This window comes from Lissotriton helveticus (assembly GCF_964261635.1).
Source record: "Lissotriton helveticus chromosome 1_1 unlocalized genomic scaffold, aLisHel1.1 SUPER_1_unloc_37, whole genome shotgun sequence".
NCBI lineage: Eukaryota > Metazoa > Chordata > Amphibia > Caudata > Salamandridae > Lissotriton > Lissotriton helveticus.
Genome location: NW_027611678.1, coordinates 421,354 through 565,532, shown reverse-complemented (window position 1 = coordinate 565,532; position 144,179 = coordinate 421,354). Strand labels below are relative to the sequence as shown.

Genomic DNA, 144,179 nt, shown 5'->3' with positions numbered 1-144,179 from the left:
TGTCTACAGTACGATGTAATACCCAAGAAAGCACGCACTTCTCTCTGTGTTCTTGGCACACTCAATTTCGCTATTGCCTGAATTCTTTCTGAGGTCAGTTTCCTTCACTCCTTCGATAAGAGATGACCTAAGTAGGTCACTTCTTGTCGACAATATTGCAATTTGGAAAGTGACACCTTGTGATGCAAATCACACAGGTGACGCAACAATGACAACGTGGCTTTCTTACATATTTCCTCAGTATCTGCAGCAACAAGCAAATCATCAACGTACTGTACAAGAGTGGCACCTTCAGGTAAAAAAATCGTATCAAGCTGTGTCTTTAAAGCTTGACTATATATTGATGGACTTTCACAGTAGCCCTGGGGAGCGCATTTAAAGCGGAAGCTGCGACCTCCTAAACTGAAGCCAAAAATATCCCTGCTCTCCTCAGCAATCGGGATGCTGAAGAAAGCATTCTTCAAGTCAATCACCGAAAACCAGGTTGCAGAAGCTGGAATCATAGTTAATATGGCAGTAATGTCGGGAACAACTGGAAATTGTGGCACCTCTCTAAGATCAATCACAAATCTGTACACAGGTGGCTGAGAGGGATCAGTTCGTTTTAAAACAGGCAGAACAGGACTATTGCAAACGTTGCCTCTTGTTTCTTCAATCACATCTTTTTCGATCAAATCATAAATGATCGCTAGTAAAGCTTTTTCACCTTCACTAGAGATTTTGTATTGGGGAATTCGTGGCATTTTAACATTGGCTTTCAATGTTACAACATATGGTGGTATTTCTAAAAGACCCACATCAATAGGACCAGTAGCCCAAAGAATATCAGGAAGAAACGACAATTCTGTTGGAAGTTTATCCCTTGACAAATACATTGGGGAAACCACTTTCTTACCTAAAGTAAGTTGTACTCCTGAAGGAGAACAGTACAAAGTCGCATACAATCTTTTTAACAGATCTAATCCTAACAAGTTTTCACCACAACCTGTTGTCAGAATAAGGGGTGCTTCGAATTCACAATGACCAACAGAAAGAGACAAAGGGTCAGAAATCGGATTTCTAACCGGGGCGCCAGAAAACCTACAGAAACATTCGTTTCGCCAGACAAAGGTGCGCCAGGGAGTTTGGAGTGCATAATAGAACTCTTTGTAGCACCAGTATCCAACAGAAAAGGTTCTGACACACCTGATATAATCACCTCAACGTATGGTCCACTCTGATCTACTGGAACTGAAACAACTCCCTCTCTTTGTCTATGGCTGTCCTAGCAATCATTACCTTCCATATGCTCATCTTCTGCATAGTAATCATCAGCATAGTACTGAGCCGTCCTACCAGATGCGTTATTCTGCTGATCTAACCTATTCATCGAATTTTGAGGTGGAAGGGACTGTGTGTTCTGGGGGAAATTTCCACGTCCTCTACCTCTAGGCGCTTGCTGAACACCTCTACCTCTGTTGTTTGACACCCCATTCGTGCGCTGTAACAGAATAGGACAACTATACTTAAAATGACCCTCTTCCTTGCAATACTACTGGTTGGGACCTACAGGGACACGTGGCTGAGTATACTCGACTCTTTGCGAGTTCCTCTGATACTGTTGAGGCTGCTGATAATTATTCTGATAGTTATTTTGACCACCATTATTCTGGCCACCACCACCACGTGGCGGATATGTTTGCTGTAACAGAACCTTCGTTTTCAACTCTTTAGTTTTCTTTTCTGCTCTATCTTTCTCATCTTTATCTCGATTTTCGTAATACTGTGCAGTAGCTAATATCTGTGCTGAAGAGGAAACTGCCCAAGAACTCTCTGAATCTTTCAACTTTTTACACAACTCTGGAAGCAGATTGTGAACGAATTTATCGACGAACAAACTCTGACCACCTTCTGTGCTCATATCTTGACCACTGTGGTCGACAAATGTTTCTTCAAACCTGGTGAAGAAATCTGACACCGTTTCATCTTTCTTCTGCTTACATGCAGACAATTTATCCCAGTTTACTCTCATGGCAGGCATTATAGTTTTCATGTAATTAATAATCCTACCAGGGAGTTCTGCTACTAGAGGCTCAGGTTTAGCACCACCAACTTGTCGGGCATCTACAGCAGTAATATTAGCCCATGAGTCACCTAACTCCTGATCATGGTCTGCATGACGAGTCTTCCCCACAAAGGCTGTGGAACAACATTCCCAAACAACATGTCTATATCCGCTAAATTCATGATACATGACCCAGCAGTCTGTGACAACTCTTTATAATACCCTGTGGGATTTTTACGGGGATCAGGCAATGTTTGTTTAAGGGCCAAAACTTCAGCTTGCTTCCAAGGAACATGTACCCACACACGCTGAAAGTGGGCTGGTACAGCATCAATATGAAGAGCGGCATCAGCCTGAATTGCTTCCTTCCATACCGGAGGAACTTCTCTCATGGGATATTGCCTTCCCTTCTTCTTACCAGAAGAATCAGACTCAAACAACGACCTAGAAACACCTTCAGTCCTAAGCGACAACAATGTCGCAACTGCTTTCTTAACATCTGAACCCACAATTGCGCCTTTTGAAAACTCAAACCGTACATGGCTCAACTCAGGAGGATTAGAGTCTAAATCATTTTCCTCTAAATCTTCGCATAGAAAAACACACATTTTCTCAAAATCGTATCTCTGCTTTGATGCTTCCCACTGGGTGAAGACATCCATAACACATTCTAAATCATATCTTTCCGTGTCAACAACCCATTTATGTGGCAAATAATTCAGCGTTTCCTTCTCCCTAGAATCAGGCAGTTGACTACGCAACTGCTTATGCTCAGAGACAGGAGCCGGAATTGCCGCCCCAAAGAAAGGATACAGAAGACTAGTAACAGTACTAGTCATTCTCTGACGAACGGAGGGAGAAGTCGAGGAAAAGACAAGCGGAAAAGCAGGATGAGACGAGGCAGATGCAGAGGCAGTGTCAGGAGAAGTACCAGTTGTGGTAGTCGATATAGTAGTCAAAGTTGTAGGAAGTAAAGGCAGAGCAGAGGTAAAAGTCGGTGGCCCTTGAGGAGGCTGCACCGGAGGAGCAGGAGCCAGCTGAAGAATAGCTGGTGGGTGCTGCGGAGGAACAGGAGGCATAACAACCACAGGTTGCGCAACTAAAGGTTACGGAGGTGCCGTAGCATTTTGCGCATAGGGGGGTGGCGAACTTAACAAGTGCGCAATTAACGGATCTTTTTCAAGCTCTTTTGCTGCATCTTGCTGAAGAGGCGGCAAAACTGGATAACATTTATCTATTACCATTTTACGTTGCCTGTGCAACTGCTCACTCATCTGTTCTTCTTCATTGTCTTTATACTGCATAGCAGCTTGCATTATCGAAATACCCCTTTCTCTCTTATTTTTCTTCTCTAATTTAATTTCCTTCTGTTTGGCTTCCTTACGCCATAGGCGGAAAGAGTCAAACATTGCCGGCCGGGCTTTCTTCTTGAAAAGTTTAACTTCGAGATTATCTAAAATTTCCGTATCAAAGCTACCATATTGGGGCCATTTTAAAACACCATCTTTTCTGGTGTATTTGATCCACACTTCATTATATGTGATGGGGCCTACACCATGTTTCACATATAATTCATAAGTTGGAGTTCCAATCGGAGGAACCGGACACGAGTCCTCCAATCGGGAATCCCTATTACTACAACCAAGACAAAACAAATTTCCAAGTCTGCTAAGACCAGGCATCTTCGCTCTCTAGTCTAGCTTCAAACTTCAAAGGATTATCGATTACGATATTTCTCGTGAATACACGAGTCCTTCGGCTTTGGCACTTGCAAGTTCCAAACAAAGTGATCCCAAGGGGATACCCAAACTAAGACCAACTAAGGACTGGGAGACGCTCCACTTATACTTAACTGAGATATCGATGACGTCACCAGAAGACTCGTCTTATCGTTTCGCTCTACCAAACTTCAAGGGTCAAAATCAGGGTGATAGCCAGGGCAGCAGTCCTTTGTAGCCGTCGGGAAGCGGGGAACCTCGCAGCAAAGACTTTCGGACCACGTCGACATGCAGGGGTCGATGAAGTGGCGGCCTTCCTCCAGAATTTTCACACGAAGCTCCTCACGAACCTCTGGCTGGACCGGTACCGCTGGAATCGCCCCACGTTGGGCGCCAACTGAGGTACTGGGTTTTTCAGAACCGGTATCGAACCGGTAACTCAGCGGTGTCAGGGTACACCCAAAGACCTCGAGTATTTTCCTGATTCAGACCACAGAAACTCAGAGTCTTCTAGGTGAAGTCAAAGATCGAATTTATTGGGTGCAACCAAGTAACAGGTCCTAGAAGTACAACAACACGGGATGTATATTCTCAGGAGACTGCTCAAATTTACAAAGTCAGGCTTCTCTTTTTATACGAAATATTGTGCTTTAGGCAAACATTCTTTGAATTTTAGTATACCATTCATGTGTTCCTATTACAAAGAAAAAGCAGAGTCATGATGACAAGCCCACATTTCAGTTTGTCCATCCCATAACAAATTACCCGGCAAGGCCCAACATTTCCATCAGATATCGGTGGATCCCCAATAAAAACGGGCACCTCCCCATCATAAAGCATGTGAGAGAGAAAAGAGCAAGGACAGGTGTGAGCAAGATTCGGCAGGGTGTGTGTGCGATGAAAAGGGTTGATGGCCAGTTGTGCCTTGATGCTATCTCGTTCGGCCACTGGGAGAGGAACTGACCAAACAGGTTCGGCCTGGGGCAATGGTTCCAACTTGCCCAGGTCACAGGAAAGTCAATTAAGGTGTACGTGTCCTTTGGAATCGAATTCAACTTGATTCAGTGCCTATGTGAGGGCAACTCACAAAATGGCTGCCGTACACAAAATGGAAGCCAAGGGTTCAAGACGAAAATGACGATTTCAAGGTGAAATCGTCACTCAAATACGACGAAAATGCTTGTACATAATGTACTCGTCATTCTCGGTCTTTTGATACCAAATTTGTCATGTTACGACGAAGTTTTATTCTCGAGTCCAGAATTCTTACACGATTCCAGAATTTTCAGAACCACAGGTGGCAGACAGTATCGAACGCTGCGGAGAGGTCCAGGAGGATAAGGGCCGCTGTTTCCCCGTTGTCGAGCAGGGTTCGGATGTCATCAGTGGCTGCGATGAGGGCGGTCTCGGTGCTGTGGTTGGCTCGGAAGCCGGACTGTGAGTGGTCGAGGGATCCCTTCGTCTCGAGGAAGGCGGCAAGCTGACTGTTGACTGTCTTCTCGATGACTTTGGCAGGGAACGGGAGGAGCGAGATGGGGCGGTAGTTCTTGAGGTCGGTGGGGTCTGCTGAAGGTTTCTTCAGGAGGGCGCTGAGTTCGGCATGCTTCCAGCTTTCCGGGAAGGTGGCGGTGTTGAAGGAGCAGTTGATGATGTCCCGGAGTTGGGGTGCGATGACGGAGTCGGCCTTGTTGAAGACGTGGTGGGGGCATGGGTCGGTTGGTGATCCGGAGTGAATGGTGTTCATCGTGCGGGTGGTGTCTTCGGTGCTGACCGGGGTCCAGGTGCTGAGGGTGGTGGTGGGGGGCATTGGTTCCGTGGTTGGGTGCGTGGTCTGTTCGCCGAAGCTGTTTTGTATGTCTGCGATCTTGCTGTGGAAGAACAAGGTGAGGGAGTCGCAGAGGTCTTGTGAGGGAGTGATGTTGTTGTTTCCGGCGCTGGGGTTGGAGAGCTCTTTGACAATGCTGAAGAGTTCCTTGCTATTGTGTGCGTTGTTGTCAAGTCGTTCCTTGAATGCTGTCTTCTTGGTGGTGTGGATCAGCTGGTGGTGTTTGTGGGAGGCGTGCTTGAGGGCGGTCATGTTGTCTGTTGTCGGGTTTTTTCACCAGGCTTTCTCGAGGGTACGGCAGTTCTTCTTGGAGTTCTTGAGGTCGTCGTTGAACCAGGAGGCTTTCTTGCAGCCGGGCCTGCTGGGATGGTTTTTCAGCGGTGCGAGGTCGTCAGCGCAGTTGGTGATCCATTGTGTGACGTTGTTGGCTGCTTGGTTGGGGTCTGTTGAGCTGGTGGGAGGGTTCTGGCTCAGTGATGTGATGAGCTGGTCGGTGGTGGTCTTGTACCAGCTCCTGCGGGGAACTTGTTGCGGGTGGTGGTGAGTCGTGGTCCTTCTGAAGCTGAAGTGGACGCAGCTGGGGTCTGTCCAGTGGAGTCCGGTGGAGTGGCTGAAGGAGATGTACTTGCTGGAGGAGAAGACTGGGTCAAGCGTGTATCTGGCGTAGTGGGTGGGGGTGTTTACTAGTTGCTTGAGTCCGAGGTTGGCGAGGTTGTCCAGCAGGGTGGTGGTGTTGTTGTCGTTGTTGTTCTCCAGGTGGAAGTTGAGGTCCCCTAGGAGGATGTAGTCAGCGGAGGAGAGGGCGTGCGGGCTGATGAAGTCTGCGATGTCTTCGCTGAATTGTGTGCGGGGTCCTGGGGGTCTGTAGATGTGGGTGCCTCTGAGTGTAGTCCTGGGGTCGGGGTGTATTTGGAAGTGAAGATGTTCGGCGGCTGTGAGTGTGTCGTCGGAGTTGGTCGTGATGCGGATGGTGTTCTTGTGGACGATGGCGATGACTCCTCCTGTCTGGTTGACACGGTCCCTCCGGGTGATCTTGTATCCGTCCGGGATGGCGGTCGCGAAGTCGGGGCTGAGGAGGCGTTCATCCATGTTTCCGTGAGGAAGGCGACGTAGGGAGATGTGGTGTCGAGCAGATTCCAGAGTTCCACGGCGTGTCTGTGGACGGAGCGGGTGTTGAGCAGGATGCACTTCAGGTGGTTGCTTCTGGTGCTCTGCTTGGCGGGTGCGGTACAGGTCCGGGAGCAGGAGAACTTGCAGGATTGGCAGGTGAAGGGTCCGTGGGTGCGTCTTGCTAAAGGAAGAGAATACGCGCAAGTCACTCCATGACCGCATCTCCTCGACCCATCACTGTGGACTTCTGATACAGCGAATGTCTACGTCTCAGCGGTTGCTTCCTGCTCAAACGCTATTGAGGTCTCATGATCCTTCTGGAGGGGGTAATCTGGTCTGGCTCATGGTGATCTCATGATCCTACGGGGGTAATATGGTCGGGCTCACAGTGATCTCATGATCCTACGGGTGGTCTCGCTCTTGGTTTACTCATGATCCTACGGGTGGTCTGGCTCATGGTGGTCTCATGATCCTACGGGTGGCCTGGCTCATGGTGGTCTCATGATCCTAGGGGTGGTCTGCCTCATGGTGGTCTCATGATCCTACGGATGGCCTGGCTCATGGTGGTCTCATGATACTATGGGTGGTCTGGCTCATGGTGGTCTCTTGATCCTACGGGTGGTCTGGCTCATGGTGGTCTCATGATCCTACGGGTGGTCTGGCTCATGGTGGTCTCATGATCCTTGGGGTGGTCTGGCTCATGGTGGTCTCATGATCCTACGGGTGGACCGGTGGTCTCATGATCCTACGGGTGGTCTGGCTCATGGTGGTCTCATGATCCTAGGGATGGTCTGGCTCTTGGTGGTCTCATGATCCTACGGGCGATCAGTCTCATGGTGGTCTCATGATCCTACGGGTGGTCTGGCTCATGGTGGTCTCATGATCCTACGGGTGGTCTGGCTCATGGTGGTCTCATGATCCTACGGGAGGTCTGGCTCATTGTGGTCTCATGATCCTACGGGTGGTCGGGCTCATGGTAGTCTCATGATCCTACGGGTGGTCTGGCTCATAGTGGTCTCATGATCCTATGGGTGGTCGGGCTCATGGTGGTCCCATGATCCTATGGGTGGTCTGGCTCATGGTGGTCTCATGATCCTATGGGTGGTCTGGCTCAGGGTGGTCTCATGATCCTATGGGTGGTCTGGCTCATGGTGGTCTCATGATCCTGCGGGTGGTCTGGCTCATGGTGGTCTCATGATCCTAGGGGTGGTCTTGCTCATGGTGGTCTCATGATCCTACGGGTGGTCTGCTCAGGGTGGTCTCATGATCCTACGGGTGGTCTGGCTCATGCTGGTCTCATGATTGTTCCTACGGGTGGTCTGGCTCATGATGGTCTCATGATTGATCCTACGGGTGGTCTGGCTCATGGTGGTCTCATGATCCTATGGGTGGTCTGGCTCATTGTGGTCTCATGATCCTATGGGTGGTCTGGCTCATGGTGGTCTCATGATCCTACGGGTGGTCTGGCTCATGCTGGTCTCATGATCCTACGGGTGGTCTGGCTCATGATGGTCTCATGATTGTTCCTACGGGTGGTCTGGCTCATGGTGGTCTCATGATCCTATGGGTGGTCTGGCTCATTGTGGTCTCATGATCCTGTAGGTGGTCTGGCTCATGGTGGTCTCATGATCCTACGGGTGGTCTGCTCATGGTGGTCTCATGATCCTACGGGTGGTCTGGCTCATGCTGGTCTCATGATCCTACGGGTGGTCTGGCTCATGGTGGTCTCATGCTCCTAGGGGTGGTCTGGCTTATGGTGGGCTCATGATCCTACGGGTGGTCTGGCTCAGGGTGGTCTCATGATCCTACTGGTGGTCTGGCTCATGGTTGTCTCATGATCCTACGGGTGGTCTGGCTCATGGTGGTCTCATGATCCTGCGGGTGGTCTGGCTCATGGCGGTCTCATGATCCTATGGGCGGTCTGGCTCATGGGGGTCTCATGAGCCCACGGGTGGTCTGGCTCATGGTGGTCTCATGATCCCACGGGTGGTCTGGCTCATGGTGGTCTCATGATCCTACGGGTGGTCTGGCTCATGGTGGTCTCATGATCCTACGGGTGGTCTGGCTCATGGTGGTCTCATGATCCTACGGGTGGTCTGCTCATGGTGGTCTCATGATCCTTCGGGTGGTCTGGGTCATGGTGGTCATTGATCCTATGGGGGGTCTGGCTCATGGTGGTCTCATGATCCTACGGGTGGTCTGGCTCATGGTGATCTCATGATTCTACGGGTGGCCTGGCTCATGGTGGTCTCATGATCCTATGGGTGGTCAGGCTCATGGTGGTCTCATGATCCTACGGGTGGTCTGCTCATGGTGGTCTCATGATCCTTCGGGTGGTCTGGGTCATGGTGGTCATTGATCCTACGGGTGGCCTGGCTCATGGTGGTCTCATGATCCTACGGGTGGTCTGGCTCATGGTGGTCTCATGATCCTACGGGAGGCAGGTAATCTGGTCTGACTCATGGTGGTCTCATGCTCCTACGGGAGGCAGGTAATCTGGTCTGGCTCATGGTGGTCTCGCGATTCTACGGGTGGGTTAATCTGGTCTGGCTCATGGTGGTCTCATGATCCTACGGGTGGGTTAATCGGGTCTGGCTCATGGTGGTCTCATGATCCTACGGGAGGCAGGTAATATGGTCTGGCTCATGGTGGTCTCATGCTCCTACGGGTGGCCTGGCTCATGGTGGTCTCATGATCCTATGGGGGGTAATCTGGTCTGGCTCATGGTGGTCTCATGATCCTACGGGAGGCAGGTAATCTGGTCTGGCTCATGGTGGTCTCATGCTCCTACGGGTTGCCTGGCTCATGGTGATCTCATGATCCTACGGGTGGTCTGGCTCATGGTGGTCTCATGATCCTGCGGGTGGGGGGTAATCTGGTCTGGCTCATGGTGGTCTCATGATCCTACGGGTGGTCTGGCTCATGGTGGTCTAATGATGCTAGGGATGGTCTGGCTCATGGTGGTCTCAGGATCCTACGGGTGGTCTGGCTCATGGTGGTCTCATGCTCCTACGGGTGGTCTGGCTCATGGTGGTCTCATGATCCTGCGGGTGGGGGGTAATCTGGTCTGGCTCATGGTGGTCTCATGATCCTATGGGTGGTCTGGCTCAGGGTGGTCTCATGATCCTACGGGTGGTCTGGCTCATGGTGGTCTCATGATCCTACGGGTGGCCAGGCTCATGGTGGTCTCATGATCCTACGGGTGGGGTAATCTGGTCTGGCTCATGGTGGTCTCATGATCCTATGGGTGGGGGGGTAATCTGGTCTGGCTCTAGGTGGTCTCATGATCCTACGGGTGGTCTGGCTCAAGGTGGTCTCATGATCCTATGGGTGGTCTGGCTCATGGTGGTCTCATGATCCTACGGGTGGGGGGTAATCTGGTCTGGCTCATGGTGGTCTCATGATCCTATGGGTGGGGGGGGTAATCTGGTCTGGCTCTAGGTGGTCTCATGATCCTACGGGTGGTCTGGCTCATGGTGGTCTCATGATCCTACGGGTGGTCTGGCTCATGGTGGTCTCATGATCCTATGGGTGGTCCGGCTCATGGTGGTCTCATGATCCTACGGGTAGTCTGGCTCATGGTGGTCTCATGCTCCTATGGGTGGCCTGGCTCAGGGTGGTCTCATGATCCTACGGTTGGTCTGGCTCATGGTGGTCCCATGATCCTACGGGTGGTCTTGCTCATGGTGGTTTCATGATCCTACGGGTGGTCTGGCTCATGGTGGTTTCATGATCCTACGGGTGGTCTGCTCATGGTGGTCTCACGATCCTTCGGGTGGTCTGGGTCATGGTGGTCTCATGATCCTATGGGTGGTCAGGCTCATGGTGGTCTCATGATCCTACGGGTGGCCTGGCTCATGGTGGTCTCATGATCCTACGGGTGGGGGGTAATCTGGTCTGGCTCATGGTGGTCTCATGATCCTACGGGTGGGTTTTTCTGGTCTGGCTCATGGTGGTCTCATGCTCCTACGGGTGGTCTGGCTCATGGGGGTCTCATGATCCTATTGGTGGTCAGGCTCATGGTGGTCTCATGATCCTACGGGTGGCCTGGCTCTTGGTGGTCTCATGATCCTATGGGTGGGGGGTAATCTGGTCTGGCTCAGGGTGGTCTCATGATCCTACGGGTGGTCTGGCTCATGGTGGTCTCATGCTCCTACGGGTGGCCTGGCTCATGGTGGTCTCATGCTCCTACGGGTGGTCTGGCTCATGGTGGTCTCATGATCCTGCGGGTAGGGGGTAATCTGGTCTGGCTCATGGTGGTCTCATGATCCTACGGGTGGCATGGCTCATGGTGGTCTCAGGATCCTACGGGTGGTCTGGCTCATGGTGGTCTCATGCTCCTACGGGTGGTCTGGCTCATGGTGGTCTCATGATCCTGCGGGTGGTCTGGCTCATGGTGGTCTCATGATCCTACGGGTGGTCTGGCTCAGGGTGGTCTCATGATCCTACGGGTGGTCTGGCTCATGGTGGTCTCATGATCCTACGGGTGGGGTAATCTGGTCTGGCTCATGGTGGTCTCATGCTCCTACGGGTGGTCTGGCTCATGGTGGTCTCATGATACTACGGGTGGGGGGTAATCTGGTCTGGCTCATGGTGGTCTCATGATCCTATGGGTGGGGGGATAATCTGGTGTGGCTCTAGGTGGTCTCATCATCCTACGGGTGGTCTGGCTCATGGTGGTCTCATGATCCTATGGGTGGTCCGGCTCATGGTGGTCTCATGATCCTACGGGTGGTCTGGCTCATGGTGGTCTCATGATCCTACGGGTGGCCTGGCTCATGGTGGTCTCATGATCCTACGGGTGGTCTGGCTCATGGTGGTCTCCTGATCCTACGGGTGGTCTGGCTCATGGTGGTCTCATAATCCTACGGGTGGCCTGGCTCATGGTGGTCTCACGATCCTAGGGGTGGTCTGGCTCATGGTGGTCTCATGATCCTATGGGTGGTCCGGCTCATGGTGGTCTCATGATCCTGCGGGTGGTCCGGCTCATGGTGGTCTCATGCTCCTACGGGTGGCCTGGCTCATGGTGGTCTCATGATCCTACGGGTGGCCAGGCTCATGGTGGTCTTATGATCCTATAGGTGGTCTGGCTCATGGTGGTCTCATGATCCTACGGGTGGTCTGGCTCATGGTGGTCTCATGATCCTATGGGTGGTCCGGCTCATGGTGGTCTCATGATCCTACGGGTGGTCTGGCTCATGGTGGTCTCAAGATCCTACGGGTGGCCTGGCTCATGGTGGTCTCATGATCCTACGGGTGGTCTGGCTCATGGTGGTCTCATGATCCTATGGGTGGTCCGGCTCATGGTGGTCTCATGATCCTACGGGTGGTCTGGCTCATGGTGGTCTCAAGATCCTACGGGTGGCCTGGCTCATGGTGGTCTCATGATCCTACGGGTGGTCTGGCTCATGGTGGTCTCCTGATCCTACGGGTGGTCTGGCTCATGGTGGTCTCATAATCCTACGGGTGGCCTGGCTCATGGTGGTCTCACGATCCTAGGGGTGGTCTGGCTCATGGTGGTCTCATGATCCTATGGGTGGTCCGGCTCATGGTGGTCTCATGATCCTACGGGTGGTCTGGCTCATGGTGGTCTCATGATCCTACGGGTGGCCTGGCTCATGGTGGTCTCATGATCCTACGGGTGGCCAGGCTCATGGTGGTCTTATGATCCTATAGGTGGTCTGGCTCATGGTGGTCTCATGATCCTACGGGTGGTCTGGCACATGGTGGTCTCATGCTCCTAGGGGTGGTCTGGCTTATGGTGGTCTCATGATCCTACGGGTGGTCTGGCTCAGGGTGGTCTCATGATCCTACGGGTGGTCTGGCTCATGGTGGTCTCATGATATTGCGGGTGGTCTGGCTCATGGTGGTCTTATGATCCTACAGGTGGTCTGGCTCATGGTGGTCTCAGGATCCTACGGGTGGTCTGGCTCATGGTGGTCTCATGATCCTAGGGGTGGTCTGGCTCATGGTGGTCTCATAATCCTACGGGTGGTCTGGATCATGGTGGTCTCATGATCCTATGGGTGGTCTGGCTCAGGGTGGTCTCATGATCCTACGGGTGGTCTGGCTCATGGTGGTCTCATGATCTACGGGTGGTCTGGCTCATGGTGGTCTCATGATCCTACGGGTGGTCTGGCTCATGATGGTCTCATGATCCTACGGGTGGTCTGGCTCATGGTGGTCTCATGATCCTACGGGTGGTCTGGCTCATGATGGTCTCATGATCCTACGGGTGGTCTGGCTCATGGTGGTCTCATGATCCTACGGGTGGTCTGGCTCATGGTGGTCTCATGATCCTGCGGGTGGTCTGGGTCATGGTGGTCTCATGATCCTACGGGTGGGGTAATCTGGTCTGGCTCATGGTGTTCTTATGATCCTACGGGTGGGGGGGGTAATCTGGTCTGGCTCATGGTGGTCTCATGATCCTAGGGGTGGCCTGGCCTCCTGGTGGTCTCATGATCCTACGGGTGGTCTGGCTCATGGTGGTCTCATGATCCTACGGGTGGTCTGGCTCATGGTGTTCTCATGATCCTACGGGTGGGGGGGTAATCTGCACCATGAGCCAGACCACCCGTAGGATCATGAGACCACCAGGAGCCAGGCCACCCCTAGGATCATGAGACCACCATAAGCCAGACCAGGTGGTCTCATGATCCTACGGGTGGTCTGGCTCATGGTGGTCTCATGATCCTATGGGTGGTCTGGCTCATGGTGGTCTCATGATCCTACGGGTGGTCTGGCTCATGGTGGTCTCATGATCCTACGGGTGGTCTGGCTCATGGTGGTCCCATGATCCTACGGGTGGGGGGGTAATCTGGTCTGGCTGATGGTGGTCTCATGATCCTACGGGTGGGGGGTAATCTGGTCTGGCTCATGGTGGTCTCATGATCCTACAAGTGGTCTGGCTCATGGTGGTCTCATGATCCTATGGGCGGCCTGGCTCATGGGGGTCTCATGAGCACACGGGTGGTCTGGCTCATGGTGGTCTCATGATCCCACGGGTGGTCTGGCTCATGGTGGTCTCATGATCCTACGGGTGGTCTGGCTCATGGTGGTCTCATGATCCTATGGGTGGTCTGGCTCATGGTGGTCTCATGATCCTACGGGTGGTCTGGCTCATGGTGGTCTCATGATCCTACGGGTGGTCTGGCTCATGGTGGTCCCATGATCCTACGGGTGGTCTGGCTCATGGTGGTCTCATGATCCTACGGGTGGTCTGCTCATGGTGGTCTCATGATCCTTCGGGTGGTCTGGGTCATGGTGGTCTCATGATCCTATGGGTGGTCAGGCTCATGGTGGTCTCATGATCCTACGGGTGGCCTGGCTCATGGTGGTCTCATGATCCTACGGGAGGCAGGTAACCTGGTCTGGCTCTTGGTGATCTCATGCTCCTACGGGAGGCAGGTTTTCTGGTCTGGCTCATGGTGGTCTCATGATCCTACGGGTGGGTTAATCTGGTCTGGCTCATGGTGGTCTCATGATCCTACGGGAGGCAGGTAATCTGGTCTGGCTCATGGTGGTCTCATGCTCCTACGGGTGGCCTGGCTCATGGTGGTCTCATGATCCTACGGGTGGTCTGGCTCATGGTGGTCTCATGATCCTGCGGGTGGGGGGTAATCTGGTCTGGCTCATGGTGGTCTCATGATCCTACGGGTGGTGTGGCTCATGGTGGTCTCATGATGCTAGGGATGGTCTGGCTCATGGTGTTCTCAGGATCCTACGGGTGGTCTGGCTCATGGTGGTCTCATGCTCCTACGGGTGGTCTGGCTCAGGGTGGTCTCATGATCCTGCGGGTGGGGGGTAATCTGGTCTGGCTCATGGTGGTCTCATGATCCTACGGGTGGTCTGGCTCAGGGTGTTCTCATGATCCTACGGGTGGTCTGGCTCATGGTGGTCTCTTGATCCTACGGGTGGTCTGGGTCATGGTGGTCTCATGATCCTACGGGTGGTCTGGCTCATGGTGGTCTCATGATCCTACGGGTGGTCTGGCTCATGATGGTCTCATGATCCTACGGGTGGTCTGGCTCATGGTGGTCTCATGATCCTACAGGTGGTCTGGCTCATGGTGGTCTCATGATCCTACGGGGGGTTAATCTGGTCTGGCTCATGGTGGTCTCATGCTTCTATGGGGGGGTAATCTGGTCTGGCTCATGGTGGTCTCATGATCCTACGGGAGGCAGGTAATCTGGTCTGGCTCATGGTGGTCTCATGCTCCTACGGGTGGCCTGGCTCATGGTGGTCTCATGATCCTACGGGTGGGGGGTAATCTGGTCTGGCTCATGGTGGTCTCATGATCCTACAGGTGGTCTGGCTCATGGTGGTCTCATGATGCTAGGGATGGTCTGGCTCATGGTGGTCTCAGGATCCTACGGGTGGTCTGGCTCATGGTGGTCTCATGCTCCTACGGGTGGTCTGGCTCAGGGTGGTCTCATGATCCTGTGGGTGGGGGGTAATCTGGTCTGGCTCATGGTGGTCTCATGATCCTATGGGTGGTCTGGCTCAGGGTGGTCTCATGCTCCTACGGGTGGTCTGGCTCATGGTGGTCTCATGATCCTACGGGTGGCCAGGCTCATGGTGGTCTCATGATCCTACGGGTGGGGTAATCTGGTCTGGCTCATGGTGGTCTCATGATCCTATGGGTGGGGGGGTAATCTGGTCTGGCTCTAGGTGGTCTCATGATCCTACGGGTGGTCTGGCTCATGGTGGTCTCATGATCCCATGGGTGGTCCGGCTCATGGTGGTCTCATGATCCTGCGGGTGGTCTGGCTCATGGTGGTCTCATGATCCTACGGGTGGGGGGTAATCTGGTCTGGCTCATGGTGGTCTCATGATCCTATGGGTGGGGGGGGTAATCTGGTCTGGCTCTAGGTGGTCTCATGATCCTATGGGTGGTCTGGCTCATGGTGGTCTCATGATCCTACGGGTGGTCTGGCTCATGGTGGTCTCATGATTCTATGGGTGGTCCGGCTCATGGTGGTCTCATGATCCTAAGGTGGTCTGGCTCATGGTGGTCTCATGCTCCTATGGGTGGCCTCGCTCAGGGTGGTCTCATGATCCTACGGGTGGTCTGGCTCATGGTGGTCCCATGATCCTACGGGTGGTCTGGCTCATGGTGGTCTCATGATCCTACAGGTGGTCTGCTCATGGTGGTCTCACGATCCTTCGGGTGGTCTGGGTCACGGTGGTCTCATGATCCTATGGGTGGTCAGGCTCATAGTGGTCTCATGATCCTACGGGTGGCCTGGCTCATGGTGGTCTCATGATCCTACGGGTGGGGGGTAATCTGGTCTGGCTCATGGTGGTCTCATGCTCCTACGGGAGGCAGGTTTTCTGGTCTGGCTCATGGTGGTCTCATGATCCTACGGGTGGGTTAATCTGGTCTGGCTCATGGTGGTCTCATGATCCTACGGGAGGCAGGTAATCTGGTCTGGCTCATGGTGGTCTCATGCTCCTACGGGTGGCCTGGCTCATGGTGGTCTCATGATACTTCGGGTGGTCTGGCTCATGGTGGTCTCATGATCCTGCGGGTGGGGGGTAATCTGGTCTGGCTCATGGTGGTCTCATGATCCTACGGGTGGTGTGGCTCATGGTGGTCTCATGATGCTAGGGATGGTCTGGCTCATGGTGTTCTCAGGATCCTACGGGTGGTCTGGCTCATGGTGGTCTCATGCTCCTACGGGTGGTCTGGCTCAGGGTGGTCTCATGATCCTGCGGGTGCGGGGTAATCTGGTCTGGCTCATGGTGGTCTCATGATCCTACGGGTGGTCTGGCTCAGGGTGTTCTCATGATCCTACGGGTGGTCTGGCTCATGGTGGTCTCTTGATCCTACGGGTGGTCTGGGTCATGGTGGTCTCATGATCCTACGGGTGGTCTGGCTCATGGTGGTCTCATGATCCTACGGGTGGTCTGGCTCATGATGGTCTCATGATCCTACGGGTGGTCTGGCTCATGGTGGTCTCATGATCCTACAGGTGGTCTGGCTCATGGTGGTCTCATGATCCTACGGGGGGTTAATCTGGTCTGGCTCATGGTGGTCTCATGCTTCTATGGGGGGGTAATCTGGTCTGGCTCATGGTGGTCTCATGATCCTACGGGAGGCAGGTAATCTGGTCTGGCTCATGGTGGTCTCATGCTCCTACGGGTGGCCTGGCTCATGGTGGTCTCATGATCCTACGGGTGGGGGGTAATCTGGTCTGGCTCATGGTGGTCTCATGATCCTACAGGTGGTCTGGCTCATGGTGGTCTCATGATGCTAGGGATGGTCTGGCTCATGGTGGTCTCAGGATCCTACGGGTGGTCTGGCTCATGGTGGTCTCATGCTCCTACGGGTGGTCTGGCTCAGGGTGGTCTCATGATCCTGTGGGTGGGGGGTAATCTGGTCTGGCTCATGGTGGTCTCATGATCCTATGGGTGGTCTGGCTCAGGGTGGTCTCATGCTCCTACGGGTGGTCTGGCTCATGGTGGTCTCATGATCCTACGGGTGGCCAGGCTCATGGTGGTCTCATGATCCTACGGGTGGGGTAATCTGGTCTGGCTCATGGTGGTCTCATGATCCTATGGGTGGGGGGGTAATCTGGTCTGGCTCTAGGTGGTCTCATGATCCTACGGGTGGTCTGGCTCATGGTGGTCTCATGATCCCATGGGTGGTCCGGCTCATGGTGGTCTCATGATCCTGCGGGTGGTCTGGCTCATGGTGGTCTCATGATCCTACGGGTGGGGGGTAATCTGGTCTGGCTCATGGTGGTCTCATGATCCTATGGGTGGGGGGGGGTAATCTGGTCTGGCTCTAGGTGGTCTCATGATCCTATGGGTGGTCTGGCTCATGGTGGTCTCATGATCCTACGGGTGGTCTGGCTCATGGTGGTCTCATGATTCTATGGATGGTCCGGCTCATGGTGGTCTCATGATCCTAAGGTGGTCTGGCTCATGGTGGTCTCATGCTCCTATGGGTGGCCTCGCTCAGGGTGGTCTCATGATCCTACGGGTGGTCTGGCTCATGGTGGTCCCATGATCCTACGGGTGGTCTGGCTCATGGTGGTCTCATGATCCTACAGGTGGTCTGCTCATGGTGGTCTCACGATCCTTCGGGTGGTCTGGGTCACGGTGGTCTCATGATCCTATGGGTGGTCAGGCTCATAGTGGTCTCATGATCCTACGGGTGGCCTGGCTCATGGTGGTCTCATGATCCTACGGGTGGGGGGTAATCTGGTCTGGCTCATGGTGGTCTCATGCTCCTACGGGAGGCAGGTTTTCTGGTCTGGCTCATGGTGGTCTCATGATCCTACGGGTGGGTTAATCTGGTCTGGCTCATGGTGGTCTCATGATCCTACGGGAGGCAGGTAATCTGGTCTGGCTCATGGTGGTCTCATGCTCCTACGGGTGGCCTGGCTCATGGTGGTCTCATGATACTTCGGGTGGTCTGGCTCATGGTGGTCTCATGATCCTGCGGGTGGGGGGTAATCTGGTCTGGCTCATGGTGGTCTCATGATCCTACGGGTGGTGTGGCTCATGGTGGTCTCATGATGCTAGGGATGGTCTGGCTCATGGTGTTCTCAGGATCCTACGGGTGGTCTGGCTCATGGTGGTCTCATGCTCCTACGGGTGGTCTGGCTCAGGGTGGTCTCATGATCCTGCGGGTGCGGGGTAATCTGGTCTGGCTCATGGTGGTCTCATGATCCTACGGGTGGTCTAGCTCAGGGTGTTCTCATGATCCTACGGGTGGTCTGGCTCATGGTGGTCTCATGATCCTACGGGTGGTCTGGGTCATGGTGGTCTCATGATCCTACGGGTGGTCTGGCTCATGGTGGTCTCATGATCCTACGGGTGGTCTGGCTCATGATGGTCTCATGATCCTACGGGTGGTCTGGCTCATGGTGGTCTCATGATCCTACAGGTGGTCTGGCTCATGGTGGTCTCATGATCCTACGGGGGGTTAATCTGGTCTGGCTCATGGTGGTCTCATGCTCCTATGGGGGGGTAATCTGGTCTGGCTCATGGTGGTCTCATGATCCTACGGGAGGCAGGTAATCTGGTCTGGCTCATGGTGGTCTCATGCTCCTACGGGTGGCCTGGCTCATGGTGGTCTCATGATCCTACGGGTGGGGGGTAATCTGGTCCGGCTCATGGTGGTCTCATGATCCTACAGGTGGTCTGGCTCATGGTGGTCTCATGATGCTAGGGATGGTCTGGCTTATGGTGGGCTCATGATCCTACGGGTGGTCTGGCTCAGGGTGGTCTCATGATCCTACCGGTGGTCTGGCTCATGGTTGTCTCATGATCCTACGGGTGGTCTGGCTCATGGTGGTCTCATGATCCTGCGGGTGGTCTGGCTCATGGCGGTCTCATGATCCTATGGGCGGTCTGGCTCATGGGGGTCTCATGAGCCCACGGGTGGTCTGGCTCATGGTGGTCTCATGATCCCACGGGTGGTCTGGCTCATGGTGGTCTCATGATCCTACGGGTGGTCTGGCTCATGGTGGTCTCATGATCCTACGGGTGGTCTGGCTCATGGTGGTCTCATGATCCTACGGGTGGTCTGCTCATGGTGGTCTCATGATCCTTCGGGTGGTCTGGGTCATGGTGGTCATTGATCCTACGGGGGGTCTGGCTCATGGTGGTCTCATGATCCTACGGGTGGTCTGGCTCATGGTGATCTCATGATTCTACGGGTGGCCTGGCTCATGGTGGTCTCATGATCCTATGGGTGGTCAGGCTCATGGTGGTCTCATGATCCTACGGGTGGTCTGCTCATGGTGGTCTCATGATCCTTCGGGTGGTCTGGGTCATGGTGGTCATTGATCCTACGGGTGGCCTGGCTCATGGTGGTCTCATGATCCTACGGGTGGTCTGGCTCATGGTGGTCTCATGATCCTACGGGAGGCAGGTAATCTGGTCTGACTCATGGTGGTCTCATGCTCCTACGGGAGGCAGGTAATCTGGTCTGGCTCATGGTGGTCTCGCGATTCTACGGGTGGGTTAATCTGGTCTGGCTCATGGTGGTCTCATGATCCTACGGGTGGGTTAATCGGGTCTGGCTCATGGTGGTCTCATGATCCTACGGGAGGCAGGCAATATGGTCTGGCTCATGGTGGTCTCATGCTCCTACGGGTGGCCTGGCTCATGGTGGTCTCATGATCCTATGGGGGGTAATCTGGTCTGGCTCATGGTGGTCTCATGATCCTACGGGAGGCAGGTAATCTGGTCTGGCTCATGGTGGTCTCATGCTCCTACGGGTTGCCTGGCTCATGGTGATCTCATGATCCTACGGGTGGTCTGGCTCATGGTGGTCTCATGATCCTGCGGGTGGGGGGTAATCTGGTCTGGCTCATGGTGGTCTCATGATCCTACGGGTGGTCTGGCTCATGGTGGTCTAATGATGCTAGGGATGGTCTGGCTCATGGTGGTCTCAGGATCCTACGGGTGGTCTGGCTCATGGTGGTCTCATGCTCCTACGGGTGGTCTGGCTCATGGTGGTCTCATGATCCTGCGGGTGGGGGGTAATCTGGTCTGGCTCATGGTGGTCTCATGATCCTATGGGTGGTCTGGCTCAGGGTGGTCTCATGATCCTACGGGTGGTCTGGCTCATGGTGGTCTCATGATCCTACGGGTGGCCAGGCTCATGGTGGTCTCATGATCCTACGGGTGGGGTAATCTGGTCTGGCTCATGGTGGTCTCATGATCCTATGGGTGGGGGGGTAATCTGGTCTGGCTCTAGGTGGTCTCATGATCCTACGGGTGGTCTGGCTCAAGGTGGTCTCATGATCCTATGGGTGGTCTGGCTCATGGTGGTCTCATGATCCTACGGGTGGGGGGTAATCTGGTCTGGCTCATGGTGGTCTCATGATCCTATGGGTGGGGGGGGTAATCTGGTCTGGCTCTAGGTGGTCTCATGATCCTACGGGTGGTCTGGCTCATGGTGGTCTCATGATCCTACGGGTGGTCTGGCTCATGGTGGTCTCATGATCCTATGGGTGGTCCGGCTCATGGTGGTCTCATGATCCTACGGGTAGTCTGGCTCATGGTGGTCTCATGCTCCTATGGGTGGCCTGGCTCAGGGTGGTCTCATGATCCTACGGTTGGTCTGGCTCATGGTGGTCCCATGATCCTACGGGTGGTCTTGCTCATGGTGGTTTCATGATCCTACGGGTGGTCTGGCTCATGGTGGTTTCATGATCCTACGGGTGGTCTGCTCATGGTGGTCTCACGATCCTTCGGGTGGTCTGGGTCATGGTGGTCTCATGATCCTATGGGTGGTCAGGCTCATGGTGGTCTCATGATCCTACGGGTGGCCTGGCTCATGGTGGTCTCATGATCCTACGGGTGGGGGGTAATCTGGTCTGGCTCATGGTGGTCTCATGATCCTACGGGTGGGTTTTTCTGGTCTGGCTCATGGTGGTCTCATGCTCCTACGGGTGGTCTGGCTCATGGGGGTCTCATGATCCTATTGGTGGTCAGGCTCATGGTGGTCTCATGATCCTACGGGTGGCCTGGCTCTTGGTGGTCTCATGATCCTATGGGTGGGGGGTAATCTGGTCTGGCTCAGGGTGGTCTCATGATCCTACGGGTGGTCTGGCTCATGGTGGTCTCATGCTCCTACGGGTGGCCTGGCTCATGGTGGTCTCATGCTCCTACGGGTGGTCTGGCTCATGGTGGTCTCATGATCCTGCGGGTAGGGGGTAATCTGGTCTGGCTCATGGTGGTCTCATGATCCTACGGGTGGCATGGCTCATGGTGGTCTCAGGATCCTACGGGTGGTCTGGCTCATGGTGGTCTCATGCTCCTACGGGTGGTCTGGCTCATGGTGGTCTCATGATCCTGCGGGTGGTCTGGCTCATGGTGGTCTCATGATCCTACGGGTGGTCTGGCTCAGGGTGGTCTCATGATCCTACGGGTGGTCTGGCTCATGGTGGTCTCATGATCCTACGGGTGGGGTAATCTGGTCTGGCTCATGGTGGTCTCATGCTCCTACGGGTGGTCTGGCTCATGGTGGTCTCATGATACTACGGGTGGGGGGTAATCTGGTCTGGCTCATGGTGGTCTCATGATCCTATGGGTGGGGGGATAATCTGGTGTGGCTCTAGGTGGTCTCATCATCCTACGGGTGGTCTGGCTCATGGTGGTCTCATGATCCTATGGGTGGTCCGGCTCATGGTGGTCTCATGATCCTACGGGTGGTCTGGCTCATGGTGGTCTCATGATCCTACGGGTGGCCTGGCTCATGGTGGTCTCATGATCCTACGGGTGGTCTGGCTCATGGTGGTCTCCTGATCCTACGGGTGGTCTGGCTCATGGTGGTCTCATAATCCTAGGGGTGGCCTGGCTCATGGTGGTCTCACGATCCTAGGGGTGGTCTGGCTCATGGTGGTCTCATGATCCTATGGGTGGTCCGGCTCATGGTGGTCTCATGATCCTGCGGGTGGTCCGGCTCATGGTGGTCTCATGCTCCTACGGGTGGCCTGGCTCATGGTGGTCTCATGATCCTACGGGTGGCCAGGCTCATGGTGGTCTTATGATCCTATAGGTGGTCTGGCTCATGGTGGTCTCATGATCCTACGGGTGGTCTGGCTCATGGTGGTCTCATGATCCTATGGGTGGTCCGGCTCATGGTGGTCTCATGATCCTACGGGTGGTCTGGCTCATGGTGGTCTCATGATCCTACGGGTGGCCTGGCTCATGGTGGTCTCATGATCCTACGGGTGGTCTGGCTCATGGTGGTCTCCTGATCCTACGGGTGGTCTGGCTCATGGTGGTCTCATAATCCTACGGGTGGCCTGGCTCATGGTGGTCTCACGATCCTAGGGGTGGTCTGGCTCATGGTGGTCTCATGATCCTATGGGTGGTCCGGCTCATGGTGGTCTCATGATCCTACGGGTGGTCTGGCTCATGGTGGTCTCATGATCCTACGGGTGGCCTGGCTCATGGTGGTCTCATGATCCTACGGGTGGCCAGGCTCATGGTGGTCTTATGATCCTATAGGTGGTCTGGCTCATGGTGGTCTCATGATCCTACGGGTGGTCTGGCACATGGTGGTCTCATGCTCCTAGGGGTGGTCTGGCTTATGGTGGTCTCATGATCCTACGGGTGGTCTGGCTCAGGGTGGTCTCATGATCCTACGGGTGGTCTGGCTCATGGTGGTCTCATGATATTGCGGGTGGTCTGGCTCATGGTGGTCTTATGATCCTACAGGTGGTCTGGCTCATGGTGGTCTCAGGATCCTACGGGTGGTCTGGCTCATGGTGGTCTCATGATCCTAGGGGTGGTCTGGCTCATGGTGGTCTCATAATCCTACGGGTGGTCTGGATCATGGTGGTCTCATGATCCTATGGGTGGTCTGGCTCAGGGTGGTCTCATGATCCTACGGGTGGTCTGGCTCATGGTGGTCTCATGATCCTACGGGTGGTCTGGCTCATGGTGGTCTCATGATCCTACGGGTGGTCTGGCTCATGATGGTCTCATGATCCTACGGGTGGTCTGGCTCATGGTGGTCTCATGATCCTACGGGTGGTCTGGCTCATGATGGTCTCATGATCCTACGGGTGGTCTGGCTCATGGTGGTCTCATGATCCTACGGGTGGTCTGGCTCATGGTGGTCTCATGATCCTGCGGGTGGTCTGGGTCATGGTGGTCTCATGATCCTACGGGTGGGGTAATCTGGTCTGGCTCATGGTGTTCTTATGATCCTACGGGTGGGGGGGGGTAATCTGGTCTGGCTCATGGTGGTCTCATGATCCATGGGGTGGCCTGGCCTCCTGGTGGTCTCATGATCCTACGGGTGGTCTGGCTCATGGTGGTCTCATGATCCTACGGGTGGTCTGGTTCATGGTGTTCTCATGATCCTACGGGTGGGGGGGTAATCTGCACCATGAGCCAGACCACCCGTAGGATCATGAGACCACCAGGAGCCAGGCCACCCCTAGGATCATGAGACCACCATAAGCCAGACCAGGTGGTCTCATGATCCTACGGGTGGTCTGGCTCATGGTGGTCTCATGATCCTATGGGTGGTCTGGCTCATGGTGGTGTCATGATCCTACGGGTGGTCTGGCTCATGGTGGTCTCATGATCCTACGGGTGGTCTGGCTCATGGTGGTCCCATGATCCTACGGGTGGGGGGGTAATCTGGTCTGGCTGATGGTGGTCTCATGATCCTACGGGTGGGGGGTAATCTGGTCTGGCTCATGGTGGTCTCATGATCCTACAAGTGGTCTGGCTCATGGTGGTCTCATGATCCTATGGGCGGTCTGGCTCATGGGGGTCTCATGAGCCCACGGGTGGTCTGGCTCATGGTGGTCTCATGATCCCACGGGTGGTCTGGCTCATGGTGGTCTCATGATCCTACGGGTGGTCTGGCTCATGGTGGTCTCATGATCCTACGGGTGGTCTGGCTCATGGTGGTCTCATGATCCTACGGGTGGTCTGGCTCATGGTGGTCTCATGATCCTACGGGTGGTCTGGCTCATGGTGGTCCCATGATCCTACAGGTGGTCTGGCTCATGGTGGTCTCATGATCCTACGGGTGGTCTGCTCATGGTGGTCTCATGATCCTTCGGGTGGTCTGGGTCATGGTGGTCTCATGATCCTATGGGTGGTCAGGCTCATGGTGGTCTCATGATCCTACGGGTGGCCTGGCTCATGGTGGTCTCATGATCCTACGGGAGGCAGGTAACCTGGTCTGGCTCTTGGTGGTCTCATGCTCCTACGGGAGGCAGGTTTTCTGGTCTGGCTCATGGTGGTCTCATGATCCTACGGGTGGGTTAATCTGGTCTGGCTCATGGTGGTCTCATGATCCTACGGGAGGCAGGTAATCTGGTCTGGCTCATGGTGGTCTCATGCTCCTACGGGTGGCCTGGCTCATGGTGGTCTCATGATCCTACGGGTGGTCTGGCTCATGGTGGTCTCATGATCCTGCGGGTGGGGGGTAATCTGGTCTGGCTCATGGTGGTCTCATGATCCTACGGGTGGTGTGGCTCATGGTGGTCTCATGATGCTAGGGATGGTCTGGCTCATGGTGTTCTCAGGATCCTACGGGTGGTCTGGCTCATGGTGGTCTCATGCTCCTACGGGTGGTCTGGCTCAGGGTGGTCTCATGATCCTGCGGGTGGGGGGTAATCTGGTCTGGCTCATGGTGGTCTCATGATCCTACGGGTGGTCTGGCTCAGGGTGTTCTCATGATCCTACGGGTGGTCTGGCTCATGGTGGTCTCTTGATCCTACGGGTGGTCTGGGTCATGGTGGTCTCATGATCCTACGGGTGGTCTGGCTCATGGTGGTCTCATGATCCTACGGGTGGTCTGGCTCATGATGGTCTCATGATCCTACGGGTGGTCTGGCTCATGGTGGTCTCATGATCCTACAGGTGGTCTGGCTCATGGTGGTCTCATGATCCTACGGGGGGTTAATCTGGTCTGGCTCATGGTGGTCTCATGCTTCTATGGGGGGGTAATCTGGTCTGGCTCATGGTGGTCTCATGATCCTACGGGAGGCAGGTAATCTGGTCTGGCTCATGGTGGTCTTATGCTCCTACGGGTGGCCTGGCTCATGGTGGTCTCATGATCCTACGGGTGGGGGGTAATCTGGTCTGGCTCATGGTGGTCTCATGATCCTACAGGTGGTCTGGCTCATGGTGGTCTCATGATGCTAGGGATGGTCTGGCTCATGGTGGTCTCAGGATCCTACGGGTGGTCTGGCTCATGGTGGTCTCATGCTCCTACGGGTGGTCTGGCTCAGGGTGGTCTCATGATCCTGTGGGTGGGGGGTAATCAGGTCTGGCTCATGGTGGTCTCATGATCCTATGGGTGGTCTGGCTCAGGGTGGTCTCATGCTCCTACGGGTGGTCTGGCTCATGGTGGTCTCATGATCCTACGGGTGGCCAGGCTCATGGTGGTCTCATGCTCCTACGGGTGGGGTAATCTGGTCTGGCTCATGGTGGTCTCATGATCCTATGGGTGGGGGGGTAATCTGGTCTGGCTCTAGGTGGTCTCATGATCCTACGGGTGGTCTGGCTCATGGTGGTCTCATGATCCCATGGGTGGTCCGGCTCATGGTGGTCTCATGATCCTGCGGGAGGTCTGGCTCATGGTGGTCTCATGATCCTACGGGTGGGGGGTAATCTGGTCTGGCTCATGGTGGTCTCATGATCCTATGGGTGGGGGGGGGTAATCTGGTCTGGCTCTAGGTGGTCTCATGATCCTATGGGTGGTCTGGCTCATGGTGGTCTCATGATCCTACGGGTGGTCTGGCTCATGGTGGTCTCATGATTCTATGGGTGGTCCGGCTCATGGTGGTCTCATGATCCTAAGGTGGTCTGGCTCATGGTGGTCTCATGCTCCTATGGGTGGCCTCGCTCAGGGTGGTCTCATGATCCTACGGGTGGTCTGGCTCATGGTGGTCCCATGATCCTACGGGTGGTCTGGCTCATGGTGGTCTCATGATCCTACAGGTGGTCTGCTCATGGTGGTCTCACGATCCTTCGGGTGGTCTGGGTCACGGTGGTCTCATGATCCTATGGGTGGTCAGGCTCATAGTGGTCTCATGATCCTACGGGTGGCCTGGCTCATGGTGGTCTCATGATCCTACGGGTGGGGGGTAATCTGGTCTGGCTCATGGTGGTCTCATGCTCCTACGGGAGGCAGGTTTTCTGGTCTGGCTCATGGTGGTCTCATGATCCTACGGGTGGGTTAATCTGGTCTGGCTCATGGTGGTCTCATGATCCTACGGGAGGCAGGTAATCTGGTCTGGCTCATGGTGGTCTCATGCTCCTACGGGTGGCCTGGCTCATGGTGGTCTCATGATACTTCGGGTGGTCTGGCTCATGGTGGTCTCATGATCCTGCGGGTGGGGGGTAATCTGGTCTGGCTCATGGTGGTCTCATGATCCTACGGGTGGTGTGGCTCATGGTGGTCTCATGATGCTAGGGATGGTCTGGCTCATGGTGTTCTCAGGATCCTACGGGTGGTCTGGCTCATGGTGGTCTCATGCTCCTACGGGTGGTCTGGCTCAGGGTGGTCTCATGATCCTGCGGGTGCGGGGTAATCTGGTCTGGCTCATGGTGGTCTCATGATCCTACGGGTGGTCTAGCTCAGGGTGTTCTCATGATCCTACGGGTGGTCTGGCTCATGGTGGTCTCATGATCCTACGGGTGGTCTGGGTCATGGTGGTCTCATGATCCTACGGGTGGTCTGGCTCATGGTGGTCTCATGATCCTACGGGTGGTCTGGCTCATGATGGTCTCATGATCCTACGGGTGGTCTGGCTCATGGTGGTCTCATGATCCTACAGGTGGTCTGGCTCATGGTGGTCTCATGATCCTACGGGGGGTTAATCTGGTCTGGCTCATGGTGGTCTCATGCTCCTATGGGGGGGTAATCTGGTCTGGCTCATGGTGGTCTCATGATCCTACGGGAGGCAGGTAATCTGGTCTGGCTCATGGTGGTCTCATGCTCCTACGGGTGGCCTGGCTCATGGTGGTCTCATGATCCTACGGGTGGGGGGTAATCTGGTCCGGCTCATGGTGGTCTCATGATCCTACAGGTGGTCTGGCTCATGGTGGTCTCATGATGCTAGGGATGGTCTGGCTTATGGTGGTCTCAGGATCCTACGGGTGGTCTGGCTCATGGTGGTCTCATGCTCCTACGGGTGGTCTGGTTCAGGGTGGTCTCATGATCCTGTGGGTGGGGGGTAATCTGGTCTGGCTCATGGTGGTCTCATGATCCTACGGGTGGTCTGGCTCAGGGTGGTCTCATGTTTCTACGGGTGGTCTGGCTCATGGTGGTCTCATGATCCTACGGGTGGCCAGGCTCATGGTGGTCTCATGATCCTACGGGTGGGGTAATCTGGTCTGGCTCATGGTGGTCTCATGATCCTATGGGTGGGGGGGTAATCTGGTCTGGCTCTAGGTGGTCTCATGATCCTACGGGTGGTCTGGCTCATGGTGGTCTCATGATCCCATGGGTGGTCCGGCTCATGGTGGTCTCATGATCCTGCGGGTGGTCTGGCTCATGGTGGTCTCATGATCCTACGGGTGGGGGGTAATCTGGTCTGGCTCATGGTGGTCTCATGATCCTATGGGTGGGGGGGGGTAATCTGGTCTGGCTCTAGGTGGTCTCATGATCCTATGGGTGGTCTGGCTCATGGTGGTCTCATGATCCTACGGGTGGTCTGGCTCATGGTGGTCTCATGATTCTATGGGTGGTCCGGCTCATGGTGGTCTCATGATCCTAAGGTGGTCTGGCTCATGGTGGTCTCATGCTCCTATGGGTGGCCTCGCTCAGGGTGGTCTCATGATCCTACGGGTGGTCTGGCTCATGGTGGTCCCATGATCCTACGGGTGGTCTGGCTCATGGTGGTCTCATGATCCTACGGGTGGTCTGCTCATGGTGGTCTCACGATCCTTCGGGTGGTCTGGGTCACGGTGGTCTCATGATCCTATGGGTGGTCAGGCTCATAGTGGTCTCATGATCCTACGGGTGGCCTGGCTCATGGTGGTCTCATGATCCTACGGGTGGGGGGTAATCTGGTCTGGCTCATGGTGGTCTCATGATCCTACGGGTGGGTTAATCTGGTCTGGCTCATGGTGGTCTCATGCTCCTACGGGTGGTCTGGCTCATGGAGGTCTCATGATCCTATGGGTGGTCAGGCTCATGGTGGTCTCATGATCCTACGGGTGGCCTGGCTCATGGTGGTCTCATGCTCCTAGGGGTGGTCTGGCTTATGGTGGTCTCATGATCCTACCGGTGGTCTGGTTCAGGGTGGTCTCATGATCCTACGGGTGGTCTGGCTCATGGTGGTCTCATGATATTGCGGGTGGTCTGGCTCATGGTGGTCTTATGATCCTACAGGTAGTCTGGCTCATGGTGGTCTCAGGATCCTACGGGTGGTCTGGCTCATGGTGGTCTCATGATCCTAGGGGTGGTCTGGCTCATGGTGGTCTCAAAATCCTACAGGTGGTCTGGAGCATGGTGGTCTCATGATCCTACGGGTGGTCTGGCTCAGGGTGGTCTCATGATCCTACGGGTGGTCTGGCTCATGGTGGTCTCATGATCCTACGGGTGGTCTGGCTCATGATGGTCTCATGATCCTACGGGTGGTCTGGCTCATGGTGGTCTCATGATCCTACAGGTGGTCTGGCTCATGATGGTCTCATGATCCTACGGGTGGTGTGGCTCATGGTGTCTCATGATCCTACGGGTGGTCTGGCTCATGGTGGTCTCATGATCCTGCGGGTGGTCTGGCTCATGGTGGTCTCATGATCCTTCGGGTGGTCTGGGTCATGGTGGTCTCATGATCCTACGGGTGGGGTAATCTGGTCTGGCTCATGGTGTTCTCATGATCCTACGGGTGGGGGGGGTAATCTGGTCTGGCTCATGGTGGTCTCATGATCCTAGGGGTGGCCTGGCCTCCTGGTGGTCTCATGATCCTACGGGTGGTCTGGCTCATGGTGGTCTCATGATCCTACGGGTGGTCTGGCTCATGGTGTTCTCATGATCCTACGGGTGGGGGGGGGTAATCTGCACCATGAGCCAGACCACCCGTAGGATCATGAGACCACCAGGAGCCAGGCCACCCCTAGGATCATGAGACCACCATAAGCCAGACCAGGTGGTCTCATGATCCTACGGGTGGTCTGGCTCATGGTGGTCTCATGATCCTATGGGTGGTCTGGCTCATGGTGGTCTCATGATCCTACGGGTGGTCTGGCTCATGGTGGTCTCATGATCCTACGGGTGGTCTGGCTCATGGTGGTCCCATGATCCTACGGGTGGGGGGGGTAATCTCGTCTGGCTCATGGTGGTCTCATGATCCTACGGGTGGTCTGGCTCATGGTGGTCTCATGATCCTATGGGCAGTCTGGCTCATGGGGGTCTCATGAGCCCACGGGTGGTCTGGCTCATGGTGGTCTCATGATCCCACGGGTGGTCTGGCTCATGGTGGTCTCATGATCCTACGGGTGGTCTGGCTCATGGTGGTCTCATGATCCTACGGGTGGTCTGGCTCATGGTGGTCCCATGATCCTACGGGTGGTCTGGCTCATGGTGGTCTCATGATCCTACGGGTGGTCTGCTCATGGTGGTCTCATGATCCTTCGGGTGGTCTGGGTCATGGTGGTCTCATGATCCTATGGGTGGTCAGGCTCATGGTGGTCTCATGATCCTACGGGTGGCCTGGCTCATGGTGGTCTCATGATCCTACGGGAGGCAGGTAATCTGGTCTGGCTCATGGTGGTCTCATGCTCCTACGGGAGGCAGGTAATCTGGTCTGGCTCATGGTGGTCTCATGATCCTACGGGTGGGTTAATCTGGTCTGGCTCATGGTGGTCTCATGATCCTACAGGAGGCAGGTAATCTGGTCTGGCTCATGGTGGTCTCATGCTCCTATGGGTGGCCTGGCTCATGGTGGTCTCATGATCCTATGGGTGGTCAGGCTCATGGTGGTCTCATGATCCTACGGGTGGTCTGGCTCATGGTGGTCTCATGATCCTGCGGCTGGGGGGTAATCTGGTCTGGCTCATGGTGGTCTCATGATCCTACGGGTGGTGTGGCTCATAATGGTCTCATGATGCTAGGGATGGTCTGGCTCATGGTGGTCTCAGGATCCTACAGGTGGTCTGGCTCATGGTGGTCTCATGCTCCTACGGGTGGTCTGGCTCAGGGTAGTCTCATGATCCTGCGGGTGGGGGGTAATCTGGTCTGGCTCATGGTGGTCTCATGATCCTAGGGGTGGTCTGGCTCAGGGTGGTCTCATGATCCTACGGGTGGTCTGGCTCATGGTGGTCTCATGATCCTACGGGTGGTCTGGGTCATGGTGGTCTCATGATCCTACCGGTGGTCTGGCTCATGGTGGTCTCATGATCCTACGGGTGGTCTGGCTCATGATGGTCTCATGATCCTACGGGTGGTCTGGCTCATGGTGGTCTCATGATCCTACAGGTGGTCTGGCTCATGGTGGTCTCATGATCCTACAGGTGGGTTAATCTGGTCTGGCTCATGGTGGTCTCATGCTCCTATGGGGGGGTAATCTGGTCTGGCTCATGGTGGTCTCATGATCCTACGGGTGGCCTGGCTCATGGTGGTCTCATGATCCTACGGGTGGGGGGTAATCTGGTCTGGCTCATGGTGGTCTCATGATCCTATGGGTGGTCTGGCTCATGGTGGTCTCATGATGCTAGGGATGGTCTGGCTCATGGTGGTCTCAGGATCCTACGGGTGGTCTGGCTCATGGTGGTCTCATGCTCCTACGGGTGGTCTGGCTCAGGGTGGTCTCATGATCCTGCGGGTGGGGGGTAATCTGGTCTGGCTCATGGTGGTCTCATGATCCTATGGGTGGTCTGGCTCAGGGTGGTCTCATGATCCTACGGGTGGTCTGGTTCATGGTGGTCTCATGATCCTACGGGTGGCCAGGCTCATGGTGGTCTCATGATCCTACGGGTGGGGTAATCTGGTCTGGCTCATGGTGGTCTCATGATCCTATGGGTGGGGGGGTAATCTGGTCTGGCTCTAGGTGGTCTCATGATCCTACGGGTGGTCTGGCTCATGGTTGTCTCATGATCCCATGGGTGGTCCGGCTCATGGTGGTCTCATGATCCTGCGGGTGGTCTGGCTCATGGTGGTCTCAATGGTCCTACGGGTGGGGGGTAATCTGGTCTGGCTCATGGTGGTCTCATGATCCTATGGGTGGGGGGGTAATCTGGTCTGGCTCTAGGTGGTCTCATGATCCTACGGGTGGTCTGGCTCATGGTGGTCTCATGATCCTACGGGTGGTCTGGCTCATGGTGGTCTCATGATCCTATGGGGGGTCCGGCTCATGGTGGTCTCATGATCCTACGGGTGGTCTGCTCATGGTGGTCTCACGATCCTTCGGGTGGTCTGGGTCATAGTGGTCTCATGATCCTATGGGTGGTCAGGCTCATGGTGGTCTCATGATCCTACGGGTGGCCTGTCTCATGGTGGTCTCATGATCCTACGGGTGGGGGGTAATCTGGTCTGGCTCATGGTGGTCTCATGATCCTACGGGTGGGTTAATCTGGTCTGGCTCATGGTGGTCTCATGCTCCTACGGGTGGTCTGGCTCATGGGGGTCTCATGATCCTATGGGTGGTCAGGCTCATGGGGGTCTCATGATCCTATGGGTGGTGTGGCTCATGGTGGTCTCATGATCCTACGGGTGGGGGGTAATCTGGTCTGGCTCATGGTGGTCTCATGATCCTACGGGTGGGTTAATCTGGTCTGGCTCATGGTGGTCTCATGATCCTACGGGAGGCAGGTAATCTGGTCTGGCTCATGGTGGTCTCATGCTCCTACGGGTGGCCTGGCTCATGGTGGTCTCATGCTCCTACGGGTGGTCTGGCTCATGGTGGTCTCATGATCCTGCGGGTGGGGGGTAATCTGGTCTGGCTCATGGCGTCTCATGATCCTACGGGTGGCCTGGCTCATGGTGGTCTCAGGATCCTACGGGTGGTCTGGCTCATGGTGGTCTCATGCTCCTATGGGTGGTCTGCCTCATGGTGGTCTCATGATCCTGCAGGTGGTCTGGCTCATGGTGGTCTCATGATCCTACGGGTGGTCTGGCTCAGGGTGGTCTCATGATCCTACGGGTGGTCTGGCTCATGGTGGTCTCATGAGCCTACGGGTGGGGTAATCTGGTCTGGCTCATGGTGGTCTCATGCTCCTACGGGTGGTCTGGCTCATGGTGGTCTCATGATCCTGCGGGTGGTCTGGCTCATGGTGGTCTCATGATCCTACGGATGGGGGGTAATCTGGTCTGGCTCATGGTGGTCTCATGATCCTATGGGTGGGGGGGTAATCTGGTCTGGCTCTAGGTGGTCTCATGATCCTACGGGTGGTCTGGCTCATGGTGGTCTCATGATCCTATGGGTGGTCCGGCTCATGGTGGTCTCATGATCCTACGGGTGGTCTGGCTCATGGTGGTCTCATGATCCTACGGGTGGCCTGGCTCATGGTGGTCTCATGATCCTAAGGGTGGTCTGGCTCATGGTGGTCTCCTGATCCTACGGGTGGTCTGGCTCATGGTGGTCTCCTAATCCTACGGGTGGCCTGGCTCATGGTGGTCTCACGATCCTACGGTGGTCTGGCTCATGGTGGTCTCATGATCCTATGGGTGGTCCGGCTCATGGTGGTCTCATGATCCTACGGGTGGTCCGGCTCATGGTGGTCTCATGCTCCTACGGGTGGCCTGGCTCATGGTGGTCTCATAATCCTACGGGTGGTCTGGCTCATGGTGGTCTCATGATCCTACGGGTGGTCTGGCTCATGGTGGTCTCATGATCCTACGGGTGGCCAGGCTCATGGTGGTCTCATGATCCTACGGGTGGGGTAATCTGGTCTGGCTCATGGTGGTCTCATGATCCTATGGGTGGGGGGGTATTCTGGTCTGGCTCTAGGTGGTCTCATGATCCTACGTGTGGTCTGGCTCATGGTTGTCTCATGATCCCATGGGTGGTCCGGCTCATGGTGGTCTCATGATCCTGCGGGTGGTCTGGCTCATGGTGGTCTCAATGGTCCTACGGGTGGGGGGTAATCTGGTCTGGCTCATGGTGGTCTCATGATCCTATGGGTGGGGGGGTAATCTGGTCTGGCTCTAGGTGGTCTCATGATCCTACGGGTGGTCTGGCTCATGGTGGTCTCATGATCCTACGGGTGGTCTGGCTCATGGTGGTCTCATGATCCTATGGGTGGTCCGGCTCATGGTGGTCTCATGATCCTACGGGTGGTCTGCTCATGGTGGTCTCACGATCCTTCGGGTGGTCTGGGTCATAGTGGTCTCAGGATCCTATGGGTGGTCAGGCTCATGGTGGTCTCATGATCCTATGGGTGGCCTGGCTCATGGTGGTCTCATGATCCTACGGGTGGGGGGTAATCTGGTCTGGCTCATGGTGGTCTCATGATCCTACGGGTGGGTTAATCTGGTCTGGCTCATGGTGGTCTCATGCTCCTACGGGTGGTCTGGCTCATGGGGGTCTCATGATCCTATGGGTGGTCAGGCTCATGGGGGTCTCATGATCCTATGGGTGGTGTGGCTCATGGTGGTCTCATGATCCTACGGGTGGGGGGTAATCTGGTCTGGCTCATGGTGGTCTCATGATCCTACGGGTGGGTTAATCTGGTCTGGCTCATGGTGGTCTCATGATCCTACGGGAGGCAGGTAATCTGGTCTGGCTCATGGTGGTCTCATGCTCCTACGGGTGGCCTGGCTCATGGTGGTCTCATGCTCCTACGGGTGGTCTGGCTCATGGTGGTCTCATGATCCTGCGGGTGGGGGGTAATCTGGTCTGGCTCATGGCGTCTCATGATCCTACGGGTGGCCTGGCTCATGGTGGTCTCAGGATCCTATGGGTGGTCTGGCTCATGGTGGTCTCATGCTACTATGGGTGGTCTGGCTCATGGTGGTCTCATGATCCTGCAGGTGGTCTGGCTCATGGTGGTCTCATGATCCTACGGGTGGTCTGGCTCAGGGTGGTCTCATGATCCTACGGGTGGTCTGGCTCATGGTGGTCTCATGATCCTACGGGTGGGGTAATCTGGTCTGGCTCATGGTGGTCTCATGCTCCTACGGGTGGTCTGGCTCATGGTGGTCTCATGATCCTGCGGGTGGTCTGGCTCATGGTGGTCTCATGATCCTACCGATGGGGGGTAATCTGGTCTGGCTCATGGTGGTCTCATGATCCTATGGGTGGGGGGGTAATCTGGTCTGGCTCTAGGTGGTCTCATGATCCTACGGGTGGTCTGGCTCATGGTGGTCTCATGATCCTATGGGTGTTCCGGCTCATGGTGGTCTCATGATCCTACGGGTGGTCTGGCTCATGGTGGTCTCATGATCCTACGGGTGGCCTGGCTCATGGTGGTCTCATGATCCTACGGGTGGTCTGGCTCATGGTGGTCTCCTGATCCTACGGGTGGTCTGGCTCATGGTGGTCTCCTAATCCTACGGGTGGCCTGGCTCATGGTGGTCTCACGATCCTACGGGTGGTCTGGCTCATGGTGGTCTCATGATCCTACGGGTGGTCCGGCTCATGGTGGTCTCATGATCCTACGGGTGGTCCGGCTCATGGTGGTCTCATGCTCCTACGGGTGGCCTGGCTCATGGTGGTCTCATGATCCTACGGGTGGTCTGGCTCATGGTGGTCTGATGATCCTACGGGTGGTCTGGCTCATGGTGGTCTCACGATCCTATGGGCGGTCTGGCTCATGGTGGTCTCATGATCCTACGGGTGGTCTGGCTCATGGTGGTCTCATGATCCTACGGGTGGTCTGGCTCATGGTGGTCTCATGATCCTACGGGTGGGGTAATCTGGTCGGTCTCATGGTGTTCTCATGATCCTACGGGTGGGGGGGTAATCTGGTCTAGCTCATGGTGGTCTCATGACCCTACGGGTGGGGTTAATCTGGTCTGTCTCATGATCCTACGGGGTTAATCTGGTCGGTCTCATGGTGGTCCCATGATCCTACGGGTGGTTGGGTAATCTGGTCTGGCTCATGGTGGTCTCATGACCCTACGGGTGGGGTTAATCTGGTCTGTCTCATGGTGGTCTCATGATCCTACGGGGTTAATCTGGTCGGTCTCATGGTGGTCCTATGATCCTACGGGTGGGGGTAATCTGGTCTGGCTCATGGTGGTCTGATGATCCTACAGGTGGTTGGGTAATCTGGTCAGTCTCATGGTGGTCTGATGATCCTACAGGTGGTTGGGTAATCTGGTCTTGCTCATGGTGGTCTCATGGTCCTACGGGTGGATTCCTCTGGCCTGGCTCATGGTGGTCTCATGATCCTATGGGTGGGTGGGATAATCTGCTAAATTCTGTGAATAGATTGAATCAAGTGTGATTGTTCTATCTTTGCTCTTTAACTGTATTTTCCAAATTGTCGAAGTCGTGTCAAACTGTAAATTTAATGGACCGTTCGTGGAGAGCGGCGGTATCCACACAGTCATCGAGTTGGTATTTTTCAGAAATCAGTCTACAGCGAAGCATTGTTACTGGTTACCTGCTGTTCCTCCAGGTTCCTGGTCTACTAGTTTGGGCATACCTTTGTACTCTTGATAGCATCACTTTGTTTACTGTGCGGTAACATGGGCTTCTCTCCTCCACACCTCCACTAAGCGTTATTGCATGGATTCAGAGGAGAGGAGGGAGGGCCAGTTCAGACGTTCAGTGCTTCAGGGTCTTTAACAGCGTTATTTAACACCGCAATGACTCTTGGTGTGGTTCCAGAATGATGGAAGTCTTCCATAACTGTGGTGATTGACAAGAAAGGGGGGAGAGACGACCCCTCCAACTATCAGCTAATTTCCTTCATAGACAACATCAGGAAAATCTTTGGGAAACTCTTACAGTCACGACTCGAGACATGGACAGAGGAGAACTATATTCCCTCTAACCTTCAGACCGGATCCTGAAAAGGCCAAAGTAGAATCGACCCTTCTCTGAGGTTGTACATGATCTGTATGAAGTTTGTGTTCCTGGAAACTCCCCGCTCTACTTGGTCTTTGGAGACCTAAAAACAGCATTCAATTCTGTTGCCGCTCCGTCCTTCGGAGTCTTCTGGAGGAAGGAAGTTCCCAAGCAACTATTTGAGTATCCGAAAGGATTTGCCCCGAGGCAATCATTCCAGAGTAAGATTCAGTGTAAAAGGAGAATGCACAGAGAAGTTTGAAATAAACATTGGCGTTGGGCAGGGTTGCGAACTTGCCCCAGCTTTATTCAACATTCACATCAATGGAACTGATTCTCTCGGGAATCTTGGTCTCCATGTTCCGATATTGGAAAAGGAGAATATTACGATCCCGCTGGTTGCATATGATGCAGTAATATTAGCACATACTGAAAAATCAATGCATCAACTTTTGGAAGGCTTCGAGTTATTCTCTAAAGTACAGAAGTTAATAAGCAATAAAGAGAAAAATATATGATAATTAATCCTAAATCAAAGTTATTGTTGACATTCAGGATTGATAGTAAACCAACTAATCTAATTAAAACATGGCTACCATAAACTGGGAAAATGTTCTTGTAACGTGTACTGATCCTGGGTCCTGGCACCCTAATGACAGTCTTAAGAGCTGAGCTGGGGTTCACCGGAGGATCTCATTCCGTAAGACACCGGGTGCGACTGTGGTCGACTCCAGCTCTTCCCTCATAAAGAATGGTCCTGAAGGAACTGCGAAGATGCAGGATTACAATAGTTTACCCTGGTTCAAGTACGTTACGAACGTTTAACATACACTAGTTGGGTAGATCAATAGAATAACTTGGAACTGATGAATAAGACAACCATAGAACTGGTTAAAAAGAAATATTGCCCATTCGTGTGGCGCAAGCAAGAAGCCAGGAAAGGCATCCTTGCGACTAATTACCAGAAAGTAAAATGTGAACCGCGCTGGGAGCCGTTCAAGGACCTGCTGTTCCCTTCTGAGAAAATGGCTTTATATCTCATGTTCAGATTAGGGACTCTTCAGGTGGGGGCCTTTGCTAAATCATGGGTAAAGCCCCTGGAGGCAGATCTAACATGTGTCCCAGTACATAAGGGGGCCCTGAGTCATGTATGTGTTTTATGCTGCTGTGTGATATGTCGCTTAAAATCCAAAGGTACTACCTACGTCCTCGTTTTCTAAAACGTAATATGATTTGCTGCAGTGCAGCACTTTTCTTATGTTATAGAACTGATCGTATGGAGATTTGCCAGGCAGTTGCTTCGTATACGCAGACCTGCTACAGACAGCAGCGAAGGAAGTGGGTGCAAACCATAAACCAACTGTAGTGATGGTTTTGCCATTTTCCGAGTTGTCTCTGGGGGCTGTGGTCGTCCTTGGATAGATCTGCCCTCACAAACTGGAGTGTCGCTCGACTTCGGTATTAAAGGCACTAGGGCACAATGGACGACCAGGAGCTCCTTATTGACTGGACAGAGCATCGAGAGGTATTGTTGCAAATTTCTACTAGTAGCTGCACTTTATAAAATGCTCGCTTAGGTGTTGGCCGTCTATTGGCCCATATCTAAGGGTTAATTTCCATAGGGCTGTCAGCAAAACTGTAATTATTTGGTCAAATCCTCGTTTTGTAACATAATAGATAACGTTTGCGCAGCAGGCTTGTGCTCTTGTTTTATTTCTGTTGTTTATAAGACAGCTTTCAGGCTTCCTATTAGGTTTAATTGCTCTGAGTAGGCAACAAGCAGACGGAGACGCCGGTGTCTGCACCTCGGTATGCGCTTGTTACTTAGGACGCTTTGTAAGATCTAATGACCGCTCTATCTAATTGATTGGTTTTAATAGTGATGTACGTCATCCGTTTGCACTTGCACTTCACGTCAGATCATGGATTATGCGCAAAGTGTAGTATTTATATGATCTGTGCTTAAGTCGTTTTAAATTAACAAGAATTGTGATTGTTTTATTACGTGCTGTAAATATCAATGTTTTAGGCGTTATGGCATAAACCGCTGACAATAAACCTTTGCCACACATGCAGGAATGCTCAGTGTGTTGTGCGCTGCAAGATTTAATATGGACGTCTGTGGAAGTGTGTCCCTCCAGAAAGCAGAGTAGATCATACGGGGGTCAAGAAAGGTTTATTTAAGTATCACAGCTACAGAGACCCCATCCTTCATCAAGCTGAGAACGAATGACAAATGTCTCTATTCCAGCCCAGGGCCCAGCACCCATCCTCACATTCCAGAGTATCATGACACAGGACGACACACCTTCTCCAACTCACACATTCTAAACTTAAAGAAAATAAAAGGAAACTTAACTATGAATACAAAGGATACAAAGAACATAATAGAGAATGCATGTAGGATCTTTGAAGAACTCAACAAAGCAATTTTATAGGCAAAGAGAAAACTGGGGTGCATGGCAAATGGGAAAAGAGCTCACTTTAAGAAACACAATCATGCAAACGTCGGGGAATACATTTCAAGTGAAGTGGCCCAGAGCCCCTTTCTCGTGCAACAGGCTCTTCCACCTCGCTAGTAAGCATGGTTATTTTGTCTCACTATCACTTGTGTCACCACTTTTTTTGTGGTTCTCGAAAAGGAGAACAAACACTGTTTTTTCCTGTCTTTTCTTTACTTCTTACCCACTCAGAGAGAGAGTTACCGATGATGAGAAGTGGGTGAGCTGGCGATTGTTAGTCAGCAACCCCGTTGGCAGTTCTACCATGAGGTACTCTCTCCCTTCTCTCACATTTTTTCACTGCTGGAAGGTGGGGAGTCTGGATGGTAGCAGTTGTTGTTTTTAGTGAGACACTGTGACAAACAAGAGTAGTTGAACTGTACACACTCGAGGGAATTGAGAAGAGTATTGAAAACCCTGGATTTTTTATTTACGTTAGGACTACGTGTATTTTAGGTGAAGCCTTATGTTGTTTATAAAGTGCACCCATTGACCAGTCTCTAAACCGTCCCTTTTCTACATGTTAGCCACCCCTAAGGTAGGCCCTGGGGCAGGGTGCATTGTATGTGAAAGGTAGGCCATGCACTGATGTGTGTAGCATGTCCTGGTAGTGAATTACAGCCAATTTTGTTTTTCACTACTGCAAGGCTACCAGTCCCCATAGGCCAGAATGGGCAGTTTGGTTATAACACCTTATAATCTTAACTATCCCAGGGAAAATGGTAGAAAAACGAATTTAATATGCCTGAACTCAGAATGATAAAATACATCTTTTAGTGAAGTTGGTTTTAAACATTCTGTGTTTGAAACTACCACTTTTAGAAATAGGTATTTTCTTTCCTAACCATCCAAGTCTGCTTCTGCAAAGATGTGTATTCCATGTCTGGTCTGTGAGTGACAGGGGCTGAGGGGGCTCCAGGAGACAGGGTGAGTCAGCACTGGGCTGAATAGACCTATCTGCATGTAGAGTGGTGAGAGGAGTAGCACCTGGGCCTGAATAGGGCTGTGCCTGCCTTCCACAATGCTGGCTCCACCTCCTGTGGTGTGTCTGTTGACCTGGCCATACAACCAAGAATCCAAGTTGCTGAATTCGTAGACCTAGCTCAAGTTGTGGCAACTGACCTGTGTGGTCAGTGGTGCCTACCAAGAAAAAAAAATTTCTTTCTAGTGTCCCCTCACTCACCGGGGTTTCCCCACCGTGACATGCTTCATCATTGGGGCCCTCCCAGTTCTCTACGAAAAGGGGCGTGCTACGACTAACGAACTACGCAGGAGCACTTTCATGTGAAAAGACTATGTGTAGTGCAAGGTGTTGGAGTGGGTGTGGGTGAATTAAGAATACCGTGATTAGTGGGCCTCAATAACTTTATTTTTGCTCCTAGTCAGGTATATTAAAAGTGAGGTGGGATCACTGGTAACCAACCTATAATGGGGATTGTTTTAGTGAATGGTCGACATGTTTCATGCTACCTCTAGCATTTCTTCAGGACCATGTAGGGACCAGCCCTACATATGCCACTCCTGGGTCTTAAATTAGACTGTGATATTAAAAATAATACAAAAAATTCTAAAGCATGCATTCATACTAGAATACATAAGTTTTTTGGGTTTTTCCAAAAACTGTGAATAAAAAGCACAAAATTAGTAGCGTTTTATAACTCCCTTATGAGGAGGATCACATCGTGTCTTCTCATGACGCTCGCCTCATGTGCTATGGTGAAAGGTTGCACCATAGTGGTGCGTGCAGGCTCTCATATTGCGCAATACACTATGGTATTTACAATAAAAGGTGGTTTGTGAATTCACACAAATAAACAAGACAGGACTTAATGTGACCAGGACGATAGACACATATAACACAGAAGCATAGATACAGTTTTAGCCAGAACATAAATGTTTGGTAATATTTACTTGATGCTGTGCTCAATGGCACTTCATGGTCTCTCTAAGGGGTCGTTTTCACCACATGGACTCAATGCTGAATAGTCGATATGGAGAAAGACAGACATCGGTAAGTAATCACAGTCTTACTTCCTGTCTTAAACAAACCAACATGTCGATATTGGCTTGGTTCTGTTTAGCAATTCCACTTACTTCCTTCTTCGTGAAAACACGAGGAAATACCTACTGGCAGCTCCCCTCAGGACCGTATCTTACCCGGTGCCCGGCGTTCGCGTTCTTAAGTCAGAAGCGAGCTTCCGGGTTTGCACGGTGGACCACTAGACCGCGGAGTAATGGCGGCCATCTTGGGAGTCGGCACCACATCAGATGCTCCAAGAAAGAGGGTTCGAGACTGCTATTAAGCGGTCATAACGAACGCTCGTAGTTATTTTAAAATACTCAGGTTTTGCAGATATAACTTTAGATACTGCACGAAAATGTTTAAAGACATAGCGGAATTTGCGAAATTCAGATACCGAACATTAGTGTGATTACTAGTATGATCAGACATCATGGCTGAATACAAGGTTGTTATATGTTTCATAAGTACTATTATTATGAGTGGTAATCCAGATATGCCACGTATGTGCATTTCCTCAGTCTGTTATAACGATTAACAATCATTTTAACCATTTTCTAATGTTAGTTAGTTGATGAATTTAGGGAGTTCAAAGAGGTCTGGTATAGAATTTTAAATGAAGGCATTAGATGATAAAAAGCCAAAGTGAAAGAGGAGAAGAAAGAACCCATAATATATGGAATTATGATCTCATATCATAGTGGTGCCCATCATATTTGATGGACGATGTTGGGTAAGGCACTTAATGGTATAACGCCTATGGAATCGTCAATGCTATAACTTAATGATTAAGCTTAATGGAGGGGTTCCTACAGTGATACTTATAGTGATGCATTTACGTTGGTTATCCTGTCTGTGATTAAAGGTGGATCGTGATCAAGGCTTGACTTTCTGAAATCTTCAGTTTAGTTTGTGAACGCACCCCACGGTATATCATCGTTCAGTCCATTAGTATCTGTACGTAATCTGAACACCCATCTTTGTTCACGTTCATGCAGGACTCTTTCCAAATTGTCCCTGTTTTTTTTAACAGTCTCTAGAACCACCCAGGTCATATCGTTCGGTGTGTGATTTTTCTCCAGAAAATGGCTGGTCATGCGTGTGGTGGCCCGTTTACACCGGATATTACTCCTGTGCTCAACAATTCGTGTGCTGACTTTTCTTGTTGTCATCCCCACATAATGTAGGTTGCAAACACACGTTATCAGATACACTACACCACTAGTATTACAGTTGGACATTTGTTTTAAATGCCACGTGGTATTGTCATTGAAAGTGATGGTCTTTGTGGTAGATGTCAAATGACACACACTACAGTTGTTGCAAGGGTAGTGTCCCGCTGGTAGTGGTTGGAGTCTGTTTGTAGGCGTTGTTGGTTTTGGGCTGGTGTGAACTAGGTGGTCTTTCAGATTTTTGCCCCGACGGTGGCTGAACATTGGTACCGGTATAGTCAAATTGCCACTGTTGACAATTGACCAGTGTTTCTTCACAATCCTCGTGATCTGGTCTGACACCTTATTAAATGTTGTAATACAAATTGGTCTTTTGATGTCTGCCGCAGCTCTCTCTTTTGGTTCCAACAGGGCATCCCTGTGGTTGTTACCCGCCCTCTTCCTCGCATTCTTGATAAGCTGGGTCGGGTAATTCCTTTCTTTCAGTTTGATACTTAGATCCTCTGCTTGCTTGAGATAGTCATTCTTTTCAGAGCAGTTTCTCCTGAGCCTTAGGAATTGTCCAAAGGGCAGGTTCTGTTTTAAATGCCTCGGGTGAAAGCTTTCATAGGTTAGTAAACAGTTTCTCACTGTGGGCTTAAAGTGCGTGGTTGTTGTTAATTTACCATCGCTTGCCAGAATGTTAAGATCCAAAAAGACCAGGGTAGACCTACTCATGGTGTTGGTGAATTTTAAAAACCTGTCTTGTTGGTTTAGCCACCCAAAAAACTGAGTTGCCTCATTCTCATTTCCATTCCATATGACCAGAACGTCATCAATATAACGTTTCCACATGCTGATGTGGTGTCTGTAAGGGTTGTTGTCATTCAGGATCCTAGTTTTCTCAAGGTGAGCTAGGTCTACGAATTCAGCAACTTGGATTCTTGGTTGTATGGTCAGTATTTGGAGGACGACCTAGTCTCTTATTCCTCCTTCTCCCCTAGTACTTTGCTTTGTTGACCCTGGCCCACCCTGACAAAGGAAGAAGTTGTGCACTGGCAGGATGCACCCAGAACTGGTTTAGACTAGGTACAGACACTCTCTACCTTCAGAGACAAAGGATTTGTGTGTATAAAAAGGGGGACCCAGACCCCAGAACTTTAGATCACTTCTGGGAATCAAGGAGAAGAACAAGAGAATCAGCAGGAGTTTTTGACTACCCCTATACCAGTGTGTTGTTTGCTGGGGATGACCTTCAGTGGTTTCTTTATTGCCAAGGAAAGGAGAAAAGACTTTTATTGAAACTTTCATCATCTTGCAGAAAATCTGCAAGGGCTTGAATTTGAGCTTGCCTCCTGTCTGAAGTCTCAGGGATACAAAGGCTTCACCCCATATGCTTGCCTGCATCTGGAACTTGCTTTTCTGGCTGCTACAGAAGGAAATGGCAAAACTGACGTCGGCGAGCAAAGCCATAATCTGCATTGAAGCAGTGAGCGCTGCTCTGACTTACAACGTAGACCCGACGCCGGCCGCCGTGCCATATCGACACCAACAAGCGACATCGTAACCTGCCACAAGCCCTGAGCGCTGCTCCGACTTTGTGACGTAGGCCCGATGCCAGCTGCTATGCCGCATCGCCTCCAAAGCCGACATCATTGTGGAGCCGATCCTCGAAGTGGGTGGTCAAGAATCCATCGACATCGTGACATTGTACGGAACCGTGATTTCGGCGCTATCGTAAGGAACCAACGCCTCCCCTGCTTTGTGCAAGCATCGAGGACCTGACACGTCACCTCCCCTGAAGCAAGGAACTGACGCAGCACATCGCCAACTACGCTGTGAGCTGTCTTTGTTTTCACTTTTCCAAGGTACTGTTCTTTGTGGGTCTGTTTTGACTGCGCGCTCGAAGCCGCGCACCTCACGGTCGGCGCCGTACTTTGGGATTTCTTTGACCTGGACGTCGTGATAACTCCAGTTGGGGTTATCTGTTGCTAAAAACTGCGTTTAAGTGAATAACCTATTTTTGAGCTACTTCTACCATCTTATTTCTGCTTACAGTATTGTGGATTTTTGTCGTTTGAGTCTTGTGTTAAGTCTATATTAAGAATACTTATTTTTATAAAACCTGTGTGGTGTACATCTGTAGTGTTTTGCCTGAATTACTGTAAGTGTTCACAAATGCTTCACACACTGCCTCTGAGATAAACCTTCCTGCTCGTGCCAAGCTACCACAGGGGTGAGTAGGGGTTATTTTAGGAGTGTCGCCCCCTTATTCTGACTAGAATCAAGGGTCCCTATTTGGACAAAGGTGCAAGCCATTGCTGACTAGAGACCCCCAATTCTAAAACCCACCTTTTCATCCACTAAGGTTCTTTTGATCATTACCCACAACAGAGTGACCTCCATGTTGGGGACCCTTCCTTTAAATAAACAAAAGGGAGTTTCACCAGTGGACGAACAAGAAGTGAACCTATACTCGCTAACCTACTTCCTCATGGCCAACTCCCAACTTTCCAGAAAAAGAGTTTGTTCCCTTGAGAATAATTTCAACAAAAGCTAAAGCCTAGCCTCAAAAGTACATGCTGTCTATAAGAATTCATATAGGCACAGAGGTGAAAGAATTAACATATTTATTAAACTCAATTTAAGATTAAAAACAATTCATTTCCAAGTTCTATACAAATTGTGGTACCTGATTGAATTATAAAAGAAATTGGAAAAACAATAACACATGTATTGTGACCTGCACAATATGAAGGACAGACAAGGATTTGTAAAACACACAATTGGTAAAATACAAATGGTACATTAAAAACTGCCAATTATTTACACCTATGTTTTATCACTTTAAATTTTTAGATATAAACATTGATGGTGGAGGCTAAAATTGTACTGAACAGTAGCGTCGACGCGTTTCGGTGGTTTGGAGTAAATGTAGTTCACCTTTATCAAGACATTCTTTAGTTGTCTGTCGAAATGAAGGGTCTGTACAATTTCCCTACAATAAATGTACATACAATTATACATTTATACATAATATGATCTGTATAACAAAATAAATTGCCTGAATAAAACATCATTAATATGCATCCTAGACATTGTTCTATTTTATATGGACACTTAGACCCTGCTCCTATAAAAAATTATCTTAATACATTTATATCACTACGATGGTCCTATCAGCTGCTATATCCACTTGTTACATTGATCTATCAACATCTAATTATAACCACAGTGTTTATCCCTATTCTGTACAGTAAAGCTGAACAATGGTTACATGCCCCTTGCCATCCCAAGGTACAATGTTGAATTAAGTTCCCTGTAGTGGCTCTTGTTTAGATTACTAGGGTTTCTATGATGCTGTCTTACCTATTGAATTGTGTCCTTGGGGATCTACTGATCTCTGTGATGCGACGTTTTAGCAAAAATTTTTATGTTCAGATGATTCTATTTAGAAGGGTTTTGGTGACAATCCTGCGAATTTATAAAAAGGGAGAAAGGAATTCTTTAAGACAATATTTGTTAAATCTTTAGTCACTGCCCCATTTACATTTGCTAGATGGGTACTCATATTAGCTGTGATTTTTATCAGGGCATTCAATAACATACCTCCTATTGGAATCGTTTAGCGAACGTCTCATAGAAATATATAGGAGGAACAAGGATAGAGATCCTAGTGACAATCTAAAAATAAGATAAAAATGAAAGAGCGAAGCTCCCATTAGATAAACTGCTTTAGGTTGCTACTAAGAGCGGTGGTACTTTGCTCGGTCTATCATAACCTACCCGCTACTATGGGTTGCTCGTCGTTGATCTCTCCAAGTGTGTATATCTTACAGTAATTTATATAGGTTATCGTTTGCCTAACAGAAAAATGGAAAAGAAATAAACCGTTTGATAGAATATATATATATATATATATATGGTAGGTTCGACAGGTGCTCGTATCTGGAAGTATCCCCTTTCTAAAAATAATTAACATTGCATACCTGAATTAGGAAGGCTTTCAGTTCAAGCTCTGTGGAGCTATTGTTTTTTAAAAAAAAATAATTTTTGTAAACACCACTGCTATCGGGACCAGGTTGCCTAATAAGAAAAGAGTATAAAATATGCGTTTAGGCGAGGGACAGCGGGGATAAAATCCTACTCTCTCTCCTTCTAATTGAAAAATGGGCAAAAGTCTTACCTCCGATAGCCAAGTGCTCCCGCTGATGATAGGGATTCCGTATTGAATACAATGAGCCCGGCTTCCCGCCTGTTTATAAATGGGCTAAAGCTGTCTGTGATTGGGCCACAGAGAATTACCAGTGGACCAATCCCTGACTAGAGGCTTGAAGCCTACATATTTGCATGTTTGGTCTTCAAATACTAGAGTATGATTGGCTCTTATCAGACTATCCTTGAAACCGCACCTACACAGGAGGAGCAGTTCTCTCTCTGGTCCTCCGGTGTAGAATCAACGTATGCGGTCATATGGGCGTGATTTTAAGACGCCTCAGAATACTATTTTTTCGCGAAGGACTCAGGGCTATGATATAAATTTAGTGAGGAGAGAGTTGGGTATGTCCAATGAGGTAATGTTTATTGCTATTCTAAGTGAGGGGTAAGCCAAATTTAGCCAGAGCCCGACACGCAAGAATTGCTTAGGCCAATTGGAATCTATACGTTGTGCAGATATTACAGTAAATTTCCTTCTTGCTAATTATAAACACTTTGCCCAATCTTCCCGAGTATTAAGACCTTTGGCTATAGTATTAAGATAACAGAAGTACCATTGTTCCCTGGTTTTTCTTAATTTATCGATGTCACCTCCTCTTCTATTGATTCTAATCTTCTCTAGTATGAACCACCTGATATCTTCACAGGAGTGGTTCATAGATTTGAAATGCTGTGTTAGTGGCGCATTGCACTTATCAGTACGTATCGCAGATTTGTGCTCCAGGACACGTGTTCGCAGTTCTCTACTAGTTTCACCAACATAGCCCTGGTTGCATGGGCACATTAGTAGATATATTACGTTCTGGCTTCTGCAGTTGTTGAATGTGGAGGGTACCAGCTTCTTACCATTGTATTCAAAATTGTTGCCAGTAATACTTTGGGGGCATACAGAACAAGTTCCGCATTTGTAGTTGCCCGAGGCCAAGCTGACTGACAGGGTGCGTTGGTTCTCAGATGGAACTTTGTACGTATGTACTAGGCTGTTCCTAATTGTTTTATTCCGGCGGAACGAGAACAATGGTTTAGCAAGTTGGCTGTCACTATTGTAGTTTAAAATTTTCCAGTGTCTATTAATGATATTTTTAACTTGATTGCTCACATGGGAATATTGCGTGACGAAAACTATTCTATCACGGGGTGTATTCTTTTTATTTGTTTTTCTTTGTTGATCTAACAGGCTGTCCCTATCATAAAATCGTGCCCGTTTGAGTGCATGTTTGATCAATTTGTTCGGATAGCCTCTATTTTTAAGTTTAATCTTTGTATTTTCAGCATGTCTATAAAAGTCATCCAGGTTGGTGCAGTTTCTTCTAAGTCTCAAAAACTCGCCAAATGGGACATTATCTTTTTGGGCTTTGGGGTGGTTGCTGGTGTAGGTAGAGGAGGGTATTCTTGTTGGTAGGTTTGGTGAATAATTCTACTTTAAGAATACCCTCCTCTTCTTTGATTGTAATGTTGAGAAATTCGACCTTTTGATTGCTATGGTGTCCCGTGAATTTAAGGTTGGGATCACCGAGATTGAGCCATTCGAAAGAGCCCTCAAGATCCTCACTGGCACCGCTCCAGATGAAGATGATATCATCTTTGTAGCGGTGCCAGCAGGAAACATTCTCGAAATACGGGGCAGCCTCATTATAGATATGCTTATCCTCGAAGTTGCTCACATACAAACATGCTAAGCTGGGGGCACATGTGGCCCCATGCTGGTCCCCTTAGTCTGGAGGAAGAGCTCATCCTTAAAGAGGAAAAGGTTCCTTTTCAAAATGAGGTAGATGCAGGACATAATGAAATGTCCATTGCCCCCTTTCAAGTCTTCCTTCTCTAGAATCGAAGCAATTACCTCTATGGTATCATCTTGGGGTATGTTCGTGTAGAGGGCTTCAATGTCTAAGGCGACCAAAAATTGGGTCGCCTGATTGAACCCTCTACCTTCGAACGTGGTGATTGCATGTGATGTGTCCTTCAAGTAGGATCTCTGTTTCTTGACTATTGGTTGCAGGAAGAAGTCTACATAGCGGCTCAAAGGCTCAAGAATAGAGCCGATTCCGCTCTATTCTCCCACTCCCAACTTTCACCACAGACAACAGCTTGTTGCAGAGTCTCTTTAACAACCTTGACAAACCTTTCCACCACACCATTGCTTTGTGGATGGTACAGGGACGCCTTCTTATGCTTGATCCCCCTGGAACTCAGAAACTCTTCCATGACTAAGGTTGTGAACTGAACACCATTGTCTGACAAGAGTGTTAACTGGAAACCCTCACGTTCAAATAACTCTTCTAGAAACTCAATCACTTCACCAGACTCAACGGAATTAACCACCTTTGATATCAGGCCAATGGGAAAACATATCAATACACACGATCAAATAGAGATCCTGAATCTTCAACTTCACAGGTCCCAAAATATCTATGAAAGTGTCCACCACGGACCAGTAGCCTGTTCCCTAATAACCGTGGGTTGAGTCCTGCACTTCAATATCCTGACATAACACGCACATTCACGCACCAACCTCTCTACATGTACATCCATGGCAGACCACCAATATTCTTACCTGAGACTTTGCTTTGTCTTGGCAATGCCTATGTGCGAGGTGTGAGCACTCTTTACTAGCTTATCATTTAGAGCAAGGGGTGCAACCAACTTACTACCACACACGAGGAGACCATCCTCCCCTGCCAGATCTTCCCTAACTTGCCAAAAGCCTTCGAGGACCTCCTCACAGTCCTTCTTCTCACACTAACCACCTTTGACCATGGTGAGGACTTGCTGCAAGTCTAAACCGATCATGTGATGTTCCCTCCACTCTCTCTCTGAAATCAACCCTTCGCTAATCACACACAAATTAATTCCTTCCTCCAATTATTCACCTGCAAACCTCTCAACATCATCTGTCATTTCATACTCCACATCACCAGTCTTGACAGACAGTGTGCCAGAAATGTAGAGCCACAACCCACTTCCGTATCCCATGGGAGACAGAGTCAATGCCTTTCTTGGAGAAGACCTCCCTAAGAGGTTTGTGATCAGTACGAATTCTGAACCTTTTCCCCCCACAAATCCTTTCTCAGCTTGCGCACTGCCCAGGAAACACCCAGAGCTTCTTTCTCCACAACAGAACAGTTGCATTCAGCACCCCTCAAGGGCCTAGAGAGGAACATAATCGTTTTAACCTCCCCATCAACCTTTTGCAAAATAACTGCTCCTAACCCCTTTGAGCTGGCATCAGTGATGAGATAAGATTCCTTTGTGGGGTCAAAACTTCCTAGACAAGGTGCTTCATTCAGATGTTTCTTAATGCACTCAAACTCTTCCTCACAGCCCTTGGACCAAACAAGTGTGCCTCCCTTCTTGAGAAGAAACCTCAAACAAGAGGTTTTCCCTGCAAAGTTCGGAACGAACTTGTGATACAATTCAGTCATGCTGAGAAACTTTACAAACTCTTCTTTGTTCAAAGGGTTGTGCAAATTACAAATGGTGCTTAGGTTTGATGCCTGCAGCGGACACAAAATGCCCAAGGTACTCTAATTCTTTGACATCAAATTTGCACTGGTCAGCAATAAGGGTGAGGTCAGCATCACATAACTTTTTCAATACTGACCTCAGCCTCCCATTATGATCCTCAAGATCCACACCAAAGATGAGTACATCATCTGGGTACACCTTGAAACCCTGAAGGCTTCCAAGAATGCCCTCCATCGCCCTCTGAAAAACTGAGGCCGCAGAAATCAGTCGAAAGGCATTCTTAGAAACCTAAAGGTACCAAAGGGTGTTACCCAGGAGGTAAGGTCCTGGGAAGAGGAGTAAATGCTCTGAATGTTCTGAAGAGGAGTGAAGGCCGGCCTGGTGATAGGCGGAGGTCAAGTCCAAGAAAAAAATGCCTTGCCCACTCAAGAGAACACAGCATTTTAGTTATGTGGGTGAAAGCATAATGATCAACAATAACTGCTTTGTTGAGCTCCCTCAAGCTCACACAGAGCCTAGCCTCCCCATTGGCTTTGCGGGCCATAACAACAGGAGAGACCCACAACGTTGCTTCAACTTCTTGAATGATAAACTTGGCTAAGAGATTGCCTAATTCAACTTTCATGCTCTCCCTTACTTACAGAGGTGCATTTCTGACCTTAGCTGTTTTTGGAACAGCGTTAGATTTGACCTTTATCCCATGTACATAGTTTTTGAAACAAACACAGTTCACCAGCAAAGACCTCAAGGAATTCCTTGATCCAGTCTCAATTAGCATTACTAACAACCCTAACTGGTGGTAATTCCTTTAGGCAGACAGATCTCATTGGGATAAAGGCAGATATGTAGATCACGTTGATGGAAGCAACTTATGAGCGAGTCCCTCTTCATCGAGACATAGATTTTACCAGGGATGACTCTCCCTTTGAAGTCAATCGTGCCCCAGAAATAACCCAGCAACTCAATAGTCACCATACCTTAACCTTTTGGTCTAATGTCTGGCTTCAACAGGGTGAGTTTGCCCAGCAGATTACACTCATAAAATGTTTTGGGGACTAGCGGTGTCTTGGCCCCAAAGTCGAAGAGCATGCTCACTGGAGCATCAGTGATCAAAACTAGCTCCTGAGGGCCATCTCTAGCATTCCCTGTGACAGGGAGAACATTGATTCCTTCTAAATCTTCTTCATAAAGATAAACTTCCCTGACTTTTTTATGCTTGTGGCCCGTTCTGCAGCTCTTTGAGACGTGACCTTTTCTCTCACAAGTTTTGCACATGGCCTTCCAACCTGGGCAGTCTTTAACCTGTTGACTGTGGCGCGAATTTCACCGCTGTGCGGGCATATTAATGAGTGGGTGCAGTTCGGACAGCCCCTAGTCGTCCTCCGCACATGCCCACTGTGACGTTAGGGGGCCGTCCGACGCACGCAACGGGTTAAAGCTGGCCATATGGCCAGAGTTGCCACACCTGAAGCACTTCCTCTGAAAATTCTTTGTGTTAAAGGGCTTTGAAGTGGTGCTCAATGTGGGTTTAACAAATCTATCCACCACCACCTTGACATTAATGTTCTCCTTTTTATCACCTGTACTGTCTTTGCGTATAATATCAACACACACTTTTGAATGCCCATGACTTTTGGCTATGGTCAGCACTTCTTGAAGAGATGGTGTGTCTTTTTACCACAGGGCATGTCTTGTTTTGTCGAGGGTGCATCCTAACATGAACTAATCTCTTAAGCGATCCTCTAAAGCGGCACCAAAATTGCACGTGGAAGCCATTTTGCGCAAGGTAGTTATGTACTGTTCGACCGACTCAGCCTGCCTTTGCATCCTTCTCCCGAAGTGATATTGTTCAAGGACTTTACTCACTTTGGGGAGGTGGTGCAAGTCCAACTTTTTGAAGCAGATCTCGTATTCATTAAGAGTGTCGGAGTCACTATCAGAGAGTTCAGGAGGGTGTTCAAAGAATTCTTGTCCCTCAGAGCCCAAACAATGCATTAACAATGAGGCTTTCCTCCCTGCGCTTAAGTGGCACAGACACGAGCATAATGTGTGGAAACCTTCTTCCACGAGAGAGGAGGAACTTCTGGAGATGTCAACAAGAAGGGAGGGGCAGTGACATCTTGCATGATGTACGAGCTATGTTTTCACCTAGTTACTACTTAAGGGTGATCTTCAGTGATCTGCGTACAGTGCACAATATCCACAAACCTTATAAGCTGTGCGCATCAGCGGAACTGCGTGAAACTTCACCAATTAAAATTTAGGCCAATGTGCACAATGCCAGAAACTATATTTGCTGTGAACATCAGTAGAACGATCAGCCTGATTACTGATGGCACATATTTATTAAGGGAGGAGTCACTTTAGTTTGGTGCTCAATTCCATGTGTAGATGTGGGTCTGGTGGTGCCTGATAACTGAAAGGCACACATTTGTTTACATACAATTTCATATATGTCTGATTTATTATTCCTATTACAGCGCCTTCTACCTTGAGAAGGCCCATCCGAGACCAGTGTGTGGACAAAACCCATGCCGACAAATCGAGGACAAATGGATTGGAACATGGTCTAGGAACACTTGCAACAAATCCTACATCAAACCTCACATTTAACTGATGGAGAGCTATGAGCGACCTGAAGCGTAATACTGAGAAAAAGTAACCTGGAGAATTGCTGCAAATTAAAGTAAATTAAAAAAAACGAATAAAGAACTACATAACCACAGCTGTGGGACCTGGAAGCCGATTGTTTCTCAATAAAGCCCTAGTTTGTGATTACCTTACAGTGCTCACATTATCATCCGCGCTAGAAGAGATGGGAGCCTGGGGTGTCTGGTCACAGAAGCTCATTTACATACAAAGGGGGTGACAGCCTGTTCACAACGCACAGCACAACTTGCTTACGTAAAGTGCTAGTACACCGAACAGGGTAAAGTCTTGTGTCGCTTTTTTTCATTTTCTTTAATATATCCTGCACCACGCTCTCTTCTTCTCTTTCTCTCATTTCAATTCATCATAAATTACTCAATTTCACTATTGCTTTATCAGCACGGCACAAGTCGGGGGGGAAGCCACAGTTTAAGGGGTCCCCCCACTATTATCTAGAAACGGGACTCAGTTCCACCTAGATCCTTAGTCTGCAACTGGTAATTGTTACTTTGTGCCCCTGCACTGCAGACACAGGCCTCTGAGTGTTTGTTTGTGTGAGTGGCGCAAGAGAGAGACAGAGAACTTGACAAAATTAGCCCTTCTATTGCTTAATACATTGTAAATGTGAAACACTTTGGGGCTTAGGGGCTGGATAAGGAATAACGTCAGGAAACAAGCGCAAATTAAAAGCAAATTTTATTTATTCACTGAAAACTGTTTAAAAATTTAATTTCCAAGTTCCACATATCTGTTTAAAAATATTTACACTTTCAGTCATTTCCGAGTTTAGTTACAAACTAAAAGTGGGAAAAACACATGATGTATAAAAACTGAAACCAAAAACGTACTTTTACATTATTTTATGTTTCTTATCTTTTGTTTTTAAAACAGGCCGTCAACCTTTCACGTGAACATTATTATAAGGGCCTGATATCACTTCTTGTGATGTCACTACATGTGACGTCTCTGTGATTTGCATATGATAATGGGCTCCTTCACTATTTTCCTTACTTGTGCCCTGTTTATTGGCATGACATGGGTCTATAGGTGTTAAAAATAAACATATAAATTCACAGGTGTTCAGCCCGTTTCTCTGGTGATGTCACACTTAAGCATGTATTCGGCTGCTTCTTCTATTTTTAGGTGAGTACAAATAACGTGCTGTTCCCCCTCCTTCCATTTCTCTCTTTTTCTCCCACATTCTTTGTCTCTCTCGCTCTCTTTATCTCTCCCCCTCTCTATCTCCCACACACTCCTGTTAGCTTTAGCTTCATGAATGTCACTGCCACTTCTGGCATTCATATGACAAATCCTTCAGAACATTTGAGAACAAGGAACAATCAGTGTGGAAGACGAGTTGCTGGGAGTGCAACTGATTGTCCTGAGACATATATGCTTTTGATGTGGGATTTCGCTATTTCACCACATCGCCAAGTCGGAGAGGCACTTAGTAATAAGGCGCGAGGCACGACCGATAACAGTGTGTAAAAGATGCACCAAACGTTACTTAAAAACAAGGTATGTGCTCTTTTATATCTCAAAATAGGTTATTTCTTGAACACCTGTGCTTCGCTTTAGTTCATTAAATATACTGCAGTGGCATTTGTTAATAGTAATACATGCATTTTACCAATGAAGCTTCCATCTCCAGAGCCCTGACAACATGTCCACTCTGGGTGTGTTGGGTTTATAGGTTTTATCACTAATCTGACAAGTTAGCTGAAAATACCGCTGTTAGTCCCAGTATTGTTCAGTGTTGCTTTTAAAGGTAGTGTGGTCAGGTGCGATTGAATGTTTTTCTTTGTATCTCTTCTTCACCAAATAAAAATCAACAATGTTTCTTTTAATCCACATTGTGCTTGTCTCCCACTGTGTATCCTGGTACATCATGTCACTTTGCTATGTGTACGGAAGTGAACAATCACTGGAAACAAACACTTTTATAATTCTGCAAATACTGTTATCTGGTTTTCTTCTTTACTGCTATTCAGGTCTTCTATCATTGGTATTTCAATGTCATACATAATTTGAATTTGATCTTTTTCCGTAATTCATTCCTCTCACAATAACTGCACTGTTCTGCTCTTGTCTATGTCCTTAGACGGGTCAATATTATTTTTGATGTTCTTAAGTTCTTTCCAGAGTCTCTGCATCTCTAGGATTATTTCCATGTGAGTTAAATGAAGGAGTGTATTCACTGAGGGCTGTGTGGGATCGAAAATTGACAAAAGCCCTTCTCACTTTCAGTGCCCTTCTATGTTTTCCCCCTGTGTATTCGCTGATGACTTTGTAGCTCTGATCGTCGCCTAAAGCTCTTCCCACAGTCATTGCACTCGAGTGGCTTTCCCCCTGTGTGTGTTTGTTGATGTTTTCGTAGGGTTGATAACTGACTAAAGCTCTTCAAACATTCACAGCAATCATATAGTTTGTCCCCTGTGTGTGTTCGCTGATGTCTTTGTAGGTGTGATAACTGACTAAAGCACTTTGCACATTCACTGCACTTGAATGGTTTTTTCCCTGTGTGTGTTCGCTGATGGCTTTGAAGGTGTGATAACCAACTAAAGCACTTTGCACATTCACTGCACTTGAAAGGTTTTTCCCCTGTGTGTGTTCGCTGATGTCTTTGTAGCACTGATAATCGACTAAAGCTCTTCACACATTTATTGCACTTGAATGGTTTTTCTCCTGTGTGAGTTCGCTGGTGACGCCTTAATCCTGAAGAGTCGCAAAAACTACTGTCACATTCACTACAATGATAGGGTTTTTCCCCTGTGTGTGTTCGCTGATGTGTTTGGAGGTTTGTTAATCGACTAAAGCTCTTCACACATTCACTGCAGTTGAATGGTTTCTCCCCTGTGTGTGTTCGCTGATGACATTTTAGGTCTGATAACCCACCAAAGCACTTTGCACATTCACTGCACTTGAATGGTTTCTCCCCTGTGTGTGTTCGCTCATGACCTTGTAGTACTGATAATTTACTAAAGCTCTTTAGACATGCATTGCACTTGAATGGTTTTTCTCCTGTGTGAGTTCGCTGATGACTTTTTAGGTTTGATAACTGACTAAAGCACTTTGCACATTCACAGCACTTGAATGGTTTTTCTCCTGTGTGTGTTCGCTGATGAATCCTTAATGCTGAAGAGACGCGAAAACTACTGTCACATTCACTACAATGATAGGGTTTTTCCCCTGTGTGTGTTCGCTGATGATACCATAATGCTGGAGAGCTGTGAAAACTACTGTCACATTCACTACAATGAAAGGGTTTTTCCCCCGTGTGTGTTCGCTGATGACTTTTTAGGTCTGATAACCGACTAAAGCACTTTGCACATTCACTGCACTTGAATGGTTTTTCCCCTGTGTGTGTTTGCTGATGAATCCTTAATGTTGAGTAACGACTAAAAATGCTTTCACATTCATTGCAATGGTATGGTTTTTCCCCTGTGTGTGTTCGCTGATGTGTTTGTAGATTTTCTAATCGATTACAGCTCTTCCCACATTCACTGCACTGGTATGGTTTTTCCTCCGAGTGTGTTCGCTGATGTCTTTGTAGGTGATGTAACTGACTAAAGCTCTTGCCACATTCACTGCATTTAAATGGCTTTTCTCCTGTGTGTGTTCGCAGATGAATTTGTAGGTGTGATGACTTACTGAAGCACTTTGCACATTCACTGCACTTGAATTGTTTTTCTCCTATGTGGTTACACAGATGGCTTTGTAGGTGTGACGAGAAAGTAAAACACTTTGCACATTCACTGCACTTGAATGGTTTTTCCCTTGTGTGTGTTTGTTGATGTCTTCGTAGGTTTGATAATCGACTAAAGCTCTTCCCACATTCACTGCACTTGAATGGCTTTTCCCTTTTGTGTGTTTGCTGATGTCTTTGGAGGTTTGATAACCGACTAAAGCTCTTGGCACATTCACTGCACTTGAATGGTTTATCTCCTGTGTGCGTTCGCTGATGAATCCTTAATGCTGAAGAGTAACTAAAACTACGGTCACTTTCACTACAATGATAGGGTTTTTCCCCCGTGTGTGTTTGCTGATGACTTTGTAGCTTTGATAATCGACTAAAGCTCTTCACACATTCACTGCATTGAAATGAATTTTCCCTTGTGTGTGTTTGATTATGTCTTTGAAGGTGTGATAACTGACTAAAGCACTTTACACATTCACTGCACTTGAATGGTTTTTGTCCTGTGTACGTGTGCTGATGAAGCTTGAGTAGTGATGACAAACTAAAGCTCTTGCTGCATGTGTATGATTCTTCTTTCTTGGTTAGTCTCTGTGGGTCAGGTATAAATTTATCTACATCCCTTGACTGTATTTCCTGATGGGCCAACATGGCTGTTAAAGCACTTGTGATTTCTCACACACTTTAAATGTGTGCAGTATTTTGCACGTTTGATTTCTGTTTTAACAATAAAATGCAATAGCCACCAAATATTTGCCACACTCCTAATACGTAGAATGTGTCTTTGTAGGGGATTGTGCCTTTAGATTGGATTATGGCTGTGGACGCTTGCAGGTAAAGATGTATCTTCCTTCTGGCCGGTGCAAATTGGGACAGTCTGTTGTAATGTAGATAGAAGAGCTCCTCTTTCCATTACCCGTCAGTTGTCTGGCTCCACTCTGTTGTGCTTTTCGCTTGTTACTGTGGTTTGGCCAGAAAGAGTTTACAATTCACCTAGAGCACGGAATGATGGCTTGTCTTCATTTTAGAAAATAGAGCACTGCGGTAATCACATCATACCGATCCATTGATCAAAGTTAGTATTTGACACTTGTTTATTCAGGAGGTGGTTTGTTATTGTTGTTGCCTTAATTTTCCTAAGGTCATTTATTCGTCTTTTGGCGTGGAGGTGCACAGCTCAGACTCTTACAATCACTGAACTGCCCTTGATACTTCATCCGGGATCTGTCAGTTTGAGTGCAGGTTCCTCTGTCGCCGACTGCGCTGATGTTTTCCTGAATACTGTAGCTCCATATTTCTGCTATTATTGAAGATTTACAGCATTCGCGTTATAATTGATGGTCAATTCATACATTCAAGGCTTGTTATCTGTAGGATGTAAAGATACTTAAAATTACTAAATTGAAACAAAATAGAATGAGAAATAACAATATTTATCTGGTTGTAAAAGACATTTCAGGGGAGATTTACCAAATCTCCACGCAATGCGGCGCAGGCCTCCCCCTGCGAGGCTGCACTGCATGACAGGGAGGGAGCAGGAGAGCACCATATTTTCAAAGATATGGCTCTCTCCTTCCCTTTCCCTTGCGCCGGCACTGAATACAGCAGCCCTGCGCCATGCACACACCTTAGCACCAGAGCGCTAGGGTGTGTGTGTGTGAGCCCAGCATAGGTTTTGTACAGGAAGGACACCCTTCCTGTACAAAATACTATGCCTAGACATGAGGGAAACCTTTTCCAACCTTGTATGCATGTTGCACAGTGCAACACGCATGCAAAGTCAGAAAAGGAAGGAGAAATTAAAGCATTTCTCCTTCCAAGCGCCTACTTTAAAAGGGTGCAGTTTTTTCACGCTAAACCCAATCTACTGTATTTGGTAAATTGAGTTTAGCGTGAGAAACAATGGGTGGTTGCACGGGAACGCCCATGCCCCACCATTGGCAGGCCCCAAGGTGCAAAGTAACGCGAAGCAGTGCAATGCGATGCTTCACATTACTTTTACGCTATTTGCTGGAAAGAAAATTAGGAAAAAAAGATTTTGCACTCTTTTGTGCCACTTTTGTGACGCAAACACGATGCAAAATCTTAGTAAATCGCACCTTCTTCTTTACTGCCTTTGAACTTAGTAGGGAATATTTCATAAAACACAAATATTTAACTAAAAGTTCTGGTGATCAGGTGACATCTTATTAATGTCTGAAAACGAGGTGATTTAACTGTGTTCACTGAGTAAATTAACAAAGTAAGGGTGCTCGAAGCTCCCAAGTGCTTAAGGTTTTGCTTAAGATAGATGCATACGGTCAAGATTTCATTCAAACAACAATAGAGTTTAGAAAAAGAGATGGACCAGGCGGGGCTGCAAAATTTCCAGTAACTCTTTACGAAGTATACAACGAAAGTAACTCCATTCACATACTTCTCATTTCTTTCTTATTCACTTAAGATTATCTCAAATACCAACTCCTGTCTTTACCTTGCTGTTCATAGGTCACCTTTGACACTTTCAACAGCTCCCTTGGTTCAAGCATTTTTGGTTTCGTCTAACCTGGAAGAGTGGAACATTATTGTGGTTTGTCGGGGTTTCCTATCGCCATAACATCTGTCCATCTCCCTGAAACTAGTGCAGCTTACAGCACCCGGTTCTGGCCCGGAAAGTCTGGATTTTCTGAGCTCCGTAGAACATGAATACTGTTCTTCCGCATCTAACACATACTACAAGACTCCAAGAGTCCACGCTACAAGTGCTGCTGCAAGGTTTAATTAACCCACTGTATCTGAACATCCCCGGCAAATGCCAACTTGAGAATAAACATCCAGCCTGCACCAGCAGAGTGCAGAAAGCTTTTCAAGCTCCTCGAGGTACATGGACTTTCTCTGTCTGTCGTAACTGAAGATGTTAATCCTTGGTAGCATCTATTGCCTTTGGACAAGGTCCTCCATTTTACTATCAGAATGTAACTCATCCTGCGCAGACACAAACCCTCAAGTCTGTTTTGCATGAAGCTGGGTGGTTCTCACGCAAAAGAGGGCCCTCCACAAATTGCTGACATTTTCTTACACCCCCTGGACAGCCGTGGCAACACACAGACCACCCACACCCCCTCAGGGATCACCGGTCCATCTGCCAGGATCAAGACTCAGATCTTTCAACCTTCTCTGTTACCGTCTTTGGAACGGCCCATCTCTGAGATCCGTGGAAGCTCCACACTCAGTGAGCTCAGAGTTGCCTTGAAAAACCATCTCATGAGAGTGCAAGAAAAGAACATTAAGTGACACGCACTGCACAGAAGTGTAAATATATCTACCATTATTGTTCCATGTACCATTGTCCTACTGCTGCTGTTTTGACATGGATGTTTTGCCGGCTATCACAGCAGCTTCTTCGTTTAAAATCTTACGCAATAGTTTGTTTTCCATCATACCTACTTACCTATGTACTGTTTCTGACCCTACAGCATCTCTGGCAGACATGTTGTGCTGTCTGTTGCCACATAAATAGGAAGTAGATTGTTATTGCAGGAAGTGTCCTTGCAGTCAGATGCACTTGATTGGGATAAAAGGTACCATGTTTGTTAGAAAAGCTGCAACTATTGGAATAATAACATACCAAAAGACGCACATACAGTGCAATAACACAGACCAGGTACTAGAAAAAAGTGATGCAAACAATGCAATAACACAGGCCAGGCATTGCAAGAATATGACACAATCAGTGCAATAACACAGGCCAGGTACTAGGAAAACGGGACTCAAACAATGCAATATCACAGGCCAGGCATTAGGAGAATCCGACGCAAACAATGTAATAATACAGGCCAGGCACAAGGAGAATCCGACGCAAACAATGCAATAACACAGGCCAGGCACAAGGAGAATCTGATGCAAACAATATAATAACACAGGCTGGGCACTAGGAGATTCTGATGCAAACAATGCAATAACACAAGCCAGGCACTAGGTGAATCCGAGGCAAACAATGCAATAACACAGGCCAGGCTCGAGGAGAATCTGATGCAAACAATGCAATATCACAGGCCAGGCATTAGGAGAATCCGAGGCAAACAATGTAATAACACAAGCCAGGCACTAGGTGAATCTGATGCAAACAATGCAATAGCACAGGCCAGGCACTAGGAGAATCTGATGCAAACAATGCAATAACACAGGCCAGGCACTAGGGGAGCAAGCTATCTTATCACCAGCAAGGGACACCACAAGCTCTGCGCAGCACCCTGGTAGGTAGCAAAGGAGTCCCAGGGTCCACGTCGGAAACGCCGCTAGTGCCATCAGCCTATCCAGGCGCTCAACCTCAGTGTGAGGACTGCCTGCCCCAGCATCCCTTGATGTCACCGCGCTCATACCGCTGCCTCTCCCCCTGCAGCACGGGACGCGCGCGGGCGAAGCCCGGGCCAAGGGCTGTCCCGTCCTTGCCCTCATTGCCAGGAAGAGGCAGGGCAGGGCTACCCCCCTTTCCACTGGCATTAGGCATCTTGCCAACTCAGATTCGCTGGACATTCAAGAACTGTTGTGGACAAGTCAAGGTACTGTTAACGCGGTTATCTCCCAGCATTGCCCAAACTACTCTCTTTGATTCTAAATAATTACGCTCTCTCTCCTGAGGGGTTTGTGGGGCCGATATAAGGATGGCCTGAGGGTTCTCATTGTCCACGGGGCCAAGAGGCCTGTTCATTGCTGATTGTGTAGACAGGTTGCTTTAGACTTAACTTGCACTATAGCGGTAGCACGGGGAAAAGGAAAACTATGGAGGGCAGTGGGGGAGGGGCGGGAGGGATAGTAAAGGGAAAAAGGCTAGGAAGATACAGAAACATGCAGGGAGTAATTGTGTACTGGATAGGATAGACACCCGCATTAGCGAGTGCGAGGACATATTAGTGACAGATACTACCACCCATGTAGCAAATACTAAATCCCCACAACGCTCTACCCAACCAGCTAGTATAAACAACCCTACTACGGCCCGCCAATTAGCTATTCCAGCTATATTTCATAACCCACTAAAACAAGCGTTGTCATAGCCAATGGGTCTCGCCTTTGGGACCTTATGTGTTTAGCCAGAACTTTTGGCTATGTTGTAGAGCGTTGTGGCTGCTGTGAATTTTGTTGAAAAGTTATAATAAAAAGTGTTAAGCATTTTTGTTACGTTTATACAAACGAAGACAACATTATATAAAACCCTGGGCATAGTACTTCACTACGCCCACGGAGTGGGCGTAGTGTTGCCTACTTCGCCATTTGCAAAGAAGCCGTAGCAGGCAACACTACGCCCACTCCATGGGCGTAGCGAAGTTGCCCGCCACCCGCCTCCATCCCGCCCTCCCTAAATACTTAAATAACCCTTTTAAAAAGAATAAAAACCACTTACCTTTTCGGCTGCGTCCCTGGGGCTCCCTCTCATAATCGTGCCGCCGTCTCGGATACTAATGCGCATGCGCGGCCGCCCGCGCATGCGTATTTCTCACGAGAAATGAGCATGCGCGGGCGGCCGCGCATGCGCATTAGTATCCAAGATGGTAGCGCGATTACGAGAGGGAGCCTCGGAGACGCAGCGGACAAGGTAAGTTGCTTTTATTCTTTTTAAAAAGGTTATTTAAGTATTTAGGGAGGGCGAAGGGAGGTGGGTAGTATTTAGGGAGGGCAGGAGGGAGGCGGGTGGCGCGTAGTGGGACTACGCGAAGTGCGTAGGTGGACGTAGTTTCTTGCCCACTTCGCGTAGCTTCGCGTAGCCCCACTACGCCTACTACGCCCAGGGTTAATTATATACAACTGAAAAACCTGATAAAAAAAGATTTTAACATAAAAAATGTCTTCTACTTTTTTTGTACTTGCACGGCTGGCAACTTTTTCCTGCCTGTTCTCATGCTTGTTTGTTATAATTTTTTTTGTTATGGGAAATCGGGACATAAAAAACGGGGGAGTGTAGGTTGGAAAACAGTAATTTTATTAGAACACGAGCAGTGGACGGACACTAGGGGAGAATCAACAGATGTCAGATTCCAAGGGCAGACTGACGTGATGATTAGGTGATGCGCTGATACAAAATGGTGGTGGTGAATGATGATTAGTGCTCAGGTGGTGAAAATATATGGTGTGGATTGGAGGTACGTTGTGGATTGTGGAGTTGAAACATGTTGTTTGGTGTGTAATTAAGCAGTGTGTTTGGAAATGTGGAGTTGAAATGTGTGGCCTGGAACTGTGGTGTTGAGTGAAATTATGCCTAGGAAAATTGTGTCATGGTGTGGAATGCATTTATGTTGATTGGTGGTATGTGGTATAGAGTGCATTTATGTGGAGTGTATTTATGATGCATTGAGTACAGTGCAATTATATGGCGTGTAATTATCTGGCACTGAGTGGTATTATATGGAGTGTATTTATGTTGCATTGAGTAGAGTGTTATTAGGTCGTGTAATTATGTGGCACTGAGTGGTATTATATGGAGTTTATTTATGTTGCATTGAGTAGAGTGTTATTATGTGGCGTGTAATTATGTGGCACTGAGTGGTAATTTGTGGAGTGTATTTATGTTGCATTGAGTAGAGTGCAATTATGTGGCTTGTAATTATGTGGTACTGAGTGGTATGTGGAGTGTATTTATGTTGCATTGAGTAGTGTAATTATGGGCGTGTAATTATGTGGCACTGAGTGATATTATGGGGAGTGTATGTTGTATTCAGTGGAGTGTAATTTTGTGACATTAATTGGAGTATATGTTGCATTGAGTGCGGTGTAATTATATAGCATATAATTATGTGGCTCTGAGTGGTATTGTTTAGAGTGCATGTTGCATTCAGTAGTGTAATTATGTGGTGTGTAATTATGTGGCACTGAGTGGTATTATTTGAAGCATATGTTGCATTGAGTGCAATTTAATTTTGTAGCATATAAGTATGTGGCACTGTGTGGTATTATGTGGAGTGTATTATTGTTGCATTGAGTAGAGTATAAATATGAGGCGTGTAATTATGGCACTGAGTGGTATTATGTGGAGCGTATTTATGTTTCATAGAGTAGAGTGTAATTATGTGGCTTGTAATTATGTGGCACTGAGTGGTATTATGGGAGTGTATGTTTTATTCAGTAGAGTGTAATTATGTGGCGTGTAATTATGTGGCACCGAGTGGTATTATTTGGAGTGTATGTTGCATTGAGTGCAGTGTAATTATGTATCTAATAATTATGTGGCACTGTGTGGTAATATGTTGAGTGTATGTGTGTTGCATTGAGTGGAGTGTAAGTATGTGGTGTGTAATTATATGGCACTGAGTGGTATTAAGGGAGAGGTGTGGCGCCGCGGCCAGGGCGACTGACGCTGGAATCTGGGGATTGGGGTTCGATCCCCGGCTCCGGCGGCAGGTTAGCCCAGCACCATGTGACTCTGGGCAATAGCTCGCTTAATCTTCCCGACGGCCCCCAGCGCCTAGAGACCCTTACGGGTGATTGTGCACTTTACAAATGTGGATTATTATTATTATTATTATTATCATTATTATTATTATTATTATTATTATTATTATTATTATTATTATTATTATTATTATTATTATTATTATGTGGCGTGTAATAATGTGGCAGTGAGTGGTATTATGGGAAGTGTATGTTGTATTCAGTAGAGTAAATATGTGGCATGTAATTATGTGGCATTGAGCGGTAATATTTGGAGTGTATGTTGCATTAAGTGCAGTGTAATTATGTAGCATATAATTATGTGGCACTGAGTGGTATTATTTGGAGTGTATGTTGCATTCAGTAGAGTGTAATTATGTGGTGTGTAATCATGTGGCACGGAGTGGTATTTGGAGTGTATGCTGCATTGAGTGCAGTGTAATTATGTAGCATATAATAATGTGGCACTGAGTGGTATTGTGTGGAGTGTATGTTTTATTCAGTAGAGTGTAATTATGTGGCGTGTAATTATGTGGCATGTAATCATGTGGCACTAAGTGCTATTATTTGGAGTGTATGTTGCATTTAGTGCAGTGTAATTATGTAGCATATAATAATGTGGCACTGAGTGGTATTGTGTGGAGTGTATGTTTTATTCAGTAGAGTGTAATCATGTGGCGTGTAATTATGTGGCATGTAATCATGTGGCACTAAGTGCTATTATTTGGAGTGTATGTTGCATTTAGTGCAATGTAATTATGTAGCATATAATTATGTGGTAATTATCATGACATCCCAAAGCGGACTCCATCTATGCATGCACCCAGGATCTGGGGACAACACCCTTAATTCTGCTTGAGGTTAGCATAGTGCAGAACACAAGTCACCTTAAAAAATAACACTACATCACAATGCAGTAACAATAGACTTCTGTTCCCTGAACCCAGACACCCCTCCGATCACTCATGGACTTTCCTTTACCTTTGCCCGTGTATAGTGCTCAGCTGCCTTTAGGGTAGGTTTGCGCTCACAGATACCACAGATGTACATAAATATTGTACCAAAGCCAATCAGGGAGGTTCAGTGCTAAATATGTCAGACAATGAGTGCATTTCACTTGTGCGAGCATTGTGCGCAGCCTCTCTTCGGGTGGATGGGGTGACCAATTCTCTGTGTTGTTGGGTTCATTTCATTTACTGAACTGACTGTGTTCTTACAGAATACTAACTCTGGTGTGTGACTCCTTCTGCGGCGCAGTGACTGAATCGAATCATTTGACTCGATTTACAGTGAATTCAAACCAAATGCATCTAATTAGTAAACGTGAGAACTAGAGAGAGAGGGGGGCTTAGTTCGAATAAAGGACAAGAGATGGGAAGAGATAATAGAACATTATAAGGAACACCGAAGAGCAGGTTTAAAGAACAGGGTGGAAGAAAGGGTGAAACCAGGGTAAGAAAGATTGCCCCTTGAGCATCAGTTTCAGGAGCAAACTCAGAACTTTTAGAAGCTGCAGCGTCCCGCGAGTGGTGCGCCCGCTCGTGTGAAATCTGACACAAAACAGATGGCACACTGCGCACCGCTGCTCGTAACCGCAAGCCGTAGGCCTTTTCACACGCTTCCAGAGCGATTCCAAGAGGTTGTTTTCCTAGAGCAGAGCATGCGCACATGGTTTCAAAGGTCAACGCACATCCACTGGTTGATGGTTGACAGGGTACCAGGGGATAGTTTAAAAACCAACAGCCTCAGTCCCAAAACCGGGAGTGATCCAGTAAGATAACTCCTACATTTATTACCCTTTGCCCATCACTGTTTGATACTTTAATTTAAGTAGGGAACAACATGAGATATCCCTGAACATAATGGTGCATATTACTCTGATGATCAAACAAGCCGTGAAGGCGTGCTTGAAGCAACTTTTTATGTCACACTCTACTGACTTTGAAAATAGTGAATAAGAAACACCTTAAGTCAAACTCTAGGACGAAAACAAAGGGTGTGACTGGCACCAGAATTTTAGCTAAAAAGAGAAAGGAATGAAGCACATTGGCTGCCACCAGGGCCTGATCTCATTCCATGCTCTTGGCTTATGGGCAACATCAGAGGAAGAAGCTCCCAAAATACTTGATGGCCTAATGATGCCCGGACAATCACTTCCAAGTTTGTCAATCCAGCAAGCAGGACAGGCGGAAAGGGCAAGCAAAAATTACCCTCCACCAGCCAAAGTGATAAGGGCAAATTAGTAAAACAATGATTGGCCACCAGAGGATGAACGCCGACTCACTGTCCTGCCCCATTTCCATTCACAGAAGACTGCGGATAGCCTCTTCCACATCAGCACTTCAGATGCTGTCCTGTTGTGTTTGTTTTCTTACGAGACTCTGGCTCAGGTTGCCCTTATAGTGAATTACATTTCAAAAGGTTCAGCTATTTATTTAGTACGCTATAAAAAACCACTAATAAAGTAAAAATCGGTATCAACCAAATACTCCCTTACAATGTATCCCTACACTTCAAATATACAATTTTAATTGATTTAAAGTACAGAAAAGTGAAAGTTGTAGATGTTTGAAGTGGGGCACTTTCCTTTTTAGGTCTCACTTACCAGACATTGCTGTTGCGAGTCTATTGCGAGTGGTGCGCGTGCACTGGTGTCAAAACTGACACAAAACAGATGGCACACTGCGCGCTGCCACTCGTGACTGAAAGCCGTAGCCTTTTCTCACGCACAAGGGCGAGAAAAGTCCACAGCAATTCCAAAAGGTCGTTTTCCTAGAGCAGCGCATGGGCTGCTCTAGGCTTGACCTAAAAAGGGAGCCCAGAGATAGGCTGTGAGGGAAACCTAGATGCTGGAAGTGATAGCCAATCCTCAAATAAGTAATCTAGGAGTGACCTACAGAAGACAGGGTCGGAAATCCCGTGCACTAATAGGTTTCTACCACTGGTGGAGTTGCTGGAGGAGGACATCAAAATGGGGCCTAGGTGTCAACCCCCTCCTCAAACACAACATTCCGAGACATGTATCCTAGAACCAGATTGTAGATCTACCAATGTTCCCCAAGAAATACTTAGCCTCATTAATACTCTCAGACTAGAGGTCGAGGATATGGGAACTATGCTTGAGGGTCTTATTTCCCTGGTAAATCAGCTATTGAATAAGGACCCTTCCTGTCCCTCTTGCCCTGTACCCACTGACTCTACATCTCATCAGGTGGTTTATCCAGAGTGGGAAATACCCACTGTAGGTAAGGCTCCAAAGTTGGCATTTTTTTGCAAGCTAGCCCCCCGCATCCATGCCACGTATAGTAGTTCCAGCACCCTCCAGGACCGAGTAAGTGTGTGGCAGAGATTGTTTTTTTTGTTTACAAGACATGCGAATACATTGTAGGTGTCTTATTCCATTGTTGTAAAGACAGAGGCCTCATTTGTCACAATTGTCTAAACTATTCAGCTAAGTTGTGCCAATGTAGCTTTGTTTTTAGACTGAATTAATCTATTTAGTAAACGGGTTCTCTTGGTTTCTTCTAGCAAACTTAATTCAGCACAACTCACGTGCTCAGTATCTATGTTGTAGCTCTCCGTGACAGCAACTTCTGAAAACAAATGTGTGCAGTGCCCTTCTGTTCATCTGGGCAGTGTGCGGGCTCTGCATTCACATCATAATGTTATGCAATTATTTCATAACCTGTTCCAGAGGCCTGCTTGGGAATTGTTTAGCAGTGATACGAGTGTATTTAATACCGAACTTGTCTTGTTTTGCACATACTCCGGTTCTTAGCTACATGACTGCGTTTTTGTCTAAACTATTGCATTTTATTTTCCGTGGGCTGTTTCTTTAGTACATTGTGGCGTCTTGAGGTCACCTAAAAGCGATCATGGGAGTTCTGTACTTCGTTTTCATGTTACACCTGACCTAGCGCTGTAATCCGTAATGGAGTGTGCACGTGCCCTGCTCTGCACATGCGGCCTAAGCAGAATATTGCTTGTAAGACCTGAACTCTTCTGTTTTTATAAACGCCAAAATGAAAACCTGTATTGAAAAGCAGTATGAAGACGGAAATGGAGAAGTGGTCCCATAAAAACAAAAACATGCTTGGATGAGTTACAGTTCACATTTAATGCTTCTAAAAATGATTTCTAAATTACCATGATTGATCATCTGTGTGCAATTTATATCCCATGATGTTTTAAAACATATGCTTACAAAACGCCCTGGTGTAGCCACACTCAGGGCGGAGCATAAGGGAAGGGGGAAAAATAATAAAATATTGAGAAATGACAAGACACAACACAAATTTAACAAACCGAGTGATAGAACAGTGAATATCACCCTGTGACTGGGAATGGTGATAAGACAAAGTGCAGTTAATGGGAAAGTGCTTTAAAACTGGTTTGTGGATAGCAATGAAACCTTTATTTATAGGTTCCACAACCAGGATTAACCCCTTCCATGCGGCTGCGATTCTGCGCCTGTGCGGCAGAATGGCGAGTGGGCGGGTTTATGATGGCCCCCAGCCGTCATCAGCACACGAGCCCCGTAGTGTATGACGGCTGGGGGCCGTCATCAGCATGGAAAGGGTTAAAATGAATGAGGATGGGTCGTGTTAGAAGAGAAGACTAGGTTCTCAAAATATTATTAGTTTTTCCCCTTACCTTATGCTCCGCCCTGAGTGTGGCTACACCAGGGCGTTTTGTAAGCAGACCCGATGATGAAGCATGTCACACACTTTTGTGTGTGGGTGAGGGCAGTTTTCAAAACAGATTTCTTTTTTCTGTCTCGTGTTGTTACACGTGTACTCTAATCTCTCCACCCCTTCTTGTGTGTATACTTTGCCTTAGGGGGTTCGGGGTGGTGGAGTTGTATAATTTCTTTGACCCTCTCCCCTGTGAATAGTGAGTTTTAAAACATATGCCTTTTGTAGCAGGCCCCCTTCCAGTAACATTCATCTTAGAACGGGGCTGTAGGTTAGTAAGTTTGCAATTCAGGGGCTATGTAGAAGCTTGAACGTCTTTCCAAAGCTTATTACTGTTTTAAAGGGTGAAGTCATTTCTGATATTTTGCTTTTTCCATGGACTTATGTGTTTGGTTTTATTTCAGGGGGAAAATGTCTCTGTCACTGAGAGCTGCAGTCATGCTGCTGTCTCCGGTTAGTGCCCTTCCTTCCATTCCTGCTGCTTTGCTGCAGTTTTAAGACCTTGTTAGAGTTTCTTGTTGCTGAAATGGGGGTAATTTCTGTTATTTATCTGTTTCCCTAATCTTTATTACTTGATTTTGCCCGCCACAAGACAGTGTCACTCATAGTCATTGAAATGTCACTCATAATTTCACTGAAATTATGAAAATGTCACACATAGCAATCTGAAACCTTGGCAGCTATGGTTTGAGGATTCACGGCCCTGTAAAATATAAAGAATCACCCCCTGGAACAGGAACAGTAGAAACGCTGCCCAGCCTCATTGCAGCAGCTGTGTCTACATTGCACATATTGAATGAAATACAAGTCCTCATTTAAATTCACTCCTGAATGTCATGTCTGTTCATTTGCAGGCGCCAATGCTTGTTTCCAATACAAGACCCTGTCATGGACTGTGAGTGTCCACATCTCCGTGACATTTAAAAACCCAGGTCTTTACAGTCACCAAAGCTTGTTTCCCTGCTGGAGCCTGGAGGCGGCGGTTCCGTCAGCAGCCACCAGATGGCGCTCCTCGCCTGCTGATGAAACCCACCGAGCTGCACATTGTAATGAAGGGAGAAGGGTTTCCTCTTCCGGGTCAGCGGCGGCAGAGACAGCACCAGCAGCAAATGCTGACATCACTTCCTGTCTCTCCTGGTGTGTGCAGCCTGCAGCAGAGGAGGAAGGAGCCCTGTCTGGTGGGCAGTTACCTCCATCTTCAGACCCCCTCAGACCCCAGATTTGCCCCACTCAGATCCCAGATCTGCCCCCCAGGAGGAGGAGAGAGCCTGGACAGGTTTCTGATCAGGTAGGAGCTGACTAACTAACTCACTTGGCTGCAATGTATTAATCCATGGATCAGATCCCCCCCTGGCATTTATGGTGAGGTCAGGAGAGCTCAGCTCTTTCTGGTGCCGAGGCCTGTCCAGGGGTCAGAGGAGGAGAGGCCTGTCCAGGGGTGCGGAGGAGGAGAGGCCTGTCCAGGGGCAGAGGAGGTGAGGCCTGTCCAGAGGCGGGGCAGAGGAGGAGAGGCCTGTCCAGGGGAGCAGAGGAGCTGAGGACTGTCCAGGGGTGCAGAGGAGCTGAGGCCTGTCCAGGGGGGCAGAGGAGGAGAGGCCTGTCCAGGGGTGCAGAGGAGGTGAGGCCTGTCCAGGGGTGCAAAGGAGGTGAAGCCTGTCCAGGGCTGCAGAGGAGGAGAGGCCTGTCCAGGGGTCAGAGGAGGAGAGGCCTATCCAGGGGTGCAGAGGAAGAGAGGCCTGTTCAAAGGTGCAGAGATGGGGAGGCCTGTCCAGGAGTGCAGAGGAAGAGAGGCCTGTCGAGGGGTGCAGAGGAGGTGAGGCCTGTCCAGAAACCTGTCCAGGGGTGCAGAGGAGGAGAGGCCTGTCCAGAGGTCAGAGGAGGAGAGGCCTGGCCAGGGGTGCAGAGGAGGAGAGGCCTGTCCAAAGGTGCAGAGGAGGTGAGGCCTGTCCAGGGGTGCAGAGAAGGTGAGACCTGTCCGTGGAAGCAGTGTCTCTCTGGGGCCTGTGCATAGCGCCCCGAGGCTCAGAGTGGAGTCAGAGGTGCTGTATGGGGTGGAATGAACTCTGGGCTCCTCTTTCCTTAATGAGAATCCTTCACCGAGAGGCCTGTCCAAGGGTGCAGAGGAGGTGAGACCTGTCCAGGGTTCAGAGGAGGTGAGGCCTGTCCTGGGGGCAGAGGATGAGAAGCCTGTCCAGGGGTGCAGAGGAGGCGAGGCTTGTCCAGAGGAAGAGAGGAGGTGAGGCCAGTCCAGGGGTGCAGAGGAGGTGAGGCCTGTCCAGGGGTGCAGAGGAGGTGAGACCTATCCAGGGGTGCAGAGGAGATGAGGTCTGTCCAGGGGTGCAGAGGAGGTGAGGCCTGTCCAGGGGTGCAGAGGAGGAGAGGCCTGTCCAGGGGTGCAGAGGAGGTGAGGCTTGTCCAGGGGGAGGAGAGGAGGTGAGGCTTGTCGAGGGGTGCCGAGGAGGTGAGGCTTGTCCAGGGTTGCAGAGGAGGGGAGGTCTGTCCTGGGGTGCAGAGGAGGTGAGGCCTGTCCAGGGGTGCAGAGGAGGAGAGGCCTGTCCAGGGGTGGAGAGGAGAGGCCTGTCCAGGGGTGCAGAGGAGGTGAGGCCTGTCCAGGGGTGCAGAGGAGCTGAGGCCGGTCCAGGGGTGCAGAGGAGGCGAGGCTTGTCCAGGGGGAGGAGAGGAGGTGACGCCTGTACAGTGGTACAGAGGAGGGGAGGCCTGTCCAGGGGTGCAGAGGAGGTGAGGTCTGTACAGGGGTGTAGGCATAGAGGCCTGTCCTGGCTTGTCATCTGGGTTTTGTGCGTTTAGACAACATAGACTATAGGATTGGTGTCAGACTGATTCTGGACACCTCTGTCTGGTATGTTGGCCTGTATACCAGCTAGCTCATAGTGCCAATGGAAACTCCTCTTACCAAGGAGGGAAGAGTTTCTGGCAACTATCAAACATGACAACTCTGATCCTCTCAAATAGATACACAGAATAAACGGTTGACAACTCTGATCCTCTCAGATAGATACACAGAATAAACGGTTGGGATGTTTTCAATATGTATTTTATGAACAGTCGTTATTCTAGTGTAAAATAGATGTGCTGAGGCAATCAATAGACAGTAGAGGATATACATAACTAGAAGCACTAGAAACGTAAAAGGATGATAGATTTCTACCATTCTGCTAAAATAATGAATGCATACCAGCATATAAAATACATTACCATAAAATGCGTGTGGGACCCCCGTTCTGGTATCGAACTGGACAACCCGCAAGGGATGTTCAGACCACTGCGAGCTGGAGTGTCCGAGTGCACGAACTTCAGCGCCTCACGTTAGTGTGTCGGCATGGAAGTCCTGATCTCCTCTCTCTTAACTCAGTAAGATGTGCTGTATTTATACAAAAATTATCTGTTTCTTTGTCCCTTGTTCCTTGTGTTAGGCATTGTTGGATTTGAGCATGACGTAGGTGATTAACCTTGTACATAGATATTATGCAGGTGGTGTAGCTTCTACCTGGTTTCCAAGAACCCTCATGAATATTCATTCATACTGTATGAGTCCATTGATGAAGTTATAGGAGGCTATTGTTCAGGGGAAAACCCTCCTGCTGCACCCAGGACTTGAACTAGGTAAAGGTTCAATCCTAAAAGGTGAAAGTATATGATATTACCCGGACCTATATATGGGTACCTATATGGAACATAACAGGTCCTCACCAGGCCACGGTTCACATCCTGGTCCTCACAAGGCCCTGGTCCACCAGGCCCCAGGTCATGTCCTGGTCCACCAGGCCCAGCTCAAGTCCTGGTCCTCACAAGGCCCTAGCTCAAATCCTGGTCCGCCAGGCCCCAGCTCACGTCCTGGTCTTCACAAGGCCCCTGGCTCACGTCCTGGTCCTCACAAGGCCCAGCTCACGTCCTGGTCTTCGCAAGGCCCTGGCTCACGTCCTGGTCCCCACAAGGCCCAGCTCATGTCCTGGTCCTCACAAGTCCCAGCTCACGTCCTGGTCCTCACAAGGCCCAGCTCATGTCCTGGTCCTCACAATGCCCTGGCATATATCCTGAGCTTCACAAGCCCCTGGCTGATGTCCTGGTTGTGGAAAAGTAAATTTTGCCATGTTATATGTGCCTACGTGTTCCCCATGTTATGTTATATGTGCATGATTAATATGCATATGTATCCCTTATGATCGATTAAAGACGCAATTATAGTTGTGTCCATCTCTAGTATGCCAGTTCCCAGTTTTCGTGAATACAACGAATATCAGGCCTATGTAAAGTTACGTTGCCACGTTTCTCAGTGTGCATGTTATTTCATTGTAAAGTCCCCGTTTCTAGGCCTCAAAAGGGCCCGGACTCAGATTCAGCTCCTGTCTCCTGAACCCTCTCCGAGGAGCGATACAGCCCCCACCTGTATCCCTGACCCTTAGCTTACTTCATGCCTCACAGTGCCCGGCTCGGCCTGGCTCTACCTGCCAGTCTGCCAAGAGTATGTTATGATTCTAGTTATCAGTCCAGCTCTCCTTCTCTGCATTCCTAAGCTACTGAATCGCATCAATAGTTTCAGTCATCGTCTAGCTTTTACGTCTCCATGTAAGAGAAATACTGTATTAATGGTCATTTAATATTCCTCAACACGCACTACATGTAGAATAATGCATGCACCAGTCTTAGAGTCTGTTAGCCTTTACCCTGATAACTTTTGGATTCTATCAACATGTTCTTTAAACATCAGATATCAGATAGTGTTTAGGTACATGTCGCTCTGACTCTCCAGACTTTAGTCTCTCCTTCTAGCGCAGAAGTCATAGCCCCAGTTCCTCCCAGTAACACGTCATTGCCAGCTTGCGCGCACCACTAGGTCAGAGGTCCCGGCTCCTTAGGTAGCCCCCTCCATGTTTCCGCCCCATTTATGACATATTCTGTTACGTTTACATCACATGTCTATGTATACGCCCTGTTCACGCCTCTTGTTACACCTACTTTATGCCTTATCTTTCGCGACTGCTACAAACCCCGCCCACTGCTACGCCTATTGTATTGAATACCATGTATTTTGTTTAAGTATATATATGCTTGTGCACTGTTATTAAATGTGCTAGCTAGCCATCCCAGATCGTGCAGGTTGTCCTGTTCCTGTCCTTTATGCTGTATTAAAACCTGCAAACTCCAGCTACCTCGAATTTTGACTCTTATTTATTGAGCTATCTGTTAATTAATTATTCCGAAAAATAGATCAGGTATTTAATTATTTATTTACCACACTGTGCACGTGCAGAATGCAGATGGCGGATGGTGCCCGTAGCTACGGCGGGCCGGGGTGTCGTGGTGGCGCGCTTCTTGCACTAAAGCAGGATGCAGGTAGACTCGTCAGTGTAAATTGGTGTCACCCCCCAGATGGGGTGACACCCGGTGCGGTCCGCACCCCCCGCACCCCCCTAGTGACGCCGTTGGACGGAGGGGGTATTTAACCCACACAGGGGTCTTTGACTCAGTGGATGGGGTATGATGGACAGAGGGGGTATTTCGCCCACACAGGGGTCTCTCACTCAGTAGAGGGGGTCTGAGGACGGAGGGGATATTTCACCCACACAGGGGTCTTTCACTCAGTGGACGGGGTCTGAGGATGGAGGGGATATTTCACCCACACAGGGGTCTCTCACTCAGTGGATGGGGTCTGATGGAGGGAGTATTTCACCCACACAGGGGTCTCTGACTCAGTGGATGGGGTCTGAGGATAGAGGGGTATTTCACCCAAACAGGGGTCTCTCACTCAGTGGATGGGGTCTGAGGATAGAGGGGTATTTCACCCACACAGTGGTCTCCCACTCAGTGGATGGGGTCTGAGGATGAAGGGGGTATTTCACCCACACAGGGGTCTCTCACTCAGAGGATGGGGTCTGATGGAGGGGGTATTTCACCCACACAGGGGTCTCTTACTCAGTGGAGAGAGTCTGAGTACGGAGAGGGTATTTCAACCACACAGGGGTCTGTCACTCAGTGGATGGGGTCTGATGGGGGGTGTTTCACCCACACAGGGGTCTCTCACTCAGTGGATGGGGTGTGAGGAAGGAGGGTGTGTTTCACCCACACAGGGGTCTCTCACTCAGTGGATGGGGTCTGAGCACGGAGGGGGTATATCACCCACAAAGGGGTCTCTCATTCAGTGGATGGGGTCTGAGGATGGAGGGGGTATTTCACCCACACAAGGGTCCCTCACTCAGTGGACTGGGTCTGAGGACAGAGGGGGTATTTCACCCACACAGGGGTCTCTCACTCGGTGGAGGGGGTCTGAGGACAGAGGTGGTATTTCGTCCACACAGGGGTCTCTCACTCAGTGGAGGGGGTCTGAGGACGGAGGGAGTATTTCGCCCACACAGGGGTCTCTCACTCAGTGGATGGGGTCTGACGGAGGAGGTATTTCACCCACACAGGCGTCTCTCACTCAGTGGATGGGGTCTGATGGAGGGGGTTTTTCACCCACACAGGGGTCTCTCACTCAGTGGATGGGGTCTGATGGAGGGGGTATTTCACCCACACAGGGGTCTCTCACTCAGTGGATGGGGTCTGATGGAGGGGGTTTTTCACCCACACAGGGGTCTCTCACTCAGTGGATGGGTCTGATGGAGGGGGTATTTCTCCCACACAGGGGTCTCTCACTCAGTGGATGGGGTCTGAGGACGGAGGGGGTATTTCACCCACAAAGGGGTCTCTCACTCAGTGGATGGGGTCTGAGGACAGAGGGGGTATTTCACCAACAAAGGGGTCTCTCACTCAGTGGATGGGGTCTGAGGATGGAGGGGTTATTTCACCCGCACAAGGGTCTCTCACTCAGTGGATGGGGTCTGATGCAGGGGGTATTTCACCCACAAAGGGGTCTCTCACTCAGTGGAGGGGGTCTGAGAACGGAGGGGGTATTTCACCCACACAGGGGTCTCTCACTCAGTGGCTGGGGTCTGAGGGCGAAGGGGCTATTTCACCCACAGGGGTCTCTCACTCAGTGGATGGGGTCTGAGGACGGAGGGGGTATTTCACCCACAGGGGTCTCTCAGTCAGTGGATGGGGTCTGAGGGCGAAGGGTGTATTTCACCCACAGGGGTCTCTCACTCAGTGGATGGGGTCTGAGGACGGAGGGGGTATTTCACCCACACAGGGGTCTCTGACTCAGTGGATGGGGTCTGAGGACTGAGGGGGTATTTCACCCACACAGGGGTCTCTGACTCAGTGGATGGGGTCTGAGGACGGAGGGGGTATTTCACACACATAGAGGTCTCTCACTCAGTGGATGGGGTCTGAGGACGGAGGGGGTATTCACCCACACAGGGGTCTCTCACTCAATGGATGGGGTCTGAGGACGGAGGGGGTATTTCACCCACACAGGGGTCTCTCACTCAGTGGATGGGGTATGAGGATGGAGGGGGTATATCACCCACACAGGGGTCTCTGACTCGGTGGATGGTGTCTGAGGATAGAGGGGTATTTCACCCACACAGGGGTCTCTCATTCAGTGAAGGGGGTCTGAGGACGGAGGGGGTATTTCACCCACACAGGGGTCTCTCACTCAGTGGATGGGGTCTGATGGTGGGGGTATTTCACCCACACAGGGGTCTCTCACTCAGTCGAGGGGGTCTGATGACGGAGGGGGTATTTCACCCACAAAGGGGTCTCTCACTCAGTGGATGGGTCTGAAGATGGAGGGGGTATTTCACCCACACAGGGGTCTCTCACTCAGTGGAGGGGGTCTGAGGACAGAGGGAGTATTTCACCCACACAGGGGTCTCTCACTCAGTGGAGGGGGTCTGAGGACGGAGGGAGTATTTCACCCACACAGGGGTCTCTCACTCAGTGGATGGGGTCTGATGGAGGGAGTATTTCACCCACACAGGGGTCTCTCACTCAGTGGATGGGGTCTGATGGAGGGGGTATTTCACCCACACAGGGGTCTCTCACTCAGTGGATGGGTCTGATGGAGGGGGTATTTCACCCACACAGGGGTCTCTCACTCAGTGGATGGGGTCTGAGGACGGAGGGGGTATTTCACCCACAAAGGGGTCTCTCACTCAGTGGATGGGGTCTGAGGACAGAGGGGGTATTTTACCCACAAAGGGGTCTCTCACTCAGTGGAGGGGGTCTGAGAATGGAGGGGGTATTTCACCCACACAGGGGTCTATCACTCAGTGGCTGGGGTCTGAGGACAGAGGGGGTATTTACCCCACAGGGGTCTCTCCGTCAGTGGATGGGGTCTGAGGGCGAACGGTGTATTTCACCCACAGGGGTCTCTCACTCAGTGGATGGGGTCTGAGGACGGAGGAGGTATTTCACCCACAGGGGTCTCTCACTCAGTGGATGGGGTCTGAGGACGGAGGGGGTATTTCACCCACAGGGGTCTCTCACTCAATGGATGGGGTCTGAGGATGGAGGGGGTATTTCACCCACACAGGGGTCTCTCACTCAGTGGATGGGGTATGAGGACGGAGGGGGTATATCACCCACACAGGGGTCTCTGACTCGGTGGATGGGGTCTGAGGATAGAGGGGTATTTCACCCACACAGGGGTCTCTCATTCAGTGAAGGGGGTCTGAGGACGGAGGGGGTATTTCACCCACACAGGGGTCTCTCACTCAGTGGATGGGGTCTAATGGTGGGGGTATTTCACCCACACAGGGGTCTCTCACTCAGTCAAGGGGGTCTGATGACGGAGGGGGTATTTCACCCACAAAGGGGTCTCTCACTCAGTGGATGGGTCTGAAGATGGAGGGGGTATTTCACCCATACAGGGGTCTCTCACTCAGTGGAGGGGGTCTGAGGACAGAGGGGGTATTTCGTCCACACAGGGGTCTCTCACTCAGTGGAGGTTGTCTGAGGACGGAGGGAGTATTTCACCACCACAGGGGTCTCTCACTCAGTGGAGGGGGTCTGAGGACGGAGGGAGTATTTCACCCACACAGGGGTCTCTCACTCAGTGGATGGGGTCTGATGGAGGGGGTATTTCACCCACACAGGGTCTCTGACTCAGTGGATGGAGTCTGATGGAGGGGGTATTTCACCCACACAGGGGTCTCTCACTCACTGGATGGGGTCTGATGGAGGGGGTATTTCACCCACACAGGGGTCTCTCACTCAGTGGATGGGTCTGATGGAGGGGGTATTTCACCCACACAGGGGTCTCTCACTCAGTGGATGGGGTCTGAGGACGGAGGGGGTATTTCACCCACAAAGGGGTCTCTCACTCAGTGGATGGGGTCTGAGGACAGAGGGGGTTTTTTACCCACAAAGGGGTCTCTCACTCAGTGGAGGGCGTCTGAGAACGGAGGGGGTATTTCACCCACACAGGGGTCTCTCACTCAGTGGCTGGGGTCTGAGGGCGAAGGGGGTATTTCACCCACAGGGGTCTCTCACTCAGTGGATGGGTCTGAGGACGGAGGGGGTATTTCACCCACAGGGGTCTCTCAGTCAGTGGATGGGGTCTGAGGGCGAAGGGTCTATTTCACCCACAGGGGTCTCTCACTCAGTGGATGGGGTCTGAGGACGGAGGGGGTATTTCACCCACAGGGGTCTCTCACTCAATGGATGGGGTCTGAGGACGGAGGGGGTATTTCACCCACACAGGGGTCTCTCACTCAGTGGGTGTGGTATGAGGACGGAGGGGGTATATCACCCACACAGGGGTCTCTGACTCGGTGGATGGGGTATGAGGATAGAGGGGTATTTCACCCACACAGGGGTCTCTCATTCAGTGAAGGGGGTCTGAGGACGGAGGGGGTATTTCACCCACACAGGGGTCTCTCACTCAGTGAATGGGGTCTGATGGTGGGGGTATTTCACCCACACAGGGGTCTCTCACTCAGTCGAGGGGGTCTGATGATGGAGGGGGTATTTCACCCACACAGGGGTCTCTCACTCAGTGGATGGGTCTGAAGATGGAGGGGGTATTTCACCCACACAGGGTCTCTCACTCAGTGGATGGGGTCTGAGGACAGAGGGGGTATTTCACCCACACAGGGGTCTCTCACTCAGTGGATGGGGTCTGATGGAGGGAGTATTTCACCCACACAGGGGTATCTTACTCAGTGGATGGGGTTTGAGGACAGAGAGGGTATTTTACGCACACAGGGTCTCTCACTCAGTGGATGGGGTCAGATGGAGGGGTATTTTGCCCACACAGGGGTCTCTCACTCAGTGGATGGGGTCTAAGGATGGAGGGGGTATTTCACCCACACAGGGGTCTCTCACTCAGCAGATGGGGTCTGATGGACGGGGCATTTCACCCACACAGGGTCTCTCACTCAGTGGATAGAGTCTGAGGATAGAGGATTATTTCACGCACACAGGGGTCTCTCACTCTGTGGAAAAGTAAATTTTGCCATGTTCTGTGTCCCTACGTGTCATCCATCATATGTTATGTGTGCATGATTAAATATGCATATGCATTCCCCATGTTCGATTAATGACGCAATTATAGTTGTGTCCACCTCTAGTATACCAGTTTCCAGTCCTCGTGAATACTACGAATATCAGGCCTATGTAAAGCTACGTTGCCACGTTTCTCAGTGTGCACGTTATTCCATTGTAAAGTCCCCGTTTCTAGGCCTCAAAAAGGCCTGGACACCAGATTCAGCTCCTGTCTCCTGAAGCCTCGCTGAGGAGCGATACAGCCCCACCTGTATCCTCGACCCTTCACTTACTTCCTGCCTCGCAGTGCCCGGTCCAGCCTGGCTCAGCCTCTGAGTCTGCCAAGAATATGTTATGATTCTAGTTATCAGTTCAGTCCTCCTTCTCTGCATTCCTAAGCTACTGAACTGCATCAATAGTTTCCGTCATTGTCTAGCCTTCACGTCTCCACGTTAGAGAAATACTGTATTAATGGTCATTTAATATTCTTCAACACGCACTACATGTAGAATAATGCATGGTCCAGTCTTAGAATCAAGTTAGCCTTTCCCCTCCTAATTTCTAGTTTATATCAACATGTTCTCTAAACATCAGATACTAGATACTGTTTAGGTACATGTCGCCCTGACTCTCCAGACTTCAGTCTCTGCTCCTAGCACAGAGTTCATAGCCCCCAGCTTCTCCTAGTAATACGTCATTGCCAGTTTGCGCGCACCATCAGGTTAGAGGTCCCGGCTCCTTAGGTAGCCCCCTCCATGGTTTCCGCCCTATTCATGACATATTCTGTTACGTTTGCATCACATGTCTATGTATACGCCCTGTTACACCTCTTTTCCCCCTTATCTTTCGCGACTGCTACGCGTCACGCCTTCTGCTCCACCCACTGCTACGCCTACTGCAATGTAATGCTATGTGTTTGCGTTATGTATATATGCTCATGTATTGTTATTAAAAGTCAGCGCGCTCATCCCAGACCCAGCCCCAGCAGCTGCTGGGCCCTGTCATCCTATTCCTATGCAGGTTGTCCTGTTCCTGTCCTTATGCTGTATTAAACCTGCAAAACTCCTACTACCTCGAATCTTGACTCTTATTTATTGAGCTATCTGTTATGATATATGTCTAGTCAAAAAGAGAGGTATTATTTATTTATTTACCACATAATGGCGCCCGAACAGGGACTTGCCCTTTCCCCACGCGTCGGTGAAGCCACGCCGACCCCCTGACCCTCTGCAGTCGCGACGGAACTCTTCTGTGCACCGGCAGATATTTCTGCTTCAAGTATCCCTCAGGCCCACGGAGGAGACGGAGGAGGCGGTCCAGCATCCAAACGAGACGGTGGAGGAACGCGGCGAGTCCCGACCAGAGCCCAAGCCAAGAGTCCAAGGTCCGAGGTATCCGGAGGTCCACCCGTAACTGAAGTCCGAAGTTCGTCGTCCGTCGTCGTAGCAGTTCAGTCCGATCCGAGGCTTTCCGTTCTTGCTGCCGGTGAGTACCATTACTGGGGTAGTATCTAGACAGGGTCAATCTAAATTGACTCTGGTCCGTGGGTTGGTGGTACACAGACTCACAAACGAAGTGTTCACCTAGGTGGATACGGGTCTTGATGCGTCCCTTTATGGGACCGGTATGTTCCGTACTGTTTCAGCAGTGCATCCAGTAACTCTAGTCTGTTCCGTTCTCGAGAAATTCTTGTGTTTCTGTTCTCAGTATTCCAGGTAATATTCTGTCCGAACTGTTATGTTATGATGTTGTTCAATGTATTTCCAATGTCGTGGTATGCCTGAATTGTTTTCCCAGTTGTTATTGTTCCTCGTGTATTGTATTGTGTTCCGATTCAAGTTTACAATGTCTCTCTTTTCGAGATTACGTCAGCTAAAAACTAGAAAGGGTTTGTTAGAAGAAGCAGTTCCTGTTCCGCCGAGGGACAGTCCAGGTCATTTTATGTATCAGAAGCATGGCATAAGCGCCATATTGTATCTAGATTTATGGGTAGAGTATACCAAACAGTTAGAAGAAAAGTATAGACGGCCCGTATCGGGTACATGGGATGCCGAGTGCATCATGCGAGTAGAAGAGGCATTATGGAAAAAGAAAGCCAGACAGTCACAGAAAGATGCCATCGAGTTATGGCGCAAAGAAGCTCATAAAAGAACTGAAAAGGAAATCAGAAAGTCAGAATTAAGTAGAGAATCCTTAGAACGAGCACAAGAAAAAGAACTAATCGAGATTGGTGAACAAGTCAAAGCCGAACAGTCAGACAGACAGAGGCATGCCCTTATTAGGGGTATGTATCCTCTCCTTGCCGAGGGCTTGCCAAAAGCGACCCCAGAGGCATCCAGTAATTTCCCGCCACCATTAGTTCCGACCAAGCTACGTCACAAACAGACCGCAGCTGATATTTTTATTTCGTCCTATTTGGACGACACAGTCCCAGAATATGCAAATCCTGTTCGTGCTCCGCCAGTCCCTGTAAATCAGGCACTTCCCGCTCCTCCAGACACCGGAGTACCTGTTACGGTACCCCCGGTCCAGCCCGCCATACAAGTCCAGCCTGCATTTCCATTTCCCACTCTGCCAGGACGAAGAGCCTCAGTAGACGACTCTAGTTTAGGGGCCGCAGGGGGAGGTACTCCTCAAACCCCGCCGCCACACAAGCGTTTAACGACAGCCGAATTACATGCACAAGCGTCACAGCGTACGCCTAGACATCAGACTGTAGCAGAAATAAGAAAATCCCTTGCCGAATGCGGTTATGATCCAGTCCCAGGCGAGGATAATATGGTTTTATATTCATTCCGCGTAAGAAAGGTGGCCGAGTATCTAGTCACCTTACCGAATATGAAAGAAGATCTAGACAGAACATATCGTTTCATCCGTACAGGGGATGATCCAGAAAGTATTAGCGAGGCCATGTCTCAAAGGAAAGCCGAGATCCAGCTCATGATATTAAAGTTTCTGATCAATTGTCTAATAAGAGAACAAGATTACCCGTCTAAAGATCCGGCTGAAATGAAAATCCTGACAAGGTGGAGTGATAATATAGCCGAGGGTAAGCACAAGACCGTCGGTGCTATGGAGAGTATGTACAAGAAAATCCGTAGAGAAATAATAAAATTACACGAACAACGTAAAGCAGCACAAGTAAGCGAGAAAGAAAGTAACTCTGATACTGAAGAGGTAGAGGACGAGAATCCCGCCAGAATAGCGTATGTAGGAAAACCTAGATTTCCAGATCGCCATTTACGCCTAGAACACAAGTCTATTTTCCATTCTCCAGCACCAGAACAAGGTTCACTAGAACAAGTATTCCAAGCTACCGATCACATTCTGAAATCACGAATCGGTTACAGTGAGTTAAGTACCAGGCATGAACAAGAACTAGCTCGATCAGCAGTCCGATGGATTACTGATTCTACCACTTTTCCAGACGAAATAGTGGCACAAATGTTTCTGAAAATGCCCCCAGCCGAACAACGACTGGCGGGTATGTATATGATCCAGCACCTCATCACATTGTATGAGGGTCAGCACTCTGATCCAGGTCCGTTACATGATGTCCTGAACGAGTTACTCCAGTATAGATGGAAAGGTCTAGGTACCGATTTAATTAGTGTCATTCTAGAACAGCGTCACAAATATAGAACGTTTCTGAACCCGCATTTTGTTCATGCCTACCCCCTTTCTAGTTCATGCCTCACCTCCAGAAGGTAAACCATTTTACATGGAAAGACAGAATCCGTTACGAGAAGTCCACCCAGTTAAAGGAACGGGTGGCGAAATGCAGCGAGTGTTTGTATACACTCCGATTACAAAGATGGAACTCCTCGAGATGAAGAAATTAATTCCCTGTCATGACAAAGATCCAGCAGGGTTCCATAGAGAATTAAAAGACATGCTCCGTATGGGAGAATACACATATCCAGATATAATTAAAATGTTAAAGGTTCTGCTGCCCGCAGGGGTGTATGAAAAGCTCAAGGAAAAAGAATGGGAGGTGGGAGAGAAAAAGATCGATTGGGCAGTTCTAGAAGCTGAAGATAAGGCACGAGTACCAGGTACCGGTCTTGGAGATAAATGTAAAGAATTACCAGAATTATTAATACAAGTTTTACCTAGATTATTGACAACTAGAAAAGAAGACTGGGATGCAATCTCAGCCTGTAAACAGAAGCAAGACGAGGATATTAGTGATTTTTATTCTAGATTTGAAAAATGTTTCAGTATCAACAGTGGCCTCAAGACAAGTAGTGAGTCATACCCTCACCTTTTTGTTACTAAATTAGTCGAGAATTCAAGCCCACAAATTAAAAATCGAGTTTTGAAAGTCGAAAGTACCTGGCAAGCTAATACCCCGTCCCAGATGTTGCAAATGCTCCAATACCACCAGAACAGAATCAGAGAAGAACAAGAACACGAAAGAAAACGTATGAAAGACACGAAAATGAAAGTACTAGTTGCACAATCTGTTCCTCAAGACAGTCAGAAGAGGGGTCCGAATCAAGCCAGTCATCCTGCAGCTCCCGTTAAAGGGAATTGCAATTATTGTAAACAGCCAGGTCATTTTATAAATGAGTGTGCAGTTCTGAAACACAACATAGCTACTGGTAAGACTAAAGAAAGACCACGTCCGCCTAGACAAGAACAAGTTTCACAGATTCCTCAGCCACAGAATGCACCACAGACAGTTCCAGCACCGCAGCCTATTGCTGCAACACAGCACGTTACATCGCAGATGTACCAGTATGCACAGTCTGAGTATCCAGAGTACCAGCAGTATTCATGAAACAGCCTAGAGAGGGAGGTAGGCTTGCCTCTCATCGAGATACCTGTAGATCAAGAAGGTCCCTATGTTCACAGTCAAGTATTAGGGAAAGACAGAAAGTTTTTGATTGATACAGGGGCAAGTAGGACCACAATTAGTCACGCCGAAGTTCCAGGGGCTCCGCTCTCAGGCTCAAGAAATGTTTCCCTTGGATTTTCAGGAAAACCTATCGTAAATGAGATTTCAAAGCCAGTTACTCTAGAAGTAGGCCCATTGTCCCGCACTACTGATCTGTTACTTACTAAGTCATGTCCAGAAAACCTATTAGGCATTAAGACACTGAAAGAGTTAGGTGCAGTTATATGCTGTTCCCCAGAGGGAATACGATTGTTCCTACGTGACTTTAAGGGTCACTATGTATTACGAGATTTTGATTCAAGACTGTCTAATGTCCCGCAGCACTTATGGGCGCAAGGTCCAACTGATGTAGGTTACATGCAAATCACACCCTATCGTGTGACTCTCAAGCCAGGTGTAGTGTTACCACGAATCAGACAGTACAGATTGCCACCAGAGGCTGTAGCACCCTTATCCAAAATTATTGACGAGCTCATGGCTCAAGGAGTGGTTGTAGAAACTGACTCCAATGTATGTAATTCTCCGATCATTCCAGTCATGAAACGTACTGATCCAAATGCACCCCCAGTATATCGATTAGTGATTGACCTACGAGAGCTTAATAAATGTATTATTCCTCAGTACCCAGTTGTCCCAGACATCTCTTCCCTATTAACGGCCATTGATTCCGAAGCCACGTTCTTCACTGTCATAGACCTCAAGAACGCATTTTTCAGTGTCCCTATTCGTCCAGACAGCCAGTTCCTTTTCGGATTTTGTTTAAATGGAAGGAGCTATATGTTCACACGGGCTCCTCAAGGTTTCACAGAAAGTCCTAGCATTTACAGTCAAGCACTTAAGAGACAACTAGACAACATTCACATGCCAACTGACACTGCCCTGCTCCAGTATGTCGATGATCTACTGATCACAGCCCGTTCTGAACGTGCTTGCGAGCGAGCATCCCTTACAGTCTTGTATTTCCTAGCCGAGATGGGGCACAAGGTGTCCCCTTCTAAGCTTCAATTCTGTGTCCAGCAAGTGGTCTACTTTGGACACTTACTGTCCAAGGGGGTAGGCAGTTGACACCAGACCGTATCCAGTTAATAGCGAGTCTTCCTCAGCCCAAGACCCAGAAGGAGGTACGTGCTTTTATCGGCCTTACTTCTCACTGCAGACAATGGATTCCTCAGTATGCATTTCTAGCCAAACCACTGATACAGTTAACAACACAGGAGGCAGCCGTATCGACTGTTCTCCCTTGGACATCTGAACATACACTTAGTTTCAATGAGTTAAAGAAAGCCCTATGCCAAGCTCCAGTTCTAGCTACACCGAACTACAGTAAGCCTTTTACACTTTTCGTTACTGAACGTGAAGGTACAGCATTATCTGTTCTCACACAAGATCAAGCAGGACAATACAAGCCCTGTGCTTATTTTTCGAGCACATTAGATCCTGTAGCCCAGGCTCTGCCTGCGTGCCTCAAGTCAGTTGCAGCCACGGCACTAGCTATCAGACAAAGTGATTCCATAGTCTTAGGACATACCTTGACAGTACAAGTTCCACATTCCGTGGAAGTTCTTTTAAACCGAACACAAACTCAGCACTTGACAATTGCACGTTTAACAGGTTATGAATTGACACTGTTCCAGCCACACATAGAAATCAGACGCTGCAACATCCTGAATCCTGCTACACTGTTACCATCAGTTAATTCAAATCCAGCCACACATGATTGCGTGGAAGTAGTTAACATTTCGACAAAGCCAAGACAAGATCTGACAGATATTCCGTTACCAGATCCCGACCTGACACTTTATGTGGATGGTTCATGTATGAGAACAAGTACAGGAGAACTAGTCGCCGCGTATGCAGTGACTACTGACACTGAAGTTATTGAAACACACCGTATTGATACCCTGTCCGCTCAAGCAGCAGAGCTAGTTGCTCTGACACAAGCCTGCATACACGCCAAGAACTTGAAAGTTAATGTTTACACAGATTCACGTTACGCATTTGGAGTCGTACACGACTTCGGAGTGCTCTGGCAGGAGAGAGGTTTCATGACTTCTCATGGAACCAAGATTCAGCATGGTCTCCTTATTCAAGCTCTGTTAGATGCCATACACTTGCCGACATCTATCGCTATCATGAAGTGCAAAGCACATACGAAAGTTACTGACATTATTTCTCAAGGTAATGATCTAGCAGATCGTACAGCCAAGCTTACAGCACAGACTCCAGACATTCAAGTTAATCAGACACATGCTCCAGATCCGATTACATGTATGACAGTTAAGGACCCTACACAAGATGTCATAGATATCCAGTTACATGCTACTCCTGAAGAAATCAAGAAATGGTCCGAACAAGGAGGGGTCCAGACAGATCAAGGATGGTTAACGAAGGGTAGAGCCACATGGTTTCTCCCCGACTCTATGGTTCAAGTCATTATTAATACCGCACATAGTCCAGCACATTTAGGAGAAAAAGCTATGTTAGACAGTATCCAGAACATTTGGTTCAACAAGCATTTACGAGCTGCAGCCAAGCAGAAAGTCCGTACCTGTATGATATGTTGTCAGTTTAATCCAGGTAAAAGTGTCCCGGTGGAACAAGGTGGATTCCAGCCCCCTGACCACCCTTTTGAAGTCCTCCAGATGGATTATATTCAGATGGAGCGATGTCGAGGTTTCAAGTATGTCCTTGTAGTTGTATGCGCTTTGTCCAGGTGGACAGAAGCATATCCAGTCCCAGATTACACAGCCGCGACCACTGCCAAGCAGTTGGTTCGTGAGTTTTTCCCTCGTTATGGACTCCCTAGAGTCGTATATTCTGACAACGGCCAGCCATTCTCATCTGAACTCATGAAGCATGTTTCCCTTTTGCTAGGGTACCAGTGGAAGTTTCATTGTGTACGCCATCCTGAAGCAGCCGGTCTCGTAGAGAGACATAATCAGACTCTAAAAATCCGTATTGCAAAAGTGTGTAAAGAAAAAGGTGTGGACTGGCTAGTAGCTCTGCCAGTCGCTTTATTTTATATGCGCATGGTCGCACATTCCAGATCAGGTCTGTCCCCGTACGAGGTCGTATTCGGCCGCCCCCCTAACATGTGGGGTACTCCTAGACCCCGAAGTATTACCGATGTTTCAAGTAATATGCTGACAGATTACCTAGCTTCCTTGATGTCTGCCCTCAACTCATGTCGTTCACAGGTTGCCGCCGCATTTCCAGACAATACCGAGGTGGCACCGCACGAAATCGTTCCAGGATCCCTGGTGATGGTCCGCAACTTTGACAGATCAAGTCCGCTGGAGCCTCGTTGGAAAGAGCCCCGACAGGTCCTCCTCACCACCCGTACAGCCGTGAAGTTGGAAGGACGCAAAGGCTGGGTACACCTTTCTCATGTCAAACTTTTTAATGGACTGAAACCCGTCTTAAAGAACATTTCCCAGGATTTGAAGGATTGCCAAAATATTGTTCTCAAGGACTGTCCCGCCAAAGACATTGCTACAACCCCTCCCCTGTTAGAGAAAACTCCGCAACAGGAGTACAAGCTAAAACTCCGGTCTAGTAAAATAAGTCAGTCAGTTTGATTGTCTAAGTCTTCCCCTAGGTGAAACGGTTAGACTGTTTCTGACATGTATAAAATAGACCCCCATAGTGAGAGAGTTAGTCAAAACTCAATCCGATGTATCGTTTTTCTATGTTTCATATTGTTTCTCAGCCTTATGATTTCCTGCACCAGTTATGCATTTTACCTGTATTTCCCAGTTCTTCATGTAAATAAGTCTGCTAATGCTACAGTAGAGCACACGTTTAGTGATCTGCCTCCTCATGAACTCTCTTACCGCCTCGCCATGCGAAATAACTCATTTATCCGCATGTTACATTACTCACACCAGACCAGCAATGCCACTAATTGTTGGGTGTGTGGTCGACTCCCCCCTTTCCAGACACCGAAGGGAGTTCTGCCACTTTTTCCTTATCCATTTTCACATAATGGTTCGTGTGGAGCATGGTCCACGTTAACGTCATCCTCAACAGATATGTCTTTTCTTAACAGTACATGTTTTCCAGACAAGCAAGGTCTCTCCCACAGAACAGGGTTAGATCTAGAAAATGAAGTGTATAATTTAGGAAATTATTCGTCGAATTTTATGGTCCTGAATGTTCAGTCTGATACTACTCCAGACTTACCTGCTATTTCAGTACTACCAGTCAAAGGCGAATTATGTGTCCGAAATAATGGTTCCGTACACGTAGGACACAGTGATTGTACTACTATTGTCAAGTATAGTGACAGTGGGAAATCTATCTTCAAAGCTTCACGTCATTCTTATTTTATTTGTGGTCAAACTGCATATGTTCGTTTGCCTCTCGATTGGGAGGGAACCTGTTACATTGCCTTCCTACTGCCACCAGTTTTCCTAGCCCCATCTGATTATCACAGGAATACACATCTAGTACACGTTAGACATAGAAGGGAGTCCCCAATTGTCGATTATACTGAAACTGCTCTAGAACAGTATACAGATTTCAACAGAGGTTTCTTTTTCTTTATAGGACCTATCCAGAATAGTAAACTGATCCGTAGGTTAACCAGAACCCTCGAAGCTGTAGTAAATGAGACTGCCTCTGCTCTAGGTAACTTAACTGAAGAGCAATCTGCTATGAGATTTGTCGTTTTACAGAATCGTCTCGTCCTTGACGTCATACTGGCCGATAGGGGCGGGGCCTGTAGAGTCATCGGATCTAGTTGCTGCATTTTCATTCCAAATAACGCGCCGTCTGTTTATTCAGCTATAACCAGACTCCATAAAATTGCCCATCTGATACACCAAGATCCAGGCACCTGGACATGGTCCGGTTGGTTCTGGAATATAATTTCCGCATGGGGATGGAAAGTCTTGTCCTTTCTAGGTATTGCAGCAGCGATCATATTCAGCTGCTGCCTCTGTATACAATGTGGCCCTGCGATTTGCGGCATTTGTGCTACCTCTTGTATTCCTAGTCCCAAGCCCTGTTCTAAATCCCGTTCCAGGATAATTCGAGACGAGCAAATGATACTGTATGAAATGATAGACGGTATCATGAAAATTGATGTTTCCTGATGGAAACGTAGTGACAAGGAGGGAATGTGGAAAAGTAAATTTTGCCATGTTCTGTGTCCCTACGTGTCATCCATCATATGTTATGTGTGCATGATTAAATATGCATATGCATTCCCCATGTTCGATTAATGACGCAATTATAGTTGTGTCCACCTCTAGTATACCAGTTTCCAGTCCTCGTGAATACTACGAATATCAGGCCTATGTAAAGCTACGTTGCCACGTTTCTCAGTGTGCACGTTATTCCATTGTAAAGTCCCCGTTTCTAGGCCTCAAAAAGGCCTGGACACCAGATTCAGCTCCTGTCTCCTGAAGCCTCGCTGAGGAGCGATACAGCCCCACCTGTATCCTCGACCCTTCACTTACTTCCTGCCTCGCAGTGCCCGGTCCAGCCTGGCTCAGCCTCTGAGTCTGCCAAGAATATGTTATGATTCTAGTTATCAGTTCAGTCCTCCTTCTCTGCATTCCTAAGCTACTGAACTGCATCAATAGTTTCCGTCATTGTCTAGCCTTCACGTCTCCACGTTAGAGAAATACTGTATTAATGGTCATTTAATATTCTTCAACACGCACTACATGTAGAATAATGCATGGTCCAGTCTTAGAATCAAGTTAGCCTTTCCCCTCCTAATTTCTAGTTTATATCAACATGTTCTCTAAACATCAGATACTAGATACTGTTTAGGTACATGTCGCCCTGACTCTCCAGACTTCAGTCTCTGCTCCTAGCACAGAGTTCATAGCCCCCAGCTTCTCCTAGTAATACGTCATTGCCAGTTTGCGCGCACCATCAGGTTAGAGGTCCCGGCTCCTTAGGTAGCCCCCTCCATGGTTTCCGCCCTATTCATGACATATTCTGTTACGTTTGCATCACATGTCTATGTATACGCCCTGTTACACCTCTTTTCCCCCTTATCTTTCGCGACTGCTACGCGTCACGCCTTCTGCTCCACCCACTACTACGCCTACTGCAATGTAATGCTATGTGTTTGCGTTATGTATATATGCTCATGTATTGTTATTAAAAGTCAGCGCGCTCATCCCAGACCCAGCCCCAGCAGCTGCTGGGCCCTGTCATCCTATTCCTATGCAGGTTGTCCTGTTCCTGTCCTTATGCTGTATTAAACCTGCAAAACTCCTACTACCTCGAATCTTGACTCTTATTTATTGAGCTATCTGTTATGATGTATGTCTAGTCAAAAAGAGAGGTATTATTTATTTATTTACCACAACTCAGTGGAGGGGGTCTGAGGACGGAGGGGGTATTTCACCCACAGGGGTCTCTCACTCAGTGGATGGGGTCTGAGGACGGAGGGGGTATTTCACCCACACAGGGGTCTCTCACTCAGTGGATGGGGTCTGATGGAGGGGGTATTTCACCCACACAGGGATCTCTCACTCAGTGGAGGGGGTCTGATGACGGAGGGGGTATTTCACCCACAAAGGGGTCTCTCACTCAGTGGATGGGTCTGAAGATGGAGGGGGTATTTCACCCATACAGGGGTCTCTCACTCAGTGAAGGGGGTCTGAGGACGGAGGGAGTATTTCACCCACACAGGGGTCTCTCACTCAGTGGATGGGGTCTGAGGACAGAGGGGGTTTTTTACCCACAAAGGGGTCTCTCACTCAGTGGAGGGCGTCTGAGAACGGAGGGGGTATTTCACCCACACAGGGGTCTCTCACTCAGTGGCTGGGGTCTGAGGGCGAAGGGGCTATTTCACCCACAGGGGTCTCTCACTCAGTGGATGGGTCTGAGGACGGAGGGGGTATTTCACCCACAGGGGTCTCTCAGTCAGTGGATGGGGTCTGAGGGCGAAGGGTCTATTTCACCCACAGGGGTCTCTCACTCAGTGGATGGGGTCTGAGGACGGAGGGGGTATTTCACCCACAGGGGTCTCTCACTCAATGGATGGGGTCTGAGGACGGAGGGGGTATTTCACCCACACAGGGGTCTCTCACTCAGTGGGTGTGGTATGAGGACGGAGGGGGTATATCACCCACACAGGGGTCTCTGACTCGGTGGATGGGGTATGAGGATAGAGGGGTATTTCACCCACACAGGGGTCTCTCATTCAGTGAAGGGGGTCTGAGGACGGAGGGGGTATTTCACCCACACAGGGGTCTCTCACTCAGTGAATGGGGTCTGATGGTGGGGGTATTTCACCCACACAGGGGTCTCTCACTCAGTCGAGGGGGTCTGATGATGGAGGGGGTATTTCACCCACACAGGGGTCTCTCACTCAGTGGATGGGTCTGAAGATGGAGGGGGTATTTCACCCACACAGGGTCTCTCACTCAGTGGATGGGGTCTGAGGACAGAGGGGGTATTTCACCCACACAGGGGTCTCTCACTCAGTGGATGGGGTCTGATGGAGGGAGTATTTCACCCACACAGGGGTATCTTACTCAGTGGATGGGGTTTGAGGACAGAGAGGGTATTTTACGCACACAGGGTCTCTCACTCAGTGGATGGGGTCAGATGGAGGGGTATTTTGCCCACACAGGGGTCTCTCACTCAGTGGATGGGGTCTAAGGACGGAGGGGGTATTTCACCCACACAGGGGTCTCTCACTCAGCAGATGGGGTCTGATGGACGGGGCATTTCACCCACACAGGGTCTCTCACTCAGTGGATAGAGTCTGAGGATAGAGGATTATTTCACGCACACAGGGGTCTCTCACTCAGTGGAGGGGGTCTGAGGACGGAGGGGGTATTTCACCCACAGGGGTCTCTCACTCAGTGGATGGGGTCTGAGGACGGAGGGGGTATTTCACCCACAGGGGTCTCTCACTCAGTGGACGGGGTCTGAGGACGCACGTGGTATTTCACCCACACAGGGATCTCTCACTCAGTGGAGGGGGTCTGATGACGGAGGGGGTATTTCACCCACAAAGGGGTCTCTCACTCAGTGGATGGGTCTGAAGATGGAGGGGGTATTTCACCCATACAGGGGTCTCTCACTCAGTGAAGGGGGTCTGAGGACGGAGGGAGTATTTCACCCACACAGGGGTCTCTCACTCAGTGGAGGGGGTCTGAGGACGGTGGGAGTATTTCACCCACACAGGGGTCTCTAAACTCAGTGGATGGGGGTCTGATGGAGGGGGTATTTCACCCACACAGGGGTCTCTCACTCAGTGGATGGGTCTGATGGAGGGGGTATTTCACCCACACAGGGGTCTCTCACTCAGTGGATGGGGTCTGAGGACGGAGGGGGTATTTCACCCACAAAGGGGTCTCTCACTCAGTGGATGGGGTTTGAGGACAGAGGGGGTATTTCACCCACAAAGGGGTCTCTCACTCAGTGGAGGGCATCTGAGAATGGAGGGGGTATTTCACCCACACAGGGGTCTCTCACTCAGTGGCTGGGGTCTGAGGGCGAAGGGGGTATTTCACCCACAGGGGTCTCTCACTCAGTGGATGGGGTCTGAGGACGGAGGGAGCATTTCACCCACAGGGGTCTCTCACTCAATGGATGGGGTCTGAGGACGGAGGGGGTATTTCACCCACACAGGGGTCTCTCACTCAGTGGATGTGGTATGAGGACGGAGGGGGTATATAACCCACACAGGGGTCTCTGACTCGGTGGATGGGGTATGAGGATAGAGGGGTATTTCACCCACACAGGGGTCTCTCATTCAGTGAAGGGGGTCTGAGGACGGAGGGGGTATTTCACCCACACAGGGGTCTCTCACTCAGTGGATGGGGTCTGATGGTGGGGGTATTTCACCCACACAGGGGTCGTTCACTCAGTCGAGGGGGTCTGATGATGGAGGGTGTGTTTCACCCACAGGGGTCTCTCACTCAGTGGATGGGGTCTGAGGACGGAGGGGGTATTTTACCCACACAGGGGTCTCTCACTCAGTGGATGGGGTCTGAGGACGGAGGGGGTATTTCACCCACACAGGGGTCTCTCACTCAGTGGATGGGTCTGATGGAGGGGGTAGTTCACCCACACAGGGGTCTCTCACTCAGTGGATGGGGTCTGAGGACAGAGGGGGTATTTCACCCACACAGGGGTCTCTCACTCAGTGGATGGGGTCTGATGGAGGGAGTATTTCACCCACACAGGGGTATCTTACTCAGTGGATGGGGTCTGAGGACATAGAGGGTATTTTACGCACACAGGGTCTCTCACTCAGTGGATGGGGTCAGATGGAGGAGTATTTTGCCCACACAGGGGTCTCTCACTCAGTGGATGGGGTCTGAGGACGAAGGGGGTATTTCACCCACACAGGGGTCTCTCACTCAGCGGATGGGGTCTGATGGATGGGGTATTTCACCCACACAGGGTCTCCCACTCAGTGGATAGAGTCTGAGGATAGAGGATTATTTCACGCACACAGGGGTCTCTCACTCAGTGGAGGGGGTCTGAGGACGGAGGTAGTAGTTCACCCACAGGGGTCTCTCACTCAGTGGATGGGGTCTGAGGACGGAGGGGGTATTTCACCCACAGGGGTCTCTCACTCAGTGGATGGGGTCTGAGGACGGAGGGGGTATTTCACCCACACAGGGGTCTCTCACTCAGTGGACGGGGTCTGAGGACGCACGTGGTATTTCACCCACACAGGGATCTCTCACTCAGTGGAGGGGGTCTGATGACGGAGGGGGTATTTCACCCACAAAGGGGTCTCTCACTCAGTGGATGGGTCTGAAGATGGAGGGGGTATTTCATCCATACAGGGGTCTCTCACTCAGTGGAGGGGGTCTGAGGACGGAGGGAGTATTTCACCCACACAGGGGTCTCTCACTCAGTGGAGGGGGTCTGAGGACGGAGGGAGTATTTCACCCACACAGGGGTCTCTCACTCAGTGGATGGGGTCTGATGGAGGGGGTATTTCACCCACACAGGGGTCTCTCACTCAGTGGATGGGTCTGATGGAGGGGGTATTTCACCCACACAGGGGTCTCTCACTCAGTGGATGGGGTCTGAGGACGGAGGGGGTATTTCACCCACAAAGGGGTCTCTCACTCAGTGGATGGGGTCTGAGGACAGAGGGGGTTTTTCCACCCACAAAGGGGTCTCTCACTCAGTGGAGGGCGTCTGAGAACGGAGGGGGTATTTCACCCACACAGGGGTCTCTCACTCAGTGGCTGGGGTCTGAGGGCGAAGGGGGTATTTCACCCACAGGGGTCTCTCACTCAGTGGATGGGGTCTGAGGACGGAGGGGGTATTTCACCCACAGGGGTCTCTCAGTCAGTGGATGGGGTCTGAGGGCGAAGGGTCTATTTCACCCACAGGGGTCTCTCACTCAGTGGATGGGGTCTGAGGACGGAGGGGGTATTTCACCCACAGGGGTCTCTCACTCAATGGATGGGGTCTGAGGACGGAGGGGGTATTTCACCCACACAGGGGTCTCTCACTCAGTGGATGTGGTATGAGGACGTAGGGGGTATATCACCCACACAGGGGTCTCTGACTCGGTGGATGGGGTATGAGGATAGAGGGGTATTTCACCCACACAGGGGTCTCTCATTCAGTGAAGGGGGTCTGAGGACGGAGGGGGTATTTCACCCACACAGGGGTCTCTCACTCAGTGGATGGAGTCTGATGGTGGGGGTATTTCACCCACACAGGGGTCTCTCACTCAGTCGAGGGGGTCTGATGATGGAGGGGGTATTTCACCCACAAAGGGGTCTCTCACTCAGCGGATGGAGTCTGATTGAGGGTGTGTTTCACCCACACAGGGGTCTCTCACTCAGTGGATGGAGTCTGATGGAGGGGGTATTTCACCCACATTGGGGTCTCTCACTCAGTGGATGGGGTCTGATGGAGGGGGTATTTCACCCACACAGGGGTCTCTCACTCAGTGGATGGGTCTGATGGAGGGGGTATTTCACCCACACAGGGGTCTCTCACTCAGTGGATGGGGTCTGAGGACAGAGGGGGTATTTCACCCACACAGGGGGCTCTCACTCAGTGGACGGGATCTGCGGACGGAGGGTGTGTTTCATCCACAGAGGGGTCTCTCACTCAGTGGATCGGGTCTGAGGACGGAGGGTGTGTTTCACCCACACAGTGGCCTCTCACTCAGTGGATGGGGTCTGATGGAGGGGGTATTTCACCCTCAAAGGGGTCTCTCACTCAGTGGATGGGGTCTGATGGAGGGGGTATTTCACCTACACAGGGGTCTCTCACTCAGTGCATGGGCTCTGATGACGGAGGGTGTGTTTCACCCACACAGGGGTCTCTCACTCAGTGGATGGGGTCTGATGGAGGGGGTATTTCACCCACAAAGGGGTCTCTCACTCAGTGGATGGGGTCTGATGGAGGGGGTATTTCACCCACACAGGGGCCTCTCACTCAGTGGATGGGGTCTGAGGATAGAGGGGTATTTCACCCACACAGGGGTCTCTCACTCAGTGAAGGGGGTCTGAGGACGGAGGGGGTATTTCACCCACATAGGGGTCTCTCACTCAGTGGATGGGGTCTGATGGTGGGGGTATTTCACCCACACAGGGGTCTCTCACTCAGTCGAGGGGGTCTGATGACGGAGGGGGTATTTCACCCACAAAGGGGTCTCTCACTCAGTGGATGGGTCTGAAGATGGAGGGGGTATTTCACCCATACAGGGGTCTCTGACTCAGTGGAGGGGGTCCGAGGACAGAGGGGGTATTTCGTCCACACAGAGGTCTCTCACTCAGTGGAGGGGGTCTGAGGACGGAGGGAGTATTTTACCCACACAGGGGTCTCTCACTCAGTGGAGGGGGTCTGAGGACGGAGGGAGTATTTCACCCACACAGGGGTCTCTCACTCAGTGGATGTGGTCTGATGGACGGGGTATTTCACCCACACAGGGTCTCTGACTCAGTGGATGAGTCTGATGGAGGGGGTATTTCACCCACACAGGGGTCTCTCACTCAGTGGATGGGGTCTGAGGATAAAGGGGGTATTTCAGCCACAAAGGGGTCTCTCACTCAGTGGATGGGGTCTGATGGAGGGGGTATTTCACCCACACAGGGGTCTCTCACTCAGTGGATGGGGTCTGATGGAGGGAGTATTTCACCCACACAGGGGTATCTTACTCAGTGGATGGGGTCTGAGGACAGAGAGGGTATTTTACGCACACAGGGTCTCTCACTCAGTGGATGGGGTCAGATGGAGGGGTATTTTGCCCACACAGGGGTCTCTCACTCAGTGGATGGGGTCTGAGGACGGAGGGGGTATTTCACCCTCACAGGGGTCTCTCACTCAGCGAATGGGGTCTGATGGACGGGGTATTTCACCCACACAGGGTCTCTCACTCAGTGGATAGGGTCTGAGGATAGAGGATTATTTCACGCACACAGGGGTCTCTCACTCAGTGGAGGGGGTCTGAGGACGGAGGGGGTATTTCACCCACAGGGGTCTCTCACTCAGTGGATGGGGTCTGAGGACGGAGGGGGTATTTCACCCACAGGGCTCTCTCACTCAGTGGATGGGGTCTGAGGACGGAGGGGGTATTTCTCCCACACAGGGGTCTCTCACTCAGTGGACGGGGTCTGAGGACGCACGTGGTATTTCACCCACACAGGGATCTCTCACTCAGTGGAGGGGGTCTGAGGACGGAAGGGGTATTTCACCCACACAGGGGTCTCTCACTCAGTGGATGGGGTCTGATGGGGGCGTGTTTCACCCACACAGGGGTCTTTGACTCAGTGGATAGGGTCTGAGGACGGATGGGGTATTTCACCCACACAGAGGTCTCTCACTCAGTGGACGGGATCTGCGGACGGAGGGTGTGTTTCATCCACACAGGGGTCTCTCACTCAGTGGATCGGGTCTGATGACGGAGGGTGTGTTTCACCCACACAGGGGTCTCTCACTCAGTGGATGGGGTCTGATGGAGGGCTTATTTCACCCACAAAGGGGTCTCTCACTCAGTGGATGGGGTCTGATGGAGGGGGTATTTCACCCACACAGGGGTCTCTCACTCAGTGGATGGGGTCTGATGGAGGGGGTATTTCACCCCACTGGGTGAGGTTCTGTAAATTACGAATTCGTTTGTGCTCAGCCTCCATTTTTTAGTCGCCTCCATTTTATGTTGCCCTCACTCAGGCAGCGCGGCGAACGCGATGTTTTTGTCGTTTCTGCATTCACGTGTCAGGTGGCTTCTTTGCCTATGTTTACTAACGAGTGTCAGGGTCTGGCCGAGTACACTAATTTCTGTCAGAGCTGATTAATCCCCGTCCGGACTATTTGTTGGTTCGCACCATTCTTTCCTTTAAGTTATCTTATCTGCTGTCCTTCGCTACACATCTCATGCATTCTGCTGTTTCACGACTGTCCTTCTAACACATACTGCTGTGTTTTCTCTACTTGTAAATCGAATTGTGTGGATTCATTTGTAATTTGCTTAAGGGGTCGAGTGACAAACACAACCGGGAACTTGAGTTACTTTGGACTTAAGGCATTGTTTATAACGTTTGTTTATGTCTCATGCTCTTGTGTGATTGCATTTTGCATTGTATTGTACCGTATATAAACCTGTGCGCCACGGGGTTAAGTGGCAGTCTCTTTTGAACCTCGTTTTATCGACGACTTCTAAGACCACTGTACTAGCTGCCTCTAATAAATACTATCTTCTACGCCAGACGAAGAGTCCGTGTCTCTGTATCTGACAAGGCAGGTGAATCTCGGGGATTTTAGGCGTACCCTGCGCCGCCGGGCCTTAAGGCTGCGGTTCTCCAAGGGGTCTCTCTCTCCCTGGTGGGGGTCTGAGGACGGAGGGAGTATTTCACCCACACAGCGGTCTCTCACTCAGTGGATGGGGTCTGAGGACCGAGAGGGTATTTCACCCACACAGGGGTCTCTCACTCAGTGGATGGGGTCTGAGGACCGAGGGGGTATTTCACCCACACAGGGGTCTCTCACTCAGTTTATGGGGTCTGATGACGGAGGGGGTATTTCACCCACATAGGGGTCTCTCTCTAAGTGGATGGGGTCTGAGGACAGACGGGGTATTTCACCCATACAGGGGCCTCTCACTCAGTGGATGGGGTCTGAGGACGGAGGGGGTATTCCACCCACACAGACAATCTTGGCTCCTTTATCTCACTCTTGATTCCACCTCGTGGCTGTTTAATCCACCCCCAGCCACTCTCGGCTCGTTTTTCTGACTCTTGATTCCACCTTGTGGCTCTTTAATCCACCCCCAGACACTCTTGGTTTCTTTATCTCACTCCTGTAGGTCCCTGCTTTCTCCCTTTGTCACATTTTTTCATCTTTCTCTTCCTCTTTCTTCCTGCTCGTGTGTTTTTCACTCCCTTCTTATGGGTAAAAGTCTGGTGAGGGAAAATAAGTGCCGGCTCCACCTGCGATCACCGGCTCAAATTAAGCTTTAATCAACATCTTACCCCTTCTTTGATAAATTAAAGAATTTAGGGCAATCGAAAGAAGAAAAACAGACAGGAGGGAGAGGAATGAAAGGAAAGATAACACAAAAAAGAGAATGCTGAGGAAGAGAATACGCGTGAGTCACTCCATGACCGCATCTCCTCGACCCATCACTGTGGACTTCTGATACAGCGAATGTCTGCGTCTTAGCTGCTGCTTCTTGCTCAAACGCTATGGTGGTCTCATGATCGTACGGGTGGTCTGGCTCATGGTGGTCTCATGATCGTATGGGTGGTCTGGCTCATGGTGGTCTCATGATCCTAGGGGTGGTCTGTCTCATTGTGGTCTCATGATCCTACGGGTGGTCTGGCTCATGGTGATCTCATGATCCTACGGGTGGTCTGGCTCATGGTGGTCTCATGATCCTACGGGTGGTCTGGCTCATGGTGGTCTCATGATCCTACGGGTGGTCTGGCTCATGGTTGTCTCATGATCCTACGGGTGGTCTCGCTCATGGTGGTCTCATGATCCTACGGGTGGTCTGGCTCATGGTGGTCTCATGATCGTATGGGTGGTCTGGCTCATGGTGATCTCATGATCCTACGGGAGGTCTGGCTCATGGTGGTCTCATGATCCTACGAGTGGTCTGGCTCATGGTGGTCTCATGATCCTAGGGGTGGTCTGGCTCGTGGTGGTCTCATGATCCTACGGGTGGTCTGGCTCATGGTGGTCTCATGATCCTACGGGTGGTCTGGCTCATGGTGGTCTCATGACCCTACGGGTGGTCTGGCTCATGGTGGTCTCATGATCCTACGGGTGGTCTGGCTCATGGTGGTCTCATGATCCTACGGGTGGTCTGGCTCGTGGTGGTCTCATGATCCTACGGGTGGTCTGGCTCATGGTGGTCTCATGATCCTGTGGGTGGTCTGGCTCATTGTGGTCTCATGATCCTATGGGTGGTGTGGCTCATGGTGGTCTCATGATCCTACGGGTGGTCTGGCTCTTTCTTCCAAACATCTTGTGTCGGTGTAAATGTGGCCAAAGAGTGTGATCTCTTCTTTCTAGTTCACTCTTGACTGGATTCAGTCGATCCAACACCTTCCTGCTGGAGGTCTCTCCTCCTCTGTCGGGAAGCCCAGAGACTCTGGGCCTCATTTATGAGGTCTTGGGTAGGGCAGCACCACAAGGAATGTTGCTGCACTGCTCTACGTCAGAACAAAAGGGCAGGAATGCGCCGTATCTATGTGATACCTCGCATTCCTGTCCTTTTCCCCAGCGCAGGCGCACAGTGGGCTGAAATGCACCAATGCAGGCAGCCTTTCACCATGGTGCAATGCAAGGGTGCTTGCATTTTGTGAAGGAAGGGAGACATTCCTGCACAAAGTAAATCACAAGAGGCAATTTCCTTTTTCTATGTGTGCTGCAGAATGCAGCACAAAAAGAAAAGGAAAGCACGATGAGAAATTCTCCTTGTTGCACCTCCCTAACGCCACCCTCGGGGTGGCGTTAGATTCTGATGTATTCCCAAGTTCACAATTTCTTGTAAATCTGGGAATGCGTCAGGTTTCATGGGTGTTGTGTTGGAACACCCTCAGCAACACCCATGGAACGCCCGTTTTATGCAGTGTTCTGCGTGAAAGGAGCACATATTTATAAGGCCATGAAAAGCCACGTAAAGTGGCTTTACGTCGCCTTATAAATATGCAGTGACACATTGCGCCACTGCAACATCAAAAAAGTGAAGTTCCGGCGGCGCAATAGTGCCAGTCTCTGGGTTCTACGTGCACCAGCATGAGACCTGGCTAGGTGCCAACCATCTGGTCAGCTCTCAGCCTGAGTTGGCATCATCTTGCCGATCACGAGCGGCATCTCCTTTTGGATTCTGGTTCAGAACATGTTAGCCCTGTGGGACCCCCCCAGGTTGACAAATTTGCAACTTGTGATAACGCCCATTGTCCACAGTTGTACGGCCTCAAGTTTACACAATGGGATATGTTGGGGGACACATTTCGGTTGAGGTGGAGTTTTCCGCTTCACTACACCTTTCTTCCCATATCATTAATTCCTCCAGTTCTCAGGAATATTCACCATGACTGGTCTGAAGCCTTTCTTACCACCCATCATTGGTCTTAACGTTGGAGCAGAAACCTCCCTACAGATGAACATACACACAGAAAGGCTTATTCATTAGTACATCAGAAAGCGGCCTTGGAAAGGCAGACAGAAAATAATAATGAAATGCAGTATTCTGCTGAGGCAAGCAACGTGAACATTTTGCGGCCTACTTCGGGCCTAGTTAAAGCAGCCTAATAGGAACTGCAAAAGCTGCAAAAGCTAATGGAGTCACAAGTATACATAGGGGTCACTCATTACTCAGATAGCTCAGTGGGTTGTACAACATGAAATGCAAATTGTATCTATTTAGCCACGCAATGCTAACCTAAAATACTTATGATGTTATGTGACTGGAAGCATTACGCAAATGGGGTTTTCAAGTCTAACAGATCCTCCTTTTAGCATAAGTGGCTAAAAAATGCTTTAATTGCCATCAGGTAGGATCTTCACAATATTAAGGGGGGTGGCCGAGGCGAGGGAAGCAATAGGCACACACAAGATATAACACTTAGGATATAACAGAGGAATACAACACTCTTTTTTTTTTTGTAGAGTTTTATATAGCACGAACTAGACCCGAACCGAATCAGGTATCAGAGCGCTTTACATAGCACCAGTTACGTTACATGAGGACGGACACACATTTATTTTTGGCACGGGGAGATTAAGTGATTTGCCCAGAATCACAGGAGGATTTTGGCGTCGTTGCCGAGACTCGAACCCAGATCCCCAGGTCCGAGGTCGAGCGCCCTAGCCGTTAGGCCAACTCCTCACCCCTCTCCACTCTTGAACGCATCAATACTACTAGTTTTCGAAGATGCCTTTATCAATCAGCATCGGATCCTGAACTTCTTGCATCATCATAGATGAAGCCTTTGCATCATGTCCTGGTGATTACGGAGCAGGTGTTATTTTGCTTATACAAAAGAGAGCACCCCAGATGACTGGGTGGAAGTGACAGCCCACCCAGAGTGGTCCCCCTGATGTGGTAGAGAGCACCCTAGCTGACCAGGTGGAAGTGACGGCCCACCCAGAGTGGTCCTCCTGACATGGAAGAGAGCACTTCAGCTCACCGGATGGAAGTGATGCCCACCCAGCTGTCATCTCCCAACAGAGTGGTTCTACTGAGGTGGAACCGAGCACTCCAGCTGACCAGTTGGACTGACAGCCCACCCAGAGTGGCCCTCCTTATGTGGAAGAGAGCACCCCAGCTGACCGGGTGGAAGTGATGGCCCACCCAGCTGTCGCCTCCCTGTAGAGAGCCCAGCTAGAAGGATTTGCCAAGTGGAATGAGATGCGGATAGAACAACTGAGAGACTCTGGCAAGTCTTGGGAGAAAATCCTTCCAAGATCTCCAGTCAAATTCTCCCAATACACTACACAATTTCACAAATATCTTCAGCTCAAACAAACTCTGCCATCCACTCTCCCCTCCTACATATTTTGCCCGAGTCAGGTGAAACGCCCACTGGGCTCACTAGGTAAGGGCATGATTTCTCAAATCTACAAATCATTCATACTAAATCCACCCGACAGGTTAGCCCCTGTGGAACACAAATGGGAGGTGTAGGCGAGTCCCCTCGATGATGCAGACTGGGGGGCCTCGTCACCTCAATCAATCATATAACTTGTAAAGCGCACTACATACCTGTGAGGGTTCCAAGGCGCTGGGAGGGGGGGGGGCTGCTGCTATTGGTCGAAGAGCCAGGTCTTGAGTTGTCTCCTGAAGGTCAGCAGGTCTTCGGTTTGTCACAGGTAGAGGGGGAGGGTGTTCCAGGTCCTGGCGGTACGATGGGAGAAGGATCTGCCTCCGGAAGTGGTTCTCCGGATGCGTGGGACCGTGGCCAGGGTGTGGTCGGCGGAGCGGAGTTTCCTGTTGGGTACGTAGAAGGAGAGTCGACTGTTGAGATAGGCTGGGCCGGTTTTGTGGAGTGCCTTGTGTGCGTGGATCAGAACCTTGAAGGAGATTCTTTTGTCGACGAAGAGCCAGTGCAGGTTCCTCAAGATGGGGGGTGATGTGGTCGTGGCACGGGACGTCGAGGATCAGGCGTGCCGAGGCATTCTGGATTCTCTGTAGTCTGCTGATGAGCTTGGACGAGGCTCTGGTGTAGAGGGCGTTTCCGTAGTCGAGTCTGCTGCTGACTAGGGACTGGGTGACTGTTTTCCTCGTGTTTGTCGGGATCCATCTGTAGATCTTGCGGAGCATGCGGAGGGTGTTGAAACAAGTGGAGGAGACCATATTGACTTGTTTCGTCATGGAGAGTTTTGAGTCGAGGATGACTCCCAGGTTGCGTGCGTGGTTGGTGGGGGTTGGGGGGACTCCAGTGACGTGGGCTACCAAGAGTCGTCCCATGCAGAGGGGTTGGACCAGAGGATGAGGATTTCCGTTTTGTCTGTGTTTAGTTTGATGCGGCTGTACTCCATCCAGTCTGCGATGGCCTTCATTCCCTGGTGGAGGTTAGATTTGGCAGTGCGGGGGTCCATGGTGAGGGAGAGGATCAGCTGAGTGTCGTCGGCGTAGGAGATTATGTTGAGGTTGTGCTGTCGGGCGATGCGTGCTAGTGGAGCCATGTAGACATTGAACAGCGTCGGGCTGGGGGAAGATACTTGAGAGACACCGCAGATGATCTCGGAGGCATCGGATCAGAACGGGGGGAGGCGGACTCTCTGAGTTCTGCCGGAGAGGAAGGAGATGGTCCAGCCCAGGGCCTTGTCTTGGATCCCTGCGTCGTGCAGGCATGTGCGTAGTGTGTGATGGCAGACTGTGTCGAAGGCAGCGGAGAGAATCAGGAGAATGAGGGCCGCCGACTCGCCGTTGTCTAGTAGGATCCTGATGTCGTCTGTGGCGGTGATGAGGGCGGCCTCCATGCTGTGGTTGCTGCGGAAACCTGATTGGGACGGGTCCAGGATGTTGTTGTCTTCGAGGTGACGGGTGAGCTGGGTGTTTACTATCTTCTCGATGACCTTTACTGGGAACAGAAGCAGGGAGATGGGACGGAAGTTCTTGAGGTCGCTCGGATCCGCCTTGGGTTTCTTCAGTAGGGTGTTGATCTCTGCGTGCTTCCAGTTGGTGGCGGTCTCAAAGGAGAGGTTGATGATTTTGTGCAGGTGTGGTGCGATGGAATTGCTGGCTTTGTTGAAGATGTGGTGCGGGAGAGGGTCGGATGGGGAACCGGAGTGGATTGTTCCCATGGTCCTGATTGTGTCCTCGACGCTCACGTTGGCCCAGGTTGTCAGTGTGTCGTGGGCGGTGGGGTGCGGTGTGGTCGGCAGGGGTCGTACGGGGTCTGAAGCTGTCATGGATGTTGGTGATCTTCAGATGAAAGAAGGTGGCGAGGGAGTCGCACAGGGCTTGCGATGGTGGGATGTTGTTGGCGTTGGAGCTGTGGTTGAAGAGTTTCTTCACGATGGTGAAGAGCTCCTTGCTGTTGTGTGCGTTGTTGTCAAGGCGGTTTGTGAAGGAAGTTCTTTTGGCGGTCCTGATGAGGTGGTGGTGGTTGTGGACGGCGTCTTTGTGGCAGTGCGGCTGTCTGGCGTCTTGTCGCTGTGCCATATGCGAGGGACTGGTGAACGAATGGGTGCGGAGGGGGCGGGGCCGCAGGGGCGGGGACAGGGGACAGGAGACCGGCGCAGGGCACAGAAGAGAAAAGAGGACAAGAACAAGGGGCACAGAGGCACAAGTCAGCACAGGGGTACAAAGAACGGCGAGGGGTACAGAATAAAAGGGGGCACAGAATCAGAGCGGCGAGCGGGGGGCAGGGGGTACAGACAGTTACAAAGCAGGCACAAAGCAACAGGCAGCAAGCAAAACATACCTAAGGCCACCACTGGCCACCAGGGATGAGGCGCAGGTGGAGCCTGCGGGTGTTGGAGGGCCTCGATACACCGGCAGCAGCCGGAGACAGCGGGGTGATGGTGGAGCTGCAGCGGGGGAAGCGACCTACCAGGAAGGTCAAGGGTCCATACAACTATTTTAGTATATCACATATTACACTCCCCGCAGGTAACCTTTCTTCTCCCAGATGTCACCGCTGCACGCCCCCAAAGGCCAACTTTCACCATATGATGCGGTCCTGCCCAGCACTCATGCCTTACTTGTGGGTCATTTGAATGGGAGCTCTTTGAGGCCCTCGGCCCCCCTTGAGCTGACCTCCAGAGTGGGGATACTGGGGATACTAGAAAGCATGGGGGGGCACTTGAGCGGAGTGTACCCTGGTGGGCTCAACCCCGCTCCTGGCTGGAACTGGACTGATGAACACCACCTCAACTCTCGAACGAAACCATTAAATTTTGACATTTTGTTTTTATTTTGATACAGAACTCCTACAGAGGTCCACAAAAATGCATACGCATATTAAACAAAAAATACTTCACATACAATACAAAATTCTTCCTTTATACATAGCTGCTGCCTAAAAAAGACTTTTATTAAACATACTATGTAGTGTACAAAAAAAATATAAAAATAAATCAGAGCATTCGTATGGAACATGAGGAGAAATATTAAAACATGTATACAATTAAATATCCAACCATCAAAATATTGCGACATACAAAAGAACGTTAATAATTACCTAATAAATAGCCAAAAAAGGTTTAAAAAATTGATATATCCTATAGCAAACGATTACAAAACAATGGGGAAATCCAGGAGGCCATAGGAACTTGGTGAGAATTGGTACAGAACGCAGTTTTAAAGCGATTACTTGATATTCCATATAAGGAATCTTGAAATTAATTTATCACGGTACTGTGTAATTCTGTGGGGGTAGCATTCCACCCTTCTAGAGGGAGAAGACATGTATTTACTGGTTTACCCGGTTAAAGTTAAACAGAGCCTCAGCATCACAAAATGGATGCTGCTGCCACAGACACGAGTCTGCCCTACTGCTGCTGGGCTGCTGGACGAAACTCCGGCAGGGGAGGCATGGACAATAGGTTTCATGTCCAGGGAGGTGCCAGCACCTCCCCAGACAGGCTTTAGTGTATTGGGCAGGGAGGGCTGCATTCAGTGAATGCTTCCCAGACACTGCCTGGGGCACACAAGGTGCTCCATGCATTTCCCAGTTCAAACCCGTTGCTGGGGCACTCTGCCCCAGCTCTGGCGTGAAACTGGACAAAGGGGAAGGGGTATAACCACCCCCTCCCCAGGTCCTCCCATAGGAGGGACCTTAAAGATAGTCCAGCCCCTAAACTTAGTATAAGTATAGGAACCCAGTCCCTAGGACTTTAGATTACCCTGGACGAAACTCTGAAACATAAATCCTGGACCTTCGACATTCCATTTTGATTGGAAGACATCTCCCTTGTGGTCAAGGAGTGACCGCCTTGTTCAAACAGGCACCAACAGCAACTTTGCCGGTCTGCATTTTCAAGGCTCCCGCCAGATCCCGAAGAATCTGTGACACAGGACATGGACTTCCAGACATCTCTGACCCCGACCTTCGCTCACAGCAAAGCTGAGACACGTGGCGGACACGAGAGACGTGGGACCAGAACTCCTGGACATCCTGCATTTTGCAAGCTGCACCTACTTCACGAGGTATCTCAAAGTTGTGCATTGGAGTGCTTGAAGCGCCAGGCCTGCTTTCTAATTCTCACGTGGTTCTTATACCACTATTTTAGTATATGGTTTGTGAGGCCCCTAGGGCATAACATATACTGTGCAACTTATTGTATGCTAATTGAGATTCTTGTGATGTACTTTGACCTCTGACCTCATAAAGAGTACAGAGGGGTTGTGTTTAGAATAAATACATATATATTTGATATATACCTTGTGTGGTGTCCTTTCATTTGGTATTCAAGAGATTATAATTGGTAAAAGAACTAGCTTCACATGCTCTCTGAAGTCTTAGTCTGATGACTGCTGGTCCATGCTACCACTAGGATAGCTTTCTATAAGGTTGACTTTACAACCACCATCAATAAGGGTCGATTAGACTGGTGCAAGGTGCCCACTAGAACTAGTGGAGATCATATGCCAGGCTAACTTCTCATACCAGACAGAAGTCTACAGGTCTCGGACATCTGCTGATATAAATGCTACAACCTTGAAATTCTGTGGACGACTGAGGCACATTTAATGTTTTTGTGAGGAACTCAAAGGTACTGCCCGACAAGCACTGTCCCAAAAGGAAATGCGCCAACAGATGCAGCGGGACAGCTAGACTGCTGCTATAGAGCATCCAGCAAGTGGTAATGGGCTCAAGTCTCATGAGGAACAGATGTTTCTAAGGCTCAACCACTGAGGGGACCTTCTGGAGGCCACTTTAAAGCATTGCTATACGAGTCACCTCCAAATCCTTGGACACTGCATTGCAATAAGGGACCTGGCTGGTGACAATACAAGGAATTAAGTCTGATGACAACTTACCTCTAGTCGGTGCTGTTCTTGTGGCAACCCTTGGTCCGGATCAGGGCTGCTACAGTGTCCAGGGGTCTACAAACAAGAGAAACCAGGTTAATCACACATTGTAGATGTTTGCCAACTGCAATAATAAGAAATAGTGTGTGCATGAAACATTGGAACCACATTTGAACCACTGGACAGAAAGCGGGAAAGGAGAAGCATAGATGTGTCGGTGACACTGGAGACCTGAACAAGTATAAAACCAATAAGACTCTAGCAAACAATGCACAAAAAATCTCTAGGGGTAAGCACAGAGTGCCCGATTCATAGAACTAACTTAGTACAAAATCCTAAACTTACTACCATTTTGGTATTCACAGAAGGCACTTTCTCATTTCGGTATTCACAGAAGTTAGGAGTCCTAACTTTAGGACTCCTAAATGCCTCTGTGAATACCGAAAGTCTTAAAGTTAGGATTTTTCTCAGTTCAGGAGTAGTAAAGTTAGGACTCCTAACTTTAGGACTCCTAAATGACACCTATGGTAAGATTGGGTGTTGGATGGGCATGGGCACGCCATTGACACCTCTGGTCAGATTGGTAGTTGGATGTACACGGGCACGCCATTGACACGTATGGAAGAATTGCGTGTTGGATGGACGCGGGAACGCCATTGACACCGTTAGTCAGATTGGGTGTTGGATGGGCGCGGGCACGCCATTGACACCTATGGTCAGAGTGGTAGTTGGATGTACACGAGCACGCTATTGAAACGTATGGAAGGATTGGGTGTTGGATGTACGTGGGCACGTCATTGACACCGATAGTCAGATTGGGTATTGGATGGGCACGGGCACGCCATTGACACATATGGTCAGATTGGGTGTTGGATGGATGCGGGCACGTCATTGACACCGATAGTCAGATTGGGTATTGGACGGGCACGCCATTGACAAGCATGGTCAGTTTGGGTGTTGGATAGAGGCGGGCACGCCATTGACACGTATGGTTAGATTGTGTGTTGGATGGGCGTGGGCACGCCATTGACACCTATGGTCAGATTGGTTGTTGGATGTACACGGGCACACCATTGACACAAATGGTCAGATTGGTTGTTGGATAGACGCGGGCCAGCTATTGACACGTATGGTCAGATTGGGTGTTGGATAGACGTGGGCACGCCATTGACACGTATGGCCAGATTGGTTGTTGGATGGACACAGGCACGCCATTGACACTGATGTTCAGATTGGGTGTTGGATGAACGCGGGCACGCCATTGACAAGTATGGCCAGATTGGGTGTTGGACGGTGGTGGGCAGGCCATTGACACTGATGTTCAGATTGGGTGTTGGATGGGCGTGGGCACGCCATTGACACTGATGTTCAGATTGGGTGTTGGATGGACGCGGGCACACCATTGACACGTATGGTCAGATTGCGTGTTGTATGGATGCAGGCCCACCATTGGCACGTATGGTCAGATTGGTTGTTGGATGGACACAGGCACACCATTGACACTGATGGCCAGATTGGGTGTTGGACGGTGGTGGGCACGCCATTGACACTGATGTTCAGATTGGGTGTTGGATGGACGCGGGCACACCATTGACACGTATGGTAAGATTGGGTGTTGAACGGAGGCGGGCACACCATTGAGACGGATGTTCAGAACGGTTGTCAGATGGACGTAGGCATGCCATTGACACTGATGTTCAGATTGCGTGTTGGATGGATGCGGGCACGCCATTCACACCGATGGTCAGATCGGGTGTTGAATAGGCGCGGGCATGCCATTGACAAGTATGGTCACATAGGGTGTTGGATGGACGCGGGCACGCCATTGACACCTATGGTCACATTGGGTGTTGAATAGACGCGGGCCCGCCATTGACACGTATGGTCAGATTGGGTGTTGGATGGAGGCAGGCACGCCATTGACACCGATGGTCAGATTGGGTGTTGGATGGATGCGGGAAAGCCATTGACACGTATGGTCAGAGAGGGTGTTGGATGGACACAGGCACGCCATTGACACTGATGTTCAGATTGCGTGTTGGATGGATGCGGGCACGCCATTCACACCGATGGTCAGATCGGGTGTTGAATAGGCGCAGGCATGCCATTGACAAGAATGGCCAGATCGGGTGTTGAGTAGGCGCGGGCATGCCATTGACAAGTATGGTCAGATAGGGTGTTGGATGGACGCGGGCCCGCCATTGACACGTATGGTCAGATTGGGTGTTGGATGGATGCAGGCACACCATTGGCACGTATGGTCAGAATGGTTGTTGGATGGACGCAGGCACGCCATTGACACCTCTGGTCAGATAGGGTGTTGGATGGAGGCGGGCACGCCATTGATACGTATGGTCAGATAGGGTGTTGGATGGGCGCGGGCTCACCATTGACACGTATGGTCAGATTGAGTGTTGGATAGGCGCGGGCACACGATTGACACCTATGGTCAGATTGAGTGTTGGATAGGCGCGGGCACACCATTGACACCTATGGTCAGATTGGTTGTTGGATGGACACAGGCACGCCATTGACACTGATGTTCAGACTGTCAAGCTATTGTTTTCAGGATTGCTTACTGAATATTCGTTATTTATGGTAATAGACATGAACTCGCTATTATGTAACTTGTTACCCTGCAGAGTATTCAGACGTGGAGCTCTCTTTTGCATTGATTTGTTGTAATATGTATGCATTATAAAAATCATAAATAAAACTTTTTTTAAAAAATGAGGTCCAGGGTTCTTACAATGAGTTTCCTGAGTGGTCTAATTCCCTCCTTAGTTGACTGCACCACCTGGGGGATAGTGTTTGCTGCAGTATATACACTGTGCTTTGGCACCTCGTCCATGAGTGTTATACCACTGACTCCAGGACATTTTTGACCTGTCCCTAGTACAGCGCGACCACCCCCCCTCACCCCCGCGCCAATCTTGAACCCCAGGGGCAGTGCTCCAGGGGGCCAACCACAAGATGGCCACCTAAAATAACCTCATACCAGACCTGAAAACCACCAACACTGAATGCCACCTCTCCCCCCACAGACAGGAGCTCACTGTCTGTATCGAGCGTGTTAGCTTCCTTAGCTCTTCCGGTCAGTCCTGACCACCACAGGCTACTCTGTGAAGGGACGCCCAGGAACATAACCCTCTACTGAGGCGACCCCGCTCTCCACACCACCAGCACCATACCCACCGCAACCCTTGAAGCTAACCTCCTCTATTATGACCACGTAATTCCGACCCTATTCTCTCCAAATTTGTATTCCAAATCCACGGCTTCCCGTAGCTGGCCCTCCCCTAATCAGACCACATAACACCGCCCCAATTCTCTCCAATTTTGAACTTCCTCCTCCTCTCACCTTGCTTCTTGCCGTAGACTTGCCATTTTCAGCTCCCGCCCTCCTCTTTTTAGCCCGCCCCCATCCCCCTCCCCCTAACACACTACTCACACTGTGCCTCCAGAGAGGATAACCCACACCGCCCCCTATGAACCATGTAACTCCGCACACTATGCCTCCCGACAGGACAGCCCACACCGCCCTCCCACCCTCTGTGAGCCACGTAACTCCGCACGGCCGGAACACCTTCATGATCTGCTTCCCACCTGACCTCTCACCCGAAGCAAAGAAAAACTTTAAACAGAAACTGATATGACAGCATCCCGAGTCACTCTTTGCAGACACCTACCACTGTTCCTCCAAAGGACTGGTAAAAACGGACCTTATCTACACTGAGAGACACGAAGCATGGAAATACATCATCAATTCGCACCTCAAAATCTCAAAAAAACCAACACCTCACATAGCTGCAAACTAAGAATATCACTCCCCCACCGCCCAAGGCGTACTGGAAATACCACAGTAACCATTTACTCTATTGGCACAGTCCTGATACAAGCTAACAGCAACAACCTAGAGTCCTTCGATACCCTCTTCCCCTCTCTCCGGGACACACCCTCTCACGCTCCTCCTCTCCCGCACATACTCCCACACCGGAGGAACCGGACCAACCATTTGAACGCACATACCGCCTTGGAACTCACTATCAACAGCACTCGACCCTCAGCACGTGACCTTCCCCCCACAAACCCCAGGGAGTGAACGTCCCCCCTCTTCCTGTATCCAATTCTCATCCCCACCTGTCACCCACTTCGCTGAGTCCCCCTAGCCACCCCCCATGCCTGCCTCCCGTCCTCATCCCTGCCCCTCCCACAGGGAGAATAAGATACATTCCCTCCCCCACTTCAGCTCTCACTGCCATCCGCCACTTACCGCCCGATACCACCTAGCAACCCCACACTCCACACACCGCACGTCATTCACCTCACCATCCCCACAAATAACAGGACCGCCCTACTCCTCACCCTTGAGTCCCACTCCCACCCGCCACTTGCCAGCTCTCACCCCCTTCCACCTCTGGCAAACTCTCCCTACACCTGCCCCCCACACACACCAACTCACTGCGAACAACCAGACCACCCCCCTCCACACATCCACAAGCAACAAAGCCACTACACCCCTATGAGACCTCGCACCACATGACATCCCCCTCACCACCCTCAGAGAGACCAGGACCACCCTTTTGCCCACCGATGGCACTCATCTCCGTCCATCACCTGCTGGGACAACACACGACATCCCCCCCCCACCACACCCATAGACAACAGTAACCCCCCATGACCATCGTGGGCTCTCACCCCCATCCGTCACCTACAGGCTCTCATCCTCCTCCACAACCTGCCCTCCACTCTCTTCTCCTCGCGTCGAACCACCTGAACACCCATTCCCCCGAGCACACAGGATATACAGCACCCACCCCCCTACTAAACCCCCACCACCCTACACTCATGGCCTCACGGAGGCTTAGCGATCATCCACAGAGACAATATTTCTGTGACGGAATCTGAATCACAACTACAACCCCTTTGAGTGCCTAACAGTCAACATCATCACCTGCAACAAACAAGCATTTGCAATGCAATAGGTCTCGCATTAGGAAAGTTTGAGCTATTGGTATTGTAAATGACACATTTTTTATTTATGTGTAGGTTTTGAAAATAGCAAAATTAATAGCTTTGTCAATTACAATGCCAATAGTTTTAACTTTTCGCAAATGTGACACCTAGAGCATTTGTAATGGAATGTGTGTTGTATTTACGTGACTTAGATGTATTGATATTACAAATAACAATGGCTTTTAATTTTTAAAAATAATTAATACTTAAATAAAAGTTATTGTAGTTTATAATGGCAATTGCTTTTTTTTTAAACTTTATTTTCCAGTTTTGCAATGAAGGCATGACCATAAAGATACAATGCAGTCAGACGTGGCACAGTCAGCGAAGAAATGAGATGACATACATAAAGCATTGACATGGGAACTAATATTGACAACAAAGAATCAAATGCTGTGACCAAAAAACAAAATACCTTTCCGGAAATAATGATAACCAAACGATATATACTGCACTCAAGCAAGTAGTCTAGAAGCAGGTAATCAATGTCATGAGAAACTAGCCCACCCCCTCCAGGGTAATGCCAGCTTGTAGTTGGGAATCATGCCCCAAATATCCACCGGTCTGGAGGAGCGGGGAAGCAGGGTACTGAACTCCTCACATTTCACATTGCAGAAGGCAAGGCTGTTCAACCAAGCGTGTAGCGTGGGGGTACGTCTACTGCCCCATAATAGCACAATCTCTCGCTTGGCTAGGAGAAACCCCAGCGCAACTAGCCTACGGACCTTTTTGGGGAAATTCGCCACATATCCCAGAAGAGCGATCTCAGGTAGTGGTAGGAGTTGCATGGATAATATGTCCCCCAAAGTGGTATGAATGTGCAACCAATACTGGTGAATCCTAGGGCATGTCCAAGTGAGATGTGCAAAGTCAGCATTGGGGGCTAAACATTTCTGACAATGGTGGGGCCTAGAGTCGTCAATTATATGAGCGTGAGCTGGGGTGAAATACATCCGACGAAGGAATTTAAAGTGGATTAATCTGTGTCGACTGCTCAGGGAAATGTCTCTTGTGGCCCTGCAGCAGTGCTCCCACTGGTCGTCCAGGATCGGAGCTCCCAAGTCCGCCTCCCAAGCAGCCCGGATCCTAGAGTCGTCTAAGAGTGTAAGTGTCCCACACATGTTGTAGAGCTTGGACATGAGATGGGCGCCGTCCGGAGTCTGAATCAATAGGGGGAGGGGAAGGGATTCAACAGGGGCCACCGGGAAGGACCCAAACCCAGCTCTCAAAGCCGAGCGCACACGGGTCAGAATGAAGGCGTCCAGAAAGGAACACTCACTGAAGCGAGTATCTTCTATCAATGAAAATGCATGTCTGTCTGGGAACAGGTCTCTGAGTGTGTGCATATGAAATGTTTCCAGGGTGTGCCTGACCAGTGATTCCCCGGTGATCGGGAGCAGAGAGGAATTGGGCAATGGCAAAGCGTGGGAATTTAGGGAGTCAAGACCTAATAAACGGCGTAGTCTGCTCCAAGCCCAGCAAGTGGTAGATACCGTCTGTACATCCCGAGGATCACGAGGGAAACCGGTTGGGAGGAGTGTGAGAAGTTGTCGTGGAAGTATGAGATCGGCCTCAGGTTTCAAATACGGGATGCGTGAGTCAGGGTGGAACCAGGCGTATGCGTAACAGCATTGCGCAATTAAATAATATAAATAAAAATCTGGAACGCTGAGCCCACCTCTGTCTGCGGTAATGTCAGTATCTTCCAACAGACCCGGGGTGTCTTGTCTCCCCAGACCAGCCACAGCAATTTGGAGCGGAGCTGCGAAAAAAAGGTCTTGGTGAGGGGGATGGGAATATTGTTAAAATAATACAAAAATCGGGGCAGGGCTATCATCTTAATAATGGTAATTCGACCCGCTATGGATAAGGGCAGACGGAGCCACCTCGTGACCTGCGACTCCAGAGAACTAATGGCGCTACCATAGTTGAGGCTGAGGATGGAATTGGCGTCCAGGTGGATGTGGACGCCAAGATATTTGACAGAGTCATCACACCATTCCAACGGAAATTCACACTGCCAGGGAGTGGTGCTCGACGTAAGGGGAAATATAACGGATTTATGCCAATTAATGTGGAGTCCAGAGAACTCACCAAACCGTATAATCTCGCGAATTAAGGGTGATAGGTTGTCCTGGGGCATGAGAACATACAACACGGTGTCGTCAGCGTACATTGACAATAACAGAGGCCCGTACGGAATTGTAGACCACGCTGCAAGTGGTTCTCTTGGAATTGCCTGGCCAGGGGGTCCATGGCCAAAATGAACAGAAGAGGGGATAAAGGGCAGCCGTGCCGCGTGATAAAGGTAACGGATCAGTAAGCGTGCCATTAAGGCGAAGGCGGGCCGTGGGTTTAGTGTATAATAACGCAACCGTCGCGACAAAACATTCCGGCATGCTCTTATGACGCATGATGGAAATGAAGAAGGGCCATTCGAGGGAATCAAGCGCTTTTTCCGCGTCAAGTAAAATCACGGCCGCAGGGGTGGAGGGCTCGATTCGATGTAATACAGTGAACAGCGTCCGGAGATGAAGCAAGGTGGATCTGCGGGGAACGAAGCCCGACTGTACCGGCGATATGATGAATTCCATTAATAGCGATAGTCTGATGGCAATGACTTTGGCCAGGATTTTATAGTCCAGGTTCAAGAGGGATAACGGTCGGTAAGAGCCGCAGAGCCCGGGGTCCTTCCCAGGTATAATGGCAATAGCTTTAACTTTTGTAAATAACTTTTGTGAAGATTATGTTCGGTGTATTTTATTGTGACGAAAATCCAAGAACAGAAGTGATATATTAACATATTTTTGTGACATTTGCAATAAAGCTTGAAACATTGAGAGAACATATTTGAACCAGTTGTTGTTTATTGGTTGCACAGATTGAAGCTGTGGTGGGGCTGAGTGATGTTCTGGTGGCGACGAGTGATGCTGTGGCATTCAGTGATGCTGTGGTAGCGCATAGTGATGTTGTAGTGCCCCTGAGTGATGCCGTGGTGCCCCTGAGTGATTCTGTGGTGGTGCTGAGTGATGCTGTGGTGATGCGATGGATAGATAGATAGATAGATAGAGTGAGGGCGATAGATAGATAGAGTGAGGGCGATAGATAGATAGAGTGAGGGCGATAGATAGATAGAGTGAGGGCGATAGATAGATAGAGTGAGGGCGATAGATAGAGTGAGGGCGATAGATAGATAGAGGGAGGGAGATATATAGATAGAGGGAGGGCGATAGATAGAGTGAGGGCTATAGATAGATAGATAAAGTGAGGCCAATAGATAGATAGACAAAGTGAGGGCGATAGATAGATAGATAGATAGATAGATAGATAGATAGATAGATAGATAGATAGATAGATAGATAGATAGATAGATAGATAGATAGATAGATAGATAGATAGATAGATAGATAGATGAAGTGAGGGAGATAGATAGATAGATAGCTAGATAGATAGATAGAGTGAGGGCGATTTATTTATTTATTTATTTATAGTGTTTTATATAGCGCGGACAAGACCCGTGGGTATCAGAGCGCTTAACATAGAAAGATTACAGATTGACATTATAATAGCAATTATAACAACAAAACAGATATGAGGTAGAAGGCGATATGCTATAAGGGGTGATTAGATATATATATTCCTAACACCTGTGCAATTAGCATTAAGAGGTGAATAAGGCTTAGCTTGTGTCATAAGCATATAGTCAAGCTCGGTGAGGTAGGGTTACATAGCATTACCAGTGCAATTACATGTGCAATTAGCATTAAAAGTTGAATAGGCTTAGCTTGTATCAAGCATCATATAGATAAACAAAGTGAGGTAGAGGTTATATAGTTTTGGCTGTGAGATACAGTATATAAGATCACATATATATGAGGTAGCAGTAAAGTGTACAGCCGAGGCTTGAACGGGGAATCAGTCATTTGTCAGATATTGATCTTCAAATTATTCATGATGAGTACAACCCTCTTTTGGCGTAAATGTTCATACCAGTGATCTGTAGGCTTCCCTATGTAGGGTATTTACTCATCATGTGGCTCTTCAGTTCCCGTTTGAATGTTACAGTATTTTGAATCTTCCTGATATTTGGAGGGAGTGAATTCCAGACTCTAGGGGCGGCTCCGGAGAAAGCTCGGTCATAGGTCTTTTTCTTACGGAAGAAGGCTGGCCGCAATAGCAACTCTTTAGCGCTTCTAGTTGGTCTGTTACCTCCCGATAGCCTAATTTTCTTGGCTAGATATCTAGGCGTGTTGTAGTGAACCGCTTTGTGGGTAATACAGGCCATCTTCATTTGAATTCTGGCCTCGTAAGGTAGCCAGTTTAGTGCTTTCAGGTGGGGAGATATGTGATTGAATTTCTTAGATAGATAGATAGATAGATAGATAAGATAGATAGATAGATAAATAGATAGATAGATAGATAGATAAAGTGAGGGCGATAGGTAGATAGATAGATAGATAGATAGATAGATAGATAGATAGATAGATAGATAGATAGATAGATAGATAGATAGATAGATAGATAGATAGATGGCGATAGATAGATAGATAGATAGATAGATAGATAGATAGATAGATAGATAGATAGATAGATAGATAGATAGATAGATAGATAGATAGATAGATAGATAGATAGATAGAGTGAGGGTGATAGATAGATAGAGTGAGGGCGATAGATAGAGTGAGGGAGATAGATAGATAGACTGAGGGCGATAGATAGTCTGAGGGCGACAGATAGATAGAGTGGGGGCGATAGATAGATAGATAGATAGATAGATAGATAGATAGATAGATAGATAGATAGATAGATAGATAGATAGATAGATAGATAGATAGATAGATAGATAGAGTGAGGGTGATAGATAGATAGAGTGAGGGTGATAGATAGATAGATAGATAGAGTGAGGGCGATAGATAGATAGATAGATAGATAGAGTGAGGGCGATAGATAGATAGATAGATAGATAGATAGATAGATAGATAGATAGATAGATAGATAGATAGATAGATAGATAGATAGATAGATAGATAGATAGATAGATAGATAAAGTGAGGGCGATAGATGGATAGAGTGAGGGCGATAGATGGATAGAGTGAGGGCGATAGATAGATAGAGTGAGGGCGATAGATAGAGTGAGGGCTATAGATAGATAGAGTGAGGGCGATAGATAGATAGAGGGCGATTGATAGAGTGAGGGCTATAGATGGATAGAGTGAGGGCGATAGATAGATAGAGTGAGGGCGATATATAGAGTGTGGGCAATAGATAGAGAGAGGGCGATAGATAGATAGAGTGAGGGCGATAGATAGATAGAGTGAGGGCGATAGATAGATAGAGGGCGATTGATAGAGTGAGGGTGATAGATGGATAGAGTGAGGGCGATAGATAGAGTGAGGGCGATAGAGGGCTATAGATAGATAGAGTGAGGGCGATAGATAGAGTGAGGGCAATAGATAGAGGGAGGGCTATAGATAGATAGACTAAGGGCGATAGATAGATAGAGTGAGGGTGATAGATAGATAGAGTGAGGGCGATAGAGGGCTATAGATAGAGTGAGGGCGATAGATAGATAGAGTGAGGGCAATAGATAGAGTGAGGGCGATAGATAGATAGAGTGAGGGCGATATAAAGATAGAGTGAGGGCGATAGATAGATAGAGTGAGGGCGATAGAGGGCTATAGATAAATAGAGTGAGGGCGATAGATAGATAGAGTGAGGGCGATAGATAGAGGGAGGGCGATAGATAGATGGACTGAGGGCGATAGATAGATAGACTGAGGGCGATAGATAGATAGACTGAGGGCGATAGATAGATAGATAGACTAAGGGCGATAGATAGATAGATAGATAGATAGAGTGAGGGCGATAGATAGAGTGAGGGCGATAGATAGATAGAGTGAGGGTGATAGATAGATAGAGTGAGGGCGATAGAGGGCTATAGATAGATAGAGTGAGGGCGATAGATAGATAGAGTGAGGGCAATAGATAGAGGGAGGGCGATAGATAGAGTGAGGGCGATAGATAGAGGGAGGGCTATAGATAGATAGACTAAGGGCGATAGATAGATAGAGTGAGGGTGATAGATAGATAGAGTGAGGGCGATAGAGGGCTATAGATAGAGTGAGGGCGATAGATAGATAGAGTGAGGGCAATAGATAGAGTGAGGGCGATAGATAGATAGAGTGAGGGCGATAGAAAGATAGAGTGAGGGCGATAGATAGATAGAGTGAGGGCGATAGAGGGCTATAGATAAATAGAGTGAGGGCGATAGATAGATAGAGTGAGGGCAATAGATAGAGGGAGGGCGATAGATAGATGGACTGAGGGCGATAGATAGATAGACTGAGGGCGATAGATAGATAGACTGAGGGCGATAGATAGATAGATAGACTAAGGGCGATAGATAGATAGATAGATAGAGTGAGGGCTATAGAAAGAGTGAGGGCGATAGATAGATAGAGTGAGGGTGATAGATAGATAGATAGATAGAGTGAGGGCGATAGAGGGCTATAGATAGATAGAGTGAGGGCGATAGATAGATAGAGTGAGGGCAATAGATAGAGGGAGGGCGATAGATAGAGTGAGGGCGATAGATAGATAGAGTGAGGGCGATAGATAGAGGGAGGGCGATAGATAGATGGACTGAGGGCGATAGATAGATAGACTAAGGGCGATAGATAGATAGATAGAGTGAGGGCGATAGATAGAAACACTGAGGGAGATAGATAGATAGACTAAGGGCGATAGATAGATAGATAGAGTGAGGGCGATAGATAGAGTGAGGGCGATAGATAGATAGAGTGAGGGCGATAGATAGATAGAGTGAGGGCGATAGAGGGCTATAGATAGATAGAGTGAGGGCAATAGATAGAGGGAGGGCGATAGATAGATAGAGTGAGGGCGATAGATAGATAGAGTGAGGGCGATAGATAGATAGAGTGAGGGCGATAGAGGGCTATAGATAGATAGAGTGAGGGCGATAGATAGAGGGAGGGTGATAGATAGATGGACTGAGGGCGATAGATAGATAGACTGAGGGCGATAGATAGATAGATTAAGGGCGATAGATAGATAGATAGAGTGAGGGCGATAGATAGAGTGAGGGCGATAGATAGATAGAGTGAGGGCGATAGATAGATAGAGTGAGGGCGATAGATAGATAGAGTGAGGGCGATAGATAGATAGATAGATAGATAGAGTGAGGGCGATAGATAGATAGATAGATAGATAGATAGATAGATAGATAGATAGATAGATAGATAGATAGATAGATAGATAGATAGATAGATAGATAGATAGATAGATAGATAGATAAAGTGAGGGCGATAGATGGATAGAGTGAGGGCGATAGATGGATAGAGTGAGGGCGATAGATAGATAGAGTGAGGGCGATAGATAGAGTGAGGGCTATAGATAGATAGAGTGAGGGCGATAGATAGATAGAGGGCGATTGATAGAGTGAGGGCTATAGATGGATAGAGTGAGGGCGATAGATAGATAGAGTGAGGGCGATATATAGAGTGTGGGCAATAGATAGAGAGAGGGCGATAGATAGATAGAGTGAGGGCGATAGATAGATAGAGTGAGGGCGATAGATAGATAGAGGGCGATTGATAGAGTGAGGGTGATAGATGGATAGAGTGAGGGCGATAGATAGAGTGAGGGCGATAGAGGGCTATAGATAGATAGAGTGAGGGCGATAGATAGAGTGAGGGCAATAGATAGAGGGAGGGCTATAGATAGATAGACTAAGGGCGATAGATAGATAGAGTGAGGGTGATAGATAGATAGAGTGAGGGCGATAGAGGGCTATAGATAGAGTGAGGGCGATAGATAGATAGAGTGAGGGCAATAGATAGAGTGAGGGCGATAGATAGATAGAGTGAGGGCGATATAAAGATAGAGTGAGGGCGATAGATAGATAGAGTGAGGGCGATAGAGGGCTATAGATAAATAGAGTGAGGGCGATAGATAGATAGAGTGAGGGCGATAGATAGAGGGAGGGCGATAGATAGATGGACTGAGGGCGATAGATAGATAGACTGAGGGCGATAGATAGATAGACTGAGGGCGATAGATAGATAGATAGACTAAGGGCGATAGATAGATAGATAGATAGATAGATAGAGTGAGGGCGATAGATAGAGTGAGGGCGATAGATAGATAGAGTGAGGGTGATAGATAGATAGAGTGAGGGCGATAGAGGGCTATAGATAGATAGAGTGAGGGCGATAGATAGATAGAGTGAGGGCAATAGATAGAGGGAGGGCGATAGATAGAGTGAGGGCGATAGATAGAGGGAGGGCTATAGATAGATAGACTAAGGGCGATAGATAGATAGAGTGAGGGTGATAGATAGATAGAGTGAGGGCGATAGAGGGCTATAGATAGAGTGAGGGCGATAGATAGATAGAGTGAGGGCAATAGATAGAGTGAGGGCGATAGATAGATAGAGTGAGGGCGATAGAAAGATAGAGTGAGGGCGATAGATAGATAGAGTGAGGGCGATAGAGGGCTATAGATAAATAGAGTGAGGGCGATAGATAGATAGAGTGAGGGCAATAGATAGAGGGAGGGCGATAGATAGATGGACTGAGGGCGATAGATAGATAGACTGAGGGCGATAGATAGATAGACTGAGGGCGATAGATAGATAGATAGACTAAGGGCGATAGATAGATAGATAGATAGAGTGAGGGCTATAGAAAGAGTGAGGGCGATAGATAGATAGAGTGAGGGTGATAGATAGATAGATAGATAGAGTGAGGGCGATAGAGGGCTATAGATAGATAGAGTGAGGGCGATAGATAGATAGAGTGAGGGCAATAGATAGAGGGAGGGCGATAGATAGAGTGAGGGCGATAGATAGATAGAGTGAGGGCGATAGATAGAGGGAGGGCGATAGATAGATGGACTGAGGGCGATAGATAGATAGACTAAGGGCGATAGATAGATAGATAGAGTGAGGGCGATAGATAGAAACACTGAGGGAGATAGATAGATAGACTAAGGGCGATAGATAGATAGATAGAGTGAGGGCGATAGATAGAGTGAGGGCGATAGATAGATAGAGTGAGGGCGATAGATAGATAGAGTGAGGGCGATAGAGGGCTATAGATAGATAGAGTGAGGGCAATAGATAGAGGGAGGGCGATAGATAGATAGAGTGAGGGCGATAGATAGATAGAGTGAGGGCGATAGATAGATAGAGTGAGGGCGATAGAGGGCTATAGATAGATAGAGTGAGGGCGATAGATAGAGGGAGGGTGATAGATAGATGGACTGAGGGCGATAGATAGATAGACTGAGGGCGATAGATAGATAGATTAAGGGCGATAGATAGATAGATAGAGTGAGGGCGATAGATAGAGTGAGGGCGATAGATAGATAGAGTGAGGGCGATAGATAGATAGAGTGAGGGCGATAGATGGCTATAGATAGATAGAGTGAGGACGATAGATAGAGTGAGGGCAATAGATAGATAGATAGATAGATAGATAGATAGATAGATAGATAGATAGATAGATAGATGGCTATAGATAGATAGAGTGAGGGCGATAGATAGAGTGAGGGCAATAGATAGAGGGAGGGCGATAGATAGATAGAGTAGCCTTGGACCAGGGGGTGCCGCAGGGCTCGCCCCTGAGTCCAACTCTTTTTAATCTCTACGTTGCCCCGGTTGCCACCATAGTGGAGAGTCACGGCCTGCGCATGGTGTCGTATGCCGACGACACGCAGCTGGTCATCTCCCTGTCACGTGCGCCAAGTCTTGCGGCGGACATCTTCAGAGCATGCATGCAAGATCTTGCTGCCTGGATGTCTGCCAATTGCCTCAAGCTCAACGGAGGCAAGACTGAGGTGCTGGTCGTGGGGGGAGGCCAGGCGGCGTGGACGTCGGCATGGTGGCCACCATGCCTGGGACCAGCACCAATCCCCTGCCAGTTCGATCCCAACCTCACCTTCGGACCCCAGATCAACCGGGTGGTTGGATCATGCTTCGGGACTCTCAAGAGCCTCAGGAAGGTTCTGAAGTTTCTGCCTATCAAACACGCCAAACATTAGTGCATGCATTAGTTACATCGAAGATGGACTATGGCAATCTTCTCTATCTAGGGTCTTTAGAGAAGAATCTGAGCCACCTGCAGGTTTTGCAGAATGCTGCCTCTTTGTTTGTGAAACAGTTCGCAGATATTTAAAGAAGGGAAATCAATTTCCTCTACGAGTTCGGTGACTACGAGTAAATCGCCTTAGTCTCAACCACATTCGGCATCAAAACGCCATCCGATGGTTTCACAAACAAAGAGGCAGAAGGAATTTACAAGTTATATGGTTGTTCATTGTGCAACACGGGTCCTGATGATGGTCTCGACGAATTATACTATATGAGACCGAAACGTCGACGATAAGACACTTCTTTGTATGTACAAGCACGGAATTTGTATTTGTATATAGTTGTTGAAAGATGTATATATGGTAGATATGTAAATACTATCCATATTTTGTACAAAAAGTGTCAATAAGTACTGTACAGTGAAAAAAAACTTAGTAACAGTACATTTGTTTTGTTGCCGTTTATGAATTGACATATGATTTATCTGTATGCAAATGAAAAAGAATGTGACACAATACAATAAAATAACTAATGGATTGTATGTATGTCCCTCGAGTACTCTTAAATTGATGTTCACTGCTGTGACAAGAATCAAAAATTACAAAAAGATTAATGAATGACTCCTTCAGGAACATTTATATTGTGTTATTGATTATACCCAGTTCCTTGGGAATATTGGGTCACCCTATTGATTGTGAACACTAAAAGAAAGACACAAAATAAGTAACCTAGCTCCTTGTGTATAAAAATAGGAATTATAAGCAAAGACGGCCAGCTTGAGAATTCAGACTGCTGGGGAAGGCTCTCAGCTCTGCAAACACTGGGGGCGTGGGCTGAAAGAGGCCTGATGGAGCCCGGAGGTCAATGTGTTTGTCATGCAGTGCTGAGGGAAGCTCCCTTCACACCTCCTTCACAGCCAGGTGAATGACAACAGAAGTTCTTGGGGCATATTACCAAGGTGGCGATAGGTAATTATCGCCGGTTTAGCAGCCGTTTTCGGCCGCTAAGCGGCGATAGTTCTATCGCTCTATTAGCAAGCTGTCGCTAACTGATGTTAGCGACAGCTTTTAGGCGATAGCGAGCGGTTTGGGGCCCGCTTTGCATGTCAGCGATGTTTATCGCTAATGACATGCAAAGTGGGCGTACCCAACCTGTTAGTGACTGAAAGCAGTCGCTAACGTCGCTATCGCCTATTAGCAAGGCAGGCGTAGCGATGGAAATATTCCTGCTATCGCCAAAAACTAACGGCTGCTCAGACCAGTTCTTAGCCATGTTATCCAATGGGAGGTGGATAACATGGCTAAGAGCATTTTGTCGCTAATGCGTGAATATCACTGTATTCTCAGCGATATTCACGCATTTCGCCGCTATCGCTGGATATTTTAGCACAATGGAAAAAACGTTGCTAATAGCATGTTTTCTCTGCTAACATATCCAGCGATAGGCAGCAATAAAAAAATCGTCGCTCAGCCTATTTAGCGATAATTGTCGCTACTTGTTGGTAATATGCCCCTTGTGCTTTGCTCAGTCCCCACCCTGCACACGACCAGGGGGGAAGGGCTGCCAAGTTGAAGTGGCAGTGAAAGGGCTCTTCCCGGAGGACGAGGAAGGTAAAAAATGAAAGAAATGCACATCCACTCTATGTTATCCTGTTAGGAGTGAAAAGGTGAATGGAACCTCCGTTCTCTGACCTATAAAAACGGGCATTTCTGCACCTTTGTGCACAGGCTGGAAATATATTGTGAAATAACCCATCAACTATAGGCCAATTTAAGTAAACTGTTAACTTTCCGTGAATAGAGAAATACAACATTTCTCATTTCAATTTCTAGTTTTCTGTGTTGGTGTTTTAGAGCGGGGGTACTTTGAAAAGCACAGACAGTGAAATGCTTTGTATTTGCTTATGCGTTTTCCCTTATTTGAATTGTATAGGTAAAATGTCCAAGTTTGCACATTTTCAATCCTGTGCTGCGTGGCTTCTTGAGCTAAGGTTAGGGCTTTAAGTGGGCCGGGTCTCAAGGGGTCTGAGCACTGGCAGTTTTTAGGTCTCGCCTGTCGATGCGCATGCGCATCGAGCTTGCGAGCCTATTGCGGCTTAAACAACCTTTAACTAGCAAGCAAGGAATCGTGGCGATTCCTTGCAGTGCCCGTGACTTTTAAGCTCAATGCGCATGTGCATTGAGCTTAAAAGCGCGTGCACAGCCGCCCGCATTCCTCCGACACCTTTGAAGTGAAGCTTAGCTTCACTTCAAAGGCCCGGCTTCTTCACACCCACATGCCGCTCTCCCCGCTCCGCCCCCTCCCCTGCCCGCCGTGTGACCTCGGCCACAATAGCCGTCTTAGCTTGAGATTGCTCTTCCACAGAATTCACTCGCACTTTCACCTGTGCAGATTTCTAAAAAGTCGGCGTAGATTGCAATGAGTGTGCCTGCCATGGTGTTCTTCCTATTACAGAACTAGCGTTGACTGCCTAGGTACACGGAGGCTGCATTCTCAAAAAAAGCCAAGGAAATATCACTGCGACTCTTTGGTACAGCGGGAGAGAAGCTACAATAAAATTCACTGCTTGCTGCAAACTCTCCCCATAATGCTTTGCAGGGCCTCGCCTTTAAAATATATTTTCAACCATATCTCTGCCGAGGCTGTTCTTACAGCGTACCTGTTCTTCTCAGTTAAACATTGCCACAATAGCCGTCTTAGCTTGAGATTGCTCTTCCACAGAATTCACTCGCACTTTCACCTGTGCAGAGAATTCCTGTGCTTGTGAAGGGTGGCATGATGGGACAGAACCTGCCTCCTCCTTCAAAGACAGTTTGAAAGGATGCAGCAGTCTGCCAAGTCTTTTCACTCTGTAACTTAGTAGTGCAAATGGTGCTGTGTTTCGGCCCTTCCGTTAGTTTTTCCCCTGCCCCCGCCTCAACCCCCCCCCCCCCCCACTGGGAGCCCATCACTTCATCTGCATCAGGGTGCGCTTCCTGATGTAAGTACTGTTTACCGAGCATGGAGCTTGTAAACCTTTAATTCACGTGCTTTTCCTGGATTGCTCTTTAAACCTGAAAACAATATGTTTCCCGTGAAGGGCGGAACTAGCTGTCTTTCTGAGCGGAGCTGCATTCAGAAAAGGGAGTGTTATTTTATTTTATTTCATTTTTTTTACGGAGTGCGTAATTGGGCTTATTCCACGCATTTGTGTGATTTACCGCTTTAAAGACTGAAAGACTCTTTTCCTTTGATAATTGATTTTTGCCAACTTCTTTCTTGTGTGCTGGAATCTTCTGGCTCTTGCAGCTTGATGCGTCATCAGCCGGCGTTAGTTTTTGCCCTGCCCCTGCCTCAACCCCCCCCTCCCCCCCCCCCCCCCCCACTGGGAGCCCCTCACTTCATCTGCATCAGGGTGCGCTTCCTGATGTAAGTACTGTTTACCGAGCATGGAGCTTGTAAACCTTTAATTCACGTGCTTTTCCTGGATTGATCTTTAAGCCTGAAAACAATATGTTTCCCGTGAAGGGCGGAACTAGCTGTCTTTATGAGCGGAGCTGCATTCAGAAAAGGGAGTGTTATTTTATTTTATTTCATTTTTTTTACGGAGTGCGTAATTGGGCTTATTCCACGCATTTGTGTGATTTACCGCTTTAAAGACTGAAAGACTCTTTTCCTTTGATAATTGATTTTTGCCAACTTCATTCTTGTGTGCTGGAATCTTCTGGCTCTTGCAGCTTGATGTGTCATCAGCCGGGTTGGGTCCTTCCCCACCCAAAACAGAGCCAGCAAATCTGTGCCTCGCCAAGTATGCAACGTCAGCACGAGTGCTGGGATATGGCCCTTTGCTGCCAAACAGCTCTCCGATGAGGCCTGGCCGCAACTTATCCTGCTCTGAAGGCATGGATCTTTTCAGAGCCCAGCACATCAAAGGGCTTCTCCTCCCCTAATTATTCATGGCCGGCCACAGGCCGGCCGTACTTTCAGTTTCCCGAAACGGCTTCTCCTCACCTAATTAGGGGAGGAGAAGCCCTTTGATGTGCTTCACACCAATGCGCCTCACAGTCATTCCTAAGTCAGTAAGGCTCTCCTTTGCTGCGCGCGGCGCTTGTGGTATCTAGGCGCTGTTTCAGTAAATTTTAAATCCCCGTTTTGTCCATTACTTTAAAATATTTTTTAATTGTTACCCTGCTTTTAGAATCACTGCCCACCTACTTGCACCATAATTGTGCCCTCACCGCGGTTTCAGCGGGTCCTTTCCAGCGCGTTTTCGCGCTCTCCTGGAACATCGACGCCATCTTGGGGGTAGGTAGGGGAGGCTGATAGGACGCCAGGCCAGCTAGCGCTCTAGCAGTCAGGCAGACTCGCTAGAGGCTATCAGGAGTATAACGCGATAAAAGGGTCAGCTGAAGTGAGATTTGCCTGTTAAGGCTCTCCTTTGCTGCGCGCGGCGCTTGTGGTATCTAGGCGCTGTTTCAGTAAATTTTAAATCCCCGTTTTGTCCATTACTTTAAAATATTTTTTAATTGTTACCCTGCTTTTAGAATCACTGCCCACCTACTTGCACCATAATTGTGCCCTCACCGCGGTTTCAGCGGGTCCTTTCCAGCGCGTTTTCGCGCTCTCCTGGAACATCGACGCCATCTTGGGGGTAGGTAGGGGAGGCTGATAGGACGCCAGGCCAGCTAGCGCTCTAGCAGTCAGGCAGACTCGCTAGAGGCTATCAGGAGTATAACGCGATAAAAGGGTCAGCTGAAGTGAGATTTGCCTGTTAAGGCTCTCCTTTGCTGCGCGCGGCGCTTGTGGTATCTAGGCGCTGTTTCAGTAAATTTTAAATCCCCGTTTTGTCCATTACTTTAAAATATTTTTTAATTGTTACCCTGCTTTTAGAATCACTGCCCACCTACTTGCACCATAATTGTGCCCTCACCGCGGTTTCAGCGGGTCCTTTCCAGCGCGTTTTCGCGCTCTCCTGGAACATCGACGCCATCTTGGGGGTAGGTAGGGGAGGCTGATAGGACGCCAGGCCAGCTAGCGCTCTAGCAGTCAGGCAGACTCGCTAGAGCCCTATATAGGCTCATTATGCAGGCGCGCAGCGTGTGCGCGTTGCGTGTGGGCCGTAGTACTGCCGGAGTCACGCCAGAGTCCAGCCCGTCTGCGCCCGTCCGCGCTAAGGACGGGCTGGATGGCTGGGAGTCAGGACATAATATTGGTGAATCTGTAGGGATTATATATTCTCCGCAGGATCTCACCAGCCTTCGGCCCTCTAAGTTGCCTTGTCATCATAGCCATCCACCGGAGCATTTTCTGATCCCCCCAGGCTGCCTCTGTTCCTGTTTCACCACCACAGTGCCGCCCTCGGCTCAGGTGGTCACACTAGCGGGTCCTGATGCCAAAACAGGAACCTCGAGGAGGAGTGATAAGGGGTTTCTTCTGAATGCAAGATCTTTGATTAAGAACAATCTTGCGTTCAAGGACTTTGTACTGGCCAGAAAACCGGCCTGGGTCTTCATCACCGAAACATGGGCCAAGGACTCCTCGGGTCCGGACCTGGTGGAAGCGGTACCAGAAGGCTATACGCTGGTGAGGGAGGATAGAGTGGGACGTATTGGTGGGGGGCTCGGTATCCTCCATAAGGACAGCCTCTCATGCCATATTACGCCTTTCTCCGAGTTGCCAAACGCCTTCCAGGCCCTGCAGTTTTCAATCAACGGAGCATACACAGTACCGTTTAAAGGCTTTCTCATCTATAGACCTCCAGGGAATAGAACAGATTTCGGCCTCCATATGCTCAATATGTTGGAGCCACATTTCGGCTGTGAGCACCTCACTGTCTTGGTTGACCTGAATTTCCACTTAGAAAATCGGGAATCAAAGGAATCGCTATCCCTATTGGATATCTTTTCTGGCTGTGGCATGCAACAGCTAGTTAAAGGTCCCACCCATCAGGCAGGCCATACGCTGGACGGGGTCTTTTCGAATGACCCCAGGTTGTCCATTGAGTCGCCCATACCTCTCTCTTGGTCGGATCACTATGCTATCCCCATTGATTTAATAACTACTACTGGGAATAGCAAGGAAAGTGAGCCTAGTAAAAGGGATCTGAGGCGTAAGCTTAGAAATATTACCAATGACATGCTTGCTCCCAGACTGCCAAATCGGGAAATCTTCTCAGAGGAGGACGTAGGTTCGGCGGTCGAGAGGATCGACACTGCCATTAAAATAGCCATCGACGACCTTGCTCCTGCTTCACTGTGCTATTCTGCGAGGAAAAGTCCATCGGCTCCCTGGTTCTGTGAATCATTAAGAATCCTCAGGCAGGGAGTACGAAGACAGGAGCGCCTCTGGAGGACTAGCTGGGATCTGCGAGAAAGGGACAAACATAAAACCCTTCTAATGAAGTATAAGAGGGAAGTGATTAGAATCAAACAGGATTATTTTACCTCTCTAACCACCTCTCTCTCTTCGCCGAAAGAGCTGTTTAAGATAGTAGATACGCTCATTTCTTTGAAGGTACCGGACCCCGTGATGAGTTCACAGCAGCTCTGTAATGATATTGCACAATTTTTTCAATCCAAAATTGTCGATATATACTCGGCTTTAGAGCTTCAAAGGACGGCTCTGTCGTCCATACCATGTCCATCTGTCCCTGTCATAACATCCTCTAAGGAGTTGCTGCCGGGACGTTTGTCCAGCTTTCCACCCCTTTCCCTCCAAGAACTTGAAGTCCTTCTGTCAAAGACCAGATCGGGCTCACCCCTAGATCCGTGCCCCTTGAAACTCCTTAAACAATGTAAGGAGTCTCTTCTGCCCATCTATCTAGAGATCATGAATCGGGCAATGGAGGACGGTACTTTTCCCCTACAATGGAAAAGAGCGGTGGTTAAACCACTACTAAAAAAGCCTACACTAGATCCGGGTGTCCTCAAAAATTTTCGCCCCATTTCGCTGCTTCCAGCCCCCGCAAAGATGCTGGAAACCCACCTTAACCAGCATCTTGCAGCCTTTCTGGAAACCTCTGGCCTCCTAGATCATTCGCAGCATGGTTTTCGGAGAGATCATAGCACTGAGTCGGCCCTCACCATCCGCACAAAAGTGGATAAGGGCCAGACCACCCTCCTTATTCTGCTAGATCTTACGGCTGCGTTTGATACCCTGTCCCCCTCAGTGCTAACATCTCGACTGAGGGAGATAGGGGTCGAGGGGCCAGCACTTAGTCTGCTGACCTCTTTCCTTGGCCAGAGGGAACAGAGAGTCAAGATGGGGGAGTTTCTATCTCCATCCCACCCTGTGCAGTGTGGGGTCCCTCAGGGGTCGGCTCTAAGCCCGACCCTTTTTAACATCTATGTGACCCCACTTGCCAGGCTGATCAGATCTTTTGGGATGGAGGTAGTATCCTATGCCGATGACACGCAGATCCTGGTGTCTCTCGCCCAACCTTCCAACTTGGCTGCCTCCAATTTTAGACACTGTATGGAGGCAGTAGCTCAATGGATGATTTGCAATTCATTGAAGCTCAACGGCGAGAAAACAGAGATCCTGGTGTTCGGAGGCAAGGAGGACATCTGGTCGGCGGAATGGTGGCCCCCATCTTTGGGCCAGTGCCCTACACCCACTGCCGTGGCCAGAAACTTAGGAGTCATGATTGATCCTATTTTGGGGATGAGTCACCAAGTGAACAGGACCATCTCTACCTGCTGGGGCATAATAAACATCCTGCGGAAGATAAAATATTATCTATCCCCTCAAGCCAGGAAACAAGTGGTAGTTGCTTTAATAGGCAGTGGAGAAGTGTGGCTCAGTGGTTAGAGGCGGCAGACCCGGAATCTGAGATCAACCGTGGACCAGGGTTCGATTCCCCGCCTCGGCGGGTCTCGGGCTCATAAATTCCACGGTCTCGACAATTCTCACTCCGGTGCCTCCTCGACTCACGGGGTCACACTCTGCGACTCTGGGCAATAGCTTGCTTAATCTCCACATCGGCCCCTCGCGGCGGGATGCCTGGCTTTCACCTTGTGGATACCCTGCCGGGGTTTCTCACAGGGGAATACCAGGACGGGTTCCCTAAGCAAGCGCGGAGATGCCCCAGGGTAAGTCCTGCGCTATATAAGTTTCATACATTTACACATTTACATTTACATTTACATTAGGCTCAAGATTAGACTATTGCAATGCCCTACTTCTAGGCATTAACAAGGGCCTCATAAGGAGACTTCAAATGGTACAGAATGCCGCAGCAAAATTTGTACTAGATCTTCCTAAGCGGGCCTCCGCTATGGCTGCAAGAAAAAGTTTGCACTGGCTTCCGATAGAGTCCAGGATCGCTTTTAAGTCCCTATGTCTGATCTATGGGGCTTTGGCTGCATATGGGTCTAGAGGTCTGAGGGAACTGCTGGTTCCCTATACCCCTGGCAGAGCTCTGCGCTCAGCTAATAAGTCCCTGCTGGCAATTCCCCGTGTCCGCAGAGCCAAATGGGGTGGCAGAGCCTTTTCAACCTTGGCTCCTAAGCTATGGAATGCTCTGCCAACTGAGATTAAATCCCTCCCCACTAAGCAAGCCTTCAGGAAGATGCTCAAAACGTGGCTATTTGCCAAAGCCTACCCCTAGCTCTGGATTTGCCTTCTTTGATTTTTTGGTTAGGCGCCTTGATGCCTTCGGGCTTAGTTGCGCGTTTATAAATCCCATTTCATTTCATTTCATTTCATTTCAGTACTCTGCCTCTGCCCAAGACCTGCCTTCTAACACTTTGAGCCTCGCAGGCAGGCCTGGCCAATTGCTGCTTGTTTGTATTTGCTTCGGCTGCCATTCTCAGACTCCACGATCTGCTCATGTGACATGGTTGCTCCACAAGACGCTTTACACATTACACTCATCTGCCTGAAGTGGGAGAGCATATGTCATAAGTACATATGTCCTCTTCTTTTGCCTCTGAGTTTTAAACAAGCAAAGCTGGTCCTTCTGTACTTGCAGTTTCACTTCTAATGTGTGTTGTTATTTATCATGATGTTTAGCTGAGGTGTATCACGCTCGTTCATGAGTTTGATCTTTTCATACTGTGAAATGTTTTCTAAGTTGTTTTTGATTGTCTTACCGCTGGAGGTCTCCCTGTGCTACATTTAGCCACTCACACATGCAACGCCACTCACACATGCAACGCCACTCACACATGCAACGCCACTCACACATGCAACGCCACTCACACATGCAACGCCACTCACACATGCAACGCCACTCACACATGCAACGCCACTCACACATGCAACGCCACTCAACCATGCAACGCCACTCAACCATGCAACGCCACTCAACCATGCAACGCCACTCAACCACGCAACGCCACTCACACATGCAATGCCACTCACACATGCAACGCCACTCATGCATGCAACGCCACTCATGCATGCAACGCCACTCACGCATGCAACGCCACTCACGCATCCAACCCCACTCATCCACGCAACGCCACTCACACACGCAACGCCACTCACACACGCAACGCCACTCACACACGCAACGCCAGTCACACACGCAACGCCACTCACACACGCTACGCCACTCACACACGCTACGCCACTCACACACGCTACGCCACTCACACACGCAACGCCACTCACACACGCAACGCCACTCACACACGCCACTCATCCACGCAACGCCACTCATCCGCGCAACGCCACTCATCCATGCAACGCCACTCATCCACGCAACGCCACTCATCCACGCAATGCCACTCATCCATTTGCAAAAAGAAAAAAGTCTAACTATTCTATTGCGAGACCTATTGCATTTCCAATGCTTGTTTTAAGGGGGCCTCGAAACGGGTCTCTATCGGGTCTGTTTTGAGCCCTGGCACAGGACTGCAGTGACAGCAGTCACTGCAGTCTGGAAAAAATGTGCCAGGGCGCAAACAGCCCGATAGAGACCCGTTTCGAGACAGCAGGCACGTCGATGTGCGCTGCCCACACTGCTCACTTCTCACTAGTGGAGAAGTTACGGCATGACGTCATGGCAGGTGAGCGTTGTAGGGGAAGGGAAATCCTTCAAAGAGTCATTTTCTTTCTGGATTTCCCTTCTCTTTCTGAGACGCAAGAGCAGCAACATTGTGGTAGGGTCACCAGGGCTTTAATTGGAAGCTTTTTCAATATTATATGTAATAAACATAGTTGCCGCTTATTTATCTCATGCAACTAACAACCATTGACAAAGCCAATAGTCCTTACTTGTTGTAGGTATGATGTTACTTTTTGTATCATATATCTGGATGAAATGACAAACAGAAAAAGTCGGGCGGCACACTATGCTAAACACAGATTTTTAGCGTGAGTGTTTTAAAGCCACGCCCCTGGCCACGCCCCTTTGAGAGACCCCCATTTTTTTCTTCCCACTTAAAGCCCTGGCTAAGGTCTCACAAGCCTCTCCTTAATGTTAGCACATGAACACTGCACCATTATAGAGTAATTCGTCAAATTCTACTTTTATCCTTTCCATTCTGGAACTTTATTATGTTATCATTATATATGAGAACAATAAGTCACAGGATGGAAGGAAAATATAACAAGCACAAGGTGGTGTGGGGGTGTAGAGAATGACGGAAACACCATCGCAAAGGAAGAAAGCGTGCCATTGAGGCGAAGGCGGGCCGTGGGTTTAGAGTACTAAAGTTGTTTGCTCTGTTATGTTAACGCTTAGTGTGTTTCCCTTTTGCGCTGTGTTTCTTTGCGGCGCTACAATTACGAGCAATCTAGTGCTGTGCGCGCTGATACTGCAGGAGAGGGGCAGGGGCAGAGAGACTGACAGGGGCAGGGAGAGGGCAGGCAGCATCAGTCCAGCGTCCGCAGGGGGCGAGGGGGCGAGGGGGTGCAGTGCCCCCCTTGGAGGGCCCCAGTCTGGCTACTCAGCCATACCCTGAGACGGCCGGCCGGGGCGGGGTCAGGGAGGGACCCTGCGGCTGCTGCACTGCGGGGTGGGGTGACTATAGCTCCTCGAAGCTGGGCTCCAGGGGTGCAGCGAGCTGTGCCCGTGGGCATGGGGGGCATCCAGGTTCCGAAAAGGAGGATTGAAGGGCGAGCTCTGGGGGAGGGAGGGGGGTAATGGAGGGCGGGAGGGTCGCCGGGTGGAGGGGCCGCTTCACTAGCCTCCAGTGCGCACACATGTGCGCCACGGATGAACACACATGTCCCGTTCATGCCTCATTCTTTGCTGTGCTCGGCGCCGGCAGCATGAGAGTCCGAGCCCCACGGTCACTCACTCACCCGGGCTCTGCCCCCTCTCCGGGGCTCGGGGCGCCCTCTCTGCCCTCCTCAGTGTCCACCCTCTCTCCTGGTGCCCTCTACCTCCTCAGCCGCAGCTCAGCGCATGGAAGCTCCTTCGCGGCGCTAGAGCGCAGAGGCCCGGACGTGGTGGAGGTCTGGGGGGGGGCTGGGGTGGGGGAGGGCTCACTTACCAGTGCTGGTCAGTCGGTGCCCCCTCTGCTGGGGGGGTCCTCCGTCTGTGTGTCTCTGTGGGCGCTGGGTCGGTGCAGCCTCGAGGCGCTAGAGTGCGGAGGCCCGGACCCAGGGGCGGGGGAGGCCGCAGTGGAGGGTGGGGGGGGGGCTCCCATCTGCTGTCCCACGAGGACTGTGGGTTAGGGGGGGGGGCTGTGGTGGCAGCCCTCGAGGGGTCCGGACTGAAACAGCCAATCAGAAAGCGGGGGGAGGGAGTGCTATCCCCCAAGAGAGTATTACAAAGCTACCCCTGATGAGAGGTAGACTCCCCAGTGCACAGCTTGAACATGACACGTGGTCTAAAGTTTTGAAACACGCTTCACATAAAGTTCAATCCACAAGATTCATTGATGCTTCATTCTTTAATGAATATACATTCTACTCCATGTATAATTCATCATGTTCCAAATATTGATAATATATATCATCCACAAAGGTAGTTCTCAATATTCAATGATCCCAATGCATTTCGGGCTAAACCGTAGCCCTTCCTCAGGGGATAGCTCCAGCGTAGTACTCACTGCTCATCCACATGGCCATCAATTTGACAGAAATAGTTCGACACGATCAATCCACAACAGTGACAAAGTTCGGGGTAGAATAAACCACAATCCAATATGGATTGTGGTTTATTGATGAATGGAGTAGAATGTATATTCTGTGCACTGGGGAGTCTACCTCTCATCAGGGGTAGCTTTGTAATAGTCTTTGAATATACGCTGACCGGTACAGACAGCGTTTTTCCCTGGCTGCACGCTACACATCGTTACCTGTTGAAATCACAGATCACCTACAGCTGTGCAAATTCCTCTCTCTGATCTTTGTGAATCCCCCAAGAGAGACCAGCCCGCCCCCCGCAGATCCTCACCAGACATGCCTGCCCCGGGTGGGGTCAGGAGGGTGCAAGTCCGCCCCGTCCCAGGGGCAGCGCTGGAGCCTCCTGTGATCCTGGGCACATCCCTCCCACAAATCCACACATCCATTCCTTCCTCTCGCAGCCGGTGCCCCCTCCAGCAGTGCCAGGCGGCGCTGGGCACCACAGCTGCTGCCTCGACCCCTGGCAGGGCATGCGGTGCCAGGCTCGCTTGGATTGGTTGGTAATCCGCCGGAAAGTTGCTTCCTTGAGAGCAGCGAGAAGTTATCAACGAGCCTCAAACTTGCCAAGTGATATTGAACCCGTGGCTGCGCCTCCGCCCCTCCCACCGACAGGAAGCGCAGACACGGGGCGCTTTGAAGTGTCATTGATTCACTGCTGCTCTCGCGGAGAAACGCAGATTTAAACCCCCTGAGAGCGTGGGTTTGGTGCAGGAGGTCCACGAAGGTCTCGCATGCCAGGGTTGAGCTTCAACCATGGGACATGTGTGTTTAGGCTCCACGCGGGGCACAGTGGCCACAACCCGAGTGGAATAAACCGTGAGGCGGGGGCGTGATTTTGTAAAGAATAGCATTAGATATTCCCACGCATCCGGAGAGCGAGGGCCGGTGCTCGCTCCTTTGGCCGCAAAACTCTGGAACTCACTCCCTTTTCCCATGAGAGTCACATCGAATCATCTGGCTTTTCGCAAAAACCTTAAAAACTTGGATTTTTCCCTGTAAGTAGCCTATCTGCGGGCATTCACTACTGGCTCCGGACCCTGGGGTTTCTGATAGCGCTGGGACGCCTCGTCGCTGGGGCAGCTATGCGCTCTATAAAACCGAAAATAAAATAAATATCAACGCTGCACAAGAACGATGGTGGGGAAGTGTGCTCTTTTTCTTTAGGAGGCTTGGAGCGAAAGAAAGGGATTGAGGTTCTGTAACTTATACTCAACAGGGTACTTCGGCCACTGCCCCACTGCCCCACTGCCCCACGGCCCCACTGCCCCACTGCCCCACTGCCCCACGGCCCCACTGCCCCACTGCCCCACTGACCCACGGCCCCACTGCCCCACTGACCCACTGACCCACTGACCCACGGCCCCACTGACCCACTGACCCACTGACCCACTGCACCTCAAGTGACTCGAGTCCACGACCACCACGGTTCACCAATAAAGGACAATGGCGCAGCGGGGGGGGGGGGTCTTCAGGCATAAAAGTAATGTGTTTTCTGGCACGGCCGGCTATGCTCCACGGCCTAGGCCCTGACCTGGGTCAGGGAGGTGTATCCATGTAGCACGATATCAGGAAGCTGGAGCTGTTACATAATGTCACTACAGGACCCTTCGCCCCATATCAGGTGCGGCCACAACAAGAAACCCAGTTTGTGCTCTAGCTCTACATCGTGGAGATGAGTCTTGTCACAATCACTCACCCCTTCACAAAAGTGATATTGATGGCAACATTTGTCTTTTTTAATCGTATAGGTACACAAATCCTGTTCTTTCGAATTTACATCTCCCCTGATGAAGACTTTCACAAAAAGAAGTGTCACCCAGCAGGTCGAAACGCGTTGGCCCATTTTGAGAGAGGTTTCCAGGCTAACCGAGTAGAGTACAGACCTCGAATCGAATCCATCTCAGCCCTAAATTCAGGGTTCCTCTGTCACTCATGTTGTAAATAACTCCCTTAACCTCTCCCCTGCGAGAAAACAGTACTATTAGCCTGAGGACAGTAAAAAGTTACAGTCTGCCCTTGTTGCTTTTTCGCAAAGTAATAGGACTAATGGTGGATGGAATAATCCACATCCACATGTACCATTGAAATATTCTTAACGTCTCTTCATGTTTTGTTTGCGATTGGAATACACTTGTCTTAAATGTATATAGGATCACATGTTTAAGTTGTTTTTCACTCTATATATTTACAGAACATACTGCCTTGTTTTGATTGTACACATTAATAAATGTTTCAAACGCCCATCTTTGGGTTATGTTTCTGTAATTGGAAAAATTGAAAAAAGAAGAAAGATAAATGTAAATATCCCAACGTTAATTAAAAAAACGTTTGGGTATCAAAGAGTTTGCTGAATTCATGGTGTCAGAGGCACGCTGTTGTTGCACTATGTTACATAATGTCACAGCATCATGGTCTGCTGTGCCGGCTAGTCACAAGCAGGTTTAAGGTTTTATTCTTTGCCCTCGTGGCCAATGGTTTTTTGGAATCCTGCAGGTTGTCTCGTAAATATTAAAGAGGAAATGTGAGTGCACAGCGCAGGCTAACCAAAGTATGGCACGGATGCCAACACAAGTCAATTTTGTCTCCCTATAGCGGGGATTATGCCTGGCCGTGAGGCTTGTCCTTCGCTGCAGGCCGCTATACATGGGGGGAGAGGACATGGTTGATGACCAGAACTCTTGACCGAGGGTTTAGACTATTAGAAGTTGTCCAATAAAATCAACGTTTGATGGTTCTTCGAACCGGAGGAGTTGAATCTTAGTCTATTTCCACCGCTCATAGTCTAACTACTGTATTAGTGACAGCCTTAGTGTCAGTGACGCTTGTTTGTTTTGGGCTTTGCCCCCAGTCAACACCGGCTTTTATACAGGGTGGTCTGCGGGATGCGTCCGGGCGCCGCTAGGCCCACGAGGTGGTAATTCAATCAATCAATCAATCATAACATTTGTATAGCGCGCTACTCACCCGGAAGGGTCTCAAGGTGCTTGGGGGAAAGGGTCCGCTACCGCTCGAACAGCCAGGTCTTGAGTTGTCTCCTGAAGGCGAGATGGTCCTGGGTGAGTCGAAGGTGGATGGGGAGGGAGTTCCATGTTTTGACCGCCAGGTAGGAGAAGGATCTGCCTCCGGCCGTGGCTCTTCGGATGCGTGGAACGGCGGCGAGGGCGTGGTTGGTCGATCGTAGCTGGCGGGTGGGTGTGTAGAAGGTCAGGCGGTCGTTGAGGTACTTGGGGCCCAGGTCGTGGAGAGACTTGTGTGCGTGGGTGAGGAGCCTGAACGTGATCCTCTTGTTGACAGGGAGCCAGTGCAGGTCCCTCAGGTGGTCGGAGATGTGGCAGCGACGGGGGATGTCCAGGATGAGTCGGGCGGCGGCGTTGTGGATGCGTTGGAGTCTTCTCTGTAGCTTGGCTGTGGTTCCGGCGTAGAGGGTGTTTCCGTAGTCCAATCGGCTGGTGACGAGTGCCTGGGTGACCGTCTTCCTGGTTTCGGTCGGGATCCATCGGAAGATCTTGCGGAGCATGCGAAGGGTGTGAAAGCAGGATGAGGAGACGGCGTTGACTTGTCTGGTCATCGAGAGGGAGGAGTCCAGGATGAATCCCAGGTTGCGTGCGTGGTCTGTTGGCTTGGGAGCGGTGCCCAGGGGGGGGGCCACCAGGAGTCGTCCCAGGCGGAGGGCGATGGTCACAGGATGAGGACTTCCGTCTTGTCTGAGTTCAGTTTCAGGCGGCTGGTCTTCATCCACTCGGCGACGTCTTTCATCCCTTCGTGTAGGCTGGTTCTGGCGGTGTCGGGGTCCCTGGTGAGGGAGAGGATCAGCTGGGTGTCGTCGGCGTAGGAGATGATGTTGAGGTTGTGTTGGCGTGCGATAGCTGCAAGAGGTCTCAAGTAGACGTTAAAGAGGGTGGGGCTGAGTGATGATCCTTGTGGTACGCCGCAGATGACTTCGGTGGCCTCGGATCGAAACGGGGGAGGCGAACTCACTGTGTCCTTCCGGCGAGGAACGAGATGATCCACTCCAGTGCCTTCTCTTGGATGCCGATGTTGCTGAGGCGTTGAACTAGGGTGCGGTAGCAGACCGTGTCGAACGCTGCAGAGAGGTCCAGGAGGATGAGTGCCGCTGTTTCCCTGTTGTCGAGCAGGGCTCGGATGTCGTCGGTGGCTGCGATCAGGGCGGTCTCGGTGCTGTGGTTGGCTCTGAAACCGGACTGCGAGGGGTCGAGGGATCCGTTCGTCTCAAGGAAGGCGGCCAGCTGTCTGTTGACGATCTTCTCGATGACTTTAGCAGGAAAAGGGAGGAGCGAGATGGGGCGGAAGTTCTTGATGTCGGTGGGGTCTGCTGTTGGTTTCTTCAGTAGGGCGCTGAGCTCGGCATGCTTCCAGCTCTCCGGGAAGGTGGCGGTGTTGAAGGAGGAGTTGATGATGTTCCGGAGTTGGGGCGCGATGGTGGAGTCGGCTTTGTTGAAGACGTGGTGGTGGCATGGGTCGGTCGGAGATCCGGAGTGGATGGTGTTCATCGTGCGGGCGGTGTCTTCGGTGGTCACTGTGGTCCAGGTGCAGAGGTGGGTGGTGGGGGGCGTTGGTTCGACGGTTGGGTGCGTGGGTGGTGCGCCGAAGCTGTTGTGGATGTCGGCAATCTTGCGGTGGAAGAAAGAGGCGAGAGAGTCGCAGAGATCTTGTGAAGGAGTGATGTCGTTGTTGCCGGTGCTGGGGTTGGAGAACTCCTTGACGATGCTGAAGAGTTCCTTGCTGTCGTGGGCGTTGCTGTCCAGTCGGTCCTTTAGTGATTTCTTCTTGGTGGTGCGGATAAGCTGGTGGTGCTTTCGGGTGGCTTGTTTGAGGGCGGTCATGTTGTCAGTGGTCTTGTCGAGGAGCCAGGCTTTCTCGAGGGTGCGGCAGTTCTTCTTGGAGTCCTTGAGTTCGTCGGTGAACCAGGAGGCCTTCTTGCTTCTGGGCCTGCTGGGAGGGAATTGTAATCGCAGAGGGGTCAGGGAGGAAGAGGTGTGGCGCCGCGGCTAGGGCGACTGACTCCGGAATCTGGGGATTACGGTTCGATCCCCGGCACCGGCGGCAGATTAGCCCAGCACCATGTGACTCTGGGCAATAGCTTGCTTAATCTTCCCAACGGCCCCCAGCGCCTTGAGACCCTTACGGGTGATTGTGCGCTTTACAAATGTGGATTATTATTATTATTTATTATAACGCCGCCGCAAGACTGGTCCTCAACCTGCCAAAACACTGCCACATCTCCCAGCACCTGTGCACACTCCACTCGCTGCCCGTCGAGGCGAGAATCACCTTTAAGATGCTCACCCACGGCACTGGACCAGCATCCCTGAACAGCCGACTCAAATTCCACGCACCCCAAAGGACCCTACGATCAGCCCAGCTCTCCTACGCCGTGGTCCCCCGCACCAGAAAGACCAGATCGGGAGGCCGCTCCTTCTCCTTCCTCTCGGCCAAAGCATGGAACGCCCTTCCGCTCCACCTCAGACAGACAACATCGCTCCCCATCTTCGCAAGAAACCTCAAAACCTGGCTCTTCGACAGACCCCCTCCTTGATGGAATGGAACCTGCACCCCCCCACCACCCCTAGCGCCTTGAGACCCTTACGGGTGAGTAGTCGCGCTTTAACAAACCCCTGATTGATTGATTGATTGTGGGGCCATGCGTCATGTGATAGGTGATGCCTCAGTTGGGCAGGAGGTTCTTATGGTATGCGCCCTGCTACAAGTGTTAGTAGGGTACACTGCTGATTGAGTGGATGCATAAGGTGTTATGCTAAGTACAGTTCCTACCAGCAACTACGGGGTTGGTAAATGAGATATAGGACGATGGCCTGATTGACCCAGTGAGTTAGGTAGTCCCTGTGATGTAATGATGGGTTTGGTAGAACAGGGTAATCGGGACAGATGGAACCAATTTTATCTTGCATGGACGATATGATGGGTAATTAAAAATTACCTGGTATGGAGTCTCCTCTGTAGGGTGCATAGTGTGTCACTGTGGTAGTGCAGGTTCAGTGTGTACTCCCTTCTCCTGACTAAGGTGGGTTTGGCTAGGCTTAGGTGCATACCCAAGCCAACCAAAAACTCCATTTACAACATTGGTAGAGAATGCCTAGGACTTGTTTGCTGTCCATTCACAGCCGCTCCACAGGGGAAATGTTTTAGGGCACGAGGTTTGTGGAGGGCTCTGGTGTGGGAGCCTGGTGAAGAGCTAAGGTCAGGCTAAGATGTCTTGTGCTTGCACCGCACGGTTGAGTCCCAGCCACGAGTGGATTGTATCAGGGTGAGCTAGCTGTGGGTCAGGAAGCGCCTAAGCATCAGTGGCACTGAGCAGCTTACAGCCAGATGTTGCATCCTATGCAAAGGGCATATGTTGGATTAGAGCCCTACTTCGAGGTACTGCTTTAAGTGCTTGGAGGTCTGTTTGGCACCACCTTTCTATGGAAACCAGGGTCTAGCAGGCTGCTCTGAGATGAATGTTTGCTGGCGTTCAAACATGCATCTGTCACTAATTTACTCCGATAACTGGGACAAGAAGTAGGCGGGCTGAATAATTTAATTCTACCTGCATTGGCACATCATGTTCCCTTTTTCTTGTATGCGCCCTGGTATACTAGCAGAAGTTTTTGCAGGGCAAGACCTCACTAGGGGGGTGACTGGCTTTCTGTATTCGACAAGTCCAATATGTTTCACATTTACTAACGTGTGAAAGTTTTCAGCTGCTGGTGCATAGTTTAGTCTTAGGCACAGTATTATTAATTTATTTAATCACTCTACGTAGTAGTGCCACTACCATGCGTTTACGCACCAAGACATAGTGCAGCGGTGTAAGGGGCCATGCTGTTAGATATAAAGTTTCACTATGACTGCAAGGTCCCGCGGGTGGGTCAGCGATTTGGCCACTTTTGTGTTTCAATCAAACCTTCCTTCCTCTGTGGGTGGTTGTTGGACTTGGCCCTTCTGGCAGGTTCACCCCTAAACTTTTTGCTTTTAATGGTGACCCAGTAGTAGTGATTTTTGGTTTCTGCGCACTTTCACTGTGTCCCAGTGGAAAGTGCGTGCGCACTCTGAGTGCATGTGGTGAGGTTGGTCTGCCCTCCCATAGGAATGCATGGGGAATGTATGTGTCGCTGGTAGTTCCTGATGCGTGGGGTATGCAGGCTCGAGTCTGGTATATGCTGACTCGTGTGATTGAATGCTGCGCAATGATGCGTGCAGCATGTTTGTTTCTAATATGGAAGTGCCACTTCTAGAAGTGTGCCTGTCTGTGCAGTGAATGTGCTGGCGTGTGATTGACTGAAGCTGGCTCGGATGCCAGGCTCCATGAGTCATGATGGGTCTGCCCGGTGGTGAGTGTGGAGATCTGCATGCTGATGGCAGGGGAGGAGTGCACCTGGGTCCTGAATAGGGCTGGGCTTTCCCCACACAATGCTGGCTCCGCCCCCTGTGGTGCGTCTAACGACCCTAGCCCTGCCAGTGAATGGAGTGAGGGGCTGAGCACATCAAGAGTGCTCACAAACCAGCTGTGACTAGTTTTGCCCCCTCACCCAGCTGAGGGGGGCTGCTGCTGCTGCTGGGCGCCAGGAGGATCGCCACTTGGACTGCCTCCCTGCCTGGAGGCCCAGTGAGCTGGCTCTGGGCCCAGCCTTGCCCCCCCCCCCCAATCTTGCTACAGTCCTAGGAGGACTTTGTTCTGGACTTGCTGAACTTTTTGTGCCCTTCCAGCGTTTTATCTGGTCACTAGCGCCTGGGAGCGCTGTATTTAGCCGCCATAGCACTTGGGAGCGCTGTATTTACCCCTCAAGTGCCTAGATGTGCTTTAATTGTATCTAGCGCAGGGAGCGCTTTACTATCATCTAAGCGCCTGGGAGCGCTTGGTCTTCCTATAGCACTTAGGAGAGCTGTGTTCCAGAGTGTGCCCACCCCTCGTTCTGTGCGAAGAGAGTCACCGCGGCCACCTGGCCGGAAGTCAGGCAGGCTGGGGGCGGGACGACAAGACACCCGGAAGTGACCTCCCTTCCCCGGGGCTCCGAGACGAGAGGAGAGCCCCGGGGTGCAGTAGCGGAGTCACGGCCGCCGGTGAGGCCCCAGAAGAGGGGAGCCCCGCCGCGGCCCCTACTGAGCAGCCCCAGAGAGAAGAATCACCCCAGGCAGCAGCGCGGGACGAAGTGGAGACCGCAGCAGCAGGAGTCTCGGTGAGTGGGGCTGGGGTTCTTTGGCAAGGAGGGGGGCGTCGGGGCACATTGCCGGTGCCCGCCCCCCCCACAAGTGCTCACCTCACTTTTTGTGACCCCTTGTGTCACAGTTCCCCGAGCGGGACTCCAACGGAAAGGCACGCAGTCCTCCAGAGCCCTGAGAGGCTCCAAGGGGGATCCATTGTTCCTTAAAGGCCCCGTGGGGGCCTGGGCATATTCTTGGGGCGGCCCCGGGAGGCAGCGGGCCGCTCCCACTTTCGTCTCCTCCAGTGAGGCCCGTGGGGCCTTACTTTGATCTCGAGCCCCAGAGGAGGGCTCCAACGACCCCGCATTTGGTTGTAAAGCCGACGAGAGGCTCATGGGGGCATTTCTGTATTGAGAGCCTCGAAGGCTCCCCGGGGGCATTTGTAATTAGGAGCCCCGAGGCTCCAGGGCCCCATTGTTGTTTTAGAGCCCAGAGAGGCTCACAGCCCACATTGTGTTTAGAGCCCAGAAAAGCTCTTGAGTGCCCAGTCAGTGGCACAGAGCCTGCGAGGCTCCAACGTTGGCCCTCAGTATCTACACAGCTGCCCAGCACTTAGTGGGCAGCTGCTACGTTTAGGCCCCTGACTTTGGGACACAGGGCGTCCTAGCCCCAACAAGGCCAGTTGGCCTAGGGACTGCCACAGGTGGTGGCTCATATGAGTTCTGCGCAATTGTTCCTGCACCTCTGAATGTGTTGTTTATGCGTCATGTGCCTTGTTCCTACACCTCTGAATGTGTTGTGTTGCATCATGTGTTTTCCTTCCCTACACCTCTGACTGTTTATGCATCATGTGTAATGTGCCTATACCCCTACATGCATTGTGATACTTAGGTGGTTGTTCTTGCTAGTACAGGTGTTGCTAGTGAGGTCCTGGTTCCCTGCGTGACATTCTCCTAAGGTGGTTAGGGTTGCGTAGGTGGTACTTACCTGTTACCAGTAGTTACTGGTTGTGTGCTAAAGTGATTATTATTCTATGATCTACAAGTGCTAATTCTACCAAGTACTAAGTCTAAAAGTGCATATTCCTGACAGTGGTCCAGGTGGCCCTGTCTTGTACATATCCCCTGTAAATTCTGCCCGTGCCTGTTGGCACATTGTAAAGTGTGTGTTTTTATCTAATGTGTTTTGGTATAATACATAGGCTATTTTTACATATAACCTTGTGTGGAGTTTCCTTTGTGGTGGGCCTTGCGTGTTGTTGCTGGGGGTGCGTGCGCAAACACTTTACCTACATAGCCTCCAAGATTAGCCTTGCTGCTCGCGTCACGTTACCTAGAGGGTGAGCGGGGGTTATCTTGGTGTGTAACTCCCTTGCCCTGATGTGGAAGTGGTGGTCTCTGACTGACTTTGGCGCAAGCCCTGGCCAGCCAGGGATCCCATTTCTAACAGTGGTAAAAGGTATATCAGTAGCAGAGTAAGGAAGATACCTGATCGAACTGCAACACACCTGCTTGAGCACTCGCTCTTCAAAAATACACAAGCTTCATGCCCCAACATGCGCTATACACAGATAGCTGAGAAAGGAAGTAAGGCAGGCTGGATACTTTTTCTCCTCCCCCAGTGGCACATCTTGTCAGGAGTCAAAGGTACAGCACTTCAGCCGGGCAATGTTAACACCCAGCCACTCCAAGCTGATTATTTAAGGTCATCTTAGCCTCATATACTCAGCTCAGTATTAGGCCCCTGGTTTGGTCAGAGTCACTAATAACTAAATTCAACTACACAAGAGGCGTGAACGTGAGCAGTCGGTCACACTGGCAGCAACAAAGCTGCCTGGGAGGCCTGGGTGCAGCCACCACAGATTAAACTGACCAGGTAACAGCTTGGTTATAAGGACCAGTGGGGTTTGTGGTATCTTTTCAAAAGGGAGGAGATATGTTAGGCACTTTATTGCCCACAACGTAGCACATTCATGCAGGCGTTGTTTTATTGCATGTTGCAACATGTGTTTCCCTGAATACGCCAGCAGATGCGCACGCGGCCAGCACCACGCGTCCTGGGAAGTCTGGAGGCGAATACCACAGAATAAGCTTTAATGGCAAGAGGAGTAGAGCGGGACGTCCTGCCCCAGGGTGCGGTCATCGCACGGGCATCACAGCAGATAGGCTGCGGTCAGACGAGGGATATTGAGGGCCAGGAGGCCAGGCAATGAAGCAGAACCAATGCTAAGGACCCCCCCTCCACCACTGGACTGCCCGGGTATGCGAGTGCAGTGTGATTTGCAGTGTTACAGGTATTTTCCCGCCCACACATGGGCAGAAGGGTACATTGCAGAAACCTGGATAATTAGAGTGGGGGAGTTAGACCTATAGAGCATCAAGGGTCACAGCTGGTTAGCGGGTATGTTGGTACCTGTGATCGATCTTTAGTTAAGCAAGCATGGTAGTTGGCGTAAGTTGGCTGGTCAATCCTAACAAAGTAGGTGCCCCCTGCTCCCAGGGCAGGTTACGGGTGGCTTCAGTGAGGCATGACATACCTGGTCCGCATAGCCAGAGTATACAGGTCGGTTGTGGAAGCAGTCTTTCTAGCAAGTGTGCTGCTGTTCCATAATTGGGATACCAGCGTTAGGGAGCTCAAAATGATAGAAGAGCTGCAACTACAGGTTACAGGAGGTGGGAGCCACATCAGCTTGCAGGGTGACATAGCGATGTTTAAGAGAGCTCCCTCCTGGGAATCCATCACAGTCTGGCTGGGCAT

The 144,179-nt window shown here is 49.9% G+C and overlaps 1 protein-coding gene across 1 annotated transcript; it reads right to left on the bottom strand.

The window, feature by feature from the left end:
- Positions 1 to 52,782: 52,782 nt before the first annotated feature.
- Positions 52,783 to 133,744, bottom strand: LOC144805974 (uncharacterized). Its single transcript, XM_078672436.1, has 3 exons — positions 133,531 to 133,744; positions 106,082 to 106,147; positions 52,783 to 57,165 (listed from the first exon to the last, which is right to left on the bottom strand). The coding sequence occupies exon 3, from the start codon at positions 56,446 to 56,448 to the stop codon at positions 54,358 to 54,360; it is 2,091 nt and encodes a 696-aa protein (XP_078528562.1). The 5' UTR covers positions 56,449 to 57,165; positions 106,082 to 106,147; positions 133,531 to 133,744; the 3' UTR covers positions 52,783 to 54,357.
- Between the last annotated feature and the right edge of the window lie 10,435 nt (positions 133,745 to 144,179).

Excerpts from the sequence above, each read along its gene's own strand:
- LOC144805974 (XM_078672436.1), bottom strand. The coding sequence starts at position 56,448 with ATGTTGGCCCATCAGGAAATACAGTCAAGGGATGTAGATAAATTTATA.